The sequence below is a fragment of the Rhinoderma darwinii genome, chromosome 2 (genome assembly GCF_050947455.1).
Source record: "Rhinoderma darwinii isolate aRhiDar2 chromosome 2, aRhiDar2.hap1, whole genome shotgun sequence".
NCBI lineage: Eukaryota > Metazoa > Chordata > Amphibia > Anura > Rhinodermatidae > Rhinoderma > Rhinoderma darwinii.
The window spans coordinates 154,609,531-154,753,709 of record NC_134688.1 but is presented as its reverse complement, the minus strand read 5'-3'; the positions used below and the strand labels follow the sequence as shown (position 1 = coordinate 154,753,709).

At 41.5% G+C, this 144,179-nt stretch overlaps 1 protein-coding gene across 1 annotated transcript; it reads right to left on the bottom strand.

Moving 5' to 3' along the window:
* Nucleotides 1-62,309: 62,309 nt before the first annotated feature.
* SLITRK6 (SLIT and NTRK like family member 6) lies at nt 62,310-119,053 on the bottom strand. Its single transcript, XM_075850268.1, has 2 exons — nt 118,641-119,053; nt 62,310-66,533 (listed from the first exon to the last, which is right to left on the bottom strand). The coding sequence occupies exon 2, from the start codon at nt 66,527-66,529 to the stop codon at nt 64,013-64,015; it is 2,517 nt and encodes an 838-aa protein (XP_075706383.1). The 5' UTR covers nt 66,530-66,533; nt 118,641-119,053; the 3' UTR covers nt 62,310-64,012.
* Between the last annotated feature and the right edge of the window lie 25,126 nt (nt 119,054-144,179).

Sequence of the window (144,179 nt, the reverse complement as noted above, 5' to 3'; positions counted from 1 at the left end):
CGGGCGTCTATTTACGCACCGTCTTTTGACAGCGGCGCGTAAATTTACGCCTCGTGTGAACAGACAAACGTCAGCCCATTGCTTTCAATGGGCAGATGTTTGTCAACGCTTTCAAGCCGAATTTTTCGGACGTAATTCGGGGCAAAAACGCCCGAATTACGTCAGTAATTAGTGGGTGTGAACATACCCTTAGGGCTCTTTGGATCATTGTAATCAATCTTAGAAACCTGTGATAATTAGTTTTCCACGTGTCCCCAATCAAAGGAAAACTACTTAGGAAGGACGTTCCACATTATTAAGCAGGCCACAGTTTTCAAGCAATATGGGAAAGAAAAAGGATCTCTCTGCTGCCGAAAAGCGTGAAATAGTGCAATACCTTGGACAAGGTATGAAAACATTGGATATTTCAAGAAAACTTAAGCGTGATCATCGTACTGTGAAACGATTTGTGGCTGATTCAGAGCACAGACGGGTTCGTTCAGATAAAGGCCTAATGAGGAAGGTTTCTGCCAGACAAATTAATAGGATTAGGAGAGCAGCTGCTAAAATGCCATTGCAAAGCAGCAAACAGGTATTTGAAGCCACTGGTGCCTCTGGAGTCCCGCAAACCTCAAGGTGTAGGATCCTCCAGAGGTTTGCAAGTGTGCATAAAGCTATTATTCGGCCACCCCTAAACAATGCTCACAAGCAGAAATGGTTGCAGTGGGCTCAGAAATACACGAAGACTCATTTTCAAACCGTGTTGTTTACTGATGAGTGCCGTGCAACCCTGGATGGTCCAGATGGATGGAGTAGTGGATGGTTCGTGAATGGCCACCATGTCCCAACAAGGCTGCAACGTCAGCAAGGAGGTGGCGGAGTCATGTTTTGGGCTGGAATCATGGAGAGAGAGCTGGTAGGCCCCTTTAGGGTCCCTGACGGTTTGAAAATTACCTCTGCAAAGTACGTAGAGTTTATGACTGACCACTTTCTTCCGTGGTACAAAAAGAAGAACCGTGCCTTCCGTAGCAAAATTATCTTCATGCATGACAATGCACCATCTCATGCTGCAAAGAATACTTCTGTGTCATTAGCTGCTATTGGCATAAAAGGAGAGAAACTCATGGTGTGGTCCCCATGTTCCCCTGAACTCAACCCTATTGAGAACCTTTGCAGCATCCTCAAGCAAAATATCTATGAGTGTAGGAGGCAGTTCACATCAAAACAGAAGCTCTGGGAGGCTATTCTGACATCCTGCAAAGATATTCAAGCAGAAACTGTCCAAATACTCACAAATTCAATGGATGCAAGAATTGCGAAGGTGATATCAAAGAAGGAGTCCTATGTTAACATGTAACTTGGCCTGTTAAGGTTTTTTTTATTGAAAGAGCTTTTGATTTCTGTAAATATGACCTCCTGATGCTGCAAATTCAACAAATTACCATTTTAGTTCTCTTTACAACCTTTAACCCCTTAGTGACCACCAATACGCCTTTTTACGTGATTCACTAATGGGCTTTAGGCTAGGATGACGCCTTTTCACGTCAGCCTAGTCTAAGTCCTGCACGGGTCTCCTGTGCAGGCAGGAGCCGGGGCTCTGCTTTCTGATGACAGCTGAGCTCCTCCTCCAACGCCCGCGATCGAAGTTTACTTCGATCGCGGCCGTTTAACCCGTTAAATGCCGCCGTCAATAGCGACCGCGGCATTTAACTTTGTTTACAGAGGGAGTGCGCTCCCTCTGTCACCCATCGGCGGCCCGCGAATGCAATCGCGGGTCTCCGATGGGGTGTCATGGCAGCCGGGGGCCTGATAAAAGCCCCCAGGTCTGCCCTGGACATATTCCTGTTAGGACGCGCCGTAGGCACGTCCTAACAGATTGCCTGTCATATTTACACTGACAGGCAATAATGCTCTGGTATACGAAGTATACCAGAGCATTATAGCAGCGATCGGAACATCGCACAGTAAAGTCCCCTAGTGGGACTAATAAAATCAGTTATCAAAGTGAAATAAAGATTATTAATAAAAAGTACAGTAAAAAAATAAATAAAACCATTTTTTTCCATAAAAAGTGGTTTTATTTAGTAAAAGTGTAAAAAAAAAAAAAAGTACACATATGTGGTATCGCCGCGACCGTAATGACTCCATTAATAAAGTTAATAGGTAATTTAAACCGCAAAGTGAACACCGTAAAAAAAAAACGCAAAAAACCATGGCGAAATTGCAATTTTTTTCCATTGCCCCCCAAAAAAGTCATAATAAAAATGAATCAATAAGTCCCATGCACCTCAAAACAGTACCAATCAAAAGTACGTCTCGTCCCGCAAAAAACAAGCCCAAAAAATCACTACATTGATGGAAAAATAAAAAAATTTCGGCTCTTGGAAAGCGACGATGCAAAAACAAATAATTTTAGTTCAAAAGTGTTTTTATTGTGCAAAAGTCGTAAAACATAAAAAAAACCTCTACATATGTGGTATCGCCGTAATCTTACCGACCCATAGAATGAGGGTAACATGTTATTTACGTCGCACAGTGAACGGCGTCAATTTAAAAACGCATAGAACAATGGCGGAATTTCAGTTTTTTTTTATAATCCCCCCCAAAAAGGTTAATAAAAGTTAATATAAAAATTATATGTACCCAAAAATGGTGCCATTAAAAAGCACAACTAATCCCGCAAAAAACAAGTCCTCATACAGCTATGTAGACGGAAAAATAAAAACGTTATAGCTCTTTGAATGCGACTATAGAAAAACGAATAAAATAGCTTGGTCATTAGGGCCTAAAATGGGCTGGTCACTAAGGGGTTAAAATGTTTTGATTTCTGTTGTGCATAATAATTTGAAACAGTGCATTTTGAGTTTTTTACTTCTAAAAAAAAACCTGTTATCATTAGGAGATTTGTTCAATAAAATTTGCATTATACTCCAACGGTTGATGGCTTGAAGATTATACTGACTGTCATTTGCATCGACTATTTAGGAAAATCATCGAAAAATAACATTTGCATAATAATTTGGAACGCGGTGTATATCATTATTTAACCCGCACGGAGTACGCCTTAAAAAAATAAAAATGTAAATGCCAGAATCGCTATTTTTTGGTCACCTCATCTCCCACATAAAATGGAATAAAAAGTGATCATGTACCTCAGAATGGTATCATTAAAAACCACAGCTTATCCCACAAAAAATAAGCCCTCATTCCACTTAATCAACGGAAAAATCAAAAGTTATGGCTCTCAGAATTTGGCGACACAAAATAAATTTTATTTTTTACAGTTCGTTTTTTCCTTGTAAAAGTAGTAAAACCTAAAAAAAACGATATATATTTGGTATGGCCAAAATCATTTTTAATTTGGTTTTAATTTTAATTGCACAGTGAATACTGTAAAAACAAAGTGCAAAAAACAATGGCAGAATCGCTGTTGTTTTCATTTTCTACCCCACAAATAATTTGTTTTCCATTTCCTAGTACATTATATGGCACAATAAATGGCACTACAAAAAACTACAACTCGTCCCGCAAAAATCAAGCCCTCATAGGACTATTTCGACGGAAAAATGAAAAGGTTATGGCTTTTGGAAGGTGGGGAGGAAAAAACGAAAACTAAAATCTGAAAGTTGTTTACAACGGGAAGGGGTTAAAGTACCACTTAATATACTCGGAAACTGAAAAAAAAATCCTTGCAGGCTGAAATTGGTAAAAACTGTGATTCCTCCATTGTTTTTTGGTTTTCTTTTTGTATGACTCTCATCATGCAGTAAAAATGACAACTTAATTTTTTTTCTGTGACTCAATATGATTACGGTGATACTAAATATATATAGTTTTTTACATATTTAACTACTTTTACAAAGTAAAAACTATTTGTTAAAAAGAAACAAATTGTTTTGTATTGTTTTTTGGTACCATTGTTCAGAACACAACTTTTTGAGCACTTTTTATTAAAAAAATTTCAATTGTCTGGCCTCCGGTTGCCATGACAACCATTGCCAGCCCCCGCAATTGCATGTCGGATTTGCCGAACTGCTCTAAACCCCTTAAATGCAGGGATCGCAATCGACCACCACATCTAAGGGGTTAATTGCCTAAATCAGCAGCGATGGTCGGCAACAGGGAAAACAGGGCAGACACCCTGCACAGTTACGTGCGGTGTAGCACCACACAGTGGATAACTGTTAGGGCATGGCCCCACGTGGCGGTTTTCCTCCGCAACTGTCCGCATCAATGCCACACAGAATCTGCGTTGCAGATTCTGTGGCGGATCTGCCCAAAATGTGCAGTAAATTGATGTGGACTAGCTGCTGCATATTGCGGTAAAAGTACTTCCCTTCTCTCTATCAGTGCAGGATAGAGTGAAGGGACAGCACTTTCCTAGTGAAAGTAAAAGAGTTTCATACTTACCGGCTGTTGTCTTGGTGACGCGTCCCTCTTTCGGCATCCAGCCCGACCTCCCTGGATGACGCGGCAGTCCATGTGACCGCTGCAGCCTGTGATTGGCTGCAGCCGTCACTTAGACTGAAACGTCATCCTGGGAAGCCGGACTGGAGAAAGAAGCAGGGAGTTCTCGGTAAGTAGGAACTTCAATTTTTTTTACAGGTTGCTGTATATTGGGATCGGTAGTCACTGTCCAGGGTGCTGAAACAGTTACTGTCGATCGCTTAACTCTTTCATCACCCTGGACAGTGACTATTTACTGACGTCGCCTAGCAATGCTCCCGTAATTACGGGTGCACACACATAGTCACCCGTAATTACGGGAGCCCCATTGACTTCCTCAGTCTGGCTGTAGACCTAGAAATACATAGGTCCAGCCAGAATAAAGAAATTTCATGTAAAAAAAGCAATACGCATCCGCAGCACACATAACATGTGCATGACATCTGCGGACTTCATTGCGGAATTTAGAATCTCCATTGAAGTCAATGGAGAACTTCCGCAATGAGTCCGCAGCCAGTCCGCCACTGGTCCGCAACATCGATTGTATGCTGCGGACACCAAATTCCGCACCGCAGCCTATGCTCCGCAGTGGAATTTTCAGCCTCGTCTAAACGAAGCCTACTAAAAAGAAGTGGGAGGCAATGGAGAAACGGGACCGCTGCGGATTAATGCTGCGGAGTGTCCGCAGCGGAATTCAAGAGCAATTCCGCCACGTGGGGCTTTGCCCTTAAAGTGTGGCCGTAACTGCATGCCCAGGTGCGCAAAGATACTGCTCACCTGGACGTGCAGTTACACCAAGGTGTGCAAAGGGGTTAAAAACCCACTTTTTCCCCTTACAAAATGCTTTATTATTAAAAAAAAAAGTAACACATATTTGGTATCGCCGCATCCATAACGACCCCCTCTATAAAGTTATTAAATTATTTAACCCACAGGGTGAACGCTGTAAAATTTCTGTGAATCCTTCCTTAAAAAAATGTCATAAAAAGTGATGAAAAAGTTGCATCTACTCAAAAATAGTACCAATAAAAACTACAAATTATTCCGCAAAAATTAAGCCCCCATATAGCTGCATCGGCGGGAAAATAAAAAAGTTATGGCTCTTAAAATATGGAGACACAGAAACAAATAATTTTGAAAAAAAAGTATTTTTTCTGTGTAAGGGCATGTTCAGACGTGGCGGAATTCTGCAGACACTGTTCGCATCAATGCCGCACATAATCTGCGTTGCAGATTCCGTTGCAGATTTGGCTAAAATGTTAAGTAAAATGCTGCGGATTTGTCGTTGCGCACTAAGGTGCAGATCACACCCTGCTCTCTTTCAAACATTCCATCCCATTCTGGGTATAGACCTCGACACACATAGGTCCAGCCAGAATGATGAAATATCCTGTTCCTGAAAGCAATCCGCAACGCAGCACACATTGCATCTGCGGATTTCATTGCGTCATTTTGAAACTCTATTGAAGTCAATGGAGAAATTCTGCAACAAGTACGCATCAAGTCCGCAACAGACAGTGTATTCTGCGGACAGAAAACTCTGCACCTTAGCCTATGTTCCGCAGCGGAGTTTTCCGCAACGTCTGCACAAAGATAACTAAAAAGGTGTGGAAACTAATGGACAAACTGTCTGCTGCGGATTTCCACTGCGGAATGTCCGCAGCGGAATTCCACAGCAATTCTGGCACGTCTGAACGTGCCCTAAGGACATGGCAAGACGTGGTGGAATTGCTCTGGAAATCCGCTGCGGCCAGTCCGCTGCGGAAATCCGCAGCGTACATTTTCTCCATTGGTTTCCACACCTTTTTAGCTAGCTTTGTGCACACGTGGCGGAAAACTCTGCTGCGGACCAGAGGCTGCGGTGCGGAATTTGGTGTCCGCAGCATACACTGGCTGTTGCGGACGTGTAGCGGACATGTTGCGGACCTATTGCGGAATTTCTCCATTGACTTCAATGGAGTTTCAAAATTCCGCAATGAAATCCGCAGATGTTATGTGTGTTGCGTTGCGTATTGGTTTTACAAACAGGATATTTCATCATTCTGGCTGGACCTATGTGTTTCGAGGTTTATAGCCAGACTGAGATGAAATGTTTTAAAAGACAGCAGGAAGTACTCTTCACCTGAATACGCAACGGCTAATCCGCATCAATTTACTGCAAATTTTAGGCAAAGCCGCAACAGAATCTGCAGATTATGTGCGGCATTGATGCGGACAATGTCTGCAGAAATTACGCCACGTCTGGCCATGCCCTTAAAGTATTAAACCTACAAAATCAATATAAATTTGGTATTGTTGCAATCACAACAACCCACTGAATAAAGTTATTGTGCTATTTATACCACATGGTCAACAGCGTAAATTTAGGACACGAAAAAGTGTGGTGAAAGTGCTGTTTTTTTTCAACCCCCCCCCCAAAAAAAAAGTTAATAAAAGTTAATCAATAAATTCTATGTACCCCAAAATAGTGCTATTAAAAAATAGAACTTCTCCCGCAAAAAACAAGGCCTTATATAGCTATGTCGACACAAAAATAAAAAAGTTATAGATATTTGAATGAGACGATGGAAAAACTTAAAAAATAGCTTGGTCATTAAGGCCTAAAATCGACTGGTCACAAGAAGGACACATCTGTAAGTAGAATTTGTATATAATTATATGTTTTATATGTTTCATAAAAAAATAAACATTTGTAAAGCATACATAAAATCTGCATATTACAACATCTGTTATAACAATAAATAATTAAATAAAATAAAAAAATAGTAGTATCCAAGGCTTTTGTATGTGTTTTCAGGTGAAGTTCTTGTCTATATATTTTAACATCACTTTAAACTGTCCACCTTGGATTTTGAGTTGTAACACATGGCTGTTTTGATTTTACTTGATGTATGTCATTTTTTTGCCGGAGGGTTCTGAACTTTGCTTACGTTGTGGTATTTTGCACACCCAGCTGCTACTACCTTATGTCTTTGTGTTTCACTGGTTTTGTTGTTGAGCAATTAAAAAATCTTCATATAGCTGTCAGGTCAAACGAGTAGATGAGCGATGTTACCTGAGCATGCACTTAAGACTTCTAGCACTTACCTTTGCTTCATAGTTTCCTGCTTGTTTTTTGTGTACATGAGCATAATATAGAAACTATGTTTTTTGTTTTTTTTGCAAAGATTTTCTCACGGTAAGTATATTTTTCTTCTTTTTTTGGATTGGAAAAAAGTTAAAGCAAAGAATGCCTAGTGACAACCAGTTAAACTTGAAATAAAATATGTACGCACATTCATTTACTGAACTGTACTTTACTGTACTATATTGCATTGTAAATTCTCATTGACTAATTCAAGGTGTTCTCCAGGACTTTAAAGGGGTTTTATCGTTTCAGCAAATAAAGGTTATTCATTTTATAATAAAAAATAATTTACATTTCCAATATATTTTCTGTATCGATTCCTTATGCTTTTTTAAGATCTCTCCTTGCAGCTCTTCAATAGGAACCTTCGTGGTTTACATCCAAGGGGTTAGAATTCTGTACTGGTCATGTAATGATCAGACGGGTGCACAGCTTATTACAAGACAAAGCTCTGACAACTGTACTGTAATTGTGATAAACTGTGTATCTGTGTGTCCATTACATGAGTAGGACAGATTTTAATCCACTAAAATAAAAAACAAACTATGAAGGTTCCTGTTGAATGACTGCAAAGAAAAAGATATAGAAAAAGGGAATTGATAAAGAAAGTAAATTTGAAAATGTAATAACTTTTCATTATACTATACATAAGCTTTATTTGTTGAAACTGAAATACCCCTTTAATATAAAAGACCGCATGTTAAAGAGACTTATCACCTCTCCTAACATGTCTATTTTAGAAAAATAATTGTATTCTCCATTAATAAACAATTCTGGAACATAATTTTTTTTATATTCTGCATTGTGTTATTCCTCCTAAAAATGTATGAATAAATGGACAACTGGGTGTTACCATTTCCCTTGTCAAAGGGGCGTGTCCCTGCACAGGCTCAGTCTGTTAGCACTGATTGGACATTGCCTATCTGTATAGGGACACACCCCCAACTGGTAACACCCAGTTGTAAATTTATTCAGAAATAAATAGGAAGAATAACATGGGAACGGCACAACTTAGAGTTCTAAGAAAATATGCTCCAGAATTATCATTTCATGGGGAACACAATTATTTACCAAAACAGACACGTCAGGAAAAGTGAAGGGTCCTTTTTAAATAATGGTGTAATGGCATACTACAATTAAAAGGACAACTGACAAAAAAAGTTATTGGTTTCTGATGAGTTGTGTACGTTGTGGCTGTATAGTTGAATGATGGTGGGGATGCAATGTGATATACATCTTTGTTCGTACAATGTTAATGACCGAATGCAGTGATCTCCCAACATGCAGCCCACAATACACATACACAACAGCATAAGCAGCAAGGGCTGAAGGGATATACAGCATATGGTAAATGCCATCCTTATGTGGGTCTACATGGTTGCATGAAACCTACTTGAGAGCTAAAACACCAGTAGTACAGTAGGCAGAATATTGATAAGTGAAGTTAATAACTAGAATTTTGCAATATTTCTGATCGATCCCATAACTGTGGAAAGTAAGATAAAGAAATTATAGAATAGAGAGAACAAAAATAAAAAGTTAGGAAAGGTACAGGGAATAGGCAACTACAATATTAAATTCCATTTAACAAATTGCCTGTATCAGATTCAAGGGGATCAGTCTTATATAAATATGTGCTTTGTTGTCTAGACAATGGTTAATTTGATTCAAAGGAGCTTCATCTTGACTAGCTCCAGGGTAACAGCTGGCTTCTTCCAAGATCTAGCTACAGTAATTTTAGCAGCTAAAGTGATAATAAGGATTTTAAGAATGTTAGAGGAGGGGATATTTAAAGGGGTTTTCCACTACTAGACAACTAATGACGTTACATGATCTGATCTGATACGTTACATGATCTGGGGGGGTCCGACACCCGGACCCAGCACCATTAAGCAGCTCTGGCTGCCTCCAAGCACCGGACGTACATGCCGGAAGCAGCTGGCTCTGGCCGTTGAATAGCGGTGAGATGCCGTACTGCAGGTCTGCTCCTATTCAAATGAATAGAAGCAGAGCTGCAGTTTGACAGCACGGCCGCTATGCTATGTATGGAGCCAACTGCATCCGGCTTCGTACGAAGGATAATGGGCCATAACATCCGGTGCCCAGAGATAGCTGGAGCGACTTAACGATGCAGGGTCCCTTGTGTCGGACCAGCACCGATGATATAGTGATGACCTATACGGTAGATAGGCCATCAGTTGTTCAGTAGTGGACAACGCCTTTAAGGAATACAAATTGAGAAAGCTTTTTTGTGATTTATAAATGATTCTTAAAAAGGATGTAAACCTGGATCCAGAACCTGTTAACTTTTGTGTAATGCCAATAAATTTGTATAGCATATTATGGCTCATAAGACTTTCACTAGGGGCGTCCACTGTTGTCATTTGACTGTACTTCTAGCAGTGATTGCGTACTATGCCTAATCTTTCCTGTTTAGTTGAAACTTTTGAACTGCTGTGCTTAAGAGATTCATAGCTGGGAGTGAGGACCACACATTATCAGCATTTTTGGATCCCCAACAATTAAACAGTTATAGCATATTCAGTCAATATGGCGTAAATACTTGTGGTGCATATTTTTATTGTAGTATTCAAAATCTAGTTCAATTTGGACATCTGTTCAGAAGTACAAATTAAGGCAACTGAATTAAAAAGGGCTATAAAAAAAACCTTCACTATGTTTGCAGCATATGAGGATACCAGAAACCGATACATGCATGTCTGAGCTATCGTTTAACCACGGCAACTTCATTATAAACATTTATGGTACGGCATACGGCTTCCAGGGTGGGATTCAAACTTTTAATAACCCAACCACACCTTGATATACAGAACATCTTGTAGTTTACGTGTTTTGGAAATCGTGACAGCACGTGTACTTGAGTAAGACATAAAAAATGAATAAATAAAAAAGAATAATACTATATTTCATAATATTATTTGAGCACACAGAAAGCAGACTATACACATTTTCTGCAAATATTATACAGAGACAATATGAAGATGTATATGCACAGAAAAAGCAGAGTACAAAGCCAGGTGTATATGAAAATATAACAAATGTTATTATTTACACATACAGTGAAGGAAATAAGTACTTGATCCCTTGCTGATTTTGTAAGTTTGCCCACTGTCAAAGACATGAACAGTCTATAATTTTTAGGCTAGGTTGATTTTACCAGTGAGAGATAGATTATATATTTTAAAAAAAAAGAAAATCACATAGTCAAAATTATATATATTTATTTGCATTGTGCAAAGAGAAATAAGTATTTGATCCCTTTGGCAAACAAGACTTAATACTTGGTGGCAAAACCCTTGTTTGCAAGCACAGCAGTCAGACGTTTTTTGTAGTTGATGATGAGGTTTGCACACATGTTAGATGGAATTTTGGCCCACTCCTCTTTGCAGATCATCTGTAAAACATTAAGATTTTGAGGCTGTCGCTTGGCAACTCAGATCTTCAGCTCCCTCCATAAATTTTCGATGGGATTAAGGTCTGGAGACTGGCTAGGCCACTCCATTGATGCGGTGAAGTAGTCCTGTGCCCTTAGCAGAGAAAAACCCCCAAAACATAATGTAGTCACCTCCATGCTTGACAGTGGGGACGGTGTTCTTTGAGTCATAGGCAGCATTTCTCTTCCTCCAAACACGGCGAGTTGAGTTAATGCCAAAGAGCTCAATTTTAGTCTCATCTGACCACAGCACCTTCTCCCAATCACTCTCAGAATCATCCAGATGTTCATCTGCAAACTTCAGATGGGCCTGTACATGTGCCTTCTTGAGCAGGGGGACCTTGCGGGCACTGCAGGATTTTAATCCATTACGGCGTAATGTGTTACCAATGGTTTTCTTGGTGACTGTGGTCCCAGCTGCCTTGAGATCATTAACAAGTACCCCCCGTGTAGTTTTCGGCTGAGCTCTCACCTACCTCAGGATCAAGGATACCCCACGAGGTGAGATTTTGCATGGAGCCCCAGATCGATGTTGATTGACAGTCATTTTGTATGTCTTCCATTTTCTTACTATTGCACCAACAGTTGTCTCCTTCTCACCCAGCGTCTTACTTATGGTTTTGTAGCCCATTCCAGCCTTGTGCGGGACTATGATCTTGTCCCTGACATCCTTAGAAAGCTCTTTGGTCTTGCCCATGTTGTAGAGGTTAGAGTCAGACTGATTAATTGAGTCTGTGGACAGGAGTCTTTTATACAGGTGACCATGTAAGACAGCTGTCTTTAATGCAGGCACCAAGTTGATTTGGAGGGTGTATCTGCTCTGGAGGAGGCTGAACTCTTAATGGTTGGTAGGGGATCAAATACTTATTTCTCTGTGCACAATGCAAATAAATATATATAATTTTGACTATGTGATTTTCTGTTTTTTTTTTATATAATCTATCTCTCACTGGTAAAATTAACCTAGCCTAAAAATTCTAGACTGTTCATGACTTTGACAGTGGGCAAACTTACAAAATCAGCAAGGGATCAAATACTTATTTCCTTCACTGTATAAAACAAACATTTTAAAAAGGTACATGAATGGAGAGACTCTATAGTATTGTAAATACAAGTAAACAGGTTATCCAAGTATATATGGCAATAAGTATTGCACTATGTTCCTTACATTGAGGATATATGAAATGGGAGGTGTGTTATCCTATAAGCGAATGGTCCCTCATGTAAACACCCATGAGTAATGGACATAATAGTCTGAGGGGCAGTTATTCAGTTATTGCGATGTATGCTCCCCCCTGAGGAAGCATACATCGCGAAACACACATTGGGGTTTAATACAAGCTATCCAGGCTTCCAGGACTACTGACATGGGTTAGGTTCTCTTTTACTATTTATGACATTCAAGCTCTCCCTTTTGAATAACTGTCCCTCGGACTTTTATGTCCATTACTCATGGGTGTTTACATGAGGGACCATTCACTTATAGGATAACATACCTCCCATTTCATATATCCTCAATGTAAGGAACATAGTGCAATACTTATTGCCATATATACTTGGATAACCTGTTTACTTGTATTTACAATACTATAGAGTCTCTCCATTCATATACCTTTTTAAAAATTTTGCTTTATATGTGTAATTAATAACATTTGTTATATTTTCATATACACCTGGCTTTGTACTCCGCTTTTTCTGTGCAATTACAGTATATCTATTATGGAGTTGCCTTTGCATTACAAGAGGGAGGGTGTCCCATAGGGACATTACCTAGCCCGCTACTACTTTGCATTAGGAGTTTATAGAATTACGATATGAAGATGGTTGCCCATTTTTATCTGAATAAAGCTTAAAGTGTAGCTAAATGTTCGACAAACTTCTGACATGTCATAGTGACATGTCAGAAGTTTGTATTGGTGGGGGTCCGAGCACTGATACCCCCACCAATCGCTAGAACAAAGCAGCTGAAGCGTTCGTGTGAGCACTCAACTGCTTAGTTTCTGTTCGGCTTTTTCCGTATCGGAGTATGGGCTCATAGACTTTCTATTGAGTCCGTACACTGATACATTTATTTCCGGAAAAAGCCAAACAGACACGAAGCAGCTGAGCGCTCACACGAGCACTTCAGCTGCTTCATTCTAGCGATTGGTTGGGGTCTCAGTGTTCGGACTCCCACTAATACAAACTTCTGACATGTCACTATGACATGTCAGAAGTTTGTTGAACATTTAGCTACACTTTAAAGGAAATGTACATCTTCACAATGATATTTGTTTTATCGTCTCAAAACATCAACAGTTATCTCAGGGTGCTGAGTAACGCATGCTTGCAAACAGTCCTGATATGGGGGATTTAAATGTTGGTTAAGTATGCTAATGTCTGCCTGCTACCCTTCACAGGGTTGAACACAATGTCCCTCTTAAAGCCTGGTATCTCATAGGAGCCTGGGCAACAATAAGTTTGCTCACTTAAGCCTCTGTTTCTTCCTTAAAACAGCAGGTGTCACATACAAGATGTGCCTGATATGGAGCCTCTCCTTTCCTTAAATAAACTTTGTCCCCCTAGCCTCCTACCCATCCTAAGCTGCATCCGGGCGTCTGATTGGACGTCTCTGAAGCATTACCTCTTGCCAGTAATGGTTCACCATAAGGGTATCTGCACAGGATAACTGAAATTACGTCTGAAATTACAGAGCTGTTTTCAGGAGAAAACAGCTCCTGAATTGCAGACGTAATTTCATGTACTCGCGTTTTGCGGGGGTCTTTTACGGACGTAATTTGGAGCTGTTCTTCATTGTAGTCAATGAAAAACGGCTCCAATTACGTCCCAAGAAGTGTCCTGCACTTCTTTTGACAAGGCTGTAATTTTACGCGCCGTCTTTTGACAGCGACGTGTAAAATGACAGATCGTCGGCACAGTACGTCGTAAAGCCCATTAAAAGTAATGGGCAGATTTTTGCCGACATATTGGAGCCGTTTTTCAGATGTAATTCGAGGCGTAAAACGCCTCCATTACGTCTGAAAATAGGTCGTGTGAACCCAGCCTAACTGTTGCTAGGCAGCAGCCAAGTCTGAAGAGGATTTCTAACTGCCCATGATGTTCCGGCTGTGGATAGAAAGGATCAGCTACGGGAGACAAAACAAAACGGAGAAAGATATATATTTTATTACCAGCATTTCCCCCTTACCTACATGTAGTAATAAGAAGGGGAGAGATGGTAGTAAGTGCTGTATAATTGCTGCATCGCACTGCACAGAGTATGTAGTCTGTTAACAATGAGATGTAGAAAAAAATAATATGACATTTTCAAGCAACCATTGCTAAAGTTGCCAATTTTTCAGCATTGGAGCAATAACAAAATGGTTTTAAAGTGGGCATAGCCTTAAAGGGGTTTTCCCATGAGGGACATTTATGTCATATCCACAGGATATGTCATAAATGTCAGATAGATGCGGGTCCCACCACTGGGACCCGCAACTATCTCAGGAATGGGGCCCCATAAACCCTGTTTCACCTTTATCTGTTCTCGCTGCCTCCCAGCCACTTCCTGGTTACATGGTCGGGAGTTACGAGATAGTTTCGCTAAGCTACGCCGTTTCCGTCACTCCCATAGTAGTGAATGGCAGTTACGGAAGCAACGTAGCATTAGATATGTCATAAATGTCACTCATGGGATAACCCCTGTAAATCACTTTTTTAATGAAAATATACACAACTGTCAAATATACAAATTTTTTTACGTTCCAGAAGAGAATATTACATATAAGGGACAGTGGACAGGCTGCATTGTATGTAACATTGGAGGGCCATATGAACACGAATATTGGAAAGAGGAGAGTTTTTGTTGTTAATGGGGACACTGTGACTGTCACTGGTAGTGGCAATGTAGCTTGCCGAGAGGGGGCATTCTGGCTGACCATAAGGGGGCACTGTGTCGGAGACTGGGGGATCACTGTGGATGGAAATGTAAAGTGGCAATGTATGGCTGCCATTATATTAGGAGCACACTGCGGCAGGCAATGTGTGTGGGGGCGCACTGCGGAGAGCAATGTATGCATAGCTAATCTACGGTCATAGAAATAAAGGTGGAATTTGTAGCTCCTGGGCGCAAATTTATAAATTGTAGCAGTGCCCCCCCCCCAACTATCACATGTCATTTAGAGTGCAAGGTTTTTTGGTGGGTCTTCTCAAGCTACGTTATAAGGGATGCAACCTCTGCATTTCCTGTACTTATGTCTCTGCACAAAACTCCTTGGTGACTTGTTTCCAAAATTAAAACGTTTTTCTAAAGCAAGTTGACTGTTATTGTCACCTGAACACAATAAAGATATTAAGAGAACGCTGTCAAGGTTGTGGTTAGTCCCATTATCAAAGATAAAGTGTCCTTGTTGTCCAAAACCCAAAAGCTTTTCGTTTTTTTATTGTTGTTTACCGCACTTTAAATTTAACCCGTTAGTGACCGCCCATAAGTGTTTTTACGGCGGCTACTAATGGGCTTTATTCCGATACAATTGCCTTTTTACAGCATTGCTTCAGAATAAAGTAGCGCTGCTGGGAGGAGGGTTAGCTCCCTGCTCTCAGCTACTGGAGGTAGCTGAGGGTTTGGAGGAGTGGCTGGAGACCACTGTTTCTGGTCCCCATACCGGCATTCGCCGTTATAGTGCATGCAGCAGTGTAAATTCATTTTTTATCTCCTCTAACTAGTTGTTAGGCCCCCGCTGCCAGTGATCATGCCACCCCATCCCCACCACCCCCAACCAAAGGGAAAATACAGAAAATGGCGCACGCATGCGCTGTGAGTGTAAGGCAGATATTCTACCTGTAAATAGAAACTGATCAGGAACCGTTAGAATTGATCCCTGATCATATGGTCACTGTGATATACCTATCACAGTGACGAGTCTCATATTTACTAAATGCAGCACAGGATTTGTGCTGTTTCCCTCCCTCCTCTCACTGTAGTTGATCTGTGAGAGGAGAGAGAGATACTTCTACAAAACTTGTGCTGTATTATAGTGTGAAATACACCACATATTCAACAGTGTTCCTATATTACCAGTAATCACCACAGTTACCCGTAATTACCCCAGATTACCCGTAATCACCCCCAGATTAAATGTTATCACCCCAGATTACTGGTAATTACCCATGATATCCGTAATATATATTTTTTCTGATTTCACTGTTTTAATAGCGGTTATTAGCTGCGGTTTACCATAATGTTTTTGTTTTTTGTGTTTTATATATATATATATATATATATATATATATATATATATATATAAATAATAATTAAATACAAAAAAATACACCTTGTTGTGCTCTAGCAGTTCTGGCAGCAACACAGACAGCGTCAGAAGCAGAACTTAGCTCGGAAAGCGACACAAGTTTTTCTTCTGCCACTGGACCCCCAACCCTATGGTGGTGAACCCAACTGTCACCGTTAAAGCGTCAGGAGCAGGGCCTAGTACTTGTGATATCCTGCAGTTTTCTTTCTCCTCCATATTCTGCCATTTACAGCGAGTCCAGGCATCAACACTGATGTCACAAATGTTACCACTATAATTTTTTTAAATTTGTTTATAGGCGCTCAGGTCCTGGAAATAATTGTCCAGCAGACAAATATATAATCCAAGGTTTTACTATGCTAGAGGATGGACCCCCACAACCGTCTCGGAGATTACATTTTTTTTTGTGAACTACCATAAACATGGGGATAGTAAAAACACCTTCTATCCGCTCCTACTTGGCTACCAGCGCTATCCACAGCCCCCCTGCTTTTGCTGCTATCATGGCCCAAACGCGCTATGAGACTATAATGTGTTTCATGCATTTCTCAGACAATTCGCAAATCCCCCCGAGAAGTGACCCAGGCTATGATCGCCTCAACTAATTGAGACCCCTTATCTCCCTACTATCTGAGTCATTTTTAAACTTATGCACCCCAAGTCAAAAGCTAGCGGTAGACGAGTCTCTTATGTCCTTCAAGGGCCATCTATTGTTTTGCCAATACATCCCCTCCAAAAGAGCCCGATACGGTGTGAAGCTTTATAAGGTTACACCTGTGGCTTTTTCATTTATGAGGTCAGGGACCGCCACTTAATCCCCCAGGATGCCCAGGGGATATTAGCATTAGTGGGAAAATCATCTGTGTACACCGACAATTACTACACCAGTTTCCCCCTGTATAAGTAGCTCCATGCTGCTAATACAGGGACCTGTGGGACGGTGTGTAAAAATAGAGCCAGCTTCCCTCAACAACTGGTGTCCAGGCAATTAGAAAGGGGTGTACCACTCTCATTTGCCAGTGACCAGTTGCTTGCTTTCAAGTGGAGTGACAAAAAGGAGGTGTACATGCTGACCACTGTGCATGAGGACACCACAGTGGCAGTGAGAGAGAGGGGCGCTACCTCTGATAAGAGGAAACCGGTCTGCATAGAGGACTATAATAAGTTCATGGGGGGGTCAATCTATCTGACCAGGTCCTACAACCATACCTGGTCAAACGCAAAACTAGGGCCTGGTATAAATAGGTAGCAATCTACCTCATACAGATGGCTACTTATAATAGTTTTGTGTTCTATAAGACCCAGGGAACGCTTGATATATATATATATCAAGAAATAAACGTGATAATGTAATACTACAGAGGAATTCGGTGAGGTTGGAAGTTTGGGCAGAGAAATGGCAAATTATGTTTAATGTCGATAAATATAAGGTTATGCACTTGTGTTGAGCAAACACATTTTACAATTACGCATTAAATGGTAAAACACTGGATAAAACTGTTATTGAAAAAGACTTGGGAATATTGGTAGACAGTAAATTTAACTTTAGCTACAAGTGCCAATCAGCTGCTGCCAAGGCAACTAAAACCATGGGATGCATCAAAACAGGCATAGATGCTCGTGACAAGAACATAGTTTTGTCTCTACACATAGTCAGACTACACATAGAATATTATGTACAATTTTGGGCACCTGTGTATAAGAAGGACATGGATGAACTAGAACTGTTGCAAAGAAGTAATTAAAAGAATGGATGGATTGCAGTACCAAGTAAACTTGGGGCTATTAAGTTTAGAAAAAAGACAGCTTAAGGGAGATCTAATTACAATGTACAAATATATATTTGGACAGTACAGAGATCTTTCTAATGATGTTTTTACACCTAGGCCTGTAACCATGACAAGGGGGCATCCTTTGTGTCTAGAGAAAAAAAGTATCCCCGTCATCACAGACAGGGATTCTTTACTGTGAGAGGGGTGAGACTATGGAACTTTCTGCCACAGGATGTTATGATTCATTGAACAAGTTCAAGAAGGGCCTTAATGCCTTTCTTGATAAATATGATATTACAAGTTATGAGTACTAGATTCTGGAGATGGGACGTTGATCCAGGGATTTATTGTGTGTCACGAAGGGTCTGTGGACCCACTGGGCCATACCGCCTTGGCGAGACGTCAGGCGAGGTGAAGCAGGTCAGACGTGGGATATAGCACGACACGACTTTGGCACAGCAAAGTGCTCGACCAGGATGGTATGGAATGCAAGGAACAGGAACTGGGACAGGAACAGGAAACAGAAACACACTAGGAGGCCATCACATAGACAAACTAAGGAAACATCAACAATGCTCAGGCATAGAAGCTGGGGGCTGGACCCCTCTTATAGTCCAGGGTACTCACGGGTTCAAGTAATCAGAAGTCCGGTGTGCACACTGCTCCTTTAAGAGCGGGCATGAGTGTGCGTGTGCACCCTACGGGATCCGGCTGTAGTGATTGGACACAAGTTCTGGCGTCTCCTGAGGAGGAGGCTGGGGCCAGTGCTTGCTAACTCGTGGCTGCGGCTGTCCGGAGGAGGTTGGAGCTGACGGCCCGCAGCCACAGACATTACAGTATCCCCCCTCTTACTCCCCCACTTCTTGGGACCAGAGCGAGAGAGAAACTTTTTCAGAAGAGTAGGGACATTGAAATTCTCCTCTGGCTCCCAGGACCCCTCTTCAGGACCAAACCCCCTCCAATCCACCAAATAAAAAGTTTTTCCTCCCACTTTCTTGGTGTCAAAGATCTCCTTTACCCCAAAGGTGTCCGAGGCAACCACAAGGCTGGGACTCTGGAATAGCGGTTCAGAATCACCGGTTTCAGGAGGGAGACATGGAAGGAGTTGGGGATCCTGAGGGTAGGAGGCAGCAAAAGCTTGTTGGCCACAGGGTATATCTGCTGCAAGATCTCGAATGGTCCAAGGAACCTGGGAGCAAATGTGCACGACGGGACCCTCAGTCGAATATTCCTAATAGACAACCAGACCCTTGTGCCAGGAAGAAACTGAGGAGGTTCTCTTCTCCTTGTGTCAGCCTTCCATTTCATGCGGTCGACTGCCATTAGGATGGAGGATCGAGTCTGCTGCAAGATCTGCAGGAAGTCTCTAAAAGTGGCGTCAGCCGCTGGTACCTCGGAAGTATCGGGCACCGGGAGAGGAATTTGTGGGTGCTGGCCGTAGACAATGAAGAACGGTATATTCCTTGTAGACTCGCTGATGTGATTATTGTAGGAGAACTCAGCCCATGGGAGCAACTGCACCCAGTGATCATGCTGCTTGGAGATAAAGTGGCGTAAGTAGTTCTCCAAGATCTGATTGATCCTCTCGAACTGACCATTAGACTGAGGATTTTAGGCTGAGGAAAAGTCCAACTTCACACCGAGGAGTCTGCAGAGGGCTCTCCAGAACACCCCGATCAGACACAATATGCTGCGGCAAGCCATGCAGGAGGAAGATGTGTTGGATGAATAGCTTGGCCAACTGAGGAGCAGAAGGAAGACCGGTCAGAGGAACGAAGTGGGCCATCTTTGAAAATCGGTCCACCACCACCCAGACAGCACTGCATCTAGCAGAGAGAGGCAGGTCCGTGATAAAGTCCCTAGCTATATGCTGCCATGGAGCATTGGGCACAGGTAATGGCTGGAGCAGACCAGCAGGTCTGTAGTGAACGGCCTTGTTGGCTACACATACATAACAGGAAGAAACAAAGTCCATAATGTCCTTGGGCAGCGTGGGCCACCAGAAATGACAAACAATCAGATCCCGGGTCTTACGTACCCCCGCGTGACCTGCCAGTCTAGAGGAGTGTCCTCAGCGGAGGATTCTTCCACGATTAGCCAGGCGCACAAAAGTCCTCCCTGGAGGAATGTCCCCAACTTGCAGGGGATTGACAGAGACAATGCAAGATGGATCAATAATGTTCTGTGGACTCTCTATGGTGTCTTCCATCTTGATAGACTTGGACAAGGCATCGGCCCTCACATTCTTGTCGGCTGGGCGATAATGGAGCTCAAACTGGAACCTGGTAAAGAACAGTGACCACCTGGCCTGACGAGGGTTCAGCCATTGGGCCATCTGGAGGTAGGTCAGATTCTTGTGGTCAGTAAAAATTAGGATCGGATGAGCTGCGCCCTCTAGTAGATGTCTCCACTCTTCCAGAGCCAATTTGATGGCCAGTAACTCCCAATCCCCAATCGAGTAGTTGCGTTCTGCGAAAGAGAAGAGCTTAGAAAAATATCCACATTCCATTGACTTGCCCATGGGACCTCTCTGGAACAGGAGTGAACCATTACCGACAGAGGATGTGTCCACCTCCAACGAGAACTGCAGAGAGACATCCAGATGATGGAGGATAGAGGCTGACGTGAAGGCACTCTTCAGGCTATTGAATGCGGACTCTGCCTCGGGAGTCCACACCTTGGCGTTCATACCCTTCTTAGTCAGCTTAGAGATGGGAGAAGTCAGTGAGGAGAAGTTTGGAATAAATTGCCTGTAAAAATTGGCGAATCCCAAAAAGCGCTGTATGGCCCTCAAGCCTTGAGGGTGTGGCCATTTCAGGACAGACTTTACCTTCTCAGGATCCCTCTCGAGACCTCGATTCGAGACGATGTAGCCCAGGAAGGGTAGAGCATATCCGCTCGCATCTCTTGAGAAGTCATCATAGTCTTGAATCGACCAGCGGGGTCCATGGCCTTAGCGTACTGTCACGAAGGGTCTGTGGACCAACTGGGCCATACCGACTTGGCGTTATGGCAGCTGACCAACAGGGCGCAGGACAATGTCTATAGTTCGTATAGGTACCTGTGGCAGCTCGGACAGCAGTAAGGCAGGCTCGGCTGGTACTAGGAAGCAGGTAGACGTCAGGCGAGGTGAAGCAGGTCAGACGTGGGATACAGCACGACACGACTTTGGCACAGCACAGTGCTCGACCAGGATGGTATGGAATGCAAGGAACAGGAACTGCGACAGGAACAGGAACAGGAACAGGAAACAGAAACACACTAGGAGGCCATCACATAGACAAACTAAGGAAACATCAACAATGCTCAGGCATAGAAGCAGGGGGCTGGACCCCTCTTATAGTCCAGGGTACTCACGGGTTCAAGTAATCAGAAGTCTGGTGTGCGCACTGCTCCTTTAAGAGCGGGCACGAGCATGCGTGTGCACCCTACGGGATCCGGCTGAGGTGAGTGGACGCGAGTGCTGGCGTCTCCTGAGGAGGAGGCTGGGGCCAGCGCTTGCCGATCCGTGGCTGCGGCTGTCAGGAGGAGGTTGGAGCTGACGGCCTTCAGACACGGACATTACATTGTGATTGCCATATTTTGTGTCAGGGAGGAATTGTTCCACTAATAAGGCAATTGGCATTCACCTCATAGGGATCGTTTCCTTCCTCTGGATCAACACAATAGGATTTTAGGTTGGACTTGATGGACCTGTGTCTCTTTTCAACCTTATCAACTATGTAACTGCATATATATCCACATATGACATAGAATATATATATATATGACCATGTAATCAGGAAGTGGCCAGAAGTCAGCATGAGCAAAAAAAGGTAGAATGGGGTTTAGGGGGCCCCGTTCTAGAGATAGGTGTGGGTACCAGAGGTGGGACCCGCATCTATCTGACATTTATGACATATCCTGTGGATATGTCATAAATGTCCCATATGGGAAAACCCCTTTGCCACAATCTGTGGGTATGTGGACCCACTGGGCTGTACTGCTGTAGCATTATAGCAGCTGGCCAAACAGGGTACAAAGTCAATGTCCTAGTTCGGATAAGGTACCTGTGGCAATACAGACAGTAGCAATGGTTTTAGGCTCGGTTAGAACTCTGGCAGCAGGCAGACAACAGGTGCGGTGAAACACAGCGGGTGTAGTGGGTGATACAACATGACTCCAACACCGTACAGCACAGGAACACGGTAGCACAGGAAACAGGATACAGGTAGCAGGAACAGGAACATTGGGAGCTGGAATACACCCAAGGGGCCATTAGCAAAGACTAACACGGGTATAAACAACAAAGCTCAGGCAATAAGCTTTAAAAGTTCTTCCACCTGAATGTATCTGATGAACCGCTGGGGGCAACTGCAGGACTAGAAGTCTTGGTGTAGGGGTTCAGGACCACAGGCTTCAGGAGGGAGACATGAAGCAGTTGGGGATCTTGAGAGTTGGAAGTAGCCAAAGCTTGAAGGGGACAGGGTAGATCTGTTGTATGATCTCGAAGGGTCCAAGGAACCTGGGGCAAACGGCACCCTCAGCCGGATATTACTAGAGGACAGCCAGACCTTAGTACCCAGAAGAAACTGAGGAGGCTCTCTTCTCCTTGTGTTTGCCTTTCGCTTCATGCGGTCGACCACCAGCAGAATAGAAGATCGGGTTTGCTGCCAGATCTGCAAGAAGTCCCTGAAATCAGAGTCAGCTGCCGGCACCTGGGACGTAACAGACACTGGGAGAGGAATACGAGGGGGTTGTCTGTAAACTATGGTGAATGGTGTGGTTCTTGTGGACTCGCTAATATGGATGTAATACGAGAACTCGGCCCAAGGAAGAAGCTGCAACCAGTCATCATGCTGCCTGGAGTGAAGTGTCGTAAGTAGTTCTCCATGAACGGATTGATCCTCTCAACTTGGCCATTGGACTGGGGTTGGTAGGCTGAGGAAAAGTCTAACTTTATATCGAGGAGTATACAGAGGGCCCTCCAGTACTTTGAGATGAACTGCACCCCCCGATTATACACAATATGCAGAGGTAGACCGTGTAGGTGAAAGATGTGTTGAATCAAGAGGTTGTCCACTCGAGAAGCAGAAGGTAGGCCGGTCTGTGGAACAAAATGAGCCATCTTTGGGAATCAGTCCACCACCACCCAGACTGTACTGCATCCAGCAGAGGGAGGCAGATCCGTGACGAAGTCAATTGCAATATGCTGCCAGTGATCATTGGGCACAGGCAGCGGCTGGAGCAGGCCAGCCGGTTTGGAGTGAGCAACTTTGTTTGCTGCGCATACCGTGCATGAGGAGACAAAGCCCATGATGTTTTTGGGCAGCGCAGGCCACGAGAACTGACGGGCAATCAGGTCTTGGGTCTTACGGACACCCAATGACCTGACAATTTGGAGTTGTGTCCCCAGCAGAGGATTCTTCCTCTGTCTGCCAGACGCACAAAAGTCCTCCCTGGAGGGATGTCTCTAATGTGCAGAGGGTTGACAGAGATGATACAGGATGGGTCAATGATATTTTGTGGAGACCCCATGGTGTCCTCTGTCTCAAACTACCTGGACAAGACATCAGCCCTCACATTCTTGTCGGCAGGGCGATAGTGGCGTTCAAACTGGAACCAGGCAAAGAACAGCGACCACCTGGCTTGACGGGGGTTCAGCCGTTGGGCCGTGTGGAAATAGGTGAGGTTCTTGAGGTTAGTAAAAATCAGGATGGGATGAGCTGCGCCCTCTAGTAGGTGTCTCCACTCCTCCAAGGCCAGTTTGATGGCCAGTAACTCCCGATCCCCGGAAGAGAAAAACTTGGAGAAATAGCCACATACCACTGTCTTGCCTTTGGGACCTCTCTGGAACAGAAATACTCCAGCACCAACAGAGGAGGCGTCCACCTCCAACGAAAACTGTAGAGATACATCAGGATGATGGAGGGTTGAGGCTGACGAGAAGGCATTCTTCAAGCTATTAAATGTGGTCTCTGCCTCTGGAGTCCACACCTTGGCGTTCATGCCTTTCTTTGTGAGGGTAGAGATGGGAGCGGTCGGTGAGGAGAAGTTGGGGATGTACTGCCGGTAGACATTGGCGAAACCCAGGAAACGCTTAAGCCTTGAGGAAGTGGTCATTCCAGCACTGCCTTTACCTTCTCAGGATCCAAGGATCCATCTTGAAACCTTGATCCGAGATAATGTAGCCCAGAAAGGGTAGAGACTTTCTCTCAAACACTTGGCATACAGGCAATTCTCCCTTAATCACAGCAAAACTTAATAGACATGTCTCTGATGAGTCACTGGATCTGGGGAAAAAAATCAGAATGTCATCAAGACAGACCACAACACAGACATAGAGGAGATCACGGAAGATGTCTTTGACGAACTCTAGGAAGACTGCGGGAGCATTACACAGTCCGAAGGGTATTGCCCGCTATTCATAGTGCCCGTCTCGAGTGTTAAATGCCGTCTTCCATTCATCACCCCAGCGAATCTGGATTAGGTTGTAAGCCCCCCGCATGTCTAGCTTAGAAATTTTTTGGGCTCCTCGTATGCGATCAAACAGTTCTGAAATCAATGGCAAAGCATATCTGTTTTTTTACCGTGATCTGGTTGAGACCCCGGTAGTCGATGCAGGGTTGAAGAGATCCATCCCTCTTTTTGACAAAGAAGAACTCAGCCGTGGCCGGGGAGGAGGACTTACTAAGAAACCCCTCTCCAAATTCTCGTTAATATAGGTGGACATAGACTGAGTCTCTGGCAAGGAGAGAGGGTATACCCTACTACGGGGAAGGGACGCACAAGGAACCAGTTCAATAGGGCAGTCATACGCCTGGTGTGGAGGCAGCGTCTCAGCCTCCCTCTTGCTAAAGACATCCGCAAACTGTGAGTGGTGAGAAGGCAATTCTGTCAATGGCTGAGACTGGGGAGACTGGGTCAGATGGATCTGACCCAGGCAGCAGCTGAAGCACTCGGAACCCCACCTGAGACCCTCTCCAGAATTCCAGTCCAGAACTGGAGCATGTAGTCAGAGCCAGGGCAGGCCCAGCAGCACAGGGATGATGGCCTTGGGCAGGACAAAAATTGAGATGAGCTCGGAATGAAGGGCTCCCACTTGGAGCTTCAGTGGTTTGGTCACAGCTACAATAGGGTCTGGCAACAGCAGTCCATTCACCGTGGCAACGATCAAAGACCTCTCCAGGGGAGTTGTGGGCAACTGGAGGAGATCCACCAGGTCTTTCTGAATTAAGTTAGCTGCTGATCCAGAGTCCAGATAGGCAGATACCCGGTGCGTCTTCTCGCCGGACACTATGTTTACGGGGGTGGACAATTTGGAAGAAGGTCCTTCCTCACCCAGAGTTGTTTCTCCAACCAATCCTAGGTTCTGGGGCTTTTAGGGGCACAGACACACAAGATGGCCTCCTAGGCCGCAATACAGACAGAGTCCCGAAGTGCATCTGCGTTGTCTCTCCTGGATAGATAGTTTGAGAAGGTCCATCCTCAAAGACTCCTTAAGTGGAACAGCTGATGAGGATAGCAGGGGTTATTGAAATGTGGGAGCCAGACTATGGAGTTCTCCCTCCCGACTAGCCTCTTGGATCCGTTCTCGGATCCTTATGTCAATGCGAGCGGCGAGAAGAATGAGATCGTCCAGGGTAGCTGGCAGATCTCGGGTGGCAAGCTTGTCCTTAATCACGGGGGACAGTCCCTGCCAAAATGTTGCCAACAAGGCTTCGTTGTTCCATAACAACTCTCACGCTAGGGTTTGGAAGTGAATGGCGTACTCGCCCACGGAAGTGTCTCCCTGGCAAAGTTTCAGCAAGGAGGCGACTTCCAACGAGACTCGTCCAGGTTCCTCAAATACCATGCAAAATGTCCGTAGGTACCCCTGGAAATCATGGGTCTCTTGTCCTTGTCGTTCCCAGATGGGGTTCGCCCATGCTAGGGCCCTGCCAGTGAGGAGAGAGACGATTAAAGTGACCCTTCCGCCGTCAGTAGAAAATGCTCTGGCATACAGACTGAAGTGGATCTGGCACTGGTTCAAAAATCCCCTGCAGGTCCTCATGTCTCCATCAAAGCGATGAGGTAGTAGCAGAGATAATCGAGGTTCAGCACTGCCAGGAGGTGTAGTCAGAGGATCCGTACTGCCGGGAGGTGTAGTAGGAGGAACGACAGCTTGCATATCCAGCCGATGCGCAATAATGCCTGGAGGAATTGGTCCTGTCGAGACCGGAGTTCTAGCATATCCACCCGCATCACTTGTGAAATCATGATGGTCTTGGATTGACCAGCGGGGTCCATGGCCTGAGCTTACTGTAATGATCCATTGGTATGTGGACCCATTGGGCTGTACCCCCGTAGCGGTATAGCAGCTGGCCAAACAGGGTACAAAGTCAACGTCTATAGTTCGGATAAGGTACCTGTGGCAATACAGACAGTAGCGATGTTTTAGGCTCGGATGTAGTAGGTGACACAACACAACTCCAACACTGTACAGCACAGGAACACGGTAGCACGGGAAACAGGATACAGGTAGCAGGAAAGGGAACACTGGAAACTGGAAAACACTCACGGGGCCATTAGCAAAGACTAACATGGTTATACACAACAAAGCTCAGGCAATGAGGGAAGGGGCAGGGCCCTTCTTATAGTCCAGGGTGATTTAGGCTAGTTGGAACGTAACTCCAGGTGTGTGCGCTGGCCCTTTAAGGCCAGGCACAAGCGTGCGTGCACACCCTATGGGATGCTGCAGAACGGGACGGGAGTGAGCGCTGGCATCTCCTGAGGTGGAGATGGGGGCCAGCGCTCGCAGTTCCATGGCTGCGGCCGTCGGGGGCGGAGTAATCCCGATGGTCCGCGGCCATGGGTGTTACACCCTTTAAGTCTAAGATAAAATGTCTGTTTACCTCATGAAGGTACACTATATGGACAAAAGTACTGGGACACACCTCTTAGTCATTGAATTCAGGTGTTTCATTGTGCCCCATTGCCACAGGTGTATAAAGTACCTAGCCATGTAGTCTGCCTTTACAATCATTTGTGAAAGAATGGTTCGTTCTAAAGAGCTCACTGAATTTGACTGTGGTACTCTAATAGGATGTCACTGTTGAAACAAGTCAGTTCACCGGATAGCGAGGCACATAGTGCATAAAAGTTGCCAACGCTCTGCTAACTAAATAACTGCAAAGTTCCAAACTTCCTCCGGCATTAACATCTGCTAAAAAACTGTCCCCCGGGAGCTTCATAGCATTGATTTCCAGGGCCAAACAGCTGCATGCAAGTCTTACTTCACCAAGCACAATGCCAAGCATTGGATGTAGTGGTGTTAAGCACACTGCCACTGGAATCTGGAGCGGTGGAAACGTGTTCTGTGGAGGAGCAAATCAGCCTTCTCTCTGTGGAAGTCTGATGGATAAGTGTGGGTATGGTGAATGCCAGGAAAACGTTACCTGACTGCATGGTGCCAACTGTAAAGTTTAGCGAAGGAGGGATAATGCTATAGCGTTGTTTTTCAAGGGTTGGCCTTCCAGTGAAGGGAAATCTTAATGCTTTAGCATACCAAGAAATTTTGGACAATTGTATGTTTCCAAATTTGTGAGAATAGTTCAGGGTTTCGATCCTCTTCTGTTCCAGCATGACTGTGCCCCAGTGCACAAAGCAAGGTCCATAAAGACATCGTTGGGTGAGTTTGGTGTGAAAGAACTTGACTAGCCCGCTCAGAGACCTGACCTCAACCCGATCAAACACCTTTGATATGAACTAAAACAGAGATTGCGAGCCAGATCCTCTCATCCAACATGAGTGTCTAACCTCACAAATGTTTTTCGGGATGAATGGACAAAAACTCCCACAGACACACTCCAAAATCTTATAGAAAGCCTTCCCAGAAGAGTGGAAGCTGTTTTAGCTCCAAAATGGGCACCAACTCCATATTAATGCCTATGGATTTAGAATTGGATGTCAGAAAAGCTCTTGTAGGTGTAATGTGTAGGTGTCCCAATATTTTTGTCCATATAGTGTATGTTTTACTGATGTGTAAAGCAAATAAAATGTGCTCTATTCACAGGCAAATGACTTAATACCGCGCTGTTTTCTCCGCATATAAAAGACCATGGAAGCAGAAATTTGAAATCTTTACTCAAGTTACTATCAGTGGTGTGGGTGGTGTGGCTATGCTTTTCTTCACCCACCCAAGCCCTGTATCTGAATATCTATTACTATTTAGAAACATACTTTTTTTTTTTTAACATTCTCACAAATAGTTATAGTCTGCTCCTTATTAACTAGGGAGGTCTAGGCTGGTTTTCATTTGTCAGACACAATAGATCTTTGAGGTTGCTTTGTTTTTGGCAACGCATATTAGTATAAACATATGGAATTTCTCTAAACCTATTTACTACTGCTGGCCAACAACCAAGAAGCAAACTCCTAACATGATATAATACAACTTTACACACATTAAATGCTGTAGAATTTATATCTGTTAACTTCATGTTTGAGAAAGTAAAATGTTTCAAGGCTGCAATGTTCTCTACAGAGTATATTTGTGGTTTGATAGACACGCCCCGCTATGCTATGTGTGAAATGTTGACTGCCCTTAGGCATTGGAACACCTTTCAAGAGCAAAGTATCATTGCTGAGAGAAATAAGATATGACTATTTGCTATTCTCAACAACATGTATCTGTGGTTTTATCAACGTGGTGATGTGGTGGTCTTTCTCACCTTACAGACTAATAACTTATCAATAATATCATATTCTACAAGTCTGTTATTGTAAACATTGTGTAACCGTAAAAGTATTTATGTGACTTTGGTTCTTGCTGAGACCTGAGACAGAATTAACCGGTAATTTAACAGATTCCAGCAACTACAGTATTATGTAATATGCCTAAAAAAGAAAAAAAACAAAGTGCTCAGTGATCGCAGTGACCTTGTTTTTAGGCACAGAGTACAGACAGTATTGTTAGATTTTTTGCACAGGATCCAGCTAATATCGATCACATCTAAGTTATAAACATAAATGTGATCAATATTAGCTGGATCCTGTGTGTCAAAGACATGCAGGACCTGCTCTCAGACAATCCGTCATTTCACCTGAACTGATGGAATCGGCTGAGAGAAAACAATACAGCTTCTATGTTTAGAGGATACTTAGAAGCTTTATTGCAAATATTATTTTTTTTCTAATAAAAGTCAATTACAAAATTGTGGTAAAACACAAAACACATCGATTTAATAAAAAAAACAAATCTTTTCAAAGGTTTACATAGCCTTCTAAGATCAGACACAATTATGCACAACGCATCATGACTGTAGTGAAAATATATATAGTTGGAGCAGTTACGAATTCACTTAATTATGTAATTTAAAACAAAGATATATGAATATTTAGTTAAAATATACCCTGGTATTTGTGGAATACTTCATGTATAAATGAAGCATCCCAGAAAATAAATAAATAAATAAATAAATAAGCTGGCAATTAATATGATTTACATGACAAATTGAATTGTCAGTGTCCCAAAGTTATTATATAGGAATTCTTGGAGACATGTATCAGGTTTCCTGGAGACGTATACACTAACAATCTCATGATACGAACTGCAGTGTGCTAATTTAACCAACAATTTTAGTTAGTTCAGAAGACTTGCTGTTTTCACTGGATTGATTGTTGGGATCTTTAAGTTAAGTTCTCAAGTTTGCTTGGATTACTTTCACTTTTACAAAGTTATTACTGCATACGTTCCAAATAAAGTTAACCAATTTATGTATACAACCAAAAATGTCCATGCCTTAGCTGTGCTTTCTGTAATGCTAATGCATTATAAACATGCATATCACCCACTACAGGCATAATTTCAATACATACTATTTTCGCCCTTAAGGGCATGTTCGGACGTGGCAGAATTTTTCCGCTGCAAATGTTGCTGCAAATTTGCAATGAGGCTGGGTTCACGAGCGTGTGCTTTTTGCGCACGCTAAAAACATGGCGTTTTGCCTGCGCAAAAGGCACTTAACAGCTCCGTGTGGCCTCAGCATATGATGCGCGGCTGCGTGCTTTTCGCGCAGCCGCCATCATTATGACACTCCATTTGGATGTTTGGAAAAAAATCATCCTTTTCACAGCTGTTGCGCGAATCACGCTGGTCGCACGGAAGGGCATGCGTAGTTTTCACGCACCCATTGACTTCAATGGGTGTGTAATGTGTGAAAAACGCCCAAAGAACGGACATGTCGTGACTTTTTGTCAGCGGACTCACGCTGAGTAAAAATCACGCACATGTCTGCACGGCCCCATAGACTAATATAGGTCCGTGCGATGCGCGTGAAAATCCCGCGCGTTGCATGGACGTATATCCCGTTCGTCTGAGTAAGCCCTGAATCTGCAGCAATATTTTCATATTTGACAGGTAATTCAGACTTTGCAGACAGGGACGGCTCCAGGTTTATGTGGGCCCTTGGGCAACACTGACTTTGTGGGCCCCTTTGCAGGGGAACTCATGGCGTCTACCCCTCCCAGGTAGTGCAACACAGCCCCCTCCCTGGTAGTGCCACACAGCCCCCCGCCCTGTAGGTAGCGCCTTTGGGGCTCCCCTAGGAGTGGAATCCCCAACCATTGTCAATACTCTGGCCGGGGATTCTGCTTCGGGAGAAGCCCCTGATGTCACTGTCCATATATGAAACCCCAGAGCCATAGTCCCGGGCAGAGCGCTACTAGCACACTGCCTGGGACTTCTGCTCTGCTCCTGACATCACTGTCCATATATGGATAGTGATGTCCAGAGCCGAGCTTAAGTTCTGGGCAGAGCGCTAGTAAAGGTTCTGCTCTGGTACTCCATATCTGGGGTACCCCTGACATCACTGTCCATATAAGGATAGTGTATGTCAGGGGCAATACTAAAGCTGGAGTCCCAGGCAGAGCGATATTAACATGATGGAGAGCGGTGCAGAAGTACCAAGGTGGACGGATGAGTGAACGCCTCGACGCGCGTTTCGCCCTGTAGACCGGCTTGGTACTTCTGCACCGCTCTCCATCATGTCCCAGGGTATGTGCTGGCCTCATTCTCATATATATTAATATTAGCTAGGGTTAGGTTGTAGTCCCTTGGCAATGTGTGCCCTCATGTATTGTTAGGGCTCTTCTAGTCTAGTTATTCATCACTGTTCACTAGTTAGTCAGCATTTTTATTATATGTGGGGTCTTGGCTATCCTGTGCCCACGTTTATCTTTTCTCCTGTGGGTTATTTCAGCGAGTGCTTTAGCCATTTTTGGATGGTTGACTCTGTGTGTTCATGGTCTGTTCCATCTGACCCTGCTGTATAAACCCTTCCGTGTATGGTTCCTTTTTTTATCCTGTATTATGTGATTGTGTACTATATTTAATAAAGATTTTTGTACTCTTGTATATTATTGGTATACTATTTCTTTGAGGTCTTGTCCCTTTTCTTTGGTTCGCTTTTAGGTGAGCGCTATTATCACTCTGACTGGGATTTTATAGCTACCTCCCTGCTCTGCCATAGTGTTCAATAGTATCTGCATTCTAAGGATGCAGATATTTTAAATGTGGCGTCGCTACCTCTGTAGCAGCTGTAGCAGCTGCTAGTGGGGACACTGGGCATGATGGGGCCCCTGATGGCGGGCGGCATGGGCCCCCTCAAGCCGCGGGCGCCGAAGCAGTCGCTATGGCTGCTACAGCGGTAGTTACGCCGCCTCCTAGACAGGAGCTCCCTCTAGAAGCAGAATCCCGTCGGCAACACTCTGGCCGGGGATTCCACTCCTGGAGGAGCCATGACGACAGCATCAGGGTAGTGCACCCCAGCACTTGCCCGGGTTTGCCAGGTGCTGACGCCGGCACTGGTAGCGTATATCACAGCAGACTTGCCGCAGATTTCAGCCTTTGCATCGCAAAGGCTGAAATTTGCAGTGAGATTCCGCTGCTTTTCCGCAACAGAATGTGCATGCTGCGGAGGGAAAATTCTGCACCGCAGCCTAAATTCTGCACTGTTATTTTCTGCAACGTCTAACCTAAGTTATCTGAAAAGGTAGAGAAACCAATAAAAAAAACTACTGCTGCAGATTTCCACTGCGGACTATCCGCAGCGGAATTCAACAGCAATTCTGCCACGTCTGCATGTGCCCTAAAGGGGTTTTCCCATGAAGGACATTTATGACATATCCACAGGATATGTCATAAATCTCAGATAGATGCGGGTTCTACCTCTGGTCCCGAGCCTATCTCTACAAAGGGGCCCCTGAATCCCCATTCCAGCATTTTGTGCTCATGCTGACTCCCGGCCACTTCCCGATTACATGGTCGGGACATGGTCAGGATTTATGGAAGCAGTGTAACTCACTGAGCTACGCTGTTTCCGTAACTCTAGTAATGGCAGTTACGGAAGCAGTGTAGCATGCGAGCAAGTAGGGAAAACCCCTTTAATATCAAACAATGCATGCTTCACAGCTTCCAGAGATGCTTAATACTAATTAAGATATGATAATTGAATATTAGATATTTCTGTCATTGTTGGATAATGAATGATTTTTAGCCATTGTGTCAAACTGCTCATGAGCACCATTCTAAAAATGTATCATCAATAACATATAACCAGGCATGTGTAATAATATTCATACATAACTACTACTGGTACGTATAAAGAAACATTATATAGTGCTCTTATATAGTGCTCTGAGTTCCCACACAGCATAAACACTGTATAATTTCCGCAAGGGAATTCTGTGCGGAAATACAACAGAATTTAGAGTAGCAGCAAAGTGACTGAAATTTTGCAGATCTCAACCACACGCTCCCAAAAAATAAATAAAAAATAAGGCAGAAAAGTTGTGCAGAAGTGTTCTCTGGTACGACTTTCACGTCATGCTGAGTATTCTGTGCGGAGATGCTACGTGTTTGGTCCGTGTTTGGAAAAAAAAAATGCCACACTAAAAATCGCTAGTTGAGTTGTGGTGCAATATGTATAGTGATTCTGCAGCAGAATTGCAGTAAAAAAATTCTAAAAATCTGCAGGCGCACATAAACTTTGCTATAATCAATGGTTCACACTAAACCACTGCGTAAAGACACAGTGTTTCCACAGCAATATGTGCATGAAATATGCACTATTTGCTGTGGAATTTTGTGACAGATTTACCTGCATTATTTTTAGATTCCACTGCAGATTTTCTGCCTGTGGGAACATATCCTTAGGCTAAGTTCCCACAGGTTGGATATGATGCGTAAAAGTATGCAGCGTATCCAACCTAGAACCCGCAGTTTTTCAGGCGGAAACCAGTGTTTGAAAAAAAAGTCCCTTTGTTCTCTGTGCAGTCCGGCCTCCTGGGATGATGCTGCAGCCCATGTGAACGCTGCAGCAGTCACATTATATGAAACTTCATCCCAAGAGGCAAGCCTGAATGGAGAACAACGGAATGCATCTCTATGACAACGCCCGGGGGTAAGTTTCAGATTTTTAATTGATTTTAAATCATTGATTTGTCATTCGTAAAATTTTTCTAGCAGAATCACAGCGTTTCCACCGCAAACGTCACAACTCCTGCTATTTGTAGCGGGTTTTACATCCCATTAAATTCAAGGGGAAAAACCCGCAACAGAAGAGCAACGACTCCGTAGCATAAATTGACGTGTTGCTTATTTAAAATCTGCACCGCATGTAAATTTATGCATGTTTTCGTTGCAGATTTTTTCTGCAGCATGTGAATGAGATTTATTCAAATCTCATTCACATTGCTGCTACTGCAAATGATGCAAATTTCTGCACAGAAGTTTGTTACTTAAGGGCATGCCCCCACGTGGCGGTTTTCCTCCGCAACTGTCCGCATCAATGCCGCACAGAATCTGCGTTGCAGATTCTGTTGCGGATCTGCCCAAAATGTGCAGTAAATTGATGCGGACTAGCTGCTGCGTATTGCGGTGAAAGTACTTCCCTTCTCTCTATCAGTGCTGGATAGAGAGAATTGACAGCCCTTTCCCTAGTGAAAGTAAAAGAATTTCATACTTACCGGCCGTTGTCTTGGTGACGCGTCCCTCTTTCGGCATCCAGCCCGACCTCCCTGGATGACGCGGCAGTCCATGTGACAGCTGCAACCTGTGATTGGCTGCAGCCGTCACTTAGACTGAAACGTCATCCTGGGAAGCCGGACTGGAGAAAGAAGCAGGGAGTTCTCGGTAAGTATGAACTTCTATTTTTTTTACAGGTTGATGTATATTGTGATCGGAAGGCACTGTCCAGGGTGCTGAAACAGTTACTGCCGATCGCTTAACTCTTTTAGCACCCTGGACAGTGACTATTTACTGACGTCGCCTAGCAACGCTCCCGTAATTACGGGTGCACACACGTAGTCACCCGTAATTATGGGAGCCCCATTGACTTCCTCAGTCTGGCTGTAGACCTAGAAATACATAGGTCCAGCCAGAATGAAGAAATGTCATGTTAAAAAAGCAATACGCATTCGCAGCACACATAACATGTGCATGACATCTGCGGACTTCATTGCGGAATTTAGAATCTCCATTGAAGTCAATGGAGAACTTCCGCAATGAGTCCGCAACCAGTCCGCCACTGGTCCGCAACATCCATTGTATGCTGCGGACACCAAATTCCGCACCGCAGCCTATGCTCCGCAGCGGAATTTTCAGCCTCGTCTAAACGAAGCCTACTAAAAAGAAGTGGAAGGCAATGGAGAAACGGGTCCGCTGCGGATTAACGCTGCGGAGTGTCCGCAGCGGAATTCAAGAGCAATTCCACCACGTGGGGCTTTGCCCTAAATCCTGCAGCGTTTATGCTATGTGGGAACCCAGCCTTAGGGCTCCTGCAACTTCCAAGTTGTACAGAGCAATAATGCAGTAACCATACAAGTGTATGGGCTTTTACTTAACCTCCATGTGCCCCTGATTTCAAACAGAAGCATAAGAAGTGTGTTTCCATTGTATACAATGCGAATCCGACAGAAAAAACAATTGCGGCTTGCTCCCCTCGGATAACAGGTATGTACGGAGGCATTCTACTCTACAAGCATTGCTTCTATGGGTGAATATCTCAAGAAAGCTTGTACATCATCACACATATAAGGGAACCGTACAACCACCAAGCACTGCGTAATAATACGTACGGTAAAGACATGTACCAGAGCTACAAATCTATAATAAATTATTATAGTAGGCAGGGGCGTAGCTGAAGGCTTATGGGCCCCGATGCAAAGGTTCTTCTTGGGCTCCCCCACAAACTTCTCATGGCTGACGGCCCGCAGCTTTCAGCTGAATTGCTGGGTCTTCCATGTGACCCAACGATGCAGGACCAGCAGCCAGGGGGTCACTAAGGTCTTGAAACCTCAGGGGAAATAGCCCAATACATGTACCCCCCTTCAAGACAGTATCACACATGATAGGATTAGATATAAGGCCCAGCAAACAGTATCACACATGATGGGCTTAGATACAGTGGCTCAGCAGACAGTATAACACATGATAAGATTAAATACAGGGCTCAGCTCACTGACATTGCGGCTCCAGCGCTGGACCCAGTAAAGGTAAGAATAATAATTGTTTTGGTTTTTATATGTTGCAAATTTTTTTTTGCGTTTGTGTTTTTTTTTTGCAGGTTCGGTTTCGAGGAGAACTGCAATAACGACGTTTTTTTATTCTCAATAAAATGGTTAATGAGAGTTGTGTGTGGGATTTTTATTTCAATAAAATATGTTTCTATGTCTGTATTTATTACTACCGCCTTAGTAATGGCTGCTGACTGATTGACCGCGTCCATTACTGAAGCGGGGCATAATGCTATACATGAAGAGGCTAAACACTAGCCCCCATTATTACCCCAGTACCCATCTGTAGTGATGGTTGGGCACTGGCGCGGCTACAGGATGGTATTATTAGGCTGGGAAAGCCCAAAAACAGTTGCCCTTCCCACCTTGGTAATGCTAGGCTGCTGCTGCTGTGTTGTATCTGGCTGATTTTAAAAATGGGGGAACTCCACATCGTTCTTTCCCAAAAAAAAATTATTGTTTTTTTAAAAAGTGTCCCCCCCAATTTTTCAGAACCAGCCAGATACAACATAGCAGCAGCAGCCTAGCATTACCAGGGTTGGAAGGGCCACTATTTTTGGCCATTCCCAGCCCAATGATACCAGCCTACGGCCGCCCCGATACCCGGCCATCGCAACAGATGGTCGGGTACTGGATCGTATCCGGCTCTTCCCGGAACCCATGGTGGCGGTGGGTACCGGGGTAATAATGGGGGTTAGTGTTAGCCTCTGCACTGGCTAACACTAAGCCCCGCCTTAGTAATGGACGCTGTCAATCAGCCAGCAGCTATTACTAAGGCGGTAGTACTAAAGTTGAAAAAAAATACAAATACATAGAAAAAACAGGTTTATTGAAATTAAAAAAACACACAACCCTCATTAACCATTTTATTGATAATAAAAAAAAGCCGTCATCGAAGTAGTCCTCGAATCCAACGTAGTCCAATGACCAAAACTTTAAAAAAAAACACAAACAAAAAAAAACATTAGTTAGTAAGGGCCTGTTCACATAATTGCTGTCGTTCCGTCTGAGGTTTTCGTCGGGTAACCCCTCAAAGGAAAGGCAAACTGAAACCTGAGCTTCCGTTTCCCTCACCATTGATCTCCATGGTGACGGAAACAGTCGACTGCGCTATTTGTTGCATCAAGAGCAACGGAACCCTGTCACAATGGTGACAAACGGAAAACCTTTAGCAACGTTTCTGTCACCATGGAGATCAATGGTGAGGGAAACGGAAGATGTGGTTTCAGTTTGCCGTTCCGTTGAGTGGTTATCCGACAGAAACCCCAGCTGGAACCCCTCAATGGAAGGGCAACGGTGATGTGAACACACCCTAGTAAATACGGTAGGCTTAGATACAGGGTCCATGTACATGTGGGATACTGTTTGTTGGACCCTGTATCTAAGCCTAAGGTAGGCTTAGATACAGGGTCTTGAAGACAGTAAACTTATACAGTATAAAATTAATGTCTGCTGGGGCCCTGTAGCTAAGCCAGGGGCGTAGCTAGAGGGGCAGACGGGGCATGTGCTCCAGACGCAACTAGGTGGTAGAGAAGGGGGACGCCACAGAGCAGCTGATCGCTGCTGCAGGTATCCAACATACAGGGTGCCAATCAGCAGCTTTAGGAAGAGCCAGGAGATCATGCAGTGGTGTTCTGACTCGGGTCTGTGACGGCCAGGGAGTGGACCAGTCCAGTCACCTGACCTGTCACCTGACCTCACGTCTGTGACATGAGGTCAGATGACTCAAGTCAGGTGACTGAAATGGTCCACTCCCGTGCTGCACCCTCCCAGCATGTAGGGGGCACCACTGGGCTCTGCCTCTACTATGTGCTCTGCACACACACACAGAGTAAATAACAGCCGAGAAGCAGAGGAGGAAGCTCCGCTCACAGAAAGTCCTGCAAGAAACTTCTGATCCTGTCAGCAAGGATACATGGTGAGTGTCCATGTGTGTATGTGTGTATATGTGTGTGTAGTGTGTATACAGTATGTTTGTCTGTGTGTACAGTATGTTTCTCTTTGTTTGTATGTGTATATGTTACAGTGTGTGTGTGTGTGTGTGTGTGTGTGTGTGTGTGTGTGAGTGTGTGTGTGTGTGTGTGTGTGTGTGTGTATGTGTGTGTATATATGTATCTGCATGTTTTATGTCTCTTTGTAAAAGTGTGTGTTCAATATTAAAGTAGAACAGATAAAATGCAGATATCTGTGCTGCCTCCTATATACCCTGCTTCCTCCTATATACCCTGCTGCCCCTATATACCCTGTTGCCACCTATATACCCTGCTGCCCCTATATACCCTTCTGTCCCCTATATATCCTGCTGCCCCTTATATAACATGCTGTTCTTCATATACCCTGCTGCCCCTATATACCCTGCTGCCCCTTATTCATGCTTCTGCCCCTATATACCCTGCTTCCCCTATATACCATGCTGCCCCTATATACGCTGCTGCCCCTTATATACCCTGATACCCCTTATATACCATGCTGCCATTTATATACCTTGCTGCCCCTATATACCCTGCTGCCCCTTATATACTCTGCGGCCCCCTATATACCCTGCTGACCCCTATATACCCTGTTGACCCCTATATACCCTGCTGCCCCTTATATACTCTGCTGCCCTTATATATATGCCTCTGTGTGTTTATATGTGTCTGTTGGTATAGTTATCATCTACTACATTATCTGTACTTAGAGAGTTATCACTGTGTGTTATCAGCGGTGTTGCATAGGACTGCAGGTTACATTTACTGCATTATCTGTACTGAGTTATTACTGTGTGTTATCTGTGGTGTTACATAGGACTGCACGTGAAATCTACTACATTATCTGTACTGGGTATATATGGGTCTGTTTGTGAATGTGTCTTTGTGCTTGTATATATGTGCCTTTTATGCATTTGTATATGTTCCTGTCTGTGTATTTATCTGCCGGTGTGTGTGTATGTATATGTGTCTGTACGTCTATATATTTACCTGTATGTATATATTCCAGATGTGTGTATGTATATTTGCCTGTATGTCTAAATATCTGTCTTTATGTATGTACAGTATATATGTTCCAGTATGTGTGTGTCTATATATGTGGTTACTTTTAGTTTTTTGTAGTGGGCGGCAATAGAGAGTTCCGCACAGGGCGCCATCCAACCTAAGCCCGGCCCTGGCTGTCACCGACCCTAGTCAGAAGGAATTCCGCCGCTGCTTGTCCAGTCCTTAAACATTGATGGCCTATCCTCACGATAGGCCATCAATAACTGATGAGTCGGGGTCCGACTCCCGGGACCCCGCCAATCAGCTGTTTTGAAGGGGGTGTAGCAAACATAAGAGCGCTACTTCCCCTTCATTTCCCTTACTTGCTTACACTGTGAATCTCTGACATGTTCGTGTCGCCGATTCCCAGTGTGAGAAAGTGACCGGAATGAAGGGGAAGTAGCGCTCGTACGAATGCTGCACCCCCTTCAAAATAGCTGGTTGTCGGACTCCGACCTATCAGCTCCAGCAGACAGTGGTATTAATCTTACCCTCCTCATTGGCCGCAGCGAGGTCCTTACTCCATCCAGGTTCAGGATGTGGTGTGCAGCGTATATATAATTGTGACGTAATGCGCAGCAGTGTGACATTAGGACCGCTGCTGCGCTCTGGAAGGAGGAATGTAAGTACTGTCAGTTACTATGGTAACGGGGGTCCGTGTAGTTTATTAGATGGGCCCCAGTTACTATAGTAACTTTTCATTGAAGTGGTGCGGGGGGCTGCGGGCCCCCCTGGGTTTGGGGCCCGGTCACAATTGCGACCGCTGCGACCCCTATAGTTACACTACTGATAGCAGTGGGGTACTATATAAGATAACCATGTATTCAAGCATTTTTTTAAATGTACATTTTCCAGCACCGTTAAACTAAAGGCATGGGATACAAGTGCAGTGACAACACAATGGAGGGAATTTATCAACTTTTCTAAGCTAAAAACAGTTGTAAACAGCTCAAAAATGAAAAACTATTCTGTTGCTCTCGTCACTTTTTTTTAAAAAGAAGGCAGAGCTTAACTGAAGAGGTGGGTCCATCCGTGGGCCAGCGCATTTACTATAATTTACACCAAAAAATATAGCAGAAATCTTCGCCAGATCCCAGCTGGCATACATTTCACTCAGTGGTGCACAGACAGCCAACGATGCAACAAATTTATTGAGAAGCGTGAGCTTCTTAATAAATTTGTTGCATGTTACTCCTGCAGACTTTTAGCTAAGACTAGCATATGAAATTGCAGTCTTAGTAAATGTACGCCAGTGTCTTTAAACACTTTAATCCCATTGCAGGTGCTCTTACATCATAATTAATTGTCACTCCATTAACAAGAAACAATGGAGCATGACTAAACTTTTAGTTTTATTTATACAGGAAAGAAAAATAATAATTAAGAGAAGTACACACACTGTATGTATTCTAACTCCAAGATATAAATCCCAATGTAAAATATTAGTATGTTCTTACCACAATTTAACCAATCATATAATAAGGAACAAAGAAAAAAAAAATTATGTGTATATATATAGATATAAATATATATATATATATATATATATATATATATATACATATATATATATATATATATACTTTATATACTGTATATGTATATATATATATATATATATATATATATATATATATATATATATATATATATATATACATATATATATATATATATAGAAGCTGAGGTTTCCGTTTGCCTTTCCGCTGAGGGGTTAACCCGACGGAAACCTCAGACGGAACCCCTCAGCGGAAATGAACGCTGATGTGAACACACCCACTCTTAGTCCCGTAACCCCTGTTCAAATAGGATATAGATCTAGGGAAATTACCACATAATCACAACTGAATAGGAGAGATAAAATTGCAATGATAGCACACTAGCCAACATTTATTATGCACTTATGCCAGTTTTTGGCTCCAAAACAAGCGGGAAATTTACTGTAAAATTTTTGACTTTTTTCATTGCTCATTATATTCGTAAAGTGACAAGAAAAAGGGGTGTGGCTATTTCTCCACTTATCAGGCTCCTATTCTACCACCCCTCTCTCCTAACTGCTCACTTACTCAGAATTTACTGCTTTTTCCATCTCCTCAAGAGTAGACAGACCATCAGCTCACTGAGGGATGGTTGCAGCTGCCCATAGAAACCTATGGAGAGGAGAGGGGGAGGAGGGAACGGGAGCAAAGTGAAAGACGCAGACGCTGTAGCAGCTGCCTAGGGCTACATGTTGTGGAATTCGATGTGGAAAATCCTTTTTAAAAGCGCAGATAATCATAGGTAATTATGCAGATAAAATCCACACATAATACTTCCATTTCTGATGCATTTTTAGGTGTGGATTTTACATTTTAATGTGGAAATAGGTACAGACTTTATGCTATAGATTTCAGTGTTTTTCTGTATATACAATTTTGAGATGTAAATGCAACATAATTGACATGCTGTGGAATCTAAAATCTGCGCCGCAGGTCAATTACAGGGGTAATTTCCCCATCTGCTTAGAGCATGCGTGGTTGACACACAACAACGCATGCTCTGTTAAATGATATGGCTGCATCTTCAGCAGCCGTGTATGTTACATTGCGCATGCGCAAGTTTTAACTCTGTGGTGTCGGTGTGTACTGTGACGGCCGTGTCTTCCGTCGCTCGCTCTCTGTCTCCTTCTCCTCCTCACAGTCCGAAGCGCATGTGAGAAGCGCATGTGAGAAGGAGGAGGGTGTTTGTTTGCTCACTGTAGGAGCGGAATCCCCAAGCCCGGGATTGGGGATTCCGCTCCAGGAGAAGTCACAGACTTCACTGTGTCCATATATGGATACAGTGACGTCAGGGACTTATGAAGCGGAATCACCGGCAAATTGGCTGGGGATTCCGCTCCAGGTAAAGTCTCTGCCTTCACTGTCCATATATGGACACAATGACGTCAGGAACTTATGAAGCGGAATCCCCAGCGATGTGGCCGGGGATTCCGCTCCAGGAGAAGTCACTGACTTCACTGTGTGCATATATGGACACAGTGACGTCAGGGACTTCTGAAGCGGAATCCCCGCCGATGTGGCCGGGGATTCCGCTCCAGGAGAAGTCCCTGCCTTCACTGTCCATATATGGACACAGTGATGTCAGGGACTTCTGAAGCGGAATCAGCAGCAAATTGGCCGGGGATTCCGCTCCAGGAGAAGTACCTCACTTCACTGTTCATATATAAACAGTGAAGTGAGGGATTTCTCCGAGAGTCGTCCCCTACAGGAAAGTAGGGGGGATGGCACTACCTACAAGGGGGGCTGTGGGGCATTGCCTACAGGGGGGCTGTGTGGCACTACCTACAAGGGGGATGTGTGGCATTACCTTCAGGGGGCTGTGTGTCACTGCCTACAAGGGGGCCTGTGGGGCATTGCCTACAGGGGGGCTGTGGGGCATTTCCTACAGGGGGGCTGTGTGGCATTACCTACAAGGGGGATGTGTGGCATTACCTACAGGGGGGCTGTGTGGCACTACCTACAAGGGGGGCTGTGGGGCATTGCCTACAGAGGGGTTGTGTGGCACTACCTACAGGGGCGCTGTGTGGCATTACCTACAGGGGGGCTGTGTGCCATTACCTACAGGGGGGCTGTGTGGCATTACCTACAGGGGGCTGTGTGGAATTACCTACAGAGGGGCTGTGTGGCATTACCAACAGGGCGCTGTGTGGCATTACCTACAGGGGGGCTGTGTGGCACTACCTACAGGTGGGTTGTGTGGCACTACCTACAGGGGGGCTGTGTGGCATATCCTACAGGGGGGCAGTGTGGCATTACCTACAGGGGGCTGTGTGGCATTACCTACAGGGGGGCTGTGTGGCATTACCTACAGGGGAGGCAGTGTGGCATTACCTACAGGGGGGCTGTGTGGCATTACCTACAGGGGGGCTGTGTGGCATTACCTACAGGGGGGCTGTGGCAGTATCTATAGAAGGTAGTGTGTGGCATTATCTACAGAGGGCAGTGTGTGGCAGAAAATTGACAAATTAAATTAATCCGTTTTTAAAACGGCCCGTGCACATTGCCGCGTCCATTATTTTCTATGAGCCTGGACCGCAGAACACTGCCGTAATAAGAAATGTCCGTTCTTTCCGCGGTCCCAGGTCCTGGGCCATGCACGGACCTTGAAAACCATGGTCTTTTGCATGGGCCCATAGAAGTGAATGGGTCCGCAATTCTCCCGTTGGTTTTCGGGGGAATTCTGCCCACAAAAGCACGTTAGTGTGTATGGGGCCTTACATACATTTATAGTAAATTATGTAAAAAAAGAAACGTTTTACCATTGTTTGGAGTAGTGTTTGGTGTTTGCTTCACTGTAAGGCCCTGTTCCCATAGAGTTTTTTGCAGGCAAAAAATTCTGCCTCAAAATTTCGCTTGAATTTTCAGGCAGATTTTGATCTGCCTGCACGCCGTTTGCCACGTTTTTCGCCCGCGGGCATTGAGCGCAACGGGCAAAAACGCTGTGAAAAACGCTTTCTCTGCCTCCCATTGATGTCAGAGGGAGGTCAGAGGAGTAAAAGCCTGAAGATAGGGCATGCCGCTTCTTGTTCCCTCAATGGCCGCGGGCAAAAAAACGTGGCAAACGGCATGCAGGCAGGTCAAAATCTGCCTCCAAATTCAAGACAGAAATTTGATACAGAATTTTCTGCCAGCAAAAAAAACTCAGTGTGAACAGGGCCTAATACAGGATCTCTTGGAACAGATCCAGCAGCAGGTGAGGTAAATGTGCTGACTGGATTGTGTGTACCAAGATGTCTGACTGAGGCCTCGTTTACCCGAGCGTGACATACGTGCGTGCGACACGCGTGCTTTTCACGCGTGTCGTACGCACCTATATTAGTCTATGGGGGAATGCAGAAAGTCCGTGAGTTTTGCGCAGCGTGAGTCCGCTGAAAAAAACTCACGACATGTCCTATCTTTGTGCGCTGTTCGCGCATCACGCACCCATTGAAGTCAATGGGTGCGTGAAAACCACGCACACGCTCGTGTAAATCAGGCCTTAGGTGGAGTGGGCAGACTTAGGGCATGTTCACATGGCCTATTTTCGTCCGTTTTTCGGGCCGTAAACTCCCGAAAAACGACCGAAAAATCGGAAGCAGAGCGTTTTTTGATGTGTTTTTTTACGCATAAAAAAACAGCCGCGAAAAAGAAGTACAGGAAACCTCTTGAGAAGTTTTTTTGAGCCGTTTTCCATAGACTGTAGTGAAAAAAGCTCCAAAAACGGCCGTAAAAAACGCAGCGAAAATCGCGATTGGCACAAAACGTCTGAAAATCAGGAGCTGTTTTCTCTTTAAAACGGCTCCGTATTTTGAGACGTTTTTGACTTTGCGTGTGAACATACCCTAACATTTCGACCTTTAGGCTGTGAAAGGGGCGGGGGAGGGAGATGGGTGCCTGTACTTAGATCAGGGATAGATGGAGGCACAAAGGATAATGATGATTATTACTGTGTAAGGTCTTATTTAGACGAACGTGTAATAAGTCCGTGCAACGCGTGCGATTTTGACGCGCCTCGCACGGACCTATGTTAGTCTATGGGGCCGTGCAGACTGTCCGAGAGTTTCATGCAGCGTGTGTCCGCTGCGTAAAACTCTCGACATGTCTGATATTTGTGCGTTGTTGTGTGATTCGCGCAACAGCAGTAAAAAGTATGAATAAAAACAGAAAAGCACCACGTGCTTTTCTGTTTACAAACATACAAACAGAGTGTCATAATGATGGGCTGACACACGAAGCTGTTATGTACCTTTTGCGCGTGCAAAAAGGCACACGCTGGTGTAAATCCGGCCTCAGACAGTGTGCAGGGAGGGAGCTGTCTGCCTGTAATCTGTAATTAGAGCAGGGAAGGACACTGTGACCATAGAGTGGCGTGGCAGTATGCAAATAGCTGAGGTCCTTTGGAGGAAGGGGGGGGGGGGGTGCAACTGTCTCCTCAGATGCAGCCGGGGATCATGGGTATGGTGGGTTACAAGACAGGAAACAGACAGTAAGGGATGTAAACAAACAGCAAGGGATGTAAACAAACAGAAAAAGCAGCAGTGACGATAGAAATCAAACAGAAACTGGTTAGAAGTTTAATAGGGGTTATTAGGGATGGCAAATCAAGGCTGGGGGACACTTTTTTGAATTATTTTTTTTCCTGGACAACCCATTTAAGGTATGAAATATTCTGCAACATAAAGATGAGATTACTTATAGCCTCATTTTCTTTGCTGGTACTGTAATACGCTGCAGATTTGCTGAATTTACAGCTGCCTCATCTCTCAAATCTCTCAAAAAATGAAATAGTGATAATATAGAAAAAAAAATTCCATGTACCCCAAAATGGAACCAATAAAAATGACAGGTCGTTTCACAAAACCAAGCCCTCACACAGCTCCGTCAATAGAAAAATAAAACGTTATGACTCTCAGAATGCAATGATGCTAAATGATGGAAAAGACAAATTTTTTAGGTCCAGTAGTTTTTCACTAAAAACCCTACATTATAATTTGCTGGACCCCACAGGTGGACCTGGTAGATGCTGCGGAGATGAGGACACTTTAGGGCCTTGAGCTGATTATAGGGCTAGTGAAGAAGTCAAAGATTAGGCAACACTGGAGCGCAGATATTTTGTACAATACCCAGGATTTACCACATAGCCGTGTCCCATGGCACATAAAGCTGGCCGTGTACGTCGTACAGATGGCATTGTATAAGGCTTACTTGCTATCCCGATGTGCAAGTCAATTGGGAACATTTCTTCAGTTTTATGTGGTAATTATCAAAGCTCTCATTTTTGGGAACTGGGGAGAGCCAAAGAATATCTGCCCCAAAACATCATCTCCGCTGGAAGCGACGCTGCCTTATAAGGGCATGACCACACATGGTGGAATTCCTCCGCAACTGTCCGCATCGATGCCGCACAGAATCTGCGTTGCAGATTCTGCAGCGGATCTGCACAAAATGTGCAGTACATTGATGCGGACTAGCTGCTGCAGACTGCGGGAAAAGTGCTTCCCTTCTCCCTATCAGTGCAGGATAGAGAGAAGGGACAGCACTTTCCCTAGTGAAAGGAAACGATTTTCATACTTACCGGCCGTTGTCTTGGTGACGCGTCCCTCTTTCGGCATCCAGCCCGACCTCCCTGGATGACGCGCCAGTCCATGTGACCGCTGCAGCCTGTGCTTTGCCTGTGATTGGCTGCAGCCGTCACTTACACTGAAACGTCATCCTGGGAGGCCGGACTGGAGACAGACGCAGGGAGTTCTCGGTAAGTATGAACTTATATGTTTTTTTACAGATACATGTATATTGGGATCGGTAGTCACTGTCCCGGGTGCAGAAACAGTTACTGCCGATCGCTTAACTCTTTCAGCACCCTGGACAGTGACTATTTACAGACGTCTCCTAGCAACGCTCCCGTCATTACGGGAGCCCCATTGACTTCCTCAGTCTGGCTGTAGACCTAGAAATACTTAGGTCCAGCCAGAATGAAGAAATGTCAAGTTAAAAAAGCAAGACGTATCCGCAGCACACATGACATGTGCATGACAGCTGCGGACTTCATTGCGGAACTTTGAATCTCCATTGAAGTCAATGGAGAAATTCCGCCATGAGTCCGCCACTGCTCCGCAACAGACAGAGCATGCTGCGGACACCAAATTCCGCTCCGCAGCCTATGCTCCGCAGCGGAATTGTACGCATCGTGTAAACGAACACTGCTAATTTAAAGTGAAAGTCAATGGAGAAACGGCTCCGCTGCGGATTAACGCTGCGGAGTGTCCGCAGCGGAATTTAAGTGGAATTCCGCCATGTGTGAACCCGCCCTTATAGCAGGGCAACACTTTCTCAGCAAAATTCCCCACATTGCAAACTAGGTAAGAACCCCAAAAAAGTGCAGAGTGCAAAAAGGGTGTAAGAAAGGACACAATTTATCACAGCGACACCTGCCCCCCAAAAAACTGGCCTGTGCATAAGGAATTGATTCAAAGCGTACCACACCTATCCATGGATTGTTAATTTGATTATTCATTCACCCGCATTATTGTACCATTCTATTATGCCCTGATGCACTCCGCCTAGCTTAAATATGCCCTGATGCACTCGGCCCAGCATATGCCCCCACATTATAAGCTGAAACCAGTAAAACCCGAACAAAACTACTACCAAGCAAAATCTGCACTCCAAAAGCCAAATGGCGGTACTTCTGAGCCTGGCGGTATGCCCAAACAGCAGTTTATGACCACATATGGGGTATTACTGTACTCTGGAAAACCCACTTTTAATGGGGTGTAAGTCTTTAGTGGCACAAGCAGGGAACAACATATTGGGCACTGAATTGGCATATCTGTGGAAAAATGGCTACTTTCAATCTGCAACATCTATTGTGTACTAATTTCTGTACACTCTTCGTGGTCAAAATGCTCACTATACCTCTGAATGAATTCCTTGAGGGATGTAGTTTCCAAAATGAGGTAACACTGGTACCTTAGCTCAATGCAACATGGTGTCCAAAAACTTATCTTGTAAAATCTCCACTCCAAAAACCAAATTGCGCTCCTTCCATTTAGAGCCTTGCTGTGTGTCCAAATTTCAGTTTATGACCACATATGGGGTATTACCTTACTCATGAGAAATTGCATAACAAATTTTGGGGTGCCTTTTCTCTTGTATTTCTTGTAAAAATGAAAAATGTTCAGCTAAAACTACATATCATTGGAAAAAATGTGGATTTAAATTTTCACGGTCCAATTCTAATAAAATCTATAAAACACCTGTGGGGTCAAAATGCTCACTACTCCCCTATTTGAATACCTTGAGGGCTACTGGTATCTCAGGAATCTCTGAAAATGCGAAATGGCGCCCAACAACCAATTCAGCAAAATATGCGCTTAAAAAGCCAAATGTCGCTCCTTTCCTTCCGAGCCCTGCCGTCTGTCCAAACAGCAGTTTGCAAACACATATGGGGTATTGCTGTACTCGGGAGAAAATGCTTTACAAATGTTATGGTGCTTTTCTCCTATAGTTTTGTTGAAATCTTAACATTTTGAACGAAAAAACAGCAATTCTAGCACATTTTTTTTATAGCGTTTACCATGCAGTATAACCAACATGTTAACTTTATTCTGCGGGTCGATACCATTACAGCGATACCAAATTGATATCGTTTTTTTTTGCGTTTTACTACTTTTCCACAATAAAACTACTCTTTTCTTAAAAAAAAATCACGTTTTAGTGTCACCATTTTCTGACAGCCATAACTTTTTATTTTTCAGTTGATATCCCTGTCAGAGGGCTTGTTTTTTGCGTGACAAACTGTAGTTCCTGTGCCTACTGAATCTTCAGGGCATGACGGTACGCCTATTAGCGGCAAGTCAGCCTTAAAATGAACGTACAGTCACGCCCAATATTGGGAAGCGGTTAAAGGGCAATTTACTTTAGTATTCATGGTCCTTTTCCCTTATCACCTCACTGTCCATTCACAAATACCTCATTTACCTAATGTACTGGTGGGCAGCTGTGGAAACCTGTGCCAAGGACTAAGGGTATAAAAACATAACCTGGACAATAAAAAGTGGTTTAAATTGTGGGAGTCAGACTTAAATCTAAGGTGTCCCCTGTTCTTCCTACTCCCAATTTTCATACGCCAGTCTTAGCTTTCTGCTCTGTTGGAGTAATATGCAACAGAATTATAAAGAGGCACACACCTCTTGTAAAGTCTATGGCTGAGGGCCGTCGTTCAGACTTACCCACTGACGGCGCCCCACCGATACTCACTTCTGGGTCCTCGGACTGGTTCCGGCAGGGCGCGCGCGCCAGTGCGTGCATGGCCTTAAAGGGCCAGTATGCTTCCAGCTGTGATTGCTCAATAATTAGCCCAAATGGCTGCTAGTCTATAAAAAGGGGCTCTACTCACTTTAGCCTTGCCTGAGCATTGTTGTATACCTAAGTTTGTCTTGCAAATGGTCTCCCAGTGTTTTCCAGCTCCCAGTGTTACCCATTCCTGCTGCCTGTACCCTGTATCCCGTGCTATCGAATCTACTATGAAAGTCAAGTTGTGTCTTCCACTGCATCCACGGTACCACCTGCCTTGAAAGTCAAGTCTTGTCTTCCGCTGCATCCATGGTGCCACCTGCTGTGAAAGTCAAGTCATGCCTTCCACTACTGTCTACATTGCCTCAGTTACCCGTTCTGGACTGTAGACATTGTTTTGTACCTTGTTGGTCAGCTGCTACCCTGCTACGCGGTATGACCCAGTGGATCCACACAACGCGCCGTGACAGTACGCTCAGGCCATGGACCCCGCTGGCCAATTCAAGGGCCTATCATCCTCCCAAGCTATGCAGGCGGACCTGCAGGATCTGCAAGCATGACAGGATCAACTCCTTGTGGCAGTAGACTCCATGGCACAGACATTTCTGCCAGACGGCATGGGAACAGGATTAAGGTGCGTTTGAATAGTTTGTTATTTTATCGTAATAATAAAGTGTGTGGCATTATCTACGGGGGTGGCTTTATCTACAGGGGGGGCATTATCTATGGGGGCTTTATCTACGGGGGGGCTTTATCTACCGGGGGGGGCTTTATCCACAGGGGGCTTTATCTATGGGGGACTTTTTCTATGGGGGGATTTATCTACCAGGCGGGGCTTTTTCTACGTGGGGCTCTATCTACAGGGGGGGTCTATATACTGGGGTGGACTATATGTGGAGCACTATATACAGGGTTGGGCTATATCTACAGGGGGCTATATACAAGGTTTGGCTATATGTAGAGCACTATATACAGGTGTGGGCTATATCTACAGGGGGCTATATACAGGGGTGGGCTATCTTTGGAGCACTATAGGGGGAGCTATATGTGGGACACTATATACAGGGGTGGGCTATATGGGGGCATTATCTACAGAGGGCTCTATGGGGGGCTCTATCTACAGGGGGCTCTATGGCAGGCACTATATACAGGGGTCATGATTTGTGTGTGGGACATGGTGTATGGTGCTATTATAATTAGAGGTGTTGTGTATAGAACTATATTGCTTGTAAAATGTACAAATGTTTTTATGCTCGAGTTACATAAAAAGAAATGTGTAAAAGAAATGGCACGTCGATTCGTAGAGAAAACAAACATGGCGAGGGGGAAGGAGATGTCGGGAAAGAGGTTGGGGGGGCGCCAAACTGAATCTTTGCCCCGGGTGCTGGAGAACCTAGCTACGCCTCTGACTTGAGTACCTGTATAGAAGTTCTGATGGACACGTGGCGTAGCAGACACTTTGGCATAGCAGATGACACTGGTGTGGCAGATTGCACTTTGTGTGGTAGATGACACGTGGCAAAGAAGATGAACTTGACTCCAACACTAGACTTCGCTCAAAAACAAACACAATTTCTGGATATGGGATACAGGATACGGGAACACAGGATACTGGATACAACTAAGGACCATTTGCAATAATGAACATGGGTAGACACAACAACTCTCAGGCAAAGAGGGAGAGTATATAGTCCTGGGTGATCTTGGAAATGTGTAGGGAACAATTTACTGGTGTGTGCGCTGGGAATAAACCTTTAATACATATGTTGCTCTCTTGATAATATTCTACTCAGTATTGATTACTACATTCATTCTCTAATCTACTTGCCTCAAAAAAATATTGTTTGCAGTTATAAAACATCTGCTGGGTTGCTCGTTGTTTTAGAAGTGATTCATATCCTAGTTGAGCATATCATAGGGGACTCCATGTAAGCTTTTTCCGCAGTAGTAACCTGTTCTCTACATTGCTGTTTGTTTTTTTATTATATCTTTTCATATTTACTTCCTTCCCCTTATATATGCTTTCATAGTCTCCCAGATCACATCTGGGGTAGCTATGTTTTTATTAATTACTACAAAAAGTACCCGGCACTGCCCGTGTATAACGTGTCGATCTGTCTGTTTGTGTGTTCATTGGATTTGTTCCCAGGGTGCCCAGGAGTCTCATCCATCCCATCGTATTTTCTTGGTTTACAATCGCTAGTAGCCTTATATACCCCGGCAGTTACACACAGTTTATTTCAATATTAACTTCCTAAATACCTAACAGCTAAACTGGTAGGAAATGGAGTCATAAGACTGTGACAGAGAATGTTCTTTAACAACATTGGCAGTTTTATTACCACTTGGCCATAGACTATGGTTGGATCATAATTGAAAACAGCATCATGCATGAACGCGACTCATTAGCACGCTGAACATGATGCACTCTATAAGCTTGCTTTCTGGCCTGGGTTCAGGCAGTAGTCTCTGTGCTTCTGAGAGCCACCTGTCTGATCTGTTGCTGAGAAAGCCCAAGTTTGCAGAGGAGTTTTAGCAGCTCGAGCAGCATTATGACGCATACAATCAGCTTGCAGTTGGGCAAGAGGAGTCTCTGCAGCTAGTAATGCAGCTTTCCTCCCGGCCATCAGTAATCTGATTGGATGCTATGGATAACCGCTCCCCTGTAACTTCCCATCTAGGGTTATCTTGTAAAGTGCACTACCTGCAACTGCAAGATAAAAACATCTTTATTAGGCCCTGTTCACACAGAGTTTTTTTATGAGTTTTTTGGGGCAGAAACCGCGCCAAAAAACTCCTCAAAAACCGCCCGAATATGCCTCCCATTGATTTCAATGGGAGGCAGACGAGTTTTTTTACCACGAGTAAAAAAAACTCGTCGTGGTAAAAAGAAGCAACATGACCCATCTTGAGGGGGTTTCCGCCTCCAAAACCCCATTTCAATGAGTCAGAAAAAGGAAAAAAAAACCTTGACGAGTGTTTTGATGAGTTTTTGTCAAACCACTGTGCAAAAACCTACTGGAACAGTTTTTGCAGGAGGAATTTTCCTCCTGCAAAAAACTCCTTGTGAACACAGCCTTAATATAAAAGTGAATGTCTGTATTTGCTTTCATAGTATTGGATCGTGATCATGTGATAATGGCTGATTACAGAGAACAACAGCAAGGTCGGGACCTTTACAAAAACCTTCCTGAACACCCGATGCACCTATGTGCCAAATTTGGGGTCCAATAGTTCAGGTGTTTGGATGCCCTATAGAGGATGACAAACAGACATTCGCTATAATGGCTGATAATAGAGAACAACGGCAAGGTTGTGACATTTGCGAAAGCCTTCCCGGACACCCGATGTACCTATGCGTCACATTAGGGGTCAAACGGTTCTGGCGTTTGTATGCCTATAGAGAACAGACATAACATTGACTTTTAGCATATAGAATAGCAGAGTTACCCGGCTTCACACTGGTCCATTTGTTTGTTTGTTGTTTCTATGTGTGGTTAAAAACTTAATTTCCTACTGATATGAAGCTGAAATATCCAATAAAGTCCAAGTGCAGGGTTCCCTATTGGAGGCATGACTGGTCTGAAAGGGATTCAATTCATGAGAATGCTCAAATCCAGTATAGGTGCAGTTCGTTTACAGCGAGTAACACGTAGAGTAAAGAAAAATGGCTTAGTTGTTATGGAAACCTGGTCTAAAACGGTGTGTATGTGAGTGAGGCTTTGAGTGAAGGACCTGCGAGCTTCTATTGGCTAATACAGGTCATCTGTTATGATATGGAGGAATGTCCTTGATGTGGAAGCCAGTGGTGCCATATTTGCTTTTGTGAATATGTCAAGAACAGTAGGTCCTAGAGAGCTTAAACCTTCAGAAAGCCCATGCTTTACTTATGTGTCAAATTTGGTGCAGATTGGTCGAGTCGTTTAGCCGTGCATAAAAAACACACATCAGACAACAGAAATTTATTTAAGGCAGAGTCTGGGGTCTTATTGCTAATAGGACTTGATAAACTCTTTCAACCCTAAAAAATTTAGATATGGAACAAAAAAGGGCAAAAGATTCTACCAGCCATCTTTGCATGAAATTTTCAGTCATTCCCCTTCACTCCTTTAGGAAATCCAATAAATTTTAAATTAGCTCTCCGTGACTTATCTTAAAGGACTTAAATTTTTGCACTACAGATGTGTCGACCCTTACCTTTGCTTAAAATATGATAAAATAATCAAATTTCTTATAAAACTAATACAATACAATATTGCTACATGCTAGCAAAATCCTTGACAAGTTGCAAATCATATCACAACCACTGGGTGGCTTAAGACACATTTAGCATAGACATCTTGTGACAGAGTATTGCAAAATCATGCATTTTTTTATTTCTTTCACTGCTGGTCACCTCGCACCACACAGATCAGGATATGTTGAGATAGGAGGAAAAGGTATGAAAGGACACCTCTATATATACTTTATTCAGCTGTTTCAGATCCAACATTTCTTTGGAGAGAGACGCTACAGAGTCCTTCACCAATAAAAATCTGCCTTCTGCCTCATCTGAATGATCTCTAATTTTACCACTTTTAAACCTTATATCTAAGGGTATGTTCACACGAGGGCGTCCGTAACGGCTGAAATTACGGGGATGTTTCAGCCTGAAAACATCCCCGTAATTTCAGCCGTACCGGCATGTGCAGGCGCTTGAACGCCGCGTCAATTACGGGCGTAATTAGCGCTGCTATTCATTGGAGTCAATGAATAACGCCTCTAATTACGGCCAAAGAAGTGACAGGTCACTTCTTTGACGCGGGCGTCTATTTACGCGCCGTCTTTTGACAGCGGCGCGTAAATATACGCCTCGTGTGAACAGACAAACGTCTGCCCATTGCTTTCAATGTGCAGATGTTTGTCAGCGCTATTGAGGCGTTATTTTCGGGCGTAATTCGGGGCAAAAACGCCCGATTTACGTACGTAAATAGGCCGTGTGAACATACCCTAAGGGTATGTTCACACAAGGGCGTCCGTAACGGCTGAAACATCCCCGTAATTTCAGCCGTAACGGCATGTGCAGGCGCTTGAACGCCGCGTCCAATACGGGCATAATTGGCGCTGCTATTCATTGGAGTCAATGAATAACGGCTCCAATTACGGCCAAAGAAGTGACAGGTCACTTCCTTGACGCGGGCGTCTATTTACGCGCCGTCATTTGACAGCGGCGCGTAAATTACGCCTCGTGTGAACAGACAAACGTCTGCCCATTGCTTTCAATGGGCAGATGTTTGTCAGCGCTATTGAGGCGCTATTTTCGGACGTAATTCGGGGCAAAAACGCCTGAATTAGTCCGTAAATAGGCCGTGTGAACATACCCTAAGAGGTAAGAGTAGACAAAGCCATATCCATTTTTGTATGTTTTGATAAAAATCTCTGCCAACATACTGTAGCTTTGTTATCAACTGCATTTGGGATTTTTTCCATTTTATTTGTCTCAGCTGTCACAACCCTTGAATGTTGCATCCGGGCCGCCTCCTCCAAATTGCATTCCAGGGCCTGCACACACTCTCGCAGGGCACCACCTTTTGCGTTATCAGTTCCATGCCTAGTGTGTTCTGAAAGAGGAGAATTTTAATATTTTCCAATTTTTGCAGAGAGATTCTTTTTTTCTTGCATGTTCTAATTGTAAGCCCCCAGATCAAAGTCCTTGGGAATCAACTTGTTCACTCTTCTTTTTAGCCAGCATATTTTGGAGGTGTATTTGCAGGAACCAAAGTCACAAAATCCTCACAAACAGATTCACCTGAGATAAGTATAATCAATACATCAGGTTTGGTCTAACCCATCTTGTCTGGTGAGTATATGCTTCTACCAGGGATTCTCTGTGCTTCTAAAGGATTGATCTTAATTTCCCTCCAAATCTTAGGCAAGATCACCATCTTTCACAGCAGCTGCCACTTTTACCTTAACTTCTGGACACCTTCCTTCATTCCCGCTTGTCTGTAAGCCCAGCTCAGCAAAAAAAAATACATAACATGGGGGTTCAAATGCAGTGAAGCAGGATATCCTCCCGGACCAAGCCAAGTTGGAAGGGCAGGAGGACAAGCACAGCCATGCAGTAACAGGTTCCACACCGGGCGGCTGCAAGAGAGGTAAGGTGGAGTACTGCTTACTGAACTGTCTGTTTAGCTATTCAAGTAAAAGACCAGTGGTATGTTGGAGTGGCACAGGGTGGCTCAGGGTGGAGCTACAATATTGGAAGAGACGCTCCATGACCATGTGGATGGTAGGGAGGGGAGGAGCACTCAGAGAAGCACGTCTTATCACATGACTTGCATGACTAGGTTTTATTTTAGAATGATGTTTATGTAAAATAGGCAAAAATGTAATCTCCTGATATTCATGGACTTGCACACAAGATGATTTTAGTTGTATTTTCCCTTACTTTGCTTTAAACTGTTTTCCCAACATTAAAAGTGGTGGCATATGTTTAGGATATGCCACCAGTTCCTAAACTGTAGGGGCAGGGCCGGCTCCAGGTTTATGTGGGCCCTTGGGCGACACAGACTTAGTAGGCCTCTTTGTGGGGAACTCACGTCGGCAGTAAGTGGCACGTTGTGTCCCCATATAGATGTTAGGCCCTGTTTATGCCCCCATATCGGAGTTAGCCCTTCAGTTTGTACCCCCATAAATTTAGTGCCCTCTATGGATAGTGCCACACAGCCACCCTCCCCGGTGCAGATGTAGCTGTCCTTACCTTGACTTTTAACGCCTTAGATAAACAATGGCTAGATCTCTTATCTTAACTTTTTCAATGGCGTTTGTTGTGTGATATCACGCTGCAGCAAGTTATCAGAATCAAGTTAAACATGGCTACATATGTAGTGTCACACAGCCCTCCCTCCCTGGTAGTGCCACAAAGCCCCATCCTCCCAGGTAGTGCCACAGAGCCCCCTCCTCCCAGGTAGTGCCACACAGCTCCCCCCCTCCCTGCAGGTAGCGCCTTTGGGGCTCCCTCTAGGAGTGGAATCCCCAGCCAGAGTATTGCCGACGCTCCGACCGGGGATTCCGCTTCAATAGAAGCCCCTGACATCACTGTTCATATATGAACAGTGTTGTCAGGGGCAACCAAAGAGGCAAAGTCTTGGGCAGAGCACTACTAGGACTCTGCCTGGGACTCCTGCTCTGCTCCTGACATCACTGTCCATATATCACCATAATCGTGTTGACCGGTAGAATAAAGTTAACACACCGTTTTTACCATATGGTGAACGCCGTAAAAACGAAACCCCTCAAAAGATTGAGGAGTCGCTGTTTTTTCCTATTCCACCCGACAAAGATTTTTTTCCAGTTTCCCAATACATTATATGGTACAACAAATTATACTGTTAAAAACTACAACTCGTCCCGCAAAAAACAAGCCCTCATGGCTATAATGACAGAAAAATAAAAAAGTTAAAGCTTTTTAAATGTGGGGAGAAAAAAATTACAACGAAAATCCAAAAAATAACTGGGTCTTGAAGGGGTTAAGCAACCTGAATTATGCGCAAATTATATTTACATGAGACGTACTGTAGATTCAATGTCTACAATTAAAAAAAGTGACATTTTTAGGATGTGTTTTTCCATTTTAAACGTGACTGTTCGGTTAAATTTACTTTAATAAAACTTAGTTATGTTCAGTAGAACTTCACTTACATGGCACTAATCACGCAGAACACAAATAGTTGTAACTGATAGGACATAAAAACAAAGCATTAAGGGCAAAGCCCCACGTGGCGGAATTGCTCTGGAATTCCGCTGCGGACACTCCGCAGTGTTAATCCGCAGCGGACCCGTTTCTCCATTGCCATCCACTGCTTTTTAGTAGGGTTCGTTTAGACGATGTGAAAAATTCCGCTGCGGAGCATAGGCTGCGGTGCGGAATTTGGTGTCCGCAGCATACAATGGATGTTGCGGACGTGTGGCGGACTGGTTGCGGACTCATATGGGGATTCTAAATTCCGCAATGAAGTCCGCAGATGTCATGTACATGGTTATGTGTGCTGCGGAGCGTATTGGTTTTTTAACATGACATTTCTTCATTCTGGCTGGACCTATGTATTTCTAGGTCTACAGCCAGACTGAGGAAGTCAATGGGGCTCCCGTAATTACGGGTGACTACGTGTGTGCACCCATAATTACGGGTGACTACGTGTGTGCACCCGTAATTATGGGAACATTGCTAGGCGACGTCAGTAAATAGTCACTGTCCAGGGTGCTGAAAGAGTTAAGCGATTAGCAGTAACTGTTTCAGCACCCTGTACAGTGACTACCGATCACAATATACATCAACCTGTAAAAAAAATAGTTCATACTTACCGAGAACTCCCTGCTTCTTTCTCCAGTCCGGCTTCCCAGGATGACGTTTCAGTCTAAGTGATGGCTGCAGCGGTCACATGGACTGCCGCTTCATCCAGGGAGGTCGGGCTGGATCCCGAAAGAGGGACGCGTCACCAAGACAACGGCCGTTAAGTATGAAATTATTTTACTTTCACTAGGAAAAGGGCTGTCCCTTCTCTCTATCCTGCACTGGTAGAGAGAAGGGAAGTACTTTCACCTCAATACGCAACGGCCAGTCCGTATCAATTTACTGCACATTTTGGGCAGATCCGCAACAGAATCTGCAGAGCAGATTCTGTGCGGCATTGATGCGGACAGTTGCGGAAGAAATACGCCACGTGGGGCCATGCCCTAAAAAAGCTGTGTAGACCTTTAACCCCTTCCCGCCGCAGCCCTTTTTCAGATTTTCATTTTTGTTTTTTCCTCCCCACCTTCCAAATGCCATTACGTCTTTATTTTTCCGTCGATATAGTACTATGAGGGCTTGATTTTTGCTGGACGAGTTGTAGTTTTTCGTAGTACTATTTATTTTGCCATATAATGTACTAGGAAAAAAATTATTTGTTGGGTAGAAAATGAAAAAAACAGCGATTCCTCCATGGTTTTTTTGCGCGCCGTTTTTACGGAATTCACTGTGCAATTAAAACAACATGTTAACTTTATTCTTTGGGTCAATACAACTACGGTGATACCATATATATAGTTTTTTCTATATTTCACTACTTTTACAAGTAAAAACCTAAGTGTAAAAAAGAAAATTTATTTTGTGTCGTCAAAATTCCGAAAGCCACAACTTTTTTATTTTTCCGTCAATTAAGTGGTATGAGGGCTTATTTTTTTGCAGGATAAGCTGTAGTTTTTAATAATACCATTTTGGTGTAAATGCAATGGTTTGATCACTTTTTATTTTATTTTTTTGTGGGAGATTAGTTGACCAAAAAATAGCGATTCTGGCGTTTACAATATTTTTTTTTTTTTATGGCGTTCACCGTGCGGGTCAAATAATGATATATTGTAATAGTTCAGACATTTAGGGACGCGGGGATACCAATTATGTTTATTTATTTAATTTTTTACTATGCTCTAGGGGGAAAATGGCTATGTTTTACTATGCCCTAGGGGACTTCAATCAGCGATCGTTAGATCGCTTGCACGATATACTACAATACTAATGTATTGCAGTATATCGGGATTCTGACAGGAAACTATTAAGCCCTGCCGGAGGTGTACAAAGATGGCGGACCTAGGGGCCTTTTCATTAGGCCCCCAGGCAGCCGTAGCAACCATCGCCCCCCGCTATTGCGTTGCGGGGGGCGCGATGAGCTGTTAGAGGGGGTCGGACCCTCTTTCTAACGATTTAAATGCTGCGGTCTCTGTTGACCGCGGCATTTAACGAGTTAAACTAGTGGGATCGCGCTCGAGTGTGATGCCGCTAGTTACTCTGAGGTGTCAGCTATAACAAACAGCCGACACCGGCATCGTATGAAGCGTGTTCACTCCAAGAGCCCGCTCCATACTTCCCCTACCCGACTTTGGCGTATGGATACGTTAAATGTTGGGAAGGGGTTAAAAGTGTAAAAAATTAAATGTAGAAATGTGCATATATAATATATACATACACACACACACACACACACACACACACACACACACACACACACACACACACACACCATTCAGCAATAACATTAAAATCACCTGCCTAATATTGTGTCGTCCCTTCGTATTGCTAAAACATATGACCAGTTTAGGTATAGACTCTGCAAGATCTCTTAAATGGACACTAACTTTTTAAACAAATTATGCAAATATAATAGTATACCTGATATAGATCAACTTTGTAATTTACTTGTTTTATCAATGCAAATTCTACGTGAAGTTACTGCCACTAAGGCCTCATGCACACGACCGTAAAAACTCCCGTTATTACGGGTCGTAATTACGACCCGTAATAACGGGCTCATAGACTTCTATTGGCGACGGGTGCCTTTCCGTTTTCTCACGGGAAGGTGCCCGTGCCGTTGAAAAAGATAGAACATGTCCTATTTCAGGCCGTAATAACGGCACGGACAGTCCATAGAAGTCTATGGAGCTCTCGTAATGACGGGTGGCTACATGTGTGCACCCGTCATTACGGCAGCGTTGCTAAGCGACGTCAGTAAATAGTCACTGTCCAGGGAGCTGAAAGAGTTAACTGATCGGCAGTAACTCTTTCAGCACCCTGGACAGTGACTACCGATCAGTATAAACCTGTAAAAAATAAAAATAAAAGACTTTCATACTTACCGACAACTTCCTGCTTCCTCCAGTCCGGTCTCCCGCCCGTTGCCTTGGTGACGCGTCCCTCTCGACATCCGGCCCGACGTCCTGGATGACGTTTCAGGCCATGTGACCGCTGCAGCCAATCACAGGTCAATCACAGGCTGCAGCGGTCACATGGACTGCCGCGTCATGCAGGGATGTCGGGCTGGATGTGAAGAGAGGGACGCGTCACCAAGACAACGGCCGGGTAAGTATGAATTTCTTTAACTTTTATTACAGAAAAGGCTGTCCCTTCTCTCTATCCTGCACTGATAGAGAGAAGGGGCTGCCGATTAGTGCAGTGCTATTTTGCCGCCAAAAACGTGCCCGTAAATACGGGTGGAATACGGGTGACACCGGACCCATATTTACGGGCACGGGTTCGTAAATACTGGTGCAAAACGGGTGGAATACGTGTGACACCGGACCCGTATTTACGCCAGTATTTACGGGTGGGAAAAAATACGGTCGTGTGCATGAGGCCTAAGGGTATGTTCACAAAGCTTATTTTCGGCCGTTTTTCGGGCCAGAAACGGACGAAAAACGGCCAAAAAAATCGGAAGCTGAATGTCTCCAAACATCTTCCCATTGGTTTAAATAGGAAATACAGCGTTCTGTTCCGACGGACCGTTTTTTTTTACATGGCCGTTTTAAAAAAACGTTGCGTAAAAAGGACGCCGCGTAAAAAGAAGTACATGTCACTTCTTGAGCCGTTTTAGATAAACAGCTCCAAAAATGTCCGTAAAAAAACACTGTGAAAACGCAAGTTTTCTTAAAAACTGCTGAAAATCAGGAGCTGTTTTCCCTTGAAAACAGCTCCGTATTTTCAGATGTTTTTTGCTAAGCGTGTGAACATACCCCAAGTGTCTCCCTTCCTGTAATCTGCTTTCCACAACCTGTTGTCAAGCAAAATCCATCCCTAGTTACAGACAAACTTCAAAAAGTGGGTGTCTCTTCACTGCCTGCCAATAAAAATCTATGGAGAAGGGAGGGGGAGCAGTAAGAGAAAGAGACACAGAGATCCTGCTCATACAAGTCTATGGAGAGGGGAGGTGGAGCAAGTGCAGAGTGAGAAAGACGCACAAAGATGTGCTGCTGTTTCCTTGTAAGTATTACTGTCTCACCCTAGTGCTGAATTTTCAGTTACACTGCTCTTTATTGCTGTATAATCTTGTTCATGTTGCTGTATGTATATATATATATATATATATATATATATATATATATATATATATATATATATATATATATATATATATATATTTATTAGGTAGAGATAGTAGAGGTCATAATGGCCAGAAATAGTGTTCATCCTCATGTACGCACATATGACCACTTATTCTGAAAAGTAACCTGAAAAGATAAGTATGCTTTAAGGTGTCCTGTGGATTTCTACACCAAGGGATTAGAAGAAGATCCATTAGGCCAGTGATCCCCAACCACCGGGTCGCGGACCAATACCGGGCCACGATTCATTTGGTGCCGGGCCCGCGGTATCTGGTATCCGCCCCGATGGCTGCAGGGAATTTCAGGTGGAAAACCGCACCAAAATGTGGTGCAGTTTTTTGCCAGAAATGACCGCTGCGGAAAACTGCTGAGTATTTAGTCTCATCCCAGGAGACCACAGCAGCATGTGATTGGCTGCATCGGAGGTCACATGGGATGAAGCATCATCCCAGGGGGCCGCCCTTCTAATGTCATCCAGGCCGGCCTCCTGGGATGACGTTTCATCCCATGTGAATGCTGCTGGAGCAGTCACATGGGATGAAACATCATCCCATTTAGGCCAGCCTGGTGGAAGAAACACAGACTTCTGGGTAAGGCCTCGTTTACATGAGCGTGATATACGTCCGTGCGACGCGCGTGCTTTTCACGCGTGTCGCACAGACCTATACAAGTCTATGGGGCAGTGCAGACAGTCCGTGAGTTTTGCGCAGCGTGAGTCCGCTGCGTAAAACTCACGACATGTTCTATATTTCACCGTTTTTCGCGCATCACGCACCCATTGAAGTCAATGGGTGCGTGAAAACCACGCATGCCGCACGAACTGCGTGATTCGCGCAACAGCTGTCAAACTCTGAATGCAAACAGAAAAGCACCACGTGCTTTTCTGTTTACAAACATCCAAACAGAGTGTCATAATGATGGCGGCTGCGCGAAAATATCGCAGCCGCGCATTATACGCTGATGACACACGGAGCTGTTATGTGCCTTTTGCGCACGCAAAACGACACGTTTTTTGGGTGCGCAAAATCCACACGCTCGTGTAATTCAGGCCTAAGTATAACTTTTTTTGATGGTTTGTTTTTTCTGAGTTGCATTTTTTGCAGGGGAATCGCTGTAATAAACGCAACAACTGCTATTTGTTGTGTGTTTTGAATTAAATGGGGAAAACCTGCAACAAATAAACAGCATTTGCGTAAATACAATCATCATGCTGCGGAATAAAACTCTGCACCGCATGTAAATTTCTGAGTGGTTCTTCCGCTTAGCGTGTGGATGAGATTTGTTCTATCTCATCCACTTTGCTGCTACTGTTCAATGCTGCGAATTCCGTTGTGGAAAATCTGCAGTATTTACGCATCGTTTGAACTGACCCAAACCCCCCAAGCACACACAAACGCCCACCGGTCCTTGGAAAAATTTTCTGCCATGAAACTGGTCCTTGGTGAAAAAAAGGTTGAGGACCGCTGCATTAAGCCCTGGAAGTTGCAAGGTGTGGCCTCCCTGGATCAGACTTTTTTCCCCAGCACATTCCACAGATGTTCAATCGAATGGAGATCTGGGGAATTTGGATGCCAAGTCAAAACCGTGAACTCTTTGTCATGTTCCTCAAACCATTCCTGAAAAAAAAATCAGCATGGCAGGGAGCATTATCCTACTGAAAGAGGCTACTGCTAATAGAGAATGCCATACTTGCCATGGAGGGGTGTACGTGGTCTGCAACAATGTTTAGGTAGGTGGAATGTGTCAAAGTAACATCCACATTTAAAATGTAACAATTATAATTTTAAGATTTTATTCATCACTCTCTAATTTTAAACCAGTTAAATTATTAGCTAAATTATGCTACTAAGTTATAAAGTATAAAGGAGATAAAGAATTGATTTTATTATGTAGAACTAATTTATTCTTAGTTTTGTAAAGGCACTCAAATACAATATATTTGTGAGAAAATGTATAAAACAGACAATAAATAGTTTCAAAGAACCTGTTTAACGTTTGCTGCAAAATAAAGCTTTAGTGCATGACACTGCAATTCATCTCAAGAGTTTGGCTGTTTTGTGACATCTTAAAAGTAGTGGGTAAGTATATAAGCTTACAACTAACATTGACATGAAAATATTTATGCTTTCTGAAAACGAAATGTCCATGTCAAGACTCAGAGTTAAACGTGACTAATTCAATACAAGGTATGGAATTTACACATGGGAATATATTATTGTACAATCAAAAAGCTTAATGTTAATAATATAACCATTTTTAGTGCATACAATAAATCAAGGACTATATAAAATATGTACAAATATACAAACAAACTGCACACAGCTAAGTCTATATGTATATCTTTCTTAAATCATTTGCGAGATAGGTGTTTGTAGGAGTGTTTGTTGCAGGAGCAAGTCACAAAAGTTATATTATAAAAGTGCTCTAAAAATGTCAGTTAATTTCCTCATTTACAGACTGTACTTTAAATTTTTAGATGTAAAAATTCTATTTGAGGTAATCTACTGCACATCACATGGGGCAAACAAGGGTATGTAAAAAGGGCGAAATGTATGACTTTGAAGAAATAATCACCTAAAACTACATTGTAATATCACAACTCATGGTGACAAATGGCAAACTCATCTGCGCCAGATGAATATGAAAAGCAATGAACACCTATGTGCACACAACTCCTATGTTCTGACCTGTCTTAGTAGAGACTGGTCAATAGAGTGTCAGGGCTCTGGGTACTGAGGAACCCACTGATCTTTAGAACAAAGGGTTTGTAAACTCTTTTGAGTGACGTGCCCCTTCAGCTCCAATTGGCCATACTCAGCTTTACTTGCAAGCAACTGTTGGCAAACATGTGCAATCCATGAGGCAAGGTTACAACTTTGCTTTAGATGATACCCTTCCCTGACTTTAGGAGGGCGGGGGCATAATTGACACACATATATGTAGCCCATATCTGTACTTTCCTACTTTCTTGGAGTGTGGTACGGTGTTTATTTGCTATTCACCTTTTGGCAGAAAAAAAGGCTAAAGGGTACCACTGACTTTGAGGCAACTGACTGTAAGAAGATAAAAATGTTTGCAAAAACATTTTAGGTTGTTATTAGAGGTTGGAGTTACAAGGTTAAAAATAATTATGTTCCTGTGTTCTGACAATAACGTTCCAGGGACTGTAAGGTAGCTATGAGTTTCAGAGTTCCTTGTGAAACAGAGCCATCATTGGAAAGGAGTAGGAGGTGTTTTCAGGGCACAGACCGGACATTTTATGTTAGCAAGTCTGTAACTTTAAATGCTTTAACTAAATAAAGGAATAAGATAATGGGGGGGGGGGGGGCACACATTTAATCCACTCTGAAAAGGCTTTTATATAGATGTTTTGGTATTTCTACTTTTATTTGCATAATGCTAACTATTATGGCAATGTAATCAATGATCAATTGTTAATGTTTTTTAAATTATATTTTCTTTTTATAAAGTATAAATAACATTTAATGCACATTATATTAACAATATATTTATATATTTACAAAAACTTATAGCATACAATATTTAAAACACAAATACATCTCCAGAAATCCACATATCCCTGAGTTTCTGTTTTTAAGACAGTTCAGTGAGGCACTTCATATTACCATAGCGGTCATGTTCAAGTTCACTATTTAATGTCAAATGTTCTATATTGTAAAGATCAATAGGTTATGTATGTTGTTCCAGAACTTCAAGGTAGTCAGGTTCTGAATGGAGATTGGCTTTGAGCTCAAAATATTCATTTTTGGTTTGTTCTACCAGTACTTTCCTTGGCCTTGTGTACATAAGTGTTTCCATCAATTTTACCTCTTCACGAGTTCCAGGATAACGGCTCTCTATATCTGGTTGCAAATGAGCAATATTTTTTCTCAGATACTCAGCAATGCCAAGCTGTTGCATTTGTCTTTCTTTTTCAATGAGGTTTCTATACAGATAACTCGCATCCTGAAAAGACACAAACTCTGCTGATGGATCAGTGAACTTTATATTTGAAGTAGCTTGCAGTGAATTATTTTCCTTTTCTATGAGACTACTAGTTATTTTTTTTGGGTCACTGAGATCAATTTCTTCCTCCTGGCTTTGATCTACATGTTTTGGTGTAAATGGGGGAGTTTGATAAACTTGAACAACTGGATTTGATATCCTTTGCTCACAAAGAACCGATCCTGGTCTTTCGGTCATGTGATGTGTTGTTTTATGGCCGTACATACTGTACTGGATATGAACAGGGCTGTTTTCTCTAACTTGTCCATTTTCCTGTTTCTTTTTGTGTCTACGTTTCCTATGCAGGGCAAGAACTATTATTCCAGCAGAACACAACACAGCAGTGATTAAGATGATTAATAGCCCAAGTATTAAAACAGAGAGTGGTATATAATCCGAAAGGGATTTTAATATGTTATCAACTTTACTAGTAGTTGTTAATGCTGGTGTAAGATTATTCAAACTCAATTGTGTTGGCAATACTTGGTAATTTTTTAATTCAGGACACAGGTCTTCTTTGTCGAGGGTTTTAAGCTCAATCTTTGCTAGTTCTTTAGGGGACTGACAAAAAACATCACTTATAATGGTCATTTTGTGCATTTGTATCCACTTCTGAAGATCAGTTAAATTACACGTACAGTCCCAAGGATTTTCTTGTATATCAATTTGTGTCAACAAAGTCAGCTCCTCCAAGACCTTCCTTATAGGAATATTCATAAAATGATTAGATTTAATAATGAGTTTTGTTAATGGAACTCCAGAAAATATGTGTTCTGGTAATGTTTTCAGGAGGTTGTTATTTAAATAAAGCACCTTAAGTTTTGGCATTTTAGAAAAGGTTCCTGTTGAGATTTCATTTATGGAATTGTATTCCAAATACAAGTATTCAATGTCCAACAATCCAATGAATGTGCCAGAGTTTAAACTTCTCAAATTATTTCCATTTAAATACAATTTTTGTAACCTGGTCAAATTTTGAAAGGATTGTTCCTGAATCATTTCAATCTTATTATTACCTAGATGAAGCATTTCTAAGGTGCCATATTCTGTAAAATCTGATTTATAAATCCTATGGATAATGTTTCCAGCCAAAATTAACTTCCTTGGATTTAGTGGTGGAGGTTCTAGGTCAGACATGCTTTCAATATTTCGTTCTTGACAGTGAATCAAAGTCCCTGAAATACTATAACTAGAACAATGGCATGGGATTGGGCAGTAGAAACTTGGAAGAAAAGTAGTTGCTTTTGTGAGAACAAATGATTCCTTGGTTGGATTTTTTTGAAGTGAAGTTATCTTTGTTGGTAAACGGCCATCATTTATTGATGCTGTACCTAACAAAGACAAAGGTACTGAAGGTTCTTCAAGATCGCTGCTAGGAGTTGTGATACAGAACATTTCTTTTTTTAATTTTCGAAGGATAACACCTTTTAAATCAGCAGGACTAAAGCAGACAACATCACCTATTGTAGATTGACGAGGCATATTCTCAAGCCATATTTTTAGTTGTAATAAGTCACAGTTGCACACCCATCTATTATCATCTAATTGAAGCTCAATAATTCTTCCAATATGTTCTAAAAATCCAACATAAGGAAGATTTTGTAACTGGTTTCCTCTTAGGTCCAAGTGTGTCAAGGGTACAAAACGAAAAATATTTGCAGGTAAGAAATTAATAGCGTTATCATTTAGGATGAGGACTTTCAATCTGTTAAGTTTGCTAAATGTGTTTGCTTCAATTGTAGTGATAAAATTATTGTCTGATTGAAGAAATTCTAAGTTCTCTAGTCCCAAAAAAGTGTTTTCTCGCAGTATTTCCAATGAGTTGTGATTAATATGCAGTTTCTTAAGCATACGGAGGTCATTGAAAGCCCCAGGTTCAATCTCCACAATATTATTAAAGCCAAGGTGTAGAGATATTAAGTGACTGAAATCTGAAAACTCATTCACATGTAGTTTGTATAGTCCATTGTTCAAAAGATTAATTTCTAAGTATTGAGATGGAGGTGCGTCTATCTCTGACAATGTTGTGATATCCTTTTCTTCACAATTCATTAATAAAGAACCATCCTTTTCTTCACATGAACATACATCCTTACATGATCCCAACCGTAAGGATTCAGATGCTGAGTTTACTGATGATAAATTAAGAAGAAAATATATTAAGAAGACAATAGAGATGATCATTGTGTCCAAGAAGGGCATCCTCCTAAAAAAAGAAAAAAATAAGAAATTAGCAGGAATGGTGATTTAAGTAATTATCTTGTTCCCCCTAACAACCAATCAGAGTTTGGCTTTAATTTCTAAAAGGGGTTGTCTCATCACAACAGTTCCTGCTTATATGCATGCCTTACATGGTGGCCATTCATTTCAGTGGCTGGTATATAGTGTTACATTTGGTTGGCCATGGCCAACAGCTGATTGCCAAGCGAATCAGACACCTGCTTATATTTAAAAAGGGTTTGTCTTTGTAAGACTACCCCTTTGAACTGCTCTGGAAACATTAAAGCTGAGATTTGGTCGTTATAAGCAATAATGCCAATTGTTCTGTTAGACAGCTTTGAAGAATAAGGCCCTTATGTAGATTATAAAATTATATGAAATGTGAACTGAAGTTTATACAATAAAATATATATGTATTTTATCTGATCAATACCTATTCCTTGCACATTCTCTTTATACTATGACAGGTGTAACTTGAATTATTTAGCTATAGGTACAGTGAGTAGCGTTATGGAACAGTTTTTAATCTGCAGCTTAGAGTACATACAGTGTCCCCCAATCATCCTTCTGCCATGATAGAAGTGATCTGCCAGAAATTTCTCAGATTGAACCTTCCTCTGTGCCCATGAAAATACTATCAGTGGCCTCTGATTGGTCCTTCAAAGTAAGTTACAAAGTAGAGTGGGTATGGGGCCAAAGGCAGGTTTTTCATTCTGTGGAATTTTGGTTAGTGGGTTGATGGCTAGCAATATACTAAGGGTACTGTGGTTGTCATATTTAATGTACTGTCACTGGCATTGTGATCGGAGATATTCTGAGAACACTGTAGCTGGAGTTACATGAGCACTACAGTATTTGAGCAGGATGGAAATATTTTGGATCATTGTGGCTTGGGTTTAATGTTCTGGGAACTGTACTGGGCATATTGTTACTGTAATGTTTTGACTAAGAAATAAAAAGGCATCAACGCACACACACTTAAAATATTAGACAGGGGGGCATCAGATATTAATAGAAGCAGTGCATTACTAATATGTGCAGCACTGAGTAATATGCTGTTATCTGAGCAATTGCATTCACAATTATGACAGATTCTAGCCTTAGGGATACTTCATTTAAATTACCTTGACCATGGGCCATTTGGCTTAGAAATGTTAAGAAACACTAGTCTACTGGAATATTCATCAAAAACATAATCAGATAATGTTATTATGAAATACTGTCTTTGAACCATTTCTTTGCCTGAATATTGCAAAAACAATAACAGTAGATCTTCTTAACTCCTTAACGACCACCCACCGTCTTTTGACGGCAGGCGGTGCAGGTGCTTCATCTACAGCGATGTCTTTTGGCGTCGCTGTAGAAGAGGCTGATGAGCGCTCCTGTGAGCGCTCATCCTCTAAGCAGGAGCTGTAACTTACAGCTCCTGATCTTAGAGCAGCCTGCTAAATACAGCTGGGGTCAGCAAACATTCGGATCCCAACTGTTTAACCCTTTGATTGCTGTAGTCTGTGACCGCGGCAAGATCAAAGCGAACTCCCCTCTTTCATCACATCACCAGAAACACAGTGATGTAATTAAAGACCGGGGAATCCCTATGCAGTCAGCCCTGGGACCTAGAAAGCACAGGGCTGTCTGTTCAGTTTGCCTGCTGTTATGGCACACTATGTGCTGCCCTAACAGCTACCTGTGTCACAGTGACACAGTGCAATGTATTAACATACAAGTGTATGCTAATACATTATAAATAAAAAACAGAGTTATAAATAAAGTTATCCCTTAATGGGATTTTAAAAAACAACAACAAAGTGACAAAAAAAAAAGGCCCAAAAAAAGTAATTATTTAGCATAAAATATATCTTATTGCCCCTACATTAAATTAAAACAAAAAACCTACACATATTAGGTATCTAAACGACCGTAATAACCTGAAACAAACTGTGAAACAAAATAATACAATTGCTCACGCATAAAACAAGGCCCAATACGGCCACGTCAATGAAAAATAAAAAAGTTATGGCTGCTGAAAGGCAGAGAGGTAAAAACTGAAAAATGTAGCTGGTCATTCACTGGTTGCCGACACAGGATGAGAATGCTCGTCCTGAGCGGCGGGGACTTCACGCATTAGGATGTGCATTCTCGTCCTGTGTGACAGCCGTCTCTGAGCGCGATCGAGAGCGGGGCAATGGCTGTAATACACTACGGCCCCGCTCTAATGGCGGAGAGAAGAGAAACATCTTCTCTCTGCCATTAACCCCTTGAATGGCGCGATAAAAGCGGCGATCAACGAGGGGGGACTGCCCTTTGATTGCGTCACAGAAAATCTCTGTGATGCGACCAAAGCCCATAACTTGAATGGCCAGACAGCCCAGGGTACATTGAAGGACCCAGGGCTGTCTGAATATATTTCCTGTTGTTAGGGCATACTGAGGTATGCCCTAACAACTGCCTGTGTAGAATCAGTACACAGGCTAATGTACTGGCATATAGATATATGCCAGTACATTACATTTAAAAAATCAAAATTAAAATGAAAAATCCCTTTATGGGATTAATAAAAAAGTAAAATGAATGCAAAAAAAATTAATGATAAATAAAAATAAAAAATACACAGAAATATTTTTTTTTATAATAAATAAACTTTTTCAAATATAAGTCCCAAAACATGAAAACATATAGACATATTTGGTATTGCCACGACCGTAATAACCTGTACTACAAATGTATAACATTATTTATGATGATCGAAGTATGGTGTAAAAAAAAATATTAAAACTGCAGCGGAACTGCTTTTTTTTCTGCATTTTCACCAAAATGAAAATTTATATAAATGAAATGATAATGTATTTGTACCACAAAATGGTACCTACATAAAGTACAACTCGTCCCGCAAAAAACAAAGTCTCATACAACGAAGTCGTACAAAAAATAAAAATAAAAAAGTTCTGAACAAAGAGGGAAATATAAAAAAAATTGTTCTCTCCTCAAGGCCAAAATTGGCCGTGTTCTTAAGGAGATAAAGTGGTTATCTTGGGACCAAAAATTGCATTGCATTAATATTTTTATGTAAAAAGAAGTCACTTACTAATGTACTTTAATTAAAAATTCGGTACTAAATCGTGCAGTTCAAACCCGGTGAATTGTTCCGGAAGTCCTGTAGCTTTTCTAATATTGATGACGCGTCGACATAGCCCCACGTGACTGAGGGCTTGCTTTCTGTGCTGTTCTTGTCGGCGTATTATCAATGGCATGACCGCAAGGGGCTGTCACATTGACTATTGCTGGAATCCCCGAGCAGAGCATCAGCTAGCTCCCGACATTTGGTCAGTGACTTCAGGAGTTTCATATCGCTGGAGTCCCCGAGCAGAGCATCAGCTGATGCTCTTCCTGGGTACTACATCACTTCTCCCAAAGTCACTGTCCATATTTGGACAGTGATGTTGGAAGCAGTACAGGAGTCCCCAGGCAGAGCATTAGCTGTTTTATGGCCGCTAAAGAATTAATGGCCGCTTTTGTTCCCTTAGTAACTTAGGACGCTAAGATGTCTGGCGCCTTGTTGACAGGGGGGGCGGGTGCTGGTTAGGGACGTCATGCATGACGTCTCGTACAGTGACTGGCTGATAGCCCCGATGACGCCGAAACATGAGCGGGACAAAGCCTTCTTAGACTCAGCTTTCTCCTGGAGCATGCGCGGCCAGATATCCGTGTTGTTCGCACGCCGGGAGACACGATAAAGCAGTGTTTAGTGCTGTCCAGCAAATACTCTTGATTGTGACATATTAACCGGATTAAGCTACACAGTAAATAGATAGTACTGCCCAGATATATGGAATTCAATTAATAAATCGTCTGTGACTCCTGAGGATGCACCCTCAGGAGTCACAGCCTATTTTAAACCTTGATGACCAAGCTATTTTTTAAGTTTTTCCATCGTCTCATTCAAAGAGATATAGCTTTTTTATTTTTGATTGGCCTTTCTGAAGTTTAGTGGTTTTGGAGCTCCTCTTATAAACATTGTATAGAAGGATAAATGAAAATTTGTCACGTTGTGATCATTATTCCCCAGATGACCCCCCCCCCCCCAACCTGTACTTTGATATTCTGTCTGATCTAATGGATTAAAAAAGGTCTACAAGTGCCCACCCTCTTGTTGGGTCCAGCATTAGTTGTAAAAGGTAATTAGCTTTAATAAGTGTCAAAAACCTTCAGTCCAAATTTATATCAGGGTAGTTAAAGTCCCCCTAATAATGACTTCATCATGATTTGCTGCCTCATTTACTTGACTTATTACTAGATTTGCTCCTTCCATTATTATTGTGCAAATGTAGTAAAACAAAAACAATGCTGAGTCGACAAGGCCAACAATAGCTGCATCCTTTTCAAATTATTCTTCATTGGATTTAAAGCCTTAGTAAGAATTCAATTAATGGATCTTGTTGGACTGGGAAGTAACAAAACATACAGTATGTGTCATTGAGTTGTGCAGGAAGTTGGAGTCTTGTTAAAAATCATTATCCATGATAAATATAGTGCCACACTTATCAGCTTATTAGTGTAATGACGGGGTAAGGAGACAGACAGGTGAGCCCTAATCTACCCGCCACTCAGTCCCTGCCTACTTGCACGACCCGTCCTAGGCGACGGCGTACAACTGGGCGACGGTCCCTACGCTCAATACGTGCACGAGAGACAAACAGACAAGGGTACACAGAAGCTACGGGAAATGGGGCAGTTGCCCAAGGCAACACTGTGAGAAACAAGAGTAGTGAACGAGCCGAGTCAAACCAGGAGTGTACGAGGTACCAAACACAGAGCAGGAGAATAGTCAGTAAAGCCAGGGTCAATTTGAAGCAGAGGTCAATAGTACTAGCAGGAACAGCAGAGCCAGGAAACCAGACAGAATCACAGGCAAGGAAGAGCAGGAAATGAAGGTATAAATAGTCAGAGGGTGGGAGTTAGCTCCGTCTGGCCAGGCTGTGATAGGTTCTCCCACTCCTCAGCCTACCAGACTGAGTGGTAGCTGATGGAGTCTCTCTATCAGACCTAGGAGCATATGCAGACTGATTAATCACGGGCGTCGACACAGAAGCTATGTCTGGCAGATCCTTTACAATTAGCAAATAACATTTTTTTTCATTAAAAGTACAAAAAAGAATCATGAGTTCTGCATTTATGAGATAAATAAAATTTTACATGGGAAGTGTTGCATGGTACGGAGTTATGCAACATCTTGTGAAAAGTTTTGATAGGTGGATTAGTTGACAAAGCATCCAGTTCAGATTTGCATCCCAAAAATCAAGGTTATGCAATAATAGGAGAGTGCTGATAATATTGCTTTAATCAGAGTGAAATGTCAAAAGGGAACAGATGAACCTGAGAACGGCAAATTGTTAAAATCAACAATAGGCAGAAAAAAAATAATCCTTTAGATAAAAATCTGAAAAAGACAAAACAGGGAAACTAAGAGGATAGATCACTGAAGACAACACACTGAACTGATTCTCCATTTGCTTTTTTTCGCTTCACCTAACTTTATATTATTTCTAAATTATTTGGTGATTTTTATTATCTGTATTCTGAGTATTATTATGTGTCAAGATTATTCAGTAGTGGCTTTGTTCTATGCCATAGCTTTTCTTGTTATTTGCATGTTTTCTCTAACGTACATGTGCCGGACAAAGGTTATGTATTTGATATCAAAGGTCATACACAGTTGTTTTGTTGACTCATTCTGTGCTTTCTGTAATCTGGCATGATGTCTTAATTCCAATTTGTGCGCCCTAGAAATTGGGTGTGTTTTTCCATTATCCACAATAGCAAGTTGATTTACTATTGATTACCTGTAGGATTGTGGAAGTTAATCTAATTTATGGCCCATGTAACTCCTTTAAAGAAGTTCTGTCACACGCAACAGTTGTGATTCTATTTAGTAATTATAACTTATGGCCCTGTGTAATGTAAAGGAAAAGAGATTATTAATATCTCTAGCAGAGGGCCACTATAAATCTGTACAAAATCTATCCATGTTAACTTTTAATTATATCATAATCTTTGTTACCATTACACACATACTGTAGAATTTAACATCACTAAGGTCTAGAAAATATATATTTTTAAATATACTGGTTAAGGGCAGATACACAGGAACGTTGCGTTTTTGCGCGCGCAAACAACGCTGCGTTTTGCGCGCGCAAAAACCATTTGACAGCTGCGTGTGTCATGCGTGTCTGATGCGCGGCTGCGTGATTTTCGCGCAGCCGCCATCATAGAGATGAGGCTAGTCGACGCCCGTCACTGTCCAAGGTGCTGAAAGAGCTAACTCTTTCAGCACCCTCGACAGTGAATGCTGAACACAATATCGAAAAACCTGTTGAAAAAAAAGAAAAAGTTTGTACTTACCGAGAACTTCCCGGCCGTTGCCTTGGTGACGCGTCCTTGGTGACGCGTCCTTGGTGACGCGCCTCTCGACATCGGGCCCCACCTCCCTGGATGACGCGCCAGTCCATGTGACCGCTGCAGCCTGTGCTTGGCCTGTGATTGGCTGGAGCTGTCACTTGGACTTAATTGTCATCCCGGGAGGTCAGACTGGAGGAAGAAGCCGGGAGTTAGCGGTAAGTCAGAACTTCGTTTTTTTTTCTACAGGTTCATGTATATTGGGATCGGAAGTCACGGTCCATGGTGCTGAAACAGTTTAACTCTTTCAGCACCATGGACAGTGACTATCTCCTGACGTCGCGTACCGATAATTTTTTTGCCGGGTTCGGCCAAAACGAGTTCGGCCGAACCCGGTGAAGTTCGGTTCGCTTGTCCGGCTTCGCTCATCGCAAAGACACTCCGTTTGGATGTTCGGAAACAGAAAAGCACGTGGTGCTTTTCTGTTTTCATTCATCCTTTTCACTGCTGTTGCGCGAATCACGCTCGTCCCACGGAAGTGCTTCCGCGTGGTGCGCGTGATTTTCATGCACCCATTGACTTCAATGGGTGCGTGATGCGCGAAATACGCAGAGTTATTGAACCTGTCGCGCTTTTTGCGCAGCAGACAAACGCTGCGCAAAAAGCACGGACTGTCTGTACTGCCCCATAGACTTGTATTGAAAATCACGCGGCCCGCACGGACCGAATACACGCTCGTGTGAATCCCCCCTAAAGAGGAGAAACAAGGACCGCACATCCACAATATTGATCAACGAACATGAATATGAGGTTCTTACTTAACACTTTGTTGAAATTGTATAAGCCCACTTGCCACTTCACGGTGACCTTCGATAAGTGGGTCCCACCGTTTCTCCTCTTCAACCAGTATATTTATAGGGTCTTTCCCTTTTTTGCAATTTCTGGTACCAGCACTCCATGCTTTTAACCCAGCTGATTTTAATTAAGGAATGACCTCATAAGTGTTTCTGTTTGTGATAAACCAGTCTTTGGGGGATGTAATATTCTTAAATTTTAGGTTGTGAATCAATCTCCCATGCCATCTATAAAAGGGAGAGGTGTCATGAGTTATGTTTTAAAGCCCATGCAGCAGGTAAATCTCCCTGACTGTGGGGGATAATCAGGATATACATAATCAAATTAGTTTGCATGTCAACACAAGGACCAAATTTGTCACTGTGGGGCTAATAGAATCAATACTTTGGAAGCCAGACAGCCAGACTCGTGTACCCACATGTCTACAGAAATGGCTGTATGGGCCAAAATAAATATGATCCTTCAAAGCCCTCCCTGTCACAATTCATCTTGTATATAACCCAGCTAGGTATATATCTAGGAACACAGACGCTCCTTGGGTCTCAAGCGCAGGGATTCTCGGCCATGAGAAACCCCAGAACTGAATGTTGGTTAAAATTATTAATATTTCATAGTCATGTTTGATATGCCAAGGTTAGTAAATATATGCCCGGGAACTTGTCGGACATATTATCTCGCTACGAGATTCATATAGGGAGTTATGACCTATTAGAATTGTGTCCGGAAACTTTCCCTGCTTTGCATGTTATTAGCCATCCTCCTTCCACCTGACCAGAAAGAGGGGTGAGGGGTATTGTTTGGACCCTTTATAATGGCATACCAAGAAATACACAGTGTCAGGCCACAGGAGATGCGACCACTTTGCAGTTCTGTCCACCTTCAAGCTGTTTTCCTCAGCGGGATCTCTAACCTATCAAATACATAAGAGGTCAGTTATTCTTTACTTTATTCCCTTTTATTTTGTAACTGTTTTACTTATATGTATGTCGTATTATTTACATAATTTTTGTAACTTTTTCTGTAAGCACCGTACTTTCGTATATTAAACCTTAAAATTAATAAGTTTGTTCCTTGCTGCTCTAAACCTACCCACAACCTCGAAGAGGAAAATCATAACCTGTTGAATGCTATTTAGATTCAGTGTGTGCCTGTGTGCGTTACCTTGTTGGCCTAATATGGCAAGTGGTAGCAGCGTTTTGTGTGGATGTGTGAACTGGTTTTGGGGTGTGCTTAACTTATTGTTAGCCTGTTGCGATAGGTGTGTGTAAGAGTGAGAGTGGACAAGCAGAGTTCCCCTTTAAAGTAGCATCCAAGTCACGTGTGCCAGGAGTAGTGTTTGTGACACTGTCCTTGAGCTCTCAGTTGGCCACTAGGGGCACATCTAAAGGTGAGTTCATTCCATCTTTTCACTTGTTGTGGTGTTGTGTGCTGGTGTCTGTTGCGGTTGTGCTGCACTTGTGGGGGACGTGGCCCAGAGCCAAGGTGGCCAAGCAGCAGGGGTGCTTCTGGGTTTCACCCTCTGCAGGTGCAGTAATGCGGTGGCAGGTGCCCGGCCATGCGGTGCAGCAACCAATAGAGTAGGAACCCACTTATCGGAGGTCGCCGTGAAGTGGCAAGTGGACTTATACAATATAATCAAAATGTTAACTAAGAACCTCATGTTCATTGATTAACATTGTGGATGTGCAGTCCTTGTTTCGCGTCTTCAACCGGTAAGTTATTTTTTAATCAACCGTTTTTAATAGACCCTATAGGCAAGTCAGACAAAATCAGCCTTAATTGTGGTTGGTTGTTTTTTTGCTGGTTCTCTCTTCTACTCTCTCATTACAGCCTCACAATCATTGGCTGCTGACAGTCACATGACAACGCTGGGCATTGCTTCCTTAACCCCTTAAGGACACAGCTTGTTTTGGCCTTAAGGACACAGCCAATATTTTCAAATCTGGCAAGTGTCACTTAATATGGTAATAACTCTGGAATGCTTTTACCTATCCAAGTGATTCTGAGATTGTTTTCTCATGACACAATGTACTTTATGTTATTGGTAAAATTTGGTCGATATATTCTGTGTTTATTTGTGAAAAACCCCAAAATTCAGAGACAATTTGCAAAAATTAGCATTTTTCTAAATGTAAATGTATTTGCTTGTAAGACAGATAGTAATACCACACAAAATAGTTACTAGTTAACATTTCCCATATGTCTACTTTATGTTTGCATCTTTTTTTAAAGGTCCTTTTATTTTTCTAGGATGTTACAAGGCTTAGAACTTTAGCAGCAATTTCTCACAATTTAAAGAAAATTTCAAAAGGCTATTTTTTTAAAGACCAGTTCAGTTCTGAAGTGGCTTTGAGGGCCTTGTATATTAGAAATTCCCCATAAATCAACCCATTTTAAAAACTAGACCCCTCAAAGCATTCAAAACAGCATTCAGAAAGTTTCTTAACCATTTAGGTGTTTCACAGGAATGAAAGCAATGTAGAAGGGAAATTTTAAATTTTAATTTTTTTTGCCAAAATTCATTGATAATACATTTTTTTCTTTAACACAGAAAGTTTTAACGGAGAAATGCAACTCAATATTTATTGCCCAGATTCTGCAGTTTTTAGAAATATCCCACATGTGGCCCTAGTGTGCTACTGGACTGAAGCACAGGCCTCAGAAGCAAAGGAGAACCTAGTGGATTTTGGAGCCGCTTTTTTTAGAATATATTTTAGGCACCATGTCAGGTTAGAAGAGGTCTTGTGGTGCCAAAACAGTGGAAACCCCCAAAAAGTAACCCCATTTTGGAAACTACACCCCTCAAGAAATGTATCTAGAGGTATAGTTAGCATTTTGACCCCACAGTTTCTTTACTAAACTTATTAGAATTAGTCTGTAAAAATGAAAATAAACTTTTTTCTAAAAAAACATAGAAATTTTTCATTTTTACAAGGAATAAATGAGAAAAAGCACCCCAACATTTGTAAAGCATCTTCTCCTGATTACGGCAATCCCACATGTGTAGTAATAAATTGCTATTTGGATCCACAGCAGGGCTCACAAGGGAAGGAGCACCATTTCGATTTTGGAGAGCAGATTTTGCTGGAATAGTTTTCAGTGCCATGTCAAGTTTACAATGCCCTGGAGGAACTAAAACAGCGGAAACCCCCCAAAAGTGAATTTTGGAAACTGCACCCCTCAAGAAATATTTCTAGGGGTATAGTTAGCATTTTGACCCCACACGTTTTTTGCAGAATTTATGGGAATTATGCCATGAAATTTAAAATCTAAATTAGTTTTTTTCTAATAAAATGTAGATTTAGCTCATATTTTTTCATTTTTACAATAGATAAAGGACAAAAATCACCCTAACATTTGTAAAGCAAACTCTTCTGAGCACAGCAATACCCCTTATGTGGTAATAAACTTCTGTGTGGACACACGGCAGGGCAGAGAATGGACAGAGCACCATTTGACTTTTGGAGCTCAAGTTTTGCTGGAATTGTTTTTGGCGCCATGTCACATTTGCAAAGCCACTGAGGAACCAAAAGAGTGTACACCCCGCCAAAGTGACCCCATTTGGGAAATTACACCCCTCGTGGAATTTATCTAGCGGTATAGTGAGCATTTTGACCCCACTGTTTTTTTGCAGAATTTCTTGGAATTAGGCAGTGAAAATTAAAATCGACCGCTAAAATGTTGATTTTTTTTTTTCATTTTCACAAGGAATAAAGGAGAAAAAGCACCCCAAGAATTGTAAAGCAATTTCACCTGAGTACGGCAATACCCCATAAGTGGTCATAAACTGCTGTTTGGACACACGGCAGGGCTCAGAATGGCAGGAGTGCTACTTGGCATATAGATTACGGTTGATTGTTTTTTGGGTGCCATGTCGCTTTTGAAGAGCCCCTGAGGTACCAGTACAGTAGAAGCCCCTGAGAAGTGACTCCATTTTGGAAACTATGCCCTTCAGGGTAATCATCTAGAGGTGTAGTGAGCATTTTGATCCAACAGGTGTTTCATAGATTGTATTAGAATGAGGCAGTGAAAGTGAAAAAAATAATTTCCCCCAAAAAATATGTAGTTTTGCACCCAATTTTTTTTCTACAAGGGGTAATGGGAGAAAAAACAACACACAATTTGTTACCCAATTTCTTCCGAGTACGGCAATACACCATGTGTGGCCCTAAACTGCTGTTTGGGCACTTGGCAGAGCTCAAAATGAAAGGAGCGCCATTTGGCTTTTAGAGCGCAGATTTTGCTGGACAGGTGTACAGGCACCATTTGCAGAGCTCCCTTAGATATCATAGTAGAGTGTAAAAACCCTCAGAAGTGACCCCATTTTGTAAACTACAACCCTCAAGGCATTTATCATTTGCCTGGGTATATGACAGGGTTTAGGAGTGTAAGGCGCATGTGAGGCCTATTTTTGTGATTTTCGTAGCATTAGCCCACAATGGCAGGGCTCTAGGGTCAAATAGTAAAACAAACCCCCAAGTAGTGACCCCCATAATAGAAACGGTGCCCCTCAAGCATTTTGACCACAAAACTTGTTTTTTTTGTTATTAGAAAGGAGTGCTCAGTGGATGGTGCAAAGTGAAAATTTTACATTTCCACAGGTATATGCCATTTTAGTGCAGAATATGTTGTGCCCAGTTCGTGCTAGTGAAGACCAATACCTCAAACTTTTAAGCCGGTTCTCTTGGGTATGGCGATGCCACATATGTGGACGTAAACTGCTGTTTGGGCACGCTGCAGGGCTCAGAACGGAGGGAGTGCCATTTGGGTTTTGGAGCACAGATTTTGCTTAGTGGTTGTTTTGTTTGGGGTTTTGCTGGTATTTCAGCTTATAATGTGGGGCATACGTAATCTGTGCGGGGTACATCAGGGCATAATAAGAGGGTATAATAATGGGGTAAATAAATAATACTTCATAGATATGTGGTCGGTGTCGCACTGATAAATGGTTCCCAATCTTATCCGCTTTTGGAACGCTCTGCACATTTTGTTTCGCTATATTCTGAGAGACAGAAGTTTTTTATTTTTTTCTCCACCGGAGCTGTGTGAGGGCTTATTTGTTGCGGGACAATCTGTAACTTTCATTGGTACCATTTTGGGGCACATGTGATTTTTTTGATCACTTTTTGTTTCATTCTTTGGCAAGCAAGGTAACCAAAAACCTGCAATTCCGATGTTTTTTATTCTTTTTTTTTAGGTAGTTCGCCATGCGCTGTGAATGACAATTTTAATTTCTTCTGCTGTGATACCATATGTATATCGTTTTTATTATGTTTTGCAGCGTCTGCACAATAAAATCACTTTTGTTTCAAACAATTTTTTTTTGTGTCGTCATATTCGGAGAGCCATACATTTTGGATTTTTCCGTCAAACCAGCTGTGGGAGAGCTTGTTTTTTGTGGGATAGGCCGTAGTTTTTAATAGTATAATTTCGGGTACATGCAACTTTTAGATCACTTTTTTTATTCTGTTTTGGGAGGGGTAGTGACTAGAAAACAGCGATTCTGGAATTGTTTTTTTCTTTACGGTGTTCACCGTGTGGGTAAAATAGCGTGATATTTTTATAGTTCGGGTTGTTACGGATGCGGTGATGACACGTGTGTACTTTTTTTTATGTTTTCCATTTTTTACTATAATAAAAGACTCATTATGGGAAAAAAGGTTGTTATAGTGTTTTTAACGTGAAACGTTGTTTTTTTTTTAACTTTTTTTACAACATATTTATTAACTTGTTTTAACTTTTTTTTGTCCCTCTAGGAGACAGGCATGAAGCCTTGAACGCTATTCTAATACACTGCACTACCTACATAGTAGAGTGTATTAGAGCTGTCAGCTATTCACTGACAGCAAGCCTATTAGGCTACGCCTCCCGGAGTGTGACGATGGTTGCCATTAGCAACCATAGGGTGCGATCTAACCACCTAGGGTGCAGCGATCGTTGCATCTAAGGGGTTAATCGGCTGGATCGGAGCCTAGCTCCGGTCCTGGCCATTAGAGCAGGATGTCAGCTGTGACATACGCGCGCATGGTTGCGATAGGCTAGAAGCCACCTAGATGCAGCAATCGCTGCAACTAAGGGGTCAATCGGCCGGATTGGAAGCCTAGCTCCGGTCTTTGCCGTTACAGCATTCTAAAGGAGCTGTGATTGGTCAGTCTGCTGTGACTGACCAATCACAGCAATCGCCGGCTGTGGACCGCTGTGATTGGTCCCCTACTGTCTTACTGTGCCGATCAACTGTCATAAACAGTTGATGGCACAGTTCTGTCACCCCGTCCTTTTAGCTAGGACACACCGGTACGCCCCAGTAACTTAAAGCAATGCATTACAGGATGTTCCAGTGCGTCCTGGTGCAGTAAGGGTTAAACCTCTAAATATGAACTCAGACATTTATAGACAGTCAGTACATAGGGAAAACAAATACTGTATTACACAAATTACTTGTCTACATAGGGCTCTGTTCACATCTGCGCTATGAATGCCATTATTCTGTTCCGTTACAGAGGATCTGAAAAACTGGAAACCTATAGACTTTAATGGGTTCTGTCGGTTTTCCATCATTAACTTCGTCATTTTATTCAGTAAGAATAGACGGAATCTGCGACGGAGGCTAATAATGGACCCTCCAACGCAGTATCCAACAGGGTCTAATCGATGTGCCCACTAGCGTCATGGCTTCCATTTAAATAGATCCCAACTAACGGGACCCAATGAATTTTATTTTGTTAGGGCTACTCTTGTTAAAAGTACCAGAATAGCTGATAAAGCATCCAGTGGATCCCCCAAAACAAGTGTGTACAGAATCTAATATCACTATGCAATTATCTATCCAAAGAAACAAAAACTACCACCAGAAAACAGATGACAGATTCTCTTTAAATATAATTATATATATATATATATATATATATATATATATATATATATATATATATATATATATATATATATACATACACTACCGTTCAAAAGTTTAGGGTCACTTAGAAATTTCCTTATTTTTGAAAGAAAAGCACAGTTTTTTTCAATGAAGATAACATTAAATTAATCAGAAATACACTGTATACATTGTTAATGTGCTAAATGACTATTCTAGCTGCAAACATTTGTTTTTTAAGGCAATATCAACATAGGTGTATAGAGGCCCATTTACAGCAACCATCACTCCAGTATTCTAATGGTACATTGTGTTTTCTAACTGTGTTAGAAGGCTAATGGATGATTAGAAAACACTTGGAAACCCTTGTGCAATTATTTTAGCACCGCTGTAAACAGTTTTGCTGTTTAGAAGAGCTATAAAACTGACCTTCCTTTGAGCTAGTTGAGAATCTGGAGCATTACATTTGTGGGTTTGATTAAACTCTCAAAATGGCTAGAAAAAGAGAGCTTTCATGTGAAACTCGACAGTCTATTCTTGTTCTTAGAAATGAAGGCTATTCCATGCGAGAAATTGCCAATAAACTGAAGATTTCCTACAACGGTGTGTACTACTCCCTTCAGAGGACAGCACAAACAGGCTCTAACCAGAGTAGAAAGAGAAGTGGGAGGTCCCGCTGCACAACTGAACAACAAGACAAGTACATTAGATTCTCTAGGTTGAGAAATAGATGCCTCACAGGTCCTCAACTGGCAGCTTCATTAAATAGTACCCGCAAAACACCAGTGTCAACGTCTACAGTGAAGAGACGACTCCGGGATGCTGGCCTTCAGGGCAGAGTGGCAAAGAAAAAGCCATATCTGAGACTGTCTAATAAAAGGAAAAGATTAATATGGGCAAAAGCACACAGACATTGGACAGAGGAAGATTGGAAAAAAGTGTTATGGACAGACGAATTGAAGTTTGAGGTGTTTGGATCACACAGAAGAACATTTGTGAGACGCAGAACAACTGAAAAGATGCTGGAAGAGTGCCTGACGCCATCTTTCAAGCATGGTGGAGGTAACGTGATGGTCTGGGGTTGCTTTGGTGCTGGTAAAGTGGGAGATTTGTACAAGGTAAAAGGGATTTTGAATAAGGAAGGCTATCACTCCATTTTGCAACGCCATGCCATACCCTGTGGACAGAGCTTGATTGGAGACAATTTCTTCCTACAACAGGGACAATGACCCAAAGCACACCTCCAAATTATGCAAGAACTATTTAGGGAAGAAGCAGGCAGCTGGTATTCTATCTGTAATGGAGTGGCCAGCGCAGTCACCAGATCTCAACCCCATAGAGCTGTTGTGGGAGCAGCTTGACCGTATGGTACGCAAGAAGTGCCCATCAAGCCAATCCAACTTGTGGGAGGGCCTTCTGGAAGCATGGGGTGACATTTCTCCCGATTACCTCAGCAAATTAACAGCTAGAATGCCAAAGTTCTGCAAAGCTGTAATTGCTGCAAATGGAGCATTCTTTGACGAAAGCAAAGTTTGAAGGAGAAAATTATTATTTCAAATAAAAATCATTATTTCTAACCTTGTCAATGTCTTGACTATATTTTCTAGTCATTTTGCAACTCATTTGATAAATATAAGTGTGAGTTTTCATGGAAAACACAAAATTGTCTGGGTGACCCCAAACTTTTGAACGGTAGTGTATATATATACTTTTTCTTTGCCCTGAAGGCCAGCATCCCGGAGTCGCCTCTTCACTGTAGACGTTGACACTGGTGTTTTGCGGGTACTATTTAATGAAGCTGCCAGTTGAGGACCTGTGACGCATCTATTTCTCAAACTAGAGACTCTAATGTACTTGTCTTGTTGCTCAGTTGTGCAGAGGGGCCTCCCACTTCTCTTTCTACTCTGGTTAGAGCCTGTTTGTGCTGTCCTCTGAAGGGAGTAGTACACATCGTTGTAGGAAATCTTCAGTTTCTCGGCAATTTCTCGCATGGAATAGCCTTTATTTCTAAGAACATGAATAGACTGTCGAGTTTCACATGAAAGCTCTCTTTTTCTAGCCATTTTGAGAGTTTAATCGAACCCACAAATGTAATGCTCCAGATTCTCAACTAGCTCAAAGGAAGGTCAGTTTTATAGCTCCTCTAAACAGCAAAACTGTTTACAGCGGTGCTAACATAATTGCACAAGGGTTTTCAAGTGTTTTCTAATCATCCATTAGCCTTCTAACACAGTTAGCAAACACAATGTACCATTAAAACACTGGAGTGATGGTTGCTGTAAATGGGCCTCTATACAACTATGTAGATATTGCATTAAAAACCAGACATTCGCAGCTAGAATAGTCATTTAGCACATTAACAATGTGTACAGTGTATTTCTGATTAATTTAAATGTTATCTTCATTGAAAAAAACTGTGCTTTTCTTTAAAAAATAAGGAAATAAGTGACCCTAAACTTTTGAATGGTAGTGTATATATATATATATATATATATATATATATATATTAACCCTTATTTACAAAGTGGGCTTGTGCTCCACTAAAGATGCATGAGGATGTCTGCTTATAAAAATAAAATGACCTTTCTGTATATATATATATATATATATATATATATATATATATGTCTTTTTAAGGTTGTCGCTCAGCATGGAAATACATTTAATGAGAGCTGTTTTATAGTTGATAACACTCATTAAATGTGTTAAATGTAAGAGCCATATTATGCTTTTATATAATGACACCTTATTCTTTCTAAATGTATACGTATGGGCAGCTATACAGTGACATCTGAAACAAAGATCACACACATTTCAATGCTGTCTCTGTGATGCACTCCCGCTGATTCTTTGCTTGCAGCAGGGATGCTCGCTTCTAAAAAGTGACAGGAAAGAGGACAGAATTTATCATTAAAACATTGTTACAAAGCTCACACAAAAGGTGGCTAGGCCTTTCCAGATCTTGTTAGAGCAAACCTTTAATGTAAGCACAAGAATAACCTTTAAATTAATTTCAGGAAATCTCAACATAGCATTTTTTTACCAAAGTAAATGAATTATTTGATCACTTCATGCTTAAAGTACAGCGCACGCTATTTCCATAGTGTAAGTATAAAAATATGACACCAAGTACCTAATGAAAAAGCAGGATGATCCTCTATTGTAGGTCACTACAAAGGACTGTATGAATGTCTGCTGCTGGCAGGAGAAGAGAAAGCACATACCATTTTTTGAAAACAGTGGAAAATTCCTTTTCAGGCACAATGCACACAGCAGCTAAAGATAAAATAACTTTTAAATGATTTTTATTTCTTAGAAGAGCCCTGGCACAACATCCAATTCTATTTTTTGCTTATTTAAGGTGAAATATTGTTACATCGTTATGCTACCATGTCAGAAAGTTGGCTGTTTTCGTATAAAGGCCCATTTCAAGTTTCCATCTGGAGGATTTCCCAACGGATACCTCAGTTGTATACCTCTGACAGATGCCGCTGCATACAGTGGCATCCATCACCCATAGGCTATTATGGCTTCTGTTAAACGTTTACATCATGTATTTATTTAATTTATATAGTGCCAACATATTTTGCAGCACTTTACAGAGTTTATCATCACGCACATTGCGGCTCAATCTAAATTCCAAATTAAGTGTAGGAGGAAGCCAGAGTACCCCGAGGAAACCCTTGCAAACCTGGGGAAAACATACAAAGTCCATGAAAAGGTCATACAGTACAGTAAACGCAGTGTTAAAAGGGTCTCAGAAGTACTGTATTGCCCTTAAACGGGTTGTCCATTGAAACAGCTGCTGCAGGATAAGGTGGCACTATATGCTGGCAATTCACATTAAGGCCTTATTCACACTAGCGTTGCGCATCTCAGATGTGAAAAATTGCAGTTTTTCACGTCCGAGGTGCATCCATGCTCTGCGCTGCGGGACGCGATGTCTCGCATCCCCCATAGATGAGAGTCTATGGAGGGATGCGTGAAGCGTGAAAAAATAGGACATGTCCTATTTTCTCACGGACCCTTCACACGGTCCGTTGAAACAACGGCTGTGTGAACGGCCACATTGAATTACAAAGGTCCGTAGAACGGCCGTTGTTTCAACGGCCGTCACACGGACGTTTAACACGCTCATGTAAATAAGGCCTAACAGCTAACCATTTAATAAATGGAGCCAGAGCAGGAAGCTGCTTTTACTTAGCAGCTTACCCATAGAGTAAGCTCCTAAGCGGGGTACCCAACTCTGACGTCCATATATCCTAATAGGGCATATGGACAGGGGTTTTCTTTTTTTAGACATCCTCTTTAACTATTAACCTATGGTTAATTTTGGAGCATGGGGAAAAACTGGAGCACCAGTAGGAAACTGACAAAACTTACAATGAGAATATAAGGATATAGCCCTCATTAGTTATAAGAATAAGTAAAAGCAGTTGTTATTCTTTTTTTTCCCATTTCTCTCGTTCTTAGTTGAATGTGCATGCCATCGTCAGATCGTTCTCTCTTTATTTGCATACCTCCCAACCATCCCGGATTCAAAGGGACAGTCCCAGATGTCCTGGACTCCCAGTGTCTACTGTATCTGCATCCTCGGGACGCAGATACAGTTGAACCCACCGCTGAAGCAGGGAACTGTCAGCTCCCTGCTTCAGCATTAGTACAGAGGACTCCCCGGGCACAGCACTACTTTAAGCGCTGAACCCGGGGAAGCCCTTGACATCACTTTCCATATATGGACAGTGTCGTCATTAGCAACTCCTGGAGTGGAATCCCCCGTCGACGCTGTGGCCGGGAATTCTGCTCATAGAGGGAATCTCGACCTCACTGTCCATATATGGATAGTGATATCAGGGGCTCCTCCTGGAGTGGAATCCCCTGCTAGAGCGTGGCCGATGCTGTGCCCGAGGATTCCACTTATAGAGGGAATCCCTAATGTCACTGTATATATTTGCCTACAGGGGGTAGCGCTATCTACAGGGCGGGGTGACACTAGCTTTAAAGGGGTGTGGCGCTATCTACATGGGCACTATCTACGTGGGCACTGGTAGCCGCTAAAGGTGCATTATACTGTATGGGGCAGTTAAGGTGGCATTATACTGTATGGGGGCAGCTATGGGGGAATTATAGTGTATGGTGGCAGCTGAGGGGGTATTATACTATATGGGGGCTGCTAAGGGGGCATTATACTGTATGGGGCAGCTATGGGGCATTATACTGTATGGGAGCAGCTATGGGGGTATTATACTGTATGGGGGCATCAGTGTGGACATTATGCTGTATGGGGCAGTTGAGGGGCTTTATGTTGTGGGGGAATTTGTTTGGGCATTAAGCTGCATGGGGGAATTTTACTATATGGGGCATTTGTGTGGGCATTATATTGTATGGGAGCATCTGTGTGGGCATTATACTGTATGGGGCATTATACTTTATGGTGGCAGCTATGGGGGCATCATACAGTATGGGGCAGCTTTGGGGAATTATACTGTATGGGGCAGCTATTTGGCAAGATACTGTGTGGGCTGAACCAGGTGTGAATGGTTGAGGATTTGGCAGGGTTCGAGGCGTGGCTTAAAAGGAAAAATACTTGCCGCATCGGTTGTCCCTCTTTGCATTACTTGAAAGTTGGGATGTATGTATTTGGTCATATATTTCCTAGTCTTTAGTGAGAAAATGCATCTGTCTCGGTACAAAGTGAACTGAACTACCATTAGCACTAAACAGCAAAGGAACATTGTACACAGTAAGCAGTAAAGAACAGATATGGCACATTATGTATGTGTTTTGGTACACCATAAAACATTGGAGCCATGTTATTAGACAAAATTGGTAATTTTAAAGGAAATATGCACCACTTCTACCTTCTTCATCATTAAGATGAATTTGCCATTTGGCCTTCATACCATGAGAGGATGCTGGTATTTCAGTCTCTCTGAGCTAACCAGAATCAAGAGTTCATACGGGCATCTTTAGACATGGAGGATTTGCAGCGGAATTCCACTGCGGCCAGGCCACATTGAAAATGCGCAGCAGACTTTTCTGTCTTTGGTTTCTATAGCTTTTTAGTTTACTTAGTTCAGACGTTGCAGATAACAACGGTGTGGAAAATAGCTTGCAGTGTGAAAAATATACTTCAGAGCATTCTCAGTCTGTTGCAGAGAAGCATCAGATTTTAGCTGCGGCAAGTCTTCCATGTCTGAGTGTACACATGCTGATTTAGTATAATTGCTGAAAATTTGCCGCAAAATCCGCAACGGAAAATTTCTGCCACTTCTGAACATGCCCTAATTGTCTAACTATATTTTTATATCCACACGTGTCTAGAAGATATTAGGTTTGTATGAAAGAATTTTCAGTATTTTTATTAACAACAACATTTTTTTTTAAGATTCATTCCAAAAGGAATCTGATGCCTTTCCAAAGAAAGTGATATCATAATCTGTATTAGATTGGTATAGGCATTTTTTTTTTCTTTAGGTCTGTGTAGTATGTAATAGGTTGAGAGATAAATATATAGAATGCCCCATATTATTGTATATTTATCATACTGAATGGTTTCGGATTTTTAAAACGAAATGATACATTACCCAAAGGGTCCAATAAATAAATCAATAAAATAAACCAATAAACCACAGTAAGGCCAAGTATCACCCAGCAAAAACTCAACTCAAAGTTCCAAGTCCTGGTTCACACAATTTGCAATGGTAAGATTTGAAAAGAACTGCTCGCAGCAGTAAGTTTTTCCAACTTTCTTACTTAAAGGGATTTTCCCATCAGGAACATTTATGACATATCCACTGGATATGTCATAAATGTTAGATCGGTGAGGGTCACAGAGGTGGAACCCGCATCTATCTCTAAAACGGGGCCGCCTAAACCCTGTTCTACCACTCTGTGTTACGGTTGATTTCTGACCTTGAAGAAGAAAACAGCACAGCTCGCTGAGCTACACTGTTTCCTTAACTCCCATAGTAGTGAATGGCAGTTATGGAAGCAGCATAGCATGCGAGTTACGCTTTTTCCATAACTACCATTCAGTTACAACACAAAGAGGTAGAACGGGGTTTAGGGGACCCTGTTCTATAGATACATCTGGGACCCACATCTATCTGACATTTATGACATATCCTGTGGATATATCATAAATGTCCTTGTTGGCAAAACCCCTTTAAGTCACCTGACCTCACTTCATGCGTTTAGGACAGGTCCTATGTCTACCCTACAGCTAAATTTCTACATTTGGCCTCAGCTAAGTTTCTAAATTTTAGGTCAGGAGGATGGCAAATGGAGCCAAGTACTGTCATTCACCACTAGTGAATGAGGATGTGGCGGTCTGAGTGACGGCGTCACATCAGGTCACAAGCAGGGAATGACACAGCGGCAGTCAGAGTGAGGTCGGTGCGTACTGTGACGGGAGTGGACCAGTCCGGTCGCCCGACCTCACGTCACTGACACGAGGTCAAGTGAGCAGACTGGTCCACTCTCAGGCCGGCACGCACTGACCTCACTCAGAACCCCATATTTGGCTCTATCCACCCTCCGCCTGCTCCTATAAGTGAGTAAGTAGGGCGGACGGAGCCAAGTGGTGAATGACGCGGCGGCAGCATGGTCTGCGTGAGGTCAGGCCAGACCAAATGATCTACGCCTACCCCTGCTCTAAAGGAACACTCTAAGCAAAGCTGTTACACTGTGACAAACCTAGTGCTGAACCTGAGTAGGTGGTTCATGATAAAGGGATTCTCTGTTTGGTGTTCTTTTAATCCCTTTGTCATGCACAACCTTTTAAGTCCCTGAACTAGGTATAACACAGTATATAACTTTTGCCTGGAGTGTTCATTTAAAAGGGAATCTATCATAAAATAACCTATTGTTTAGGTATCTAGTGGATCCAAATAACTACCATTTCCATTGTTTTCAATAAATCAGAGTAGCCCTACATGCCAAACACCCAATAGAGCCTCTAAATAGTAAATTTAACAGAGCAATGTGAACCCCGCAAAAAAAACACAATATAAATATTTCATGGAGTGTCTCCCATGTGAAACTCCGTGAATTAGCATTATATACAAACATTAATACTGTACAGATAATTTACAAGTTCAGCCCTACTGACAAAAACATTCAAAATTTCAGGTTACTTGGTCCAGCATCTGAGGTGGTTTGCACCCACCAAAGAATTTTTAGTGTCTTACTAAATGAATGGAAAAACAACACTCTAGTTACATTTGGGGCCGATTCGTCTTTAACCCCTTCCCGCACCTTGACGTTAATGAACGTCAATGTGTGCAGTAACTTCGCGCACCTTGACGTTCATTAACGTCAGTGCTTTGACAGTTAACCGCCGCGCGGCGCTACACCGCAGCGGCGGTTAACTGTGCAGGGTGTCAGCCCTGCTCTCCCTGTTGCCGATCAGCGGCCTGTCGCCGCTGAAATCGGCAATTAACCCCTTCGATGCGGTGGTCGATTGCGATCCCCACATTGAAGAGGTTTACAGCGGATCGGCAGCCCCCCACATGTATTTGCGGGGGCTGGCGATCCTTCTCACGGCAACCAGAGGCCAGACAATGACCTCCGGGTTGCCATGTACGGAAGCCTCGGAGGATCAGCCTCCGGCCGTTCCTCCTCTGCTTCCTGTCAGTGTGACAGTTACGTCACAATGACAGTTAGAACACATTACACTACGTGTGTGGTGTAATGTGTTCCAGCAGCGATCAGAGCTGCAAGTCTAAGTGTCCCCTAGTGGGACAAGTAAAAAAAGTAAAAAAAAGATAATAAAAATGTTTTGAAAAAGTGTAAAAATAAAAGTTAGAAGTGACATAAACAAAGAATGCTTTTTTTCCTATAATAAGTCTTTTATTATAGGAAAAAAATTAACACGATAAAAAAAGTACACATATTTGGTATCACCGCGTTCGTAACGACCCCGACTATAAAACTGTAATATTATTTTTCCCGCACGGTGAACACCGCGAAAAAAATAAACGAAAAACAGTGCCCGAATCACAATTTTTTGGTTACCACCCCTCCCAAAATCGACAATAAAAAGTGATCAAAAAGTCGCATGTACGCCAAAATGGTACCAATACAAACTACAACCCGTCCCGCAAAAAACAAGCCCTTACACCGCATTTTTGACTGAAAAATAAAAAAAGTTATCGCTCTCAGAATATGGTGACACAAAAAAGAATTTATTTTATAAATAAGTGATTTTATTGCACAAACGCTGCAAAACATCAAAAAGTTATATACGTATGGTATCGCTGTAATCGTATCGACCCGCAGTATAAAATATAATGGTAATTTATAGCCCAGGGTGAACGCCATAAAAAACAGTTTCAGAATTGATGGTTTTTGGTCACCTTGCTTGCCAAAAAATTGAATAAAACGTGATCAAAAAAATTTCTAGTACCCCAAAATGGTACCAATGAAAACTACAGATTGTCCCGCAAAGAATAAACCCTCACCCAGCTCCGGTGGAAAAAAAATAAAACCGTTCTGGCTCTCAGAATATGGCGATGCAAAATGTGCAGTGTTCCAAAAGCAGATAAGATCGGGCGCCTTTTATCAGTGCGACACCGGCCACATATCTGCGGATTATTATTTATTTACTGCATTATTATACCCTCTTATTACCCCGCACAGATAACATGTACCCTGATGTACTCCGCACAGATAACATGTACCCTGATGTACCCCGCACAGATTACATATGCCCCCACATTATATATTGAGACACCAGTAAAACCCCAAACAGAACTACTACCAAGCTACATATGCGCCCCAAAAGCCAAATGCTGCTCCCTCCCTTCTGAGCCCTGCAGCGTGCCCAAACACCAGTTTACGCCCATAGATATGGCATCGCCATACCCAGGAGAACCCGCTTAATATTTTATGAGGTATTCGTCTTCAGTGGCACAAACTGGGCATAACATGTAGTGCACTAAAATGGCATATGAGTGGAAAATTGTAATTTTTACTCTGCACCATCCGCTGCACATTAACCCCTGCGCGCACCACAACATAGCATGTCGTAGTGTGGGGGGGGGGGGGTGATGCATGGAGCGTCTCACGTGAAAAATAAAGCATTTAAAACGGCAAAATCACTGTTTTTTGGTCACCTTGGCTCTACCTAAAAATGTAATAAAAAGTGCTCAAAAAGTTGTATGTACCAAAAAATGGTACCAATAAAAACGACCGCTCGTCCCTCAATAAATAAGCCCTCATACCGCTCTATTGACTGAAAAATAAAAAAGTTGTGGCTCTTGGAAAGCGGGGAGGAAAAAACTAAAAAGGAAAAGAAAAAAATGGATCAGTCCAGAAAGGGTTAATTACTTTCTAATGAAAAACCATTTATGACCACACGTGGGGTATTGCCGTACTCGGGAGAAATTGCTTTACAAATGTTGGGCAGCATTTTCTCCTTTATCCTTTGTGAAATTGAAAAAATACAACATTTTAGTGGAAGAAATGTTGATATTCATTTTCACGGCCTAATTCTAATAAATCCTGCAAAAGACTTGTGGGGTCTAAATGCCCACTATATCCCTAGATAGATTCTTTAAGTGGTGTAATTTCCACTTTTGGGGGGTTCCACTGTTTGGCCTCTCAGGGGCTTTGCAAATGCGACATGGCACCCAAAAACCATTTCAGCTAAATTTGATCTCCAAAAGACAAATAGCGCTCCTTCCCTTCTAAGCTCTGCTGTGGGTCCAAACAGCCGTTTATTACCACATATGGCATATTTCCTTAATCGGGAGAAATTGTTTTACAAATGTTGGGGTGCTTTTTCTCCTTTATTCCTTGTAAAAATTAAAAATGGCTACCTTTTTTCAGAAAAAAAGTAGATTTTTACCTTTACAGAATAATTCCAATGATTTCAGCAAAACAACTGTGGCATCAAAATGCTAACTTTACCCCTAGAAAAATTCCTTGATGAGTGTAGTTTCCAAAATGGGGTCACTTTCCGGGGGTTTCCACTATTTTGTTCCCTCCAGTGCAATTCAAACGCGACACGGCACTGAAAACTATTCCAGCAAAATCAGAATTTCAAAATCCAAATGGTGCTCCTTTCCTTCTGAGTCCTGCTGTGGGTCCAAACTGCAGTTTATTACCACATATGGGGTATTGCTGTAATCGGGAGAAATTGCTTTACATATGTTGGGGTGTTTTTTCTCTTTTATTCATTAAAAAAATAAAAAAATTCTACGTTTTTTTCAGAAAAAAAGTAGATTTTCATCTTCACATACTAATTCAAATACATTTTGCAAAAAAACTGTGGGTTCAAAATGCTAACTATACCCATAGATAAATTCCTTGAGGGGTGTAGTTTCCAAAATGAGGTCACTTTTGGGGGTTTTTATTGTTTTGGCCCCACAAGACCTCTTCAAACCTGACATGGTACCTAAAATATATGCTAAAAAAAAAGGAGGCCCCAAAATCCACTAGGTGCTTCTTTGCTTCTGAGGCCTGTATTTCAGTAAATTAGCGCACTAGGGCTACATGTGGAATATTTCTAAAAACTGCAGAATCTGGGCAATAAATAATAAGTTACATTTCTCGGGTAAAAACTTCTGTGGTATAGAATTTTTTTTATTACAAATGAATTTTGTAAAAAAAAAATGACATTTGTAACTTTCACCTCTACTTTGCTTTAATTCCTGTGAAACGCCTAAAGGGTTAAAACACTTTCTGAATGCTGTTTTGAATACTTTGAGGGGTGCAGTTTTCAAAATGGGGTGATTTATGGGGACTTTCTAATAAATAAGACCCTCAAAGCCACTTCAGAACTGAACTGGCCCCTGTAAAAATCGGCTTTTGAAATTTTCTTGAAAATATGAGAAATCGCTGCTAAAGTTCTAAGTCTTGTAACGTCCTAGAAAAATAAAAGAATGTTCAAAAAACGATGCCAAACTAAAGTAGACATATGGGGGATGTTAACTAGTAACTATTTTGTGTGGTATTACTATCTGTTTTACAAGCAGATACATTTAAAATTTAGAAAAATGCTAATTTTTGCACATTTTCTTCAAATTTTGGTGTTTTTTACAAATAAATATTGAATTTATCGACCAAATTTTTTCCGTAACATAAAGTACAATATGTCACGAGAAAACAATCTCAGAATCACTTTGATAGGCAAAAGCATTCCGGAGTTATCACCACATAAATGGACACATGTCAGATTTGAAAAATCGGCTTCGTCCTGAAGGCCAAAACAGGCTCAGTCCTGAAGGGGTTAAAAAGCCTAGGATACCTTAACATTGTTTAGAAATAAAGATGTACTTCACTATTGTTTCAACGTCAGTGGAATTTGCTATTACAGAGTTATATTTTTCCCATATAAAAATGGAGGCTTAAATTTGAAAATGGTAATACACCATTTCAGTCTCCACTATTTTATATACCGTAAATATGGTCTATAATGACCATGCATAATGTATCAAGGGTTGTGTTCCAGGTAGAGATGGGACAAACCCTAAAAATCTTAAATATTTCAATTTTCACAATTAGGAACTGTACTGTATTTGCCCCATTTAATATAATTGAGGCTGAAAGACAGTTCTCTTTTAGCTTGCATTTGTCTTAACCCTTTCCCATCGCACCACCTGCGATATACATTGGGAATGGGTATTTAAATATGGCGCCCGCTCAGAAGCAGAGTTATAGCTATCGGGTCTCTGCTGTGTTACACAGCAGGGATCCAAAATCCAAATGGTGCTCCTTTCCTTCTGAGTCCTGCTGTGGGTCCAAACTGCAGTTTATTACCACATATGGGGTATTGCTGTAATCGGGAGAAATTGCTTTACATATGTTGGGGTGTTTTTTCTCTTTTATTCATTAAAAAAATAAAAAAATTCTACGTTTTTTTCAGAAAAAAAGTAGATTTTCATCTTCACATACTAATTCAAATACATTTTGCAAAAAAACTGTGGGTTCAAAATGCTAACTATACCCATAGATAAATTCCTTGAGGGGTGTAGTTTCCAAAATGAGGTCACTTTTGGGGGTTTTTATTGTTTTGGCCCCACAAGACCTCTTCAAACCTGACATGGTACCTAAAATATATGCTAAAAAAAAAGGAGGCCCCAAAATCCACTAGGTGCTTCTTTGCTTCTGAGGCCTGTATTTCAGTAAATTAGCGCACTAGGGCTACATGTGGAATATTTCTAAAAACTGCAGAATCTGGGCAATAAATAATAAGTTACATTTCTCGGGTAAAAACTTCTGTGGTATAGAATTTTTTTTATTACAAATGAATTTTGTAAAAAAAAAATGACATTTGTAACTTTCACCTCTACTTTGCTTTAATTCCTGTGAAACGCCTAAAGGGTTAAAACACTTTCTGAATGCTGTTTTGAATACTTTGAGGGGTGCAGTTTTCAAAATGGGGTGATTTATGGGGACTTTCTAATAAATAAGACCCTCAAAGCCACTTCAGAACTGAACTGGCCCCTGTAAAAATCGGCTTTTGAAATTTTCTTGAAAATATGAGAAATCGCTGCTAAAGTTCTAAGTCTTGTAACGTCCTAGAAAAATAAAAGAATGTTCAAAAAACGATGCCAAACTAAAGTAGACATATGGGGGATGTTAACTAGTAACTATTTTGTGTGGTATTACTATCTGTTTTACAAGCAGATACATTTAAAATTTAGAAAAATGCTAATTTTTGCACATTTTCTTCAAATTTTGGTGTTTTTTACAAATAAATATTGAATTTATCGACCAAATTTTTTCCGTAACATAAAGTACAATATGTCACGAGAAAACAATCTCAGAATCACTTTGATAGGCAAAAGCATTCCGGAGTTATCACCACATAAATGGACACATGTCAGATTTGAAAAATCGGCTTCGTCCTGAAGGCCAAAACAGGCTCAGTCCTGAAGGGGTTAAAAAGCCTAGGATACCTTAACATTGTTTAGAAATAAAGATGTACTTCACTATTGTTTCAACGTCAGTGGAATTTGCTATTACAGAGTTATATTTTTCCCATATAAAAATGGAGGCTTAAATTTGAAAATGGTAATACACCATTTCAGTCTCCACTATTTTATATACCGTAAATATGGTCTATAATGACCATGCATAATGTATCAAGGGTTGTGTTCCAGGTAGAGATGGGACAAACCCTAAAAATCTTAAATATTTCAATTTTCACAATTAGGAACTGTACTGTATTTGCCCCATTTAATATAATTGAGGCTGAAAGACAGTTCTCTTTTAGCTTGCATTTGTCTTAACCCTTTCCCATCGCACCACCTGCGATATACATTGGGAATGGGTATTTAAATATGGCGCCCGCTCAGAAGCAGAGTTATAGCTATCGGGTCTCTGCTGTGTTACACAGCAGGGATCCAGCGGCAAAGAATTCTGATCGCAAGAATTTAACCCCTCAGATGCCAGTGTCAGATGTGACCACTGGCATCTGAGGGGTTTTCACTGCCCCCTCCACTTCAGGGCCGGTCACCGGCTCCTGCGCGGCGAGATCACTGGAGCCGGTGTACTCCTATAGCAGCTGGGAGCCATGTGAAAATGCCCAGCCCTGCTATAGGAAGATTGCTATTGAGACCTGCCATAGACTGCAGTACTGTGATATTGCAGTCTATGGCATACGCGATCTAATGATCGCAGGTTCAAGCCCCCTAGAGGGGCTAAATAAAAGTAAAAAAAAAAGAAAGAAGGAATTTGAGAAAAAAAGAAAAGAAAAATTACAAATCACCCCCTTTTCTCTTGTTCACATATAAAAATAAATAAAAAATAATAAACATAAACATATTAGGTATCCCCACGTCCGAATATGCCCGAACTCTAAAAATATTTATCCAATACGATGAACGTCGTAGCGGGAAAAAAGGCGATATCAGTTTTTTTGCCTCTTCAAGCCCCCCAAAAACGCCTTGCACAGCTCTGCACACAGAAATATATATAAAAGTTACGGGGGTTACAATATGGCGATGCAAAAGATATTTTGTTTCTTTCAAACATTTACATTTTTTTGAAGCTACTAAAACGTAACAAAAACGATATAAATTTGGTATCACTGTGATCGTACTGACCCGCAGAATAAAGATAACATGTCATTTTCCCCATACATTGAAGACTGTAAAAACTAAACCCATAAGAAAATGTAGGAACTGCTGTATTTTTTCAATTCCACCCACATCACACATAATTTTTACAGACGAGTTGTACTTTCTAATGGTACTATTATATATTAAGCCCTCATATGGCTGTGTCAATGAAAAAGTAATAAAGAGTTATGACCTTTTGAAGGCAGGGAGCATAAAAACAAAAAATAACAAAAAATGCAGTTCTACGTCTTTGGAGCAATCCTTATAAAATGATATGATAAATATATCCTGTTCTATGTGGCTGATTTTCTTCCGGTAATTGAAATAAGTCGAGAGATTCTAAATGTTTTGTAATTGGTCCGAATTTTCTCAAAAAGTTAGAATTAGCGAAATCTGAAACTATTGGGGCTCGGAGTTCACGAATCAGGAAATCACATGTTGTAGTGGTCACATGGAACAAAACTAAATCATCTCAGGAAGCCGCTAGGGACGCTTCACAGCAGCGGTCACATAGGACTAAACTATGTCATCTCAGGAGGCCGTCAGGGATACATTGCAGGTTAGAATGGTATTTTTTTTTTAGGGGTAGAATTGCAATTGCCCCGATTGCCCTATTTGACTCTATGTCTTCTAGGTTTGTTTCCAACCTGGATATACAGTAGTCGTAGAAGTGATCAGAGAGTCAAACACGGTAATCAGGGAACTTGCGATTCACGGCAAATTTATTCAAACTGAATTGAACACCCACTCATCTCTATCCAGTAACTTAAGCTGCAGCTCTACTTGGTTTTATTAATGTATCTCAAAAAATGCCTGCTGATAAATATCCAATAGAAATTGAACTCTCATATTTAGCTGCGCTACACTGAATCTGATTGGTCTGAGCTCCAGTCTTTAGGTTCATTTAGACACAAACAGACCCTTTAGACCTTTATTCACTTCAAAATGTAAGTTACTGAAAAATAGCACAAATAGTAAAGTAGAAAATATCATGTAATCGAAGGTCCACAAAGACTAACTAATAATGATTAACCCCCAAAGTTGGTGTTAGAGACTCTTTATATGACAGAAAAATGGTTCCTTAATTGGAAACAAGTGAAATGTGCCAATAGGTGAATTAGCTAACTTAGGAACATCTCATGTGGGCAGTCCTCAGACCTATTTAGCATCTTTTGGTTATAGGAAAAAAATAATTATAGAGTGCACTAATTTACTAATTAGGTTATTATGACAAATATAACTTTTTTTTTTGCTTATGTCCTACTTCCACATGGTACATGTCTAGATCATTTCAAGCTTACATTTTTCTCAGAAAATGAAAAACAAAGCGCTCTTTCTTTAAACAGGTGTTTTGCAATATCGATCGTGTTCACCGTCTGTTTAAAGAAAACAGAGCTGTATTACAAACAGGTAAAGTGCACAGTCTTTGAAATGAAAGATTTATCTTTTGACGTATAATAGGACTATTTTTTTGTTCTATTACCGTCAAAAGATTACTTTGTTTTGCTCAGAAAACATAAAGCTACGGTCAAGAATTTTAAGTATGTTTTTGTCTGCCCTAGAAGCTGTAGTAAGCTTCGCTGAACAGACACAAAAAATAAATAATTTGTATCACTTAAAAAAAAACACCACATTATGGAAACAACTTATTGCCTCTCTGATCCAAGACTTGCAAACCAAATATGTTACCACATTTTTTTCAACATTTTTTTTATACAGAAATATGTATATTAAAGTTATTCCTCTGGGAGACCTCCATCTGCATTGTTATGCCATGACAAATGTAAGCATTAGAATACTATTCCATCTTGTATTTTACATCCTTTTTTAGCAACTGATTCCTAAAACATTTTGAAAAAGAAATTTCCCATTTTCAATTGGCAAGAGAAATGTATATATGAAGATTAGAGATGGCTGCTTATTGTGAAATTATTATATCAGGGTCACTACATCTCACACTATTTGAACCTGGTCATTACATATATAGAGCATTTTTGATATTCTGTTAAGATAAATGTCTTTTATAGTAAAGCAAATTTAGATAATTATTATACTCTTTGAACATGAGCTATTTTACAAATGTCTGAACACGGTCCTTTAAAGAGGTTTTCCCATGAGGGACATTTATGACATATCCACAGTATATGTCATAAATCTCAGATAGATGCGGGTCCCACCTCTGCGACCCGCACCTATCTCTAGAACGGGGCACCGCAAACCCCGTTCTACCTTTGTTTGTTCTAGATGCCTCCCAGCCATTTCCTGGTTATATGGTTGGGAGTTACGAAAAGAGCATTGCTCGCTACCCTGTTTCCGTGACTCCCACTCAGTTCTATGGGACGTACGAATACAGCGTAGCTCAGTGAGATACGCTGTTTACGTAACTCTCGACCATATAACCTTTTGCATGGTCAGAATTCAGCCGCAGCACAGCGGCAGAATGGGGTTTAGGTTTAGGGGCCATAGATCTAGAGATGGGTGCGTGTCCCAAAGGTGGGACCCGCATCTGACATTTATGACATATCGGGAGAATATGTCATAAATGTCGCTCACGGGAAAAACACCTTTAATGTTATGTCTGACTTTCAAATATTTTAATTTACATTGTCTAATGTTCCATCCTTGACTTCCTCTATCCCTCAATCACAAAACAATCTACCATGGATACATACAAAATATTTAAAATACAGTGTCATGTTTATGGAACAAACACCATTAATTTAGTACTTCTTTCCATCACCTGCAAATGAAGCCTACAGTATTCATTACAGTATATCCATTGAATACAGCAGGCTATTTTATGACACATTTGCATAGGAAACAGGGAAGAAAGACATTTAGACGCCATAACTAATCACATGGAAGCAAGGAATTATATTATTTTCCCCTGTAGCACAATAAATGTTATTTATCCAATAAAAGCAATCATCTAGCAAAGAACAAAATGTTTAATTGTAATGATAGAACCATGGAAGAAAATATATGAAATAACAGTTTTATTACAAATTGTTTTTGAGGTGTTTCTAACAAAAATGTGGTCATGTTTCCATACAAAAACTAGTAAAGTGACCATATCCATGTATAAAAACTGAATTAGGAGAGATAAAAAATAAATTAATATTCCTAGATCATAATTCACTTCAGCAAAACAAATTCCTTCGATTAAGCAGTATGAGAGCATATTTTTTTTATGGAATGAGCTGTAGTTTTTAATGGTACCGTTTTGGGGTACATGCAAGATTTTGATCTCTGTTTATTACATTTTTTGTCATTGTTCACTGTGTGTTAAATAATGTTATATCGTGATAGTTCAGACTTTTATGGATACGGCAATATCAATTATGTTTATTTTTAAAGAAAATTGCAATACTTTGGAAGGGAAAATGGGGAAAGTATTTTTTTAACTTGTAATATTTTATTTTTGTACATAAAAAAAAAACAAAAAAAACTTAATTAACAAATTGTAACTTTTTTTTATTAGTCCTCCTAGGAGACTTGAACCAGCGATCATTGGATCGCTTGCACTATATACTGCAATACTAATGTACTGCAGTATATCGTATTTCTGACAGGCTTGTATTAGACAGGAGTACAAAGGTGGCAGACCTGTAGGCCTTCATTAGGCCCGCAGGCTGCCATGCCAACCATCAGCACCCTGCAATCACATCGTGAGGGGAGGATGTGCTGTCAGAGGTGGTCGCCCTCTCTTTCTAATGCTTCAGATGCTGCAGTTACTATTGACTGTGGCATCTAAGGAGTTAAAGAAGCGGGATCAGGCTCTATTGTGATAGAGTAGAGTGAAGTGTCTGCTGTAACATACACCCAACACCCGCTTCGTTTGGAGCAGGCTCAGCCCATGAGCCCGCTCCATACTTCCCCTACCCGGCTATGACGTGAGTATATGTTATACGTCGGAAAGGGGGTAAACACAAGTCTCAACATATAGTACGTACTCAGTACCATTTCCATTTTCCCGTACTGAAAACATGATTACAGTACGGGACAGTTGTCGGGCAGCGAGGCAGGGACTCCTAGCATCGTACATAAGTATGATGCTAGGAGCCCGGCTCCCTGCAGTGTGTTCGGTCCGGGACTTGCGGCCGAAATACGTTACGTCCATTATGGACGTAATGTGCTCGTGTGAATCCAGCCTTAGTGATCACACTTTTCAATTTGAGCCTTAAAAATCTTATAACCTAAAATATTGCTGCAAAATAAACTTCTATGAAACTAGGGTGAGAGAAATTAATTAGGCTGCAAGAAATGTTAAAATAAGCAATACCCTGCCACTATCGCTTTAAACCCTTCTCGCAGGCATTTTTCAGATTTTCATTTAAATTTTTTCCTCCCCATCTTCCAAAAGAAATAACTATTTCAGTCAATATATCTGTATGAGGGCTTGATTTTTGTGGGACGAGTTATATTTTCTATGACATCATTTATTGTACCATATAATGTACTAGGAAAGGGGGAAAAAAACTGATTCCTCCATCTTATATATATTTTAGAAAGTTTGTATGAAGCCCGATTTTTCATTGGTTTAACCCGTTAGTGACCGGCCCATAGTCTTTTTACGTCGGTCACTAACGGGCTTTATTCCGATGCCATAGACTTTTTACGTTGCGGCATCGGAATAAGTAAACAGAGCAGGGAGCTGTCAAATCTCCCTGCTCTCAGCTGCCAGAGGCAGCTGAGGGCTGGGGGCGTCCCTGCTCTGCCGGGTGAAATCGATATTAGTATTGATCTCACCCGTTTAACCCCTCAGATGCGGTGCTCAATAGCGGGCACCGCATCTGAGTGGTATTGGAGAGAGGGAGGGAGCTCCCTCTCATCCCACTGACACCCGGCGATAAGATCGCCGAGTGTCTGTGTCTCCCATGGCAGCCGGGGGCCTAATAAAGGTCCCCAGGTCTGCCTGTAATGAATGCCTGCTAGATCATGCCGGAGGCATGACCTAGCAAATGCCTGTCCGTTTTAAACGGACAGGCAGTAATACAAAAGTATTGCAGTGTATTATAATAGTGATCGGAGGATCGCATAGTGAAGTCCCCTAGTGGGACTAGTAAAAGAGTAAAAAAAAAAGTTTAATAAAGTTAATAAAAATAAAATGTGAAAAAAAATGAAAAACACACTTTTTCCCCTTACAAACTGCTTTACTATAAAAAAAACAAAATAAGGTTAAAAAGTTACACATATTTGGTATTGCCGCGTCCGTAACGACCCCGACTATAAAACTATGACATTACTTAACCCGCACGGTGAACGCCGTAAAAAATTAAATAGAAAACGACGGAAAAATTGCTGTTTTCTGTGAATCCTGACTTGAAAAAAAATGTGATTAAAAAGTGATCAAAAAGTCGCATCTACTCCAAAATGGTACCAATAAAAACTAAAAGTCTTCCCGCAAAAAAAAAGCCCTCATATAACTGCATCGGCAAAACAATAAAAACGTTACGGCTCTTCAAATATGGAGACACAAAAACAAATAATTTTGAAAAAAATGCGTTTTTACTGTGTAAAAGTAGTAAAACATACAAAAACTATACAAATTTGGTATCGTTGCAATCATAACAACCCGCTGAATAAACTTATTGTGTTATTTATACCACACGGTAAACGGCGTAGATTTAGGATGCAAATAAGAGTGGCAAAATTTCAGATTTTTTTCTACCCGCCCCCAAAAAAAGTTAATAAAAGTTAATTAATAAATAATATGTACCTCAAAATGGTGCTATTAAAAAATACAACTTGTCCCGCAAAAAACAAGACCTTATACAGCTATGTCGACGCAAAAATAAAAAAGTTATAGCTCTTGTAATGCGACGATGGAAAAACGTAAAAAATAGCCTGCTCATTAAGGTCTAAAATAGGCTGGTCATTAAGGGGTTAAAATGGATCATACTAACAGGATGTGCCAAGGGGGAAGTGGTCTTTATTCCTACATAATATTGATGGTTATGGATTATTTCTATCCTCTCCAACCACTAATAACACACACTTCTTATGTACCATTTATTATTATTATATGCGGGGCACACATTGCTTGTTATCGCATACACCACTACTCACATTCACTTTCCCTGGAGCTGCATCGTTCCTCTGTTATTGGACTTGAGGCGTCCGGCGACCGTCGTACTGCGCAAGCGCAGGGAGCTGCGCTGTGTTTCTCCTGGCGTCGGCCCCGCCGCATGCGCACTGGGTACGGGAGGTGTAGTGCTTGGTCCTGCCCCCAGCCATCGCATAGGGCATGCGCGGAGGGCCATGATATGGGTCGGCCCTGGCGCGTGTGCGTTGTGCACAGGCGGGGGGGTGTTCTCATGCTGCACTGGGCGTGCGCGGAGTCCCGCGTCATGCAACATAGCGCATGTGTCTGACGCATGCGCATGGCGCTCTGACGGACGCCAGCTATACTGTAAGTCAACCTCCTGAGCAACGGCGGGTAGAAAAGCTAGTGATTTTATGAACTTCGTTTTCATGATATTCACTGTGCAATAAAAATGACATGTTAACTTTATTCTTCAGTTTAATACAGTTACGTAGATACCAAAATGTATATATTTTACAAGGAAAAAAATTAATAAGTCATAACTTTTATTTATTTTTTTGTCGTTTGAGTGGTATGAGGGCTTAATTTCTGCTGGACGAGTTGTCGTTTTTAATGGTACCTTTTTTTAGGGTACATGTTTTTGATCACTTTTTATTAAATTTTTGTGGGAGATGAGGTGACCAAAAAACAGATTCTGGCGTTTTACTTTTTCTTTCGGCGTGTTAAATAATGTTATATTGTAATAGTTCAGACTTATGTGTGCGGCAATGCCAATTCTGTTTATTTTTATACATTACCTTAGGGTAAAAATTGGGTTTTTAGAACTTCTAATAATTTTTTTTTTACATAAAAAAAAACATTAATAAACTAATTTTTACTTTACCTTACCATTTCAAGACTTTCTTTTGCAATGCTTTTTACACGGTTTACCGTTCTATATAAACAACATGTTAACTTTATTCTGCAGGATGTTATAGTTACAGTAACACCAAATACATACAGTTTATGTTTTGCAACTATTGCAGAAGGAAAACATGTGTTTTGGGAAAAAAAATCATTTTTGTGTCACCGTACTCCGAAAGACATCACTTTTTCTTTTTCCGACAACCTAATCAAATGAGTATTTGTTTTTGCAAGACAAATTGTAGTGTTTATTCAAACTATTTTGGGGTGCATTATTTATAAACCCTATACATTTTTCTTTAGAGAGAATGGTAAAAACACCAATCAGCCATTGTTTTCTTTCTTTATTTTAATATTACTATGTATACTGTGCAGTAAACATAATATGTTAACTTTATTCTATGGGTAGAGATGACCGAATTTTGCAAAATTAGTTTTGTTACCGATTTTATTGAATCGGCTGCCTGATTAGATTGGAATAAATTTGCCATTAATTGCAAGTGCCCTGAAAACTTGGACTCTATGACTGTATCAAGTTCTTTAAAGGGAAACTGTCACGTCCATTTTCACACCTTGGTAAAGTGTGTTGTTCCCCATTAATAGTATTTTGAAAGGATGACCCATACCTTCAGTAATTGTACTGATTGCAAAGCTTTCTCACACTGTATGTAAATTAAGTGTAAGTAGTCCGCTGTGCATTTCAGCTTTCAAAGGAGTCCAGCCTATCAATTAGATTTGGCTGCATCCCTGGAGTTGATTAACTCCACCACCTCCATGATTTGCTCATTCTAAATCCTGTGCATGTGCAGTGGAATGGTGTACTCCAGCCTGGCTTTAAATGCCTACTGCGAATGATCCTGCTCTGTGCTGCAGAAAAATATATAAGATGTTGTGGTGGGGGGAGGAGTGGTGCTGGATGGAACGAAGGGAGAACATAATGTCAAGGAGATGAGTCGTTCTGTGAGCAGATTAAGAGTAGATTGGGGCAGCCGAAACCTGTACTGCCAAGGGTATTATATGAATGCACCGGCTAATGTAAGACACAGTGGGAAAGCCAAGTAAAAGCTGAGGTCTAAGACTAAGAGTCTAAGAGGTCTAAGACTGAGCTCAAGTGTAGTCCAGCATTCCAACTGCTTGGCAACAATGACTGATGAGTGGCAAACACCTATACTGCCAGGCTTTGATCTGCATGCAACGGCCAATATAAGTCATGGCGGAAAAGCCGGGATACTGCTGAGGTTTTAGACTGAGTTCAGTCTAAAACCTCAGCAGAAAATGCTGAGTGGTCGTGAATTACATAATAACCTAAATCTAAACATTGGGAAAGGAGTAGCTTGGTGAAGCCAAACAGGTGACACACAGCCTTTTACAAAGCAGGCAAATCTGAACATTTCTGAAAATTCGGACAGAAATCGATTTTTGTAGAATCAGTTCGCTCGTCTCTACCTATAGCTCATCACAACTGCGGTTATACCATGTATGATTTTGTCTGTTTTTTTCTAAGGTCTTGTTCTCAGCTGAGAAGTAGAAATAATTGTATTTGATGTAGGCAATGCTCTGTGAGACAAATAGCCTTAACTTCAGACTAAGGTAGATTCCCACACTGCAGATTTTGTTGCAAAAATTTTTGTAACTGAAAATCAGTTACATTGATCTGAAAGGTGTTTTGGATTTCAGCAAGTAAAATCCAGATGAACTAAATAGTCGCAGAAATTTCTGTAAAAAGATCTGCCGAGTGATAATCCACTCTAATATATTTAAGAAACTTTGTAGATAATATTTGGAGATTTATTTAGCTTAGATTATTGTCTATACTGGATAAAATTATATCCCCTTCCCAACTGAGAGCAAGACTAGGTCTGTATGTATTTTCTGCCTCTGCATGCAAGCAAGAATGTTTTCATACACTGACAGCAAACTATGATGTAGAAATGGCGAAAAATTAAAAAACAAACTATATTATATGTAACCCTATAATAAGTTTATGGAGAACAACAGGCACTACTGTGACCAGTCATTGGTGAACGGTACTGGCAGAACTACATTTCCCAACTCTCATTGGAGCAGTAAGCTGGAACGAAGCAACTGTCACTGAGAGAAATAGCTGACATTTTAGACGTGTAACAGGATTTTTTTTAGGGGAGAAACAGCCATCTACAGCAAGATTGAAAAGATTAACATCTAAGAGAGAAAGGAGAAGGACTGAACAAAGAAACAAATCATCAACACTAGTGGGTCTCCTGAGGGGAGTCTCATCTCAGGGTGGTCATCGGAAGCGGTGTCACGTTGGATATGTGGACCCACTGGGTCATACCGCCTTGACTAAATGGCAGCTGGCCAACAGGACGCAGGTCACAGTCTATAGTTTGTATAGTGTACCCGTGGCAGCTCGGACAGCAGTGAGACAGGCTCTAGGCACTAGGCAACAAGCAGACGTCAGGCGTGGTGTAGCAGGACAGGTGTTGTATACGGCACAGCACGACTTCAGCACAGAACGGCACTAAATCAGGATAGCACAGGATACAGGAACAGGTACAAGAGTGGGGAACACTGGGAACTGCCAAACACTAAGAGACCATTTGCTTAGACAAACTTTGGGTACGACAACAATGCACAGGCATGGGAGGAAGGGGCTGAGCCCTTCTTATAGTCCAGGGTACTCATGGGCTAATTTTGACATTAACTTCAGGTGTGCATGCTGGCCCTTTAAGAGCCAGCACGAGCGTGCGCACGCACCCTATGGGACCCGGCCGGGAGAAGCGGAAGTGAGCGCTGGCGTCTCCTGAGGAGGAGATGGGGACCAGCACTCACAGTTCCATGGCTGCGTACGTCAGGAGGTGAGTGAACCTGACAGCCCGCGGCCATGGGCATGACAGTATCCCCCCTCTTACGCCACCCTCCTCTTGGGGCCAGAACGAGAGGGAGAACTTCTTCAGGAGTGTAGGGGAATTGAGGTTCTCTTCTGGCTCCCAGGACCTCTCTTTAGGATCAAACCCCCTCCAATCCACCAAATAAAAGGTTCTTCCACCCACTCTCTTGGTGTCCAGGTTCTCCTTTACCTCAAAAGTCTCTGATGAACCGCTGGGAGCCACTGCAGGAGTGGAAGTCTTAGAGTAGCAGTTCAAGATCACCGGCTTCAGCAGGGAGGCATGGAAGGAGTTGGGGATCTTGAGGGTAGGAGGCAGCCGAAGCTTGTAGGAAACAGGGTTGATTTGTTGCAAAATCTCGAAGGGTCCAAGGAACCTGGGAACAAACTTGTACGATGGCACCCTCAGCTGGATATTCCTAGAGGACAGCCAGGCCTTAGTACCTGGAAGGAACAGGGGAGGCTCTCGTCTTCTTGTGTCTGCTTTTCTCTTCATGCGGTCGACCGCCAGCAGAATAGAAGATCGAGTCTGCTGCCAGATCTGTACAAAGTCCCTGAATGCAGAGTCAGCTGCAGGCACATGGAACGTAGTGGAAACAGGAAGAGGTATACGAGGGTGTTGTCCATAGACAAGTAAGAATGGACACTTAACGGTGGACTCACTAGTATGGTTGTTGTAGGAGAACTCAGCCCAGGGAAGCAGCTGCACCCAGTCATCATACTGCCAGGAGATAAAGTGTTCTAGATAGTTCTCCATTATCTGGTTTATTCTCTCGACTTGACCATTGGACTGGGAATAGAAGGCAGAGGAAAAGTCTAACTTCACACCGAGGATTACGCAGAGGGCTCTGCAGAACTTTGAGGTGAACTGAACCCCCGGATCCGACACAATATGTAGAGGCAAGTCGTGCAGATGGAAGATATGATGGATGAAGAGATTGGTCAGTCGGGAAGCAGACGGTTGGCTGGTCAGTGGAATGAAATGAGCCATTATAGAGAATCGGTCCACCACCATCCAGAGAACCATCCTTTTTCTTGACGAAGAAGAACCCGGCTCCTGCCGGGGATTAAGACTTCATTATGAAGTCCCTCTTCAAGTTCTCTTTAACATAGGCGGATATGGACAGAGTCTCAGACAAGGAGTGAGGCTATACCCTACCACGGGGAAGGGAAGCACAAGGAACTAGGTTGATAGGGCAGTCATACGCCCGGGCAGAGTCACTAATTTTGACATTAACTTCAGGTGCGTGCTGGCCATTTAAGAGCGAGCACGAGCGTGCACGCGCACCCTATGGGACCCGGCCGGGAGAAGCGGAAGTGAGCGCTGGCGTCTCCTGAGGAGGAGATGGGGACCAGTGCTCACAGTTCCTTGGCTGCGGGCGTCAGAAGGTGAGTGAACCTGACGGCCCGCGACCATAGGCATGACAAGAGGGTCCTTCCATTTCTTCTTCCTGTAAACTAACACTTAATCGCTACTGCACATAGTTGGAAGCAGTTGGCCTGAATCAAGGCCGATTTCCAGGTCAACAGAAGAGTGAGTTATCTACTGTGTCTCCCCATCTGGTTGGGATACTACTGGACGTGATAAATAAAGACTCACAGCTTTGTAACTGCTGGAATCTATTTCTCAAGCAAGAGATACTGCTTCACCTAATGTTCAAACTACAAATCTTTCCCTTCTTATTAAGTGCACCTACGATTTCTAAACCTTGTTCCCATCCGCGGCAATGGGGCCCCAAAATATTGATATACAGACAGCAGCATAAAGTATAGTTTAGTGCATATATCTAGAGTGTGCACGTGCATATAAGTAGATTGGTAGAAAGTGTGCGGTGACTGTATATGAGAGAATAAGCAGAGTCATCCATCAGAGTTTATTATATTAATGTGGTCACACTATTGATATTTTATAAGATTGTTATTATTACTCCTATCTGGATGTCCTAGCTGGTTGTATCCAACTGTCAGGGGGAGAGAATTTACTCACAACCAAGTTGTAACTTTACCTAATCCAAAATCTAAATATTAAATAGTTTCCTTGTTCCATGTTACCTTTCTCTGTTAGTATATAACTTCATAGTGTATCACGTGTGTATCAATCTGGGCGGGGGTTTTCTGAGTCAACCCCTCACAGAAGTGACAAGCCCTTCTGTATACCTCTTGAGCTCCTATCAAGACTCAGGTGGGGGCACTACACTAAATATGAAGAAAGAGATTATGTTATACGTTATTACGTTAGAGACTTAATTACTTAAAATTTTACTAATTTAAATTTATACAGTGATTAAGCTTTATTTACATAAAACAGAAAAACACTTATTTGAGTGGAAATTTACTTTACCTAAAGTTAGACATTTCAGAAATCCAGTGTACAATATACACCAAGATGTGATTTATACTGAAGTGTATTTGGTGAATATAATCAAGTCAGAAACCAAACCATTCTTTGCTTATCTTTAAAATAGAATATAAAAGAGAAGTGTTGGCCTTTTCCTGATCCTGTGCCTGTTGTAGTTAAGACATGTTTATGTTACTGCAGAAGTTTATCAACTGCTTGTAAAACTTAAGAGGTGTTGTTTGACTTTCAGTATGCGGCAAGTATGTAGTTCTCAATTACGCAAAAGTCAGCCTGATACTCAGACAACATAGGATATGTCTGCTTAAGTACTTGGACAAAACTAGCGGGTTTTTTTCTGGTTTGAGTTAAGAAGAATGTCATGGTTGACTAGGAAATAAATCAAATCGTAGTTATCTTTAGTTGGCATGTTAGTTCTGGGATGTAGACTTCCTTAGCACCCAGAAGTGGTATTTTATTTACAGAAATCATGAAAAATTATTTAGACTTGAATTTTGAATATAACTTTTAGCATTTTAAGTTCTTCCATATTCAAAATATAATCCCATGAAATGCAAATACAGATAAATTATTAGTATGGTAGAAAGCATTATGACGAGAAAGTAATAGTCAAACTCTATGTAGCATATATAAGCTGCATAGATATAAGCTGCTATCCAAAATGTCATATTTCAACTAATCCATAGTGGCATAATCCTTTACATACAGAGAGTAAAATGAAGTTACCACTGATACCCACTACCCAGGCATACTTTGTCGAGCATTAGACTACGAAAATTTTAGACAGATGCTTTAGACAGATAGCATTACTGTACATTAGTTTTTATGACATTATGTAAAAGCTACATTATAAAAAGGTATACGTCTATATCTATGTCTATTATCCACCAACCCCTTTATGAATCCACGCTGAAAACGGAGAAAAGTTGGTGCAGGTTTCACAGAACCGTGCAATAATTTTTAATTCTAACTAGGAGATTTTTCCCAAACCTTCGCACCTACAAACCTTCGCCCTTTGCTGAAGAGACCAGTCAACGGTTGCACAATTCTGCAGCAAATATTAAAGGAGTTTCTGAGATCGGAAAAAGGGTAGAAATGCCATAAAACGTATCCGGTGCTCCCTGATAATCTGTGTTGAAAGTGCTGCAGCGATGACGTGCTCATATACACACATGATCGCTGCAGCCAAATCCCTGTCCTCAGCAGTATCATTTATGGCCATCTCAAAACATTCTAAAAGAGCAAAACAGTGAAGATTCTGCAATGTCTTGACCTGCCATCAAGAGGACGTCATAAATTGCTGCAAAGCCTTCTGATAATTGCAAGAATTGCAAATTATATTAAAAAAAATAAAGTCTTACCATACAAGTGCTTTTTTAAATATCCTCCTAAATTCAATGCATTAATGGCTAGATTCAAAGGTTTTCAGATGGGACCTATTGCGCTGTTCATTCAGAGCTACCTACTTTATAAACATTTATTTTATTGGCAGTTGCAAATTAGATAGAGAAGTGACATATAATAAATAGTGAAACACGGGTACTGTAGCACTATAGAAGTAAGGAAACCTACAAGAGTTGGGCAACAAACCTACAAGAGTTCTATTACACTGTAATCAATGAAAGACATTGAAGCGTTGAAAGACAGCAAGAGTGTGCAGAAACATATGGGCAGAATATTAGAAGACTACCTCCAAAGAACGCAGAGACTTATTGTGTATAACTTTATGGGTCAGCTTCTGGAAGTTCCGACAAAAAGTAATGCTATGTTGGGTCTAGTATTTTCTAACAGTGCAGAACTTGTTAAAACCTTGATAACAGTAAACACAATATAATTTCATCTTGCCTAAACTGTAAACGACAAAATGATGTGAAAGACGAACATTTCTTTTTAAAAGGGCCAATTTCCCCAATTTCTGCACTTCAGGACATAGACTGGGAGCAACTAATGTCAAATAATGATTTACAGACACTAAATGGGAGTGGAAAAAATAGGAGGTTTCCTTCAGCTCAACTTATCACGGATATGTTGTATGGTTAGCGCACGGGTCCTCGTGTCGGTATACATATTAGCATAGACAAGAAAGTAAGGATTGAATCCAGCGCTGAGTCTTGTGGGTCTGTTAAAATAGGAAGCTTCTTACAAGTTTTATTTTCAACAAAACTAAAAACAATAAGGGTATGTGCACACACACTAATTACGTCCGTAATTGACGGACGTATTTCGGCCGCAAGTCCCGGACCGAACACAGTGCAGGGAGCCGGGCTCCTAGCATCATACTTATGTACGATGCTAGGAGTCCCTGCCTCGCTGCAGGACAACTATCCCGTACTGTAATCATGTTTTCAGTACGGGACAGTTGTCCTGCAGCGAGGCAGGGACTCCTAGCGTCGTACATAAGTATGATGCTAGGAGCCCGGCTCCCTGCACTGTGTTCGGTCCGGTACTTGCGGCCGAAATACGTCCGTCAATTACGGACGTAATTAGTGTGTGTGCACATACCCTAAAAGTTGTGAGTGCGGATAATTCCAAAGTACAATAGAGGATTAGCAGTGTGAGCGGTGCCTACGCGTTTCAGACGCTAACTGCGTCCTTAGTCATGGCTTCTGGTAATCCTCTATTGTACTTTGGAATTACCCGCACTCACAACTTTTATTGTTTTTAGTTTTGTTGAAAATAAAACTTGGAAGAAGCTTCCTATTTTAACAGACCCACAAGACTCAGCGCTGGATTAAATCCTTACTTTCTTGTCTATACTAAATGGGAGTGCTTTAAATCGACTTTATACTGAAAAATGTATTCCTATAGGTTACAAGTATAAATGACTAAATTAAAACCCCACATGGCTTAAACCTCAATAAATGACAAATAAAGTAATCTAAAAAATACAAATCTGAGGGTCAGTTGTAGACTGACTGATTGAAAATCTGTAAAAAAAAAAAATAATTTTAAAATGTCATAAAATAGGCTAAAATACAAAATGTAAAGGCAGGTGGCCAAAGAAAGTCAAGCATAGCCCCAAGAAGTGTTTAAATGTAAAAAAAACAAAAAACAAAAAACAAGTTTAGAACATGTAGGAGTCCTAAATAATGGTAATAGGGAGCTGGTCACTGGGGATTAAGAGAAGGCAGTGCTGCTAAATTGGTGCTTTAGCTCTGTATATGCAAAACAAGACAGTATTTTATGTAGGCAGTGCCTATATTGGCTAGGATGGTCAAAGAAAGTTAAATACAGTAAATGGACATTCTAAGTATTTGGACATCCACTTGGCAAATACGATTTAATGTGGATACATGTAAAGTTATGCATCCGGGAACTAATAATCTGCATGCACCAGATATACTACGGGGGTATTAACCCCTTCCCGTTGTAAACAGCTTTCAGATTTTAATTTTCGTTTTTTCCTCCCCACCTTTTAAAAGCCATAACATCTTTATTTTTCCATCGATATAGTCCTATGAGGGCTTGATTTTTCTCGGGACAAGTTGTAGTTTTTCGAAGCACCATTTATTTTGCCATATAATGTGCTAGGAAATGGGAAAAAAATATATTTGTGTGGTAGAAAATGAAAAAAACTGCGATTCCTCCATGGCTTTTTTACGGAATTCACTGTGCAATTAAAACAATGAGTTAACTTTATTCTGTGGGTCAATATGATTATGGTGATACCAAATACAGATAGTTTTTTCTATATTTGACAAGTAAATACCTAAGAGTAAAAAAGAAAATTTATTTTGTGTCGCCAAATTCCGAGAGCCATAACTTTTTTTTTATTTTTCAGTCGATTAAGTAGTATGAGGGCTTACTTTTTGCGGGATAAGCAGTAGTTTTTATTAATACCATTTTGGTGTACATGCGACGGTCTGATCACTTTTTATTTCATTTTTTTGTGGGAGATGAGGTGACCAAAAAATAGAGATTCTGGCGTTTCCATTTATTTTTTTTACGGCGTTCACCGTGCGGTTTAAATAATGATATATTGTAATAGTTCAGACTTTTACGGATGCGGCGATACATATTATGTTTATTTATTTATTATTTTACTATGCTCTAGGGGGAAAATGGGAAAAGGTTTTTTTTTTTAACTTTTAATATTTTATTTTATTTTTTTACACAAAAAAAAACTTTATTTAACTCATTTTTACTTTTTTTATTAATCCCCCTAGGGGACTTCAACCAGCAATCGTTAGATCGCTTGCACGATATACTGCAATACTAATATATTGCAGTATATAGTGATTCTGACAAAGATGGCGGACCTAGGGGCCTTCATTAGCGATTGCGTTGCGGTTGGCGCGATTTGCTGTTAGAGGGGGCCGCCCCCTCTTTCTAACAATTTAAATGCTGCGGTCGCTATTGACCGCAGCATTTAACGAGCTAAACGAGCGGGATCGCGATGACGCTCGTTAATCTGAAGTGTCGGCTGTAGCAAACAGCCGACACTCGCATGGTATGGAGCGGGTTCACTCCGTGAGCACGCTCCATACTTCCCCTATCCAGCTATGACGTAACTGTATGTCATATGTCGGGAAGGGGTTAAACTTGTAGAGTCACTTGATGAGAATGATCTGGGTGTACTTGTAGCAAACAGAAGCAGCTGATTGATATTGCATGCTGTTATTTAGTAGAAGGCCAGCAAGGTACTGTCGTGTATTGAAAGAGGCATGGACTCGCGGGATAGGGATGTAATATTACCACTTTACAAAGCATTAGTGAGGCCTCATCTAGAATATGCAATTCAGTTCTGTACTCCAGTTCATAGAAAGGATGTTCTGGAGTTGGAAAAAATACAAAGAGGAGCAACTAAGCTAATAAGGGGCATGAATGATCTTAATCATGAGGAAAGATTAAAATAATTAAATTAATTTAGTCTTGAAAAGACACGACTAAGGGGAACAAGATTAACTTGTATAAATATATAAATGGCCGATACCAAAAATATTGTGAAAAACTGTTCCATGTGAACTAATTTCAAAAGACAAGGGGGCACTCCCTCCATCTGGAAAAAAAAGTTCAATCTCCAGAGGTGACAAATCTACTTAATCTTAAAAGCTGTGAATCGGTGGAATAGCTTACCTCAAAAGCTGGTCACAGCAGAAACAGTAGATGATTCAAAAAGCCTTAGATAATTTATTAGAATAAAATAATATCAACCTATAAATATATAAAAGATATATAAATGTCTTGTTTAGATGTTGATGCAGTCTGAGCGCACTTGGGGACAGAAGGGAGTTTTTTCCTATTTAGGGCAGATCGATTCATGCCTTTATGGATTTTTTACTTTCCTTTCATATCAATAATGGTAAAACAAAGTTCTAAAGTTTAGCCATACCCCTTCCCTTCATCCACACCCTCTCCCATCCCTTGCTTTGACTTGATGGACATGTGTCTTTTTTTAACCATACTAACTTTGTAACTATTTCCATGAGACTGTTTTTGGTTCAGTCATAAATGCAGGTCCAGGGTACTTTTATCTCACCTGGAGGACCATTGCTGTACAGAGGAAGTACAGCATGTACAGATGTGTCCATCCTTACTTTTGTTTGAATTTAGTTAAGGGCTCCAATTTCTCGTGAAACCCTTGGCAGACTGCAAATCTTCTCACAACCACTGGGTGTCCACACTTAGACACATAAAGCATAAAAATCTTGTGACAATATCAGCAAATCATGTTTTGTTTTTTGTTTTTTTCAAAGCTGGTCATCTCACGCCACACATCTCAGGATATGTTGAGGTAAGGAAGAACACAAGCTCATTTGTATAATACATGTGCATCGGCCATGATAGATTTTTGGCAGCTATTTAAACAACCAAAATAGCATGCTAGATTTAAATAGTTTATTTTTTGTCTGTGACAGTACGATTGATCTTATAGTCATATAATATTTAAATGATATATAGCTTATTTTTTTTTTTTACACACTGTCCAATAGGTTCTCCACATACATTTAAAAAAAAATTGTGATGAATAACAAAAGTTTAGCTGTGGAATAACATGGCTTGGTTGGAATGGCAAAGTTTGTTTTTTTTCATATATTTGCATTTAGTTCTACCAGCAGTGACAATCAAGCTTTGAGCTAAATGGTTAAGTCATTTGAGACAGGTTGGTTTCTAAGAATACACTGCCTAACAACCACAGCCTTTTAAATGAGGTTGACAGGCAGAAAACAGAGTCAGATTACAACTGCCCTTCGCTAAAAGCACAGAGGTCCCCTAAGATTAGCCTTAGAATGGTTGTGATTCATTTGAATTGATAGAACAGATGAAAAGCATACATTATTTCAACCATATAACTATGTAGTTGTGCAATGCATTGTCTATAAACCCAAAGGCTAGCCTGGAAACTACTCTTGTGTAGCTTTCAGAAGGGGTGTGATTTCCGTGAAATATGGTCTCATTTGTTTGATTCAGGGCTTGAGTTGAGTCTGTGGTTTGAGAATGTACATCAGTTTTATTACTAGTTAGGTTAATTTGAATAAGGTTATGCTCCAATTTGCATTATTTCACACTATTTGTTTTGAATAAAAGAAACATGAAGGAGAAAGTGAAAATATATCAGCCAATGCATTTCATACATCTCTTTCTAATCTGTATTTTTGGAAATTAAACAAGAGCTGCAGAGGCATTACTGATCCACTTTTAGACTGCGTAACGGTGCGGGGTGTGGACCCACTAGGTCGTACCGCGTAGCGGGATAGCAGCTAGCCAAACAGGTACAATACAATGTTTATAGTCCAGAAAGGGTACCCGAGGCAATGTAGACAGTAGTAGTGGATTCAGGCTAAGATGAGGCTCCGACAGTAGACAGACACCTGGCGGGGTGTGACACAATAGATGCAGCGAAAGACACAACGCGACTGCAACTGTTGATGGCACAGAGGCACGGTAGCACGGGATACAGGGTAGAGGCAGCAGGAATGGGAAACACTTGTGTTACCTAATGTTTGTCATTGCAAATGGTCTCCAACAACGCTCAGGCAATGATGAAGAGGGCAGAGTCCCTTTTATAGTCCAGCAGCATTCTCGGCTATTTGCAGATTTTCTGCAACTGTGCGCGCACTGGCCCTTTAAGGCTGTGCATGCGCGGGTGCGCGCGCCCTGCGGGAGACAGTGTCTGGACCAGGAAGTGAGTGCCTGCGTCTCTCAGGAGGGAGATGCTGCCGAGAACTCACAGCACGGTCCGTGGCCATAGACGTTACAGACTGACTATCTTTAGAAAATGATCTCCTAATGGATCCCATTGAATCAGGGGCATAATGATAGAGGATGTAGAGGGTGCAATCTCATCTAGGCCCTGGAGCCGGCTATGAGGAGACAGTACTATAAATGACACGTGATAGAGGGGAAGTCCTGGGTCCTGGAGCTTCAAGTTACGCTTCTGCATTGAATTGTACAGTTTGTAAATGGAAAACAGATGATGGAAAAATGATTAATCTATCTATTTCTAATCCCCATTTTTTTTTAAACTAAGTGACAAAAGCATTAGATTATTGCCTGATGATCCCACTAATTTTGGCCACATCTGCCAACAAACTAATGTGTATAGAGACTGTCTCCCAATGGCAGATGTCACAGTAAACAAGGATCAGCATGTACGCTTGCCCAAGCTGAGCACGTATGTTTATAGGGGGGGGGGTCAAGTGAGATGGCTGTGGGTCACAAGAGTTGGCCGACAGCTATCTAAAGTGTATAGCCAACTTTAATGCTAACTGTAATGAATAGGACATAAATATAAAACGAAGGGAATCAATAGAAATCACATTTAATTTTCTCTTAATTCTATTGGTACTTAAAAAAAAAAGGTTTCCACTTATTTGCACAACTTTTCGCTATCTAAAGGTCTTCTCACCGTGTAGACATGGCGCTTTAATATGCTAGTGGGTATTTTGAATGTAGGATTACATTCCTTATAGAAGTCCATCTATGTGTCGTATTTCTATTATTCACTGTCGGTAAGCATTCCTGTAGGAGAGATGCCCTGTCTCTTTAGTTCCAACTATAGGTGGCTACCCTGTAAGTCAATGCCGACCTTTTCAAGAGCCTTTAAAAAAATGGCTGGGTTTTCAGTCAAACCAGGGATACTCATCTGTAGACGATACTGTCCACAAATGGCACTAGAACAGTTTTCTTCCCTCTGGTGGACTGCTATTTTGCATACTTTTTCCCAGGGAGAATTGCCCTAAAGACTCCATACCGGCTGGATCTCCGCAAGAAAAATTAATCCTTTCCAAGAACTGATGTCCTGAAGTTATAACCACAAGTTCATTCACTGATGGAGGAAACTGCATATGACCATTTTTATTAAAGACCATAACTATTTTTACCATAGAGCCAGCTAGGAAGGTTCATGGGGCAGGAGTTGCACAATAACTACATATATTTATTGTATACATTTTTTGTTTGTACAGTACCTGATCTCACTAACCCTTTGATCACATCCCTAAACATATAGAGGAAATATTGGATTAAAAAGATGTAAGTACACAACTGCTACTGAGGTTATAGGGTGTATTCATATTTAAGGTCTATAGATTCTCTAGTAGAGGTACTTTTTTAGGGTAGTATTAGTAGTACAGGTCATATTAATCCATTCTGTAAAAGTTCAAATAACCATTTCAATCTGTACATTTTGGCTTATTTCATAACACACGTATGTAGTATTTTCCTGATGCTATTTGAGATCTCGCTTTTAGAGATATTGCTGTTTACACGTATTAAAAATTGCTCATTCATAGGATGCTTTCTTGAGCAAGGTTTTATCATTAACCTAATAAATACAACAAATATGGTACCAATTGTGGAATAGTTCCTATAATAGGTGGTCAAGCTGTAATTCTGTCATAAGTTAAATTACACATTTCCATTAGTAACAGAATTTTCTTGGCATACTTAAGCAGACACATGTAAATGATTATACAGAATTAAGAAGCCACCATAATGGAATATGGTGTTTATTAACTTTGGACATATTAAAGTAATTAGTAGATCAGTCTTCTAAGGAAAATGTTTCTTCTAATTATACCAAACTGTTCTTTCTTATTTTAGATATCAAACATCCAAAGGTCATATGAAAGGTCATATAAGGATATCTAATTACTAACAATTTATATAGTATTACTAACCCATATAGGAGCAGGGCTTCTAGTTCTGTAGATACTTACAAATACATTGAGTAGGAGTTTGGTGTAATTATGATTCTTCATGTTTAGATGGCTATACAGTATGGAAATAAAGTATTCTTCCATATAAATTAAAGTGAGACCTCTGTAGTATTCACTGGATATAAAAAGGAATAAGACGAGTATATTACCAGCTGAAAGCTATTAAATGGAATTTACACTCGCCTAATTATCACATCCTGAAAGCTTGGGTTTTGGAGAACACACATTTCTGAACATGTTTTTGGTAGAGACTTAATACTCAAGTTTGTAATTTATAAACATCTCTGATTTTAATTAAAGTCCAGCAGGGTCTTCTTAAAAATAACTTAACAAACAATGGAAAAAATGACACATGATCACACATTAAACTGTGGATACCGGATGTATATATAAATGTACAGTGTGTGTACACAGCGTGTGGATGTACACAGAAGGGAAGAAGTACAAATGTTTAGGTCACAACATACTTCAAGCTTGATTTCAGTAGACTAATGCATTTATACTTTTCTCCAATAGACTAACATAAATTCAAAAAAATTTGTAGCATCTTTTAATGCTGAAATCAAGTTGTATAGCCAAGTACAAATATAGATCTGTAGGGATTGCTTTTCATATCCAACAAAAAAAAAAATGGAAAAACTGCACAGGTAGCGTTGAAAGTAGCTGTGTATGACTAATGTCCACACCACACCTTGCAGTCAAGAAACCAAACACACATTCTGAACAAGAGGAATTAATCCAGAGGGCATTTCAGTTTTTTTCTGCATTTCAGACAAGTCATACTTAAAATAATTATAGCAAATGTTAAAGGTTTGTAGAACTTTATTTTCATAAATATTTATCTATCTACCAAAGCAGAACAGAGTTTGTCATACTCTTCTGTGGTTTTCCATAGGACCGCAGTTCTACTTAATTTTTAGTCAGTTATTACAGTGCATAAAGGAAATCGCTAAATGACAAATTAACTCATCTAGAGATGTAGCAGAGTGAAACCTGTCATTTAGCTCACTAAGATAAAAATGATTTATGCCAAATGACAAACATCTAGATATGTAATATCTTGAGAGAGATGAGATGGATGGACAGGTAGATAGATACTCAAAAATTAGTTGAAAAGTTCAAACATGATACACAGGGTTAAAACCATAATATGTGTGCCAACAAGTTTTAAAATGAATTGACCAAGGCTTGCAGATGCAGACTACCTGTTTCAAAGCGTAGGTTAAATCACATATAGCACATTATGATATCGTCGGGAATTAAAACCCAAGTCTACTCTACCTGCATAGATGCTTCTCTTAATGTATAATACTTTATTGCTGAATATTGCTTAACATCCATCACTTTAGGACAGAAGAAAGGCTCACTTTTACTGAACAGGTTACTATTGTGCAGCAAGTATTGTTTTTATATCTATGTACAAAAGTAACAGAACTAAAAGTCATGTAACCACAGAACTATAATACCACCAGATAGTTATTTACACAACTTGTTCTGTATTCTAAAACAAATCTCCCGATGTATTGCATAATGTTACCACTCATAGATTATACCCTGCATATTCTTACCTGTGAAGCAATAAGATCAGATGGTGAACAAGTCCCAACAGTCAGGCTGGTATCTGTCTTCCTTCAAAGCAAAACCTTTCACAAGGGAAAACATTGCCATCTCAAAATGAACTTTGCTGCAAGCTTGAACATATCCACAGTGATGGGCACAACCCAAGGAGCGAGCTGAGGCTCTCAGTGCACAGTTAGCTTGTGGTATAATACAGTAGCTGATCCAGTGACAGGCATCCCTGTCTTATTTAAAATTCAGAGCACATATCCAGGCTAGCTTGACTTTTACTTGATGAGCTTAACCCTTTCCAGGCTGTAGTGCAGCAGACAGATACTTCTGACAGATCCTTCCATTGAGCTGCAGATGTAGTCTGCCAGCTTCTCTATTCTCATTCCTCTCTTTCTAGTCTTTCTTGCTAGCTCAGATTACTATTAGTCAGATTGTTAGAAGCAGGGAAATGGGCGTAAACAAGGAGATTTCTTGGCTTTTGACTGAGCCTTCAAGCCCTTCCCAGTAGAGAGGGCTTAATGTGCGAGTGTCATTTTACACACAACTCCACCTCATTATTTTTGCAAAGTCTCCTTCTCTCTGCTTCCATTCTATTATTTATGCACACACACACACACATATATATATATATATATATAGAGAGAGAGAGAGAGAGAGAGAGAGAGAGAGAGAGAGAGAGAGAGAGAGAGAGAGAATCTGCGCATCCTGGAGTTGTCACATTCAGCACACTGCTGGGTGACATTCTAAAGTAAATAGAAGAGAATTGTACTCATGTGTAGGTGTTTTCTGCATTCTGGTGAAGTGAAAAATACTATAATTACCTGTATCTCACAAGAATTTGTTTGAACTGCGCATCCTTTATTGCTATTTTTTTACCACCAAATGTAAAAATAAATAAATGTGTTTCTGTTAGGGGAATAAAGTGCCAGTGGAAAGCTACATTTTCCCCCAGACATCTTTTAATCACACTGCTGCAATTGTCCCTGCCACTTTCTGTCAGATAACGTATTTATGACACATTTGAAGGATATTGAACATGGCATTAATGGCAAGTGGCAATTGTGTAATGGTTTATTCAGAAACATATTTATTCCATACCATTTAAATGTACTATCTGGGCTAATTTTATAACAGTGGCTGTCCATGCACATTCAGTAGTCACCAGTTCAGCTGGCAATTACATCCCCAAATGCCAATATTAAAAAAGTGTGTACACAGAAGAAAGGGAGCCCAAGAGCAAGGATCAAATTGGGGCACCACCTTAGAGTGTTGGATAATGGCAACCAGGACTGAAGGGCTTGGTGCTGGTCATCCCCTGTCCATGACTCTTGTACCAAGTCACCCCACTCTTGTTTGCTAACATTTCAGTGCCTAAGGAGAGAGGATTCCTTGAAAGCTTCTCACTATCCAACAGCAGCTGCAGAGGCAATGAGACCAAGCTTCAATGAGGTTTCTTTCTCTCTCTATGTCTCTGTCTCTTTCTCTCTCTCTCTCTCTCTCTCTCATCATATTTTTTCCCTACGTCATGCAAAAAATTTATACTGCAAAAAATAAAGGGATGCAATTGTATACCACTGCCATTGAATTTCATAATTAAAAAAAATAAACAACAAATTATGTATTCTTATTGGTGGTTCTAAAAAATATTACTCTTTTCAGTACCCTAGAAAGAAAAACAACATCTGGATATAAAGCTGTCAAACATATGAAGCTTATGAGTACGTTACAATATAAATCTTTTTTTGGTACGCAGATTTTTAAGAAGTGCCAACATAGCCCTAGGCCAAGTGAATTCACACATGGCAGATTTTGTTGCAGAAATTTCACTTCGTTCATTCACTCACTCATTATTTCTGCAGCAAGCACATACATTACTTAAAGTTGCATTTTGATTAATGAAATTTATTTTCAGTCTCATTGATTTCTGAAACAACATGTCTGTGCACAGTGCAGATTTGGTCAATGTTGGACAGGGTTTCTTGGTTCCACAAGAGGGAATGATTCACAGGGCCCACCCTCCATCTATAGAGAACTTGATGACGTTGATTTTTAATCACATCATAAACTTTGTTGTTACCATTGTATACACAGGATAAAGCAACAATAAGCCTATGCTCCAACGTAGCGCAATTGCTGAGGTTTTTCTGTCCGAATTTGAGGGCGGAAAATCCACATTACATTACAGTAGCAGCAAAGGGGATCAGATTTAAGAAATTGCATCCACGCACTGCGGAAGATGTCTATTAACCCCTTCCCCCTGCTGGCATTCTGGGCCCTAATGTCCAAGCCATTTTTTAGATTTTTCCATTGTCACATTCGAAGAGCTGTAACTTTTTTATTTTTGCGTCGGCATAGCTGTATAAGGTCTTGTTTTTTGCGGGACGACTTGCAGTTTTTATTGGTACCATTTGAGAGTAGATGCGACTTTTTGATCACTTTCTATCACATTTTTTTAAAGTCAGGATTAACAGAAAACAGCAATTTTTCCATTGTTTTTTATTTTATTTTTTACGGCGTTCACAGTGCGGGTTAAATAATGTAACAGCTTTATAGTCGGGGTCGTTACGGACGCGGCGATACCAAATATGTGTAACTTTTTTGCTTTATTGTAGTTTTTTTTAATAGTAAAGCATTTTGGAAGGGGAAAAGCTGGGTTTTTCATTTTTTTTTTTTCACTTTTTTTTTTTATTAACTTTATTAAACTTTTTTTACTTTTTTACTAGTCCCACTAGGGGACTTCACTATCCTCCGATCGCTATTATAATACACTGCAATACTTTTGTATTGCAGTGTATTACTGCCTGTCCGTTTAAAACGGACAGGCATCTGCTAGGTCATGCCTGCGGCATGATCTAGCAGGCATTCGCTGCAGGCAGACCTGGGGGTCTTTATTAGACCCCCGGCTGCCATAGAAGACACAGACACTCGGCGATTTTATCGCCGGGTGTCAGTGAGATGAGAGGGAGCTCCCTCCCTCTCTCCAAAACCACTCAGATGCGGTGCTCGCTATTGTGCACCGAATCTGAAGGGTTAAACAGGTGAGATCGATACTAATATCGATCTCACCCGGCAGAGCAGGGACGCCCCCAGCCCTCAGCTGCTTCTGGCAGCTGAGAGCAGGGAGATTTCACGGCTCCCTGCTCTGTTTACTTTATTCTACAGCAGCGACGTAGTTTGGCGGCGCTCTAGAATAAAGCCCACTAATGACCGCCGTAAAAAGACGTATCGGCGGTCATTAAGGGGTTAAGAAATCAATTTGCAGTGCAGATTTTTTAATCCACAGCATGTCATTTTATGCTGCGGAATGGTTGCAAATTTGCTGCAGATTTGCCCATTGAGTTCAATGGGGAAGTAAAAATCTGCAACAAATGACAAATGATGCTTATTTTGCTGCGAAATGCCTGCATTTCTGCAGCAAAAATCGCAACTAGTAGAAAAAAAACAACCTTTTTCTAATTTAAAATAAAATAAAACAAAAGAACCATACTCACCTCCCCTGGCACTCCCACAGCGAAGAGTTCCTGCTCTTTTTGGCTGATCTGTGTTAAGCCGGCCTCCTGGGATGACGTTTTGTCCCATGTGGCCACTGCAGCCAATCACAGGCTACAGTGTCACATGGGACAAGACATCATCCCAGAAAGGCCGGCTCAACACAAACCAGCCAGAGGAACAGGGACTACGGCATGGTCAGGGAAGGTGAGTATGGTCTTTTCTTTTTTTTAATTCATTCTTTTTCTCTGCATCGGAAAAATCCGGACATAAATCTTCACCAAATGAAACACAATTTGGTGCAAACTTTAGACTGGAATTTACTGCGTAATCCTGTGGTTTTCTGGTGGGCTAGTCCGACCCTAGATTTGGTTAGTATTTTTCGTCAGTATATTTAAGCCAAACCAGGAGAACATTAAGAAAAGACAAGTATAAATCTTTCCACTATACTTTAGGATCGGATCCTGCTTTGGCTTTAAAAACAGATTAAAAATACTGAAAAAATTGGCACTGTGTGAATGTGGTCTTAGTTCTTATGGTGATGATGATAACATGGTTGAGAAACGCCCTTGGCAAAGTCTATCTCAAATGAATGTGGGGAATAGTATAATCAGCTGTGATAGTACACATGACTGATCTCATTTTCCTCCCCTCCCTCCAGGAACAAACACCCAAGGTTACATTCCCCTATAAATGTCAGGATCCACTAACAGGAATTAAATATATTAGCTGTGTCACAAGCATGGGAAAACTGGTTCAACAGTCATTTGACACAGTTATGCAAACTTAAACATTGCTTAATAAAAGTACTGAAAGAATAAATGTAATGTTTGCATTGGCTTTACCCTTGATTTCTTGAATTCATCAGATTAATAACTGCAGAAGCTGCTTTGTCTGAAATCCACACATTTTTCCCCAGGTGTTTGAAATGCATAGTACTGGATGATAGGGAGAGTAGAATAGACAACTGCCCGGAGGTATCTATCGCCTAGTGGTTTCTACTACCCAGTCCTTTTTGGCACTCACAGATGCTCTCCTCATGCAGGACTTGATAAAACAATAGCAGGAAACTCTCTTTTCTTTTTATATTATCCCAATCTATTGATGCTGATTAGAACATTGGTGGCAATGTCATATGTCACCATACCTCAAATGTAAGGACAGCATTATATATGGGTATCCAGTAACTTAGGATTTGATTAAAAAACATATTTCTCCCCTATGGTTGCTATGTATCTGATTTCTTAAGGGTCTTTTACACGGCGCGATTATAGTGTAAAAATCTTAATATTGAGTAAAAGTTCACAAGTCAGTCATTGGGCAGTAAAAACCTGTGCAGCTAATGCAAGATCAGCACAAATTTGCTTGTTTGTCAATCATTTTAAAATGATTGTTTCGGTGTCACATCCCCTCGTGTAAACAGGCATCTTCTAATCGTTAAGGGGGGATTCACACGAGCATGTATTCGGTCCGTGCGGGCCGCGTGGTTTTCACGCGGCACGCATGGACCAATACAAGTCTATGGGGCAGTACAGACAGTCCGTGCTTTTTGCGCAGCGTTTGTCTGCTGCGCAAAAAGCGCGACAGGTTCAATAACTCTGCGTATTTCGCGCATCACGCACCCATTGAAGTCAATGGGTGCGTGAAAATCACGCGCACCACACGGAAGCACTTCCGTGGGACGAGCGTGATTCGCGCAACAGCAGTGAAAAGGATGAATGAAAACCGAAAAGCACCACGTGCTTTTCTGTTTCCGAACATCCTAACGGAGTGTCTTTGCGATGAGCGAAGCCGGACAAGCGTACCGAACTTATCGGGTTCGGCCAAACTCGTTTTGGCCGACCCCGGCAAAAAAATTATCGGTACGCGACGTCAGGAGATAGTCACTGTCCATGGTGCTGAAAGAGTTAAACTGTTTCAGCACCATGGACAGTGACTTGTGATCCCAAAATACATTAACCTGTAAAAAAAACCGAAGTTCTAACTTACCGATTACTCCTGTCTCCTTCCTGCAGTCCGACCTCCCGGGATGACACTTCAGTTCAAGTGACAGCTCCAGCCAATCACAGGCCAAGCACAGGCTGCAGCCAATCACAGGCTGCAGCGGTCACTTGGACTGCTGCGTCATCCAGGGAGGTGGGGCCCGATGTCAAGAGAGGCGCGTCACCAAGGACGCGTCACCAAGGCAACGGCCGGGAAGTTCTCGGTAAGTAGGAACTTTATCTTTTTTTTTTTACAGGTTTTTCGCTGTTGTTTTCGGCATTCACTGTCGAGGGTGCTGAAAGATTTAGCTCTTTCAGCACCTTGGACAGTGACGGGCGTTGACAAGCCTCATCTCTATGATGCCGGCTGCGCGAAAATCACGCAGCCGCGCATCAGACACGCATGACACACGCAGCTGTCAAATGTTTTTTGCGCTCGCAAAACGCTGCGTTGTTTGCGCGCGCAAAAACGCAACGTTCGTGTGAATCTGCCCTTACAGACGGGACAGGAGATGTGGAATTGTTGGGTGGAAATACAAGCAATCTCAATAGCGATCACTAAATGCATGTCTTTCTAATGTTTATGACTCTCAATATCATTGATAGGCACTCGTTTTTGCCAATTTATATTGATGCGTAAAAGAAAACAGCACTGAAGTTTGCGAACATGCATGATTGAGATTGTTTTGTGTAATCAAATTGGGCCATAACCTGTTGTCTCTTTAACCCCTAGCCGCGCCAGTACGTAACTGAACTTCCTGGCGAGGGGTTACTTCCTGCACAAGGACGTACAGTTACTGAACCGCTCCCAGTGAACACTGTCGGGAACCGGGAGGTCAGCTGTCCCTGACAGCTGACACTCCCCTGTTGCCTGAAAGTGGTGAAACGCTGGCGATTTAGGCAATTAATCCCTTAAATGCAGCAATCGATAGTGATCGCCGCATTTTAGGGGTTTGTAGCAGATCGGCACCCCACAACGGAATTGTGAGGGGATGCCATTGCACGGCATGGCAAACGGAGGCCTGGCAATGGTCTCTGGGTCTGTCATATGCTTCCTGTCAGTGTCACACTGACGGCTTTAAGACATTACACTACGTAGGTAGTGTAATGTATTAGAGCAGATCAATGCTGCAGGTCTTCAAGTCCCCTAGTGGGACAAAAAAAAAGTTGAAACAAATTTATAAAAGTGTTGTATAAAAGTGTAAAAATAAAAGTTATAAGTTAAAAAAACTAAAACTGACCTTTTTTCCCTATAATAAGTATGTTATTATGGGGAAAAAAATAAAAACATAAAAAAAAAGAAAACATATTTCACTGCGTTCGTAATGACCCAAACTATAAAACTATAATAGTATTTTTCCCACACGAGGAACACCGCAAAAAAAAACAAAACAAAAAAAAACAAAACAATGCCAGAATCACTATTTTTTGGTCACCAGCCCTACCAAAATATAGAATAAACAGTGATCAAAAAGTCAAATGACCTTCAAAATAGTACCAATAAACACTACACCCCATCCAGAAAAAAAAGAAGCCCTTACACAGCTTTTTTGATTGAAAAATAAGAAGTTATGGCTCTCAGAATATAGTGACACAAAAAATAAATGATTAAAAAAAAAAGTGATTTTAATGTGCAAACTCTGCAAAACATAAAAAAAAACGATATACATATGGTATCGCCATAATCGTATCGACCTGCAGAATAAAGTTAAATTGTCATTTATGTCCACGGTGAACATTGTAAAAAATATAAATAATAAAAAACATTGTCAGAATTGCATTGTTACATGCACCCCAAAATGGTACCAATGAAAACTACAGATTGTCCCGCAACAAATAAGCCCTAACACAGCTCAGTTGGAGAAAAAAAAAAAAAGTTCTGGCTCTCAGAAAATGGCGACACAAAATGTGCAGTGTCCAAAAGCGGATAAGATCGAGCGCCATTTATCAGTGCGACACCGGCCACATAGCTATGAATTATTATTTATTCACCCCATTATTAACCACCTTTTATGCCCTGATGTACTCCGCCCAGCTTACATATGCTCCACATTATAAACTGAAATACCAGTAAAACTGAAACAGAACTACCAAGCAAAATCTGTGCTCCAAGAGACAAATGGCGCTCCCACTCTTCTGAACCCTACAGCGTGCCTAAACAGCAGTTCACGCCCACAGATATGGCATTGCCATACCCGGGAGAACCGGATTAACATTTTATGAGGTATTTGTCTTCAGTGGCACAAACTGGGCACAACATATTGTGCACTAAAATGGGATAACAGTGGAAAATTGTAATTTACAATTTTCATCATCTGCTGCGCATTACCCACTTCACTCACCTTGACGTAATAGCACGTCGTGGTGCGGTGGGTGATGTATGGAGCAGGTTCACGCGCTGAGCCCGTGCCATACGCTGTGAGTGTCAGCTATGTATTACAGCTGATGCCCGGGACTAACGGACAGGAACAGCAATCGTGCTGTCACAGGAGCCTGTTAGGCCACGTTCAGATGTGGCAGAATTGCTGTTGAATTTCGCTGTGGACAGTCCGCAGTGGAATTCTACAGCAGCTGTTTTTTTACATTTGTTTTTATACATTTTTAGGGAAAAAGTAGATCCAGAATGTATATATAAAATATAACTTTTACTGTATTTTCAGATTACATTTATTTATTTATTTTTTACACAATATTAACATATACATATGGTAAATACATATTTCAAATAGTCATACATAGTAGATTCTTGCATTGTTTATGGCAAATATCCAGAATTTTTTTTGAATGATTAGTCAGATTAGACAGCAATTCATACGTAGTTATCAAAGAAGAGTATTCACCAGGATTTTATTTGATATTTCCCTTGTGTTTCTCTTGTACAGGGCTACAAAGCTGGCGCCTGTTTTTGGCGTCTGATGTCAGACGCCAGAAGCAGACGCCAACTTTGAAACCCTAACAATATAGGCGATCTCGTGCCACGGCAAGCATGCTCTCACTGAAGTGCACTACTTTGAACAGGCAGCCATAACTATTTGTTCCAGCACCCTCAGAATTTGGATATAGCTTGTTCTGGCCTATCTCTCCTGAGGAATCGCTTGGCCGTGAGGAAACGTGTTGGGAGGATTTTTTTTATATACTGAGAGAGGTTCCCCGGTCCCCTTACATCAACTCAATAACAGATGACATCTAGCATCTGAACGGGTAGGGGGGTATTGACCCCCTAGTCTTTATGTACTTTAATAGCATCTGTACAAGAGAAGTACAAGGGAAATATGAAATAAAATCCTGGTAAATACTCTTCTTTGATAACTACGTATGAATTGCTGTCTAAGCTGACTAATCAATAAAAAAAATAATTCTGGCTATATCCAATAAACCATGCAAGAATCCACTATGTATGACTATTTTACATATGTATTTACCATATGTATATGTTAATATTTAAAAAAAAATAAAAATGTAATATGAAAATACAGTAAGAGTTATATTTTAGATATAAACTCCGGATCTACTTTTTCTTTATACATATACTACGGAGGATTGCAAAATTTAAGTCTGGGTGGTGGGCTCTAAACCACACCATCAGAATCCATTTATAAATTTTTAGGAAACTTAGTTCAGACAGAGCGGTAAATAACTGTGTGGAAATTAGGCTGCAGTGCAGAATTTTCCCTCCGCAGCATGCACATTGTGTTGCGGAGAAGCAGCGGAAAAATTCGGCCACATGTGAAAGTTGCCTAAAAATTACAATACACTGCAATACATTAGTATATGGCTGAAGTCCCTTAGGGGGACTAATACAATGTGTAAACAAAAGTGAAATAAAGTTATTAGTAGTGAAAAAAAAAATATTAAATGTTCAAAAAATATATATATTTTCCCATTTTTCCTCTAATGTAATGTAAAAAATAAAAAAATAAACTAAATTGGTATCGCTGTGCCCGTAAAAGTCTGAACTATTACAATAAACAATTATTTAACTGGCAAGGGGAACACCGTAAAAAATAAAACCGTCAAAATCGCCTTTTTTTTGTCACCTTAACTCTAAAACAAAATGTAATAAAAAGTGATCAAAAAGTTGTAAGTACCAAAAAATGGTACCAATAAAAACTACAGCTCTCACACCGCTCAATCGACCCAAAAAATAATCTGTATCTGGTGAAATAAAATCTTTCTTTTTTGTTTAACAAATTTTTTTATTTTTTTTTTAAGTAGTAAAATATAAAGAAACATATTTAAGTTTCATATCACCGTAATCATATTGAGCTTCAGAATAATGTTAAGTTGTTGTTTTCACCGCACAGTGAAAGTCGTAATAACGAAACCCAAAAAACAATGAAGGAGTCGCAGTGTTTTCCAATTTCAGCCCGCAAAGAAATGTTTTCAGTTTCCCAGTGCATTATATGGTACTTTAAATGGTGACAATAGAAACTACAATTGCATGTAATAATGAACAAATATAAAATAAAATAAAAACTCTGAAAAAATCAGCACTGCTTGCTAATAGTTACTTTTCAGTAGCCATATGAATGCTGCAATAGGGTACTGTCCAGTACAATCTGGCCTCCTTTTTCAGCTGATTTCTCACCGCTCCTTCATCCAGCTCTGTGGAGGGGGCTGTTGTTCAAACTTCCTCCTAATCAGAAGACTGATGGACAAACAGCTGATCCTTGGATTCTCTGGGAAGCTGATAGATGGTTTCTTTCCTCCAAAGGAATTTGCAGTGAGAAAAAAGCTATTTTTAAATTTTTGCCTCAGGCAACAGAAAACTAGAATCGACCCTGCTTTGAGGGATGCAGTTTCTAAAATGGAGTCACTTCTTGGGGGCTTCCACTGTACTCTGGTACCTCAGGGGCTCTGGAAATGGGACATAGTGCCCAGAAACCAATCCAGCAAAATCTGCATGCCAAATAGTGCTACTGCCTTGAGGAGCGCTGCCCTATGTCCAAACAGCAGTTTATGACCACATGTGGGGTATTGCCGTACTCAGGAGAAATTGTTTTACAAATATTAGGGTGTTTTTTCTCCTTTATCTATTGTAAAAATGGAAAAATCTGAGCTATAGCTACATTTTATTAGAAAAAACGTAGATTTTCATTTTCAAGGCAAACAGCCTGTGGGGTCAAAATGCTCACTACACACCTTGATAAATTCCTTGAGGGGTGTACTTTGCCAAATTGTGTCTTTTTGGAGGTGTTTCCACTGTTTTGGCCCCCAGAAGACGCCTTCAAACCTGACATGGTGCCCAGAATATATTTTAATAAAAAGGAGGCCCCAAAATCCATTAGGTGCTCCTTTGCTTCTGAGGCCTGTGCTTCAGTCCAGTAGCACACTAGGGCCACATGTGAGATATTTCTAAAAAATGCATAATCTCTGTGTTCTCTTTAGTGACCTTTACTGTAGGCTTTAACTCACTTAATTGGTGACCAGCTTTATACCATATTCTGGTCTGTAACTTTGGTCTTTTTTCCTAGGAGTCACTAGGAGACATAATAGTTTTCCTTTTAAATATAGGTGGCATTATATGTATACCCTAGTCACTACTATATGGTATTACTTGCTCCATCTTTTTAGGATGACCCATCAATCATTTGTTTTTTTTGTTTTTAACTTTGTTTATTCAATGAAGATTTATATAGACAAGATTTTGGAACTCTGTTCTTTTGTTGGTCATATACTTGTTATGTAGAGCGGTCTCGGTTAGTGATTTACTACTAAGATATATACAGTATGGACGTTTGAATCGGTGTATTCTTTGTTTTCCTTTATTTTATTATGTCTGTTAGGGTATGTTCACACGGCCTATTTACGGACGTAATTCGGGCGTTTTTGCCCCGAATTACGTCTGAAAATAGCGCCTCAATAGCGCTGACAAACATCTGCCCATTGAAAGCAATGGGCAGACGTTTGTCTGTTCACACGAGGCGTATATTTACGCGCCACTGTCAAATGACGGCGCGTAAATAGACGCCCGCGTAGAAGAAGTGACCTGTCACTTCTTTGGCCGTAATTGGAGCCGCTATTCATTGACTCCAATGAATAGCAGCGCTAATTACGGCCGTAATTGACGCGGCGTTCAAGCGCCTGCACATGCCGGTACGGCTGAAATTACGGGGATGTTTTCAGGCTGAAACATCCCCGTAATTTCAGCCGTTACGGACCCCCGCCGTGTGAACATACCCTTATAGTCACAGATTATGTTTGAATGCATCTCAATTACAGTTCTGGATAAACTTAAAGGTATTTTCCAAACCATTTTTTATATATTTTGGCATTGTTGTCTTGCCACCAATCACCAGGTTCTCTTCTACTTCCTGTGACCACACAGCATTCATCTGGCACCATGTGACTACGTCAGCCAATTGCTGGCTGTAGTGATGACATGTTCAGGGGCGAAAGTTTCTGTGCAGACAGAAGAGAAGAAGAAAACAATTTTTTTTATCTGCCAGCGTGATGTATTTCAAGTGTACATATGTAATTTTTATTTATGTTTGAAGCCAGTTTGCCTAGCGGGAATGTGGAGGATCTAATACAAAAGGTTACAAAAGATCTTTTGAAGAAAAACAGTTGCATAGCTTGAGACCTGGAAATAACTGCACTTCAAGCACGACCATTAACTGTTCAGCCATAAAATTAAAACCACTGGCAGGTGAAGTGAATAACATTGATTATATCATTACAATGGCGCCTGTCAAGTGGTGGGATATATTAGTGAAGAGTCAGTTCTTAATGTTGATGTGTTGGAAGCAGAAAAAATCAGCAAGGATAAGGATATGAGCGACTTTGACAAGGGCAGATGATGGCGAACCCCTGGGTCAGGGCATCTCCAAAATGGCAGGTCTTGTGTGCATCTGGTCGACCATTGAAATCCATTACATGAAGCTTCTGACACTGTTTTGTGCTGATGTCATTCCCAGAGGCAGTTTGGAGCTCTGTAGTGAGTGATGCAACAGAGGATAAGCGATTTTTACACACTTTGTGCTTTAGCATTCAGCGTCCCAGCTCTGTGAGTTTCCGTGGATTACGACTTTGTGGATGAGCCATGTTTACTGACGCTTTCATTTCACAATAATGTCAATAACAGGTGACCGGGGAAGATTTAGCAGATCAGAGATTTCACAAACCGACTTGTTGCAAATGTGACCTCCTATGACAGTGTAAAATGTATAGTCTACAAGCAATGTTTCTCTCTGGAGATTACATGACTGTGTGCTTGATTTTATACACCTGATTGCAATAGGTGTGGCTGAACTATCTGGATTCAGTCCTTAGGAGGGGATTCCAGATATTATTTGCCATATGGTGTATATTCATTGGTGGTAACTTGAAACAATGCTCATGACTCAAAAAAAACAAGGTTGATCATTTAATATTCAGGCGTGTTTAGAAATATGAACAAAAAATATTTCTAGTCATTTGACAGGAAATTTCTACAAAAACACCAAAGAATTTTTTCTAGCTTGAGAGTTTGCTGTTAAATGTAATCAAAAACATATTATGTAATGATATTCTTTCATTATTCACGGTGGCCTACATTTATCTTATTTGTTGTCAGCTCTTTCCATGTTAGAACAAGTCATGTTAACTTGAGCATAATAGAGCAAAGTGCCAAAAGACCACTAACGCCAACAACTAGAGGAAAGCTCTACATGAAGAGAGTTGTTTTATTGCTCTGTGGTCTAGCTTTGAGAATGTAAAATCTACATAAGCCAGGAATACAAAAACAATATTAATATACTAGTTATGATGATGGAACTTATAAGCAAGAACATGTAATATTCAAGCCACTTGATTTTTTTCTTCTATTATTATAGAGTTATCATAGAAGTCTTACATTAGTTTCAATGGAGGACCCAGTGATTGAACCTGTTTCCCTCACAACTTGATGTGATATTCTAGGGATATGCAATATATATTTAAGTGTGCAGAACCCTTTAAGAAGAAATATTTGATGACTCTAATATGGAATCAGAATAATGTCTAATGGGCACAGCCTTATGATGACTTCATTTTGTGTCCCATAAAAGGAATCCCATAGAGGTTCATGGGATCCCTACTGTACCTCTCTATGGCTGTAATTTCATATGGTGACCTTATCCATTGGACTGCATAGATTTACGTCTCTTACAGTAAAAAAACCAAAAACTTTTATACTGTTGGTGACACCTTTCCTCTAAAAGAAAAGCATGCTCCATTATCATGGTTATGGGCTGTGGTATGAAAATATTTTAGATAGATCTCTGTACTAGCCATTGGTATATTAACCGGTTCAGGACCGGGCTATTTTGATCCTTCAGGACCAGACACAGTTTAGCCCTTTTTAGCACTCGTTAGTTAAACGGCTATAACTTTTTTATTTGTTGGGCTAGCGACATGATTTTTGTGTTGTTTTTTTCCGTAGACAATGCAGGTTAATTTTTTTTGAATTTTTATACACATCCTTTTTGCTATTTTAGAATTTTTAGGCTTAAATTTTGAAAATAATAGTAAAAAAATAATCTTTTTTACATTTTAGCTATTTGTTTCTGGTAATAACATAGTTTTACCCTACAGTAGACCTTTTATTTGTGATCGTCATTGTCTACCATAAGTTTTAATATATCACATGTCTATTTTTTGGGTTATTGGTTTAGGGCTAGCGTTACGACAATGATTGGCAGGGGGGAACGTTTTTTTGGGTAGGTATTTTATGTGTATTTATTATTAATTTTTTTTGCACTTTATTTTACTATTATTTTTTATTACTATGGTCTGTCCCACAAAAGTTAGAAAAGACTTTTGGGGGACATTATTATTTTTTTCTTTCTTTTACACCATGTTTTTCTACATGAACTGGGGCTGCACAGCAGCCACAGTTACAGGGGAAATCAGCCCTCTTATAGTGACTATTGTCACAAATAGGGCTGAGCTGGGTCTAGTAAGACACAGAAGCAGCCTGGCACTAACGGCATCCTTGCAATCATGTGACCAGTCACATGATCACCGGGACCAATAGAGACAACAGCGCTGCCGCTGCCTTTATTCATATACACAGTGCTCATTGAGCGGTGTAAAAAAGATCAGAGAAGATAGAAGCAGCGAAAGCTGCCTCTATCTTCTCCTCAGGATCCACAGCAGTCACTGAGTGCCGGAGACCCGACATTAAGCTACTTAAAACTCATGCCATAAATAGTCTATGGCGCAGGTTTTAAGGACCCTGACCGCCGGCCGTAAATACACAGCCAGCGGTCAGAAACCGGTTAAAGTATAGTAATTAGATTGCCCATAAGCCATCTTTCTTTTCAAACTTGATCATCTTTCTTGACGCTGCAATCTACCCATTCCTTTATAGGGTTTTTCAGTTCCAGCAAATAAAATTTAGGCTTTGTTCACATCTGGATTGTGGCTTTATAATTAAAGCCACAATGCAGTGCTAAATCTGCCGTACAATGGATACCACCAGTTTTCATAGTTTTGACAGGAAGAATAGCACTGCATGCCGTGAATATGCCATAAATGCCTAAGATGGGAATAACCCTTTATGTTAACCATCCAACAAAATTTCCAACTCCCAAAGGATACCAAGGGAAAAGTTCATAAAATAGACTTACTACTCTTAGCCTGTGGTCAACTTATTATTCAAAAAAACTTTCTTTATATTGCTTGAAAAACACTAAATTGACCTATTGTCACAACATACCGTATACCAACCAAATTGTCCTTGAAAGCTATTTGAACACATGGAAATTTAACAGACATTTCCCAGAACAGACATTTATGGCTTATCAATCAGACATCACTTAAGTGTCAAATTTTTGGTGGCTCAATGGTTGTAACCCTCAGCAAACTCAAAAACTAGTGTGATCCCTATCCACTTAAATGAATGGAAATTGCAAAAGTAGTAAACAAAAATTATGCACTATGTTGCTCTTGAGATCAATGAGGGAACAGGAACTGATTAATTAATATATAATATGCTACTAGGGCATATGGACGTGTTAGAGGACGGAACCCCAAACGGAAATCTCCTCTATTAGTCAAAGTGGAGAGTTGCTGGAAAGAGTGGATCAGCACTGAGAGCCCAGCAAAACTATGTATTATATTGTCACCGATTCATTTGAATATAACAACCCCTTTAAGTTTATTTTGATTATGCTTAGTATTTGACTTACGCTAAGCCATCTTCTGAGAAAACCACAGGGCATTATTAATTTTGTATACCAAGGAAAAACTTATATTCAGTGTGTGCAAGGTTGTTCTCCTCAAGCAAGTTGTTACTAAGTTTCTGCAACTATTGATGAAAGGATTGCAAATATATACATTTACGGAGATGGCATGGTTATTTCTCCACCCACATTGGCAAGTAATTGAAAATGTGATCTTTTATTAAGGTCTTAAACTAAACATTTTGAAATAAATATATTAAATTACTTAAAGAGGCTCTGTCACCAGATTTTGCAACCCCTATCTGCTATTGCAGCAGATAGGCGCTGCAATGTAGATTACAGTAACGTTTTTATTTTTAAAAAACGAGCATTTTTGGCCAAGTTATGACCATTTTCGTATTTATGCAAATGAGGCTTGCAAAAGTACAACTGGGCGTGTTGAAAAGTAAAAGTACAACTGGGCGTGTATTATGTGCGTACATCGGGGCGTGTTTACTACTTTTACTAGCTGGGCGTTGTGTATAGAAGTAACATCCACTTCTCTTCACAACGCCCAGCTTCTGGCAGTGCAGACACAGCCGTGTTCTCCAGAGATCACGCTGTGACGTCACTCACAGGTCCTGCATCGTGTCGGCACCAGAGGCTACAGATGATTCTGCAGATGCATCGGCGTTTGCAGGTAAGTCGATGTAGCTACTTACCTGCAAATGCTGATGCTGCTGCAGAATCAACTGTAGCCTCTGGTGCCGACACGATGCAGGACCTGTGAGTGACGTCACAGATCTGCACTGCCAGAAGCTGGGCGTTCTGAAGAGAAGTGGATGATACTTCTCATCAGAAAGCCCAGCTAGTAAAAGTAGTAAACACGCCCCGATGTACGCACATAATACACGCCCAGTTGTACTTTTACTTTTCAACACGCCCAGTTGTACTTTTGCAAGCCTCATTTGCATAAATACGAAAATGGTCATAACTTGGCCAAAAATGCTCGTTTTTTAAAAATAAAAACGTTACTGTAATCTACATTGCAGCGCCTATCTGCTGCAATAGCAGATAGGGGTTGCAAAATCTGGTGACAGAGCCTCTTTAAAGTGTACCTATCTTTTCAGGTGGCTTTTCAGAATTCGCTTTCCTATGTGCGTACATAAGGGAATAACACTAGCTATGGCCATTATATGACTAGTATTCTTAATTTTTCAGCAGTTTCCCCCTTTGCAGATTCTTTCTAATTCCCTATTTTCACATATATAGAAGTTGGAGCAGCATGGAGGAGATCACACAGCAGTAATGAGCAGTGTATCTGTTAATCCACACTAGGGTGATATATAAATTGTAACAGAAGCGTCTACATGTCTGTGTGCGTCTTTCTCACTCTGCTCCTGCTTCCCCTTTACATAGACTTATATGGGCCATGTGTCTGTGTCTCTGCACCTGCTCCCTCCCCCTTCTCCCCTTCTACCCTCCTAAGACTTCTATGTGCAGCGTGTCTGTGTCTTTAATTCTGCTCCTGCTCCCTTTTCCTTGTCCTCCTCCTCTTTCCATTGACTTCTATGGTCAGGCTGTAAAGAGACACCCCACAGCCCACACACACACACTTCTTGCATTCTGTATCCCTTGCTCTGTAACCAGGGATGGATTTTTCTTGGCAACGGGGTGAACAGCAAATTACAGGAAAGAAGACACCTGGTGGCAGTAACTTCACACAGAATTAGCATGAATAAAACAATTACATCTTAACAGTATGCAAATTTCAAAGTTGATTTATATCAGGTATATTATTAGATTAGCATAAGTTGTTTGAAAATGTAGTGTTCATTTAACTATAAATGTAAAGGCTATAAATACCTTTGACAAAATTATTTTTACTTACTGTATGTTAGTGGTAACCTGGAGTTAAAAAGGTTGCTCTAAGTTTCAGGCTGCAATCTTCATTCCTTCATTCATTTTCAGCAGCCATGATATTCAGTTTGAAACCTGCTGCTAGTTTCAGACTTATTGCGTGCGTAGGTATCCCTCCCCTTAATGCATGCTGGATGTGAATTCTGTGGGGCAGATTAACTATTGTTGTTTCGATAGAATACTGATGCCATTTTTTTGGCGCAAATCGGTTTAGACAAACTTATTATTGATTTGCACCCAAAAGAACATATGGTTCACCTCAATAAACACTTTTCAAATGTATCTAGATAAGGCGGCGTAGCTTAGTGGGAAGAGTCATGGCTTAACCCCTTAACGACATACCACGTACTAGTATGCAGTAGCTGTTAAGGGTAAGTATGGAGCAGGCTCACGGGCTGAGCTTGCTCCATACTCAGCGGGTGACGGCTGTGTTATACAGCTGACACTTTGAGCAGATTACTTTTATTCTGCCCGTTTAACAACTTAAATGTCGTTGCCAATCGGGACCGCGGCATTTAAATTGTTAGAATCAGGGGGCACCCCCTCAAACACGGCAGGCCCCTGGGTCTGCCATCTCTGTACTCCTTTGAAGCCCTGCCTCTGGTAGGGCTTCAAAGGAGACTGTCATAATAACATTAGTATTGCAGTATATTATATTGCAGTATATTATGCAAGCAATCCAACGATCGCTGCTTCAAGTCCCCTAGGGAGACTATTAAAAAAAGTAAAAAAAAAACAGTTATATAAATATTTTTATAATGTTCCAAAGAAAAAACAAATATTAAAAGTTAAAAAAAAAACCTTTTCCCATATTTTCCCTAAAGCAATGTTAAAAAAATAAAAGTTAACATAACTGGTATTTCTGCGTCCGTAAAAGTCTGATCTATCACAATATAGCGTTGCTCAACCCACTTAGTGAATGACGTAAAATAAAAATATATATAAAACATGCAAATTGCTGTTTTTTGGTCACTTTAGATCTCCAAAAAAAAGGAATAAATAGTGATCAAAAAGTCCTATGTACCCCAAAATGGTATCGTTGAAAACTACAGTTCGCCCCGCAAAATGTAATCCCTCACACCTCTAAATTGCTGAAAAAAGAAAATAGTTATGGCTCTCAGAATATGGCGACACAAAACATTTTTTTTTTTAAGCAAATAGTTTTATTTTTTTAAAAGTTATAAAACCTAAAACAAAACATATAAATTTGGTATCCCTGTAATCATATCAACCTGTAGAATAACGTGAATATGTAGTTTTTACCGCCTGATGGACGCCGTAAAAACAAAGGCCTCCAAAAATGGTGTAATCACTGTTTTTTGCCCATTTCACCATTTTTTTTTCAGATTCCCAGTACATTATGCGGTACAATAAATGGTGCAATGAAAAACTACAAATTGTCCCGCAACAAAACAAGCCCTCATATAGGTATGTCGACAGACAAATAAACAAAGGAAAAAACGAAAATGAAAAAACTCAAATTGGCCTGGTCTTCAACCCCTTCGCGCTCTGCGACATACTATTCAGTCATGCTGAGTGCATCGTTTGCGCTCTCAGTGACGGAATAGTATGTCGTGGGGAAAATGAATCGCCATTTTCCCCCGGCGTTTCATCGAGCTGTGATGCCTGCTGTTTCCGACAGCAGGCTATCACAGCTCAGTGTGCAGGGACCAATCCTAGTAGTTCCGCCTCCGTGTTCGCTGCTATTGGTTAGTCAGTGACGACCGACCAATAGCAGCGATCGCATATATCATTTCCTGCCCTGACCTCAGATCCTGCAGCACCCACTCTCTGTTGGGGTTTGTTAGTCGTAGAGAGCAGTTGTCGAGAGATGTAGTGCAGGGTATTTAGAAAAAAAAACAATATATTAGTTGTTTTTTTGCTTTTACCACCTTTTATCCACTCCCCACTCCTGTCCCTGTGTTCCCCTTGTGTTCCTCTTGTTACCCCTTATTTCTTGGTACCTGGGGGGATCATTATTTTTTATATTTTATTTATAAAATATAATAAAAACTATTTAAAAAAAAGTTAGTTTGGTAAGTTAGCAGCTAGTTAGTTTAGTATTAGGGTTAGTTAGGGAACCATCAAAAAGCATAGTTAGGTACACTATCGTTCAAAAGTTTGGGTCAACCAGACAATTTTGTGTTTTCCATGAAAACTCACACTTATATTTATCAAATGAGTTGCAAAATGACTAGAAAATATAGTCAAGACATTGACAAGGTTAGAAATAATGATTTTTATTTGATATAATAATTTCCTTCTTCAAACCTTGCTTTCGACAAAGAATGCTCCATTTGCAGCAATTACAGCATTGCAGACTTTTGGCATTCTAGCTGTTAATTTGCTGAGGTAATCGGGAGAAATTTCACTGCATGCTTCCAGAAGGCCCTCCAACAAGTTGGATTGGCTTGATGGGCACTTCTTGCGTACCATATGGTCAAGCTGCTCCCACAACAGCTCTGTGTGGTTGAGATCTGGTGACTGCGCTGGCCACTCCATTACAGATAGAATACCAGCTGCCTGCTTCTTCCCTAAATAGTTCTTGCATAATTTGGAGGTGTGCTTTGGGTCTTTGTCCTGTTGTAGGATGAAATTGGCTCCAATCAAGCGCTGTCCACAGGGTATGGCATGGCGTTGTAAAATGGAGTGATAGCCTTCCTTATTCAAAATCCCTTTTACCTTGTACACATCTCCCACTTTACCAGCACCAAAGCAACCCCAGACCATCACATTACCTCCACCATGATGACAGATGGCGTCAGGCACTCTTCCAGCATCTTTTCAGTTGTTCTGCATCTCACAAATGTTCTTCTGTGTAATCCAAACACCTCAAACTTTGATTTGTCTGTCCATAACACTTTTTTCCAATCTTCCTCTGTCCAATGTCTGTGTGCTTTTGCCCATATTAATCTTTTCCTTTTATTAGCCAGTCTCAGATATGGCTTTTTCTTTGCCACTCTGCCCTGAAGGCCAGCATCCCGAAGTCGCCTCTTCACTGTAGACGTTGACACTGGTGTTTTGCGGGTACTATTTAATGAAGCTGCCAGTTGAGGACCTGTGAGGCGTCTATTTCTCAAACTAGAGACTCTAATGTACTTTGTCTTCTTGCTCAGTTGTGCAGCGGGGCCTCCCACTTCTCTTTCTACTCTGGTTAGAGCCTGTTTGTGCTGTCCTCTGAAGGTAGTATTACACACCGTTGTAGGAAATCTTCAGTTTCTTGGCAATTTCTCGCATGCAATAGCCTTCATTTCTAAGAACAAGAATAGACTGTCGAGTTTCACATGAAAGCTCTCTTTTTCTAGCCATTTTGAGAGTTTAATCAAACCCACAAATGTAATGCTCCAGATTCTCAACTAGTTCAAAGGAAGGTCAGTATTATAACATAATTGCACAAGGGTTTTCAAGTGTTTTCTAATCATCGATTAGCCTTCTAACACAGTTAGCAAACACAATGTACCATTAGAACACTGGAGTGATGGTTGCTGGAAATGGGCCTCTATACACCTATGTAGATATTGCATTAAAAACCAGACATTTTCAGCTAGAATAGTCATTTAGCGAATTAACAATGTATAGAATGTATTTCTGATTAATTTAATGTTATCTTCCTTGAAAAAAACTGTGCTTTTCTTGCAAAAATAAGGAAATTTCTAAGTGACCCTAAATTTTGAACGGTAGTGTATAGCGTCAGGGAATTTAGTGTCAGGAATCAGTAACAATAGTTAGGTTTAGCGTCAGGAATCCGTCACTGTAGTTAGGTTTAGCCTTCGGGATCCATCACTGTAGTTAGGTTTAGCATCAGGGAAGTTCACATAAAATCAGTAGTTAATGTCAGGGAATCGTTAGGTATAGCGTCAGGGAATTTAGTGTCAGGAATCCGTCACAGTAGTTAGGTTTAGCGCCAGGGAAGCTCGGAAAAATTTAGTTAGGATTAGCATCAGGAAAGCTCGGTATAATCTAGTTAGGTTTAGTGTCAGGGAATCGTCGCCCTAGTTATCTTTAGTGTCAGGAAGTCTACTCATTCTATAAAAATAAAGAAACAAAAATATAAAAATATATATATAAAAAAAAAAGTTTAGATACTTACTTATCTGCAGCATCTCAGCTAGTATTAGGGTTTGTTAGTGTCAGGGAATCATTATGTAAAGCGTTAGGGCATTCAGTGTCAGGAATCCTTCACTGTAGTTAGGTTTAGCGTCCGGGAAGCTCGAAATAAACTAATTAGGTTTAGTGTCAGGGAATCATTATGTAAAGCGTCAGGGAATTCAGTGTCAGGAATCCGTCACTGTAGTTAGGTTTAGCGTCCGGGAAGCTCGAAATAAACTAATTAGGTTTAGTGTCAGGGAATCGTCGCCGTAGTTAAGTTTAGTGTCAGGGAAGTTTACATAAAATCTAGTTAGGTTTAGTGTTACGAACCATTGCCCTAGTTAGCTTTAGTGTCAGGGAAGTCCACTCGTTCTATAAAAACGTTTTAGGTAGCAGTCTATTGCTTCTACTTTTATTTTGTTCTTGTCAAGTTTTCTATTTGTTTTTGTTTGCTGTATACACAATACACGTGTCTAAATACACAATTTACATGTGTCTAAGCACATAAATAATAAAGATGTCCCAAAGGCAATTTTCTGCAGAAGAGGCCTATGCATTTCTTGCATCTGACACAGACTCGTCGGATGGCAAGACTCTCTTTTATTTGTCAACCTCCTCATCCAGTGATGAAGTGGGGGGACCCCCTAGGAGATACCCCAAAACCGCCACCACAGTTGAAACCCCAGCAAAGTAACCCCATTTGGACCACCACACCAGACAATTACGAGCCCCAAATCCCTGAGTACACGGGCAGCCCAGGGATAAAATTGAATACGGCAGGGCTCAGTGAGATGGACTTTTTCAAGTTCTTTTTCACGGATGAATTTATAGAGTTTATGGTGTCCCAGACAAGTTTATTTGCCCAACAGTATATAACAAAGAACTACACATAATTTTATGCCCAATCCCACAGGTAGACTCCTGTAGACGCAGCAGTGTTGGGCAGGTTCTGGGGACTGCTTTTGAACATGAATACTGGGAAGACCCCAGCAGTTGGCAGGCACGTAATGGATACAAAAAGAACTAAGTGTACCAAAGCACACTGAAAGCCAATTTCCCAACTGCTGACTGATATTATTAAAAAATAACTTTTAATGATTTTACCACTAAGAATGTCCAGGTGGACATAAACAATGTATACGAACAATTTAAAAGTTATAGCCGATGTTGCTGCCACACACGCTCAGTTTACACTCCGTCTGCATGTATTGCCAGACAGAGCACAGAGTGCTAGAAATTATCCAGTGACAGATATGACAGCTAAATAGCTGCAGACTGCCGTACTGGAACGGATTCAAGTTAAATTCAAAATTGGATTCGTGTGCTGGATTTGCTAGACAAGTAGGGCTGTTTAAAACAATGAATTTAGCCCCCCCGACATGTTTCGCTGTCAACACAGCGTCCTCAGGGGATCAAAATGGGGCTAGTAAGCGCGTGTACGTGTTGTTACTTCCTTTAAAGACTTCCATTTCGTAATTCACAGTGTCCACCTGTGTCGGAACCAATGGAGTGTCGATTACGAGGACGAGCCTCCACATCCTAAGATTGACATGGGAATTAGCCAATGTGAGGGCCGTATCAGTGTAGCCAATAAGAGTGCGCCAAATGCGCATGGGCACTGTGTCCAGAATCGGACACAGTAAAATTAGCTACTCCCCTGGTTCTCTTAGCGGCGCATGGGCACTGTGTCCAGGATCGGACATAGTAGAATTAGCTACTCCTCTGGTTCTCTTGGCGGCGCTTGCGCATTTAAAGACCGATCGGACTTAGTCAGTTTTGACATTTATAAGATACTCATTTGGTTCTCTTAGCAGCGCATGCGCATTTAGAGACCGATCGGACTTAGTCAATTTTGACATTTATAAAATATTTAGACATATGTCTTAGATCGCATGGCTTACAGAGGAGGTAACGTGGAGCGCATTTGCGCACTGGGGACATGGAGGGACTTAGATGAATTTTGTAGTACAGATCTGGATAAATAGTAACGTTGATAAGTCTCATTATTTAACTTAGCCTAACCAAATCGAGCGGATATATGGATAAGTGCACGTTTCTGGATGCCTAGACAAGAGGTCGAATGGGAATCAGGTATGTATTCCAATATATGTGTATGCATTGTCTACACTCCAGATAAGTGTGTAAAAATAGTGTCCAGATACTTGTATAAGTCCAAAGGGGTGGTTCACTTAGGAAGAAGAAAAGAAAAGGAAGATAAATAGTGGTCCAAAAGGGCATGTAAATTAGAAGGGTATGTGGAGAGATAAGCTGTCATTTTAACCCCTTCCCGACATTTGACGTACATGTACGTCATGGAAAGCATTGACTTCCCGCAAAATGCCGTACATGTACGTCAAACGTTTGGCACCGGCTCAGAAGCTGAGTCGGTGCCATCATCGTCGGATCTCAGCTGTATCTTACAGCTGACATCCGACTGTAACGGCGGGGACCGAAATTATCTTCGATCCCCGCCATTAACCCCTTAAGTGCAGCGCTCAAACGCGATCGCTGCACTTAAGGTGTTTGCAGCTCATCGGAGCCCCGGCAATGAAATTGCCGGGGTTCCGGTGGCTGCAATGGCAACCGGAGGCCTAATACTGGCCTCCCGGTCTGCCTAGCATCGAAGCCGGTCAAGATCCGCCCGGCGGCGGAGCCTGATCGGCTTCCGTAGCTGCCGGCAAGATGGCGCCGGGTCAGGAGCTGATCCGGCGTCATCAGTGGTGGAGGTCAGCTGTACTGTACAGCTGACATCCACCTGTAACGGCAGGAACCGGAGCTAGCTCCGATCCCTGCCATTAACCCCTTCGATGCAGCAATCGAAAGCGATTGCTGCATCGTAGCGGTTACTAGCAGATCGCCAGCCCTGACAGGCAATCGGGACTGGCGACTGCTGTTATGGCAACAGGAGACACAATGGTCTCCTGCTCTGCCATTACGGAAGCCGATTTAGGCCCCGCCGGGAGGCGAAGCCTAAACGGCTTGCTGTCAGTGAATGACTGACAGATCTAATACATTGCACTACATAGGTAGTGCAATGTATTAGAAAAAAATAAATCTGACCATTGGACCTTCAAGTCCCCTAGTGGGACTTGAGAAAAAGTGTAAAAAAAGTATAAAAAAGTGTAAAAAAAAGTGCAAAAAATAAAAGTTTGAAAACAATAAAAGTTTCAAGTAATCAAATAAAACACAATCCCCCTTTTACTCTTATCAAGTCCTTTATTACTGAAAAATAATAATAAACCATATGTATTTGGTATCGCCACGACCGTAACGACCGGAGGTATCAAAATATTATATTATTTATTGCACGCGGTGAACAGCGTAAAAAAAACCCGTAAAAAACGTTACCAGAGTTTCTGTTTTTTGGTCACTTTGCCCTACAAATATTACAATAAAAAGTGATCAAAAAGTCGCACGTATCCAAAAATGGTACCTATAAAAACTATAGCTCGTCCCGCAAAAAACAAGCCCTCATACACGTCCGTCGACAAAAAAAATTAAAAAGTTATGGTTCTCACAACTTGGCGACAGAAAAAATACATTCTTTTTACAAAAGTTACTTTATTGTGCAAAAAGTTGTAAAACATAAAAAAGTGCAATAAATTAGGTATCGCCGGAATCGTACTGACCCGCAGAATAACGTGAACATGTAGTTTATAATGCGTGGTGAACGCTGTATAAAAAAAACAAAAAAAGCTGTGCCAGAATTGCGTTTTTTTGTTTACCTGGCGTCCCAAAAAATAGGATAAAAGGTGATCAAAAAGTCGCATGTACCCCAAAATGGTACCAATAATAACTACAGCTCGTCCCGCAACAAACCAGCCCTCATACCGCTACGTCTATGAAAAATAAAATTAGTTATGGCTCCAATAAGTCAGGAAATAAAAAAATATGCAGTTGTGCCCGAGGGGAACATTTCTTCAGTTTCAAGAGG

Bases quoted from the DNA above. Each gene is read 5' to 3' on its own strand.
- SLITRK6 (XM_075850268.1), bottom strand. From the start codon at position 66,529: ATGCCCTTCTTGGACACAATGATCATCTCTATTGTCTTCTTAATATAT.